Below are 141,051 nucleotides of genomic sequence, written 5' to 3' on the forward strand. Positions count from 1 at the left end.
CTGAGGTTTCATTCTATGCAGAGGAAAGAATATCTGCGAGTTCACACTCCAAAACAGTAGGTGGCGGTAATGCGCTTAAAAGCCGGTGCCAATCGTCGTAAAACATAAAGAAGACCGTGTTCAATTTTCGGGGCAATTAACGACTTTTCCGAAAGATGGAAGTTTATCGCGGCTCAGCCAGGAGTTTTGCCCCGGACCGCATCAAAAACCCCAAAAGTCGGCTTGTTGGAAAGCTTGGAAGCACATGACGTCCAACCAGGCCGACCCTTCAGCTGAGTGGCCGTTTAAGGCGCCTTCTTTTCGGGTAGGCGGCCTAGGTGGTACCGGCACGTGGACTTCGGGGTAAGTCAAATGAACCCTTACCAATTTCAATTGAACATATATGTATGTTGGTGGCTGGTGAAAGAAAATAGACAGACATGACAGGACACATGCTGCCCTCTAGTGGAAGTATGCAGTACAGCATTAGCTCCGATACAATGCTCAGGTATTGTTTTCACGTAGAAGTGTGGATAACGTATTCATTTTTTTTTTTTATCAAATGACGTCACAGATAGGGTGCGGATGATGCTTGCGTTGCCATGGGGAGTATGATGTTTTGGTTTTCATAGGGATGCATTTTGGAAGGATGCTCTGATTGTCGTTGCACTTTGGTTGCTATGGAGACACAAAGGCAGATGATGCTTGGTTGCCAGAACAATAGAAAAATTGGTTGCTCTCGTGATATAGGTGAGTATGCTGTTGTGGTTGCCGTAGTGATGCAGGTCCACAGGATGCTTCTGTTTTGGGGTTATTTCAGTAACCATGGTAACAGCAGAGACACAATAGTTGTTTGCGGCTGACTATAAAATGTGACAGCTGAAGCTGACTCAATGAAAGTCACCACTGAAATTTGACACCAACTACAGCATATTTTGAGAAACAAATATGGACGCACTGACTGCTGGAGCAAAAAGTCATCGACCGCACACAGACGGCGGACAATCCGAGTGTCACACCGTGAGCCAATCTATGTGCTCACTTTCTATTTTCAACATACAAGTCGGGTCTCTATGAAGTTTCACAGATGCTGGCAGCTTCCAAAAGGTTCACCGCGGCCAGGAATAGCATTGGATAGTGTGTCTGCACATGTGTGTGCCTGTGCCATACACGGGTGGATGTCAGCTAACTGGCGCTAAATCGCTGTATACGATTATTAGCTGCTGTGTGGGGCGTCGACGTGGAAACAAATTTAGAGGCACTTAGGGCTGCCATGATACTCATGCTAAGAAGATACATTGGACTCCCTTGTAGTCATGGTTTGTGAAATAAACTCCGATATCAGATTTAAAGATATCATCTTGAATGTTTGCTAGCATAACGCTAACACGTAATGGGAAACGCCATAGACGGGCTAACGAAGCATTTCCATGTGGGTTGTTATACTGCTTTAAGTCATGCAAATACAAAAGGTGCAGCAACACATGGTGATAGGCAAAAAAAATAGATATAGTACCATTTTTGTGTACCATTTACTGTACCTAGCGTGCTGCTTTTTTCTGGTGCATCATCCCCAAGTGTTTTCAGGTTTTTATTCCCGTTTCAGTGGTGCAAGCTGGGCTTTTTATCTTTTAAATAACCTACACGACACCACATAAATACACGGTCTTCTTGGATACGCTATGTTCTGAGCCTAGGAACACATCTACGGTAATTGAGATTCCAGGAATCCCATATGGTCTAGCGGTTAGGATTTATGGTTTTCACCCAAGTGGGGAGGACATGCGTTTCAAATGTTATGTAATCAAACTGCAAGGAGGGAATGCACGTTTAACTGTAAAGTATGTGTGCACCGCCTTGATAAGGAACAGTAAGACAATGTGTGTTTTTATCTGTCAACGTACACAACTGAACGTTGGTGAAAGTATTTGGCCAGAGAATTAGTGATTCCTAAATGTTTCATTTTTTTGTCTAGATCATCATAATTGTTGCTGGCTTGATGTTCCAATACTTTTGTCTAATAGTATTGTGTGTAAAAAAGCAACAACTGGGAGTCCACCGTTCAACCCGAAAGTAAGACCTTGACCTGTGTGTGTGTCTTAAAACAATTAAATGTCAATCTAACCTGAACAAAGTTTGCAACCATAAACTTATTAGTTTCATTATAAGTGTGCCTGCATGCACCATTTGGACAGTTTATTAGGAACACTTGCAAGCTCTAAAATCAGTAGTGGAGAAAACTATTGTACTCCTGACATCCGTTTGAGTTTTAGTCAAATGTTGCTGAAGTAAAAAAAAAAAAAAAAAGGTTGCAACTGTACAGACTGTCTTTGATAAAGCTAAAAATAGAAAATATTGCAAGATCATATATAACATTATATAATGTGAATATTATGAGTTGCGGCCCATATCATTGGCTCAGTGGGTTCACGAGGTGAAAACACAAGTCGACGTCTCACTCTGCCTCCAAAAACGAAGCCAGTCAGCACTTCCTCACACACATATACACACACACACACACACACACACACACGTGGTGTAAAGGAACATTATATAATTTGGTGTTTTGCGAGTGCTGTGTGTACACTTAGTTATTTGAGGATGTGTGCGTGGGGGTCACGGAGGCCTCCTCACTACTCCTCCAACAGATAAATCAATGAAACTCCGAACGTCTCGCAAAAGACATGTTGTGGTCTCACTCCTTTGCATTACGCAACACGCTTGGCCGTTGCATCATGTGGAACTCCTCCTCGTGAAGACGCAAGCACGTGTTCGAAAAGGTAAACAATGTTTTGACAGGCAGTGTGAAAGTACTTGTCGGGTTTTTTTCCCCCATGGAGTACTTAAGTAATAATTTAACTATAGCTTGACTTATTTTATTCATGTATTTGACGAATAGCGCCCTCTAGCAGGTGTAATGGTCACAACAGGAACAAGAAAGGGTCAATAAATATTTGTATCATATAAAGTGAACCCATCAAAGAAGGATTATATAATGTGAAATGCTTAGACAAAACTCCCGAGTGAGTGACTTTATCGCTGGGTGTACTTTTTCGAGTCCCACGTGGGTGATTAACGGGTGGCAGCCATTTTGTCGGCAGATTAAAAACAATCAGTGTTCGTGAGATTTCGGTGGAGGTGTAGACCGAGTCAAAACGTTCTTTCAGACAGCATGTACGATACAGTAGAAAATATTTTTTAGACTGCAGTATGTGTAATTAATGCACTAGCATACATTGTAGATGTAGCATTTAGCTTAGCTGTGCTTGTGTGTTGCGTGGCCTGCACGAGGGTTTAATGCCATCATTTCACAAACTCTTTTGTGTAGGCTGTATTAGTATATTTATTTTTTTCTTCAACTTCTATAATAAATACGCCGCTATTAGCCGGAGATCACGTTCCTGAATGTGTTTACAAATGTGCAACACATAAATCCTTTCATAGTACTGGCAGCCATGTGCCTCGCATTCCTTAGCATAGGGAGTATAAAAATGGCCCGTCTCTCTCTCTCGCTTGCTCTTTGAATGGAGGAAACAAACTCTGTGAACTTGAACGCCTGGACACACGCCAACTGCTATCAAAGTTGATCCTCTTGTTTTCTTTTGCAGGAGGAAAAGGCAAATGTTTGGCAACATCGACAAGGAGCGCTTTGGAATTGTTGGGAGAATCTCAAACGTTGAAATATTTAACTTTGGTTGGGGGGGAAAAAAAGGAATGTTTGTGTTACTCTCTAAACAGTCGGCAAACATTTGGGCTGATTTTTTTTAAAGGGGCACAAGACCCAGGTCATTTGTAGTTGAGATAAAATAAAATAAAATAAATACTCCAAATGTATAGAGTATATGCCTAAATATGCAGTTGATTGTAAACCATACAATATTTACTCACTCATTTTAAACTTCTTATAATTTGGGATACTTATTTATTTAATCATTTTTGGCAATAATAGGTCATATTTCTTTCTACATTTAATTTGATAACTCCATTTTGCCAGTTGTTGTCAAGGGCTCAGGTAACAACCAATCATAGGTCAGCTAGCCAGTGTCACATGACCAAAGCCAGGCAACAGGTGAGTGCTTAGTGTGATACGGGAAGCTTTTGCAGCCCTTGTATACAACCCACAATGTCATTGATGAAATCTCGACAAGGTCATCAACATGTTTTTGAGTGTCTCCATTTGCACCCCCCCCCCCAGATTCTAAATACTGCCAGCAGGGGGCTCGCATTGACGCAGCCTCCAGTAGTATTTTAACGCTGCCCACGTATAAATAAATAAGAGCCAGTTTGAGCAGTTGCAACCTTGTCTTTGCGTCCCGTTTTAACTTCCATGGCCTCCCACAATCCAGCACGCACGCATGCACGCTCATATATATTAATATTTGTATTTGTCTTATCTGTTTATGACCGTCTTATCTGCTTATACGACCAGGCGGATGTTGACATGATTTTTTTCGTGATGAACTTTATGACTTTATAAGGCGGCTTGAATCATTTTTTTTCACAACGCTAACAAAGCGGACGATTGTTAATAAACAATCTCCTTCTATGTTTCGGAGAGAACGAGGAAGCACATGCATTCCTCCCTAAAGGCTTTACTTCCTCTTTTAAAGAGAACGTTGGACAGATGACTCATGTCTTTTTTCGTAACGAGGGGGAAGGTGTGATGACAACAATTTGGCTTTTCTTCCCCGTTTCCGCTCCATTCTTCCGCTCGTAGTGCACGTCTCGTAATCCCCCTCGTTGATGTGGCCGGCGCTCATTTTCTCACACATCCTCTCCTATTGTTCTATCGGCATGAAAGCAAAGAAAAAAACATTACCGAGTATGCGCCAATAAAGCAGCAGCTAAAGTTGTTTCTTTCAACGAACTTTGTGACCCGCCATTGAGCAAGCGAAGATTGTTTTTTGCAGTTTCGGACACACCTCAAGTCTCAACTAGTTTTTCAGTCTATTGCCACACACTTGCGAGATGAGTTGCAACATCATTTATTAGACATCTGCCTCTATAAATGAACACAAGCGTGAACACATGGCGGACGAGAAGGGTCCCGGCTATGTTCGGGGTGTAATCCCGCTAACAGATGGACAGCAACACAGCGGAACAAGCAAAAACAAAAACATGCTCAATTATGGGATTTAGTTGAACCTTTTAATCTCCCTTTTGAATGTTTTGATGTTGTTGTCAAGTCCCCTCCGGGTGATAATTTTCTCCTTGTTTTGAGGTTTCACATCAAATGTTTTTACAAAGTCTTTGCGCTAGCTAAAAATGACTCGCCTCATGACACATTTAGGACAGAAAGTCCCGAGGTTGTTGTTATTGTGACGTTCTCACATACCGTAGAATTTTGAATAAGCGCCAAATAGTTGCCGGGCGTGGCATCCGTTTAAAACCAAAGGTAGTTGACTTTACTTTTAATAAACAGACCTTGACAACGTACGAAACGACCCCTTCACTTGACCTATTGCGGTTTATTATTCCCAAATCCTTTTGGACAAATATCCTCCACCCTCGGCATCAACGTACGACCCATTTTCAGCTGAGCAATTGAGTTACGTGACAACTACCCACATTAAAGTTGAACTTTGAGAGCAGTCATCAAATGTTTACTTTAGTTTTCAAAACATTTCAGGTCAAGGAAAGCAACTTTTGGTCGTCCGTTGAAAACTTTTCTTCAGCAAGCGCTTCCAGTGAAAGTCAAAAAGTACATTTGGAGTTCATTTCCTCATTTGTGTGGAAGTCGACTTGTGGTTAAGTGTTTACCAACATTCGATCGGGCCTCTTCCAGTATGATGTTTGGCTTCATGCCATTGTTGGCTCTGACTTTGGTTTATAACATTTTTTGGTACCACTCCCAACTGCGCCTCCCACTCCCTGACCCCCGCCATGTCTTACTTGCCACACAGGAAGTCTGAGTTGAGGCTCCTCCGATTGGCTCTCCACGCCACGTGTTGGCAACCATCGTAGCTCCTTATATGGTGACGAGGGCTCTCATTGACTGGAGCATCAGGTTTAGCCGTGGTGTTTCTCAGAAAGCACAACTGAACACTGTGTACTCCCCTCAGCAACACACACACACACACGCGCATTAAAACACACTCCTATTGTCAGCATACACATGCTGGCTGCCACGCTGTCAACGCATTGCAACCATGCACACACAAATACGGGTTAGGGAGATGATTCTTAAAATGAAAAAAGATGCATTCAAAGAATGGTTGAGTAGGCCCACAGGTCCTACAATTTAATTGTTTACTGACCAATTGATTAGTTTTGGTTTAAAGGAGGACGCTGTTCCAAAATGTAACAGGCTACCTATTGCTAGTGTTACAAATGACAACAAAGAATGCAAAACTGTTGGAAAACTGCAGTTGTTTGTTTACATTTCAACTTCACCTTGCAGCCAGCTCATTGCGATGGTCACTCTCATTTTCGAATACATTCACACAACATCCTGACTATGCTGTAAGAATAATAAAACTCTTGATTAGTCTGGAAGCTAAATGCTAATGTTATTTCTTGTGAATCAGTCAGCATTTATTAGTTATTTAACGCCCGATATGGCACGCCTTTTTACAACCAAAAGGTCAAATACTATCAAAACGACACCGTTTTAGTGACTACTTGGTTTGTTTATTTGGGGACACGAGCGTGTTATTATGGAAAACAGCACGGTGGTTTAATATGATCTTGTGATACAAAAACATAATGCTAACGATTTGCTTTTCTTCCTCGTTCGACCAAAAACGTGCTTTGTTTGTTTTCCCCTGACAAGCAGTTACGAGTTATGTAACGTCCATTTGTTTGGAAGAGTCCAAACCAGGAGAGCAGTTAGGGGGGGTGGCAAACTATCGGTATGTTGGGGAATCATCGGGGAGATACGGATACAAGTATTGCATTTGTTTGAAAAAGATTATTATTGTTTATGAATGTTTATATAAAATGTCTCGCTTATTTCTCAATAGGAGTCTGGGATTTTTGTTTCGAAACAACCCCAGTTAACCCCTTGGCGGAACACTTGGTACGTTCCTCTCTAGACGTCATCCATTGTTTACAAATCAACGGTGCTTGTTGGAGGTTGGCGGCGTGGCGAGAGCGAGGACCGGTGCCACTCTCATTCATCCTCAACCACAACAACAACAACACTCACCGGCGCTCACCATGCCTTGTCGAAAGGAAAACTACATCTTCCTGGAGCAGTCCGTCACCGTCGACTCCAAAGAGGTGGACGCGTTGGTGACGAGAATCGGCGAGGCACTGCAGCTCCACAACAATAGCGGCAACCATGCGAAGAAGGCTGCCTGCTTGCACGGACTCACCACCGGCGTGGGGAGTGTGGTCAACCCGGCGGGGGTTGGCGGCGGTGGAGTAGGAGGCACCATCGCCACGGGCGCGCCGGTTCCGAAACGGCAAGGCTGCTGCATCCGTCTGAGAAACCGCGGCAGCAGCCGGGCGAGCCCTTACCACATCCCCGGCTCGAGCGACCAGGAGTGGGACCAAATTAAACCGTGGAACAAAAAAAGGCTGCACGCCGACGAGGACGACCCGCATCGTCTCCTCCAGGAGCTCATCCTGTCCGGCAATCTGATCAAAGAGGCCGTAAAGCGGCTGCAGTTCTCCGCGGCGGACTGTGGCGATTTCCCCAAGGCAGCGGACAACGTGCCGTGCTGACGAGACTCCAAGCACGGCTCTTCCCACCCTCTCCGTGACTCTCTCTCCCTTTGACTTCCAAGTTCAAGTCGACGAAACTGCTAGCTGAATTTTCACCTCCTATTTCCATCCATGTCCCCCATTTTTTAATTGACCTGGAACATTGGCTCCGTTGCGTCAACGGCAGGCGGTTAGCTTGCCAGTTAGCCGCCCGGCTAATCAGCCGTGTTGTTTATGTTTGAAAAGTGCAGCGGTGGGTGAGGGAGGGGGTCGAAGGGGCTACGAACAATCGGAAATTTGCTCTTTTTTCGTCGACATCACCCTTTTCTTCTCAGATGAATGAAATTTCACGTGGGGGCTTTTTTGTGTGTCATTTTAAGAGTAAGATGGACGCCATTTTCAAGACGGCTCATAAAGCCCCCCCCCCCCCCCCCCCCCCCTCCCATCACACACACATACATAAACACGTTGTTTTGTTTTCTCCCACCTTCTGTTGTCGTCTGTGTGTCTGGGATACAAACTACTAGCTCCGTTCACTCCCCACGTTCATGAACTCTATCGTGGAGGAGAGTTAAGATCCTTCAGTTGTTTGCGTGTGGCCATTTTGTTTACACCCGGAGACAGGAAGCAAACGTGTACCTTTTTGATTACTTTTTTCAGTTGGACTTCCCTCTCGGAGCAGCTACTCTCACCACCAAAAACCTCATCCAAGACAACATCTGTGTTCTTTTTCTAAAGAACAACACGGTCGATTTGTGGTTAGCGCCACTGCCTTGCAGTTTTGCGGTACAGGGGTTCAAATCCCGGCTTCCGGTTTCCTCCCACATTCCAAGTGACTTGTTCAAATCATTGAAGAGTCTTACAATTGTCTGAGACTGGTAACCAGTCCGGGTTGTTTCCCAGGGATCGGCTCCAGCTCACCCTTGGTCCTTATGAGGAGTATCGGAAGTTTTTTTTCTTTTCGTTTCTATACCAAGCAATGTGACAACAAAAAGTCTCTTGTGGTTGGAAGCTTCTAGGTGTCCTCTGAAAGGGGATCCTGGTGGGCAAATATGCAAGATAGTGGGGGTGCAGGGAGGCATGTGAAAGCAAGGCCATTTCCCACAGGGCTTACTATTACATGGGTCTGTTTGTTTGCTTGTAAAAGGGGGAAGTGTGTGGTCGACGGTCACATGACAACACTTTTGTGGTGCTCTTCACCTTTTGGGAATTCCAATGAGGAGTTCTATTGTTGGTGTTTTTTTTTTTTGTATTTGTGCTCCGCGTCAAGAAAAATGCACAACCGCTTCGTAACGAAGTATCTTGATAATGTTCCTGAGTATTCAGGACTTTTTTTTTTTCGGGTTGTCTTAATAAACACACTTTTGTTTTTCCAAACTTGTTGTCGTCTTGACTTCCGGGAACGCCTTGTGACTCAAAGCTCCGTTAGTTGGAGATGTTCTCCGCATGTGCGAGCGTGGACAGCGTGGCGTTGGAGGACACATGTTCATTATGGGCCTATAAATACCCCCCCCCCCCTCTCTCTCTCCTCTCTATGTGGAGCAGCACAGTAGGGTGCGAAAAGCGAGGGGGAGAAAAACATGTTTTGCAGTGCCCTCCATGTTGTTTACGGCAGCTCCCTCTGCCGCTCCTGCTCAGTCACTGTTTCATCATCTAGAGAAAGAAGCTCCAATGGCCCTGGGGAGCTCATAAACACCACAAACAGGCACTGGATGAGCTTTATGTACTCCCAATTTAGAAATTAAAGTTCAAAGGACAGACAAAAAGCATTTAACCAGATTATTCTGATGTCATTACTGCTGCCATGGACAAACAAGTATTGTGAAAGCTTTTTTATAACAGGAAACATTTCAGACCTGCTCACAAAAGGTTAAAATTGGCCACTTATGAATGGCGTCCAAAAGGTTTCCGGTCTCACACAGTCTCGCAACACCACTACTATTTTTATACAACAGAAAGATCATCATGGTAATTATAAAAAAAAAAATCAAACCGCAGCTACTTATCATGCATGGAGCAGCAACACATACAAATAGAGCAAGTACACCAAGCACCAAGTATTTTGCCAAGCCATCTAATGATGTCTAACTTTTCAATACTCGATGATTTAACTCCTTCAAAATTATTTTGTAACCTAACCGCCCCCCGGGTGATATCTTTGAACAATGAATTCTTTCTGTTTCTGTGGAAGCTCTCAGCATGTGGGCTGAACATCTGAACTTTATTTGGGGTGAATAAGAGGCGCAATGGTTGTTGCACTTTTGTATTTTCTACAGAAGTATCTGTAAATATACAATTGTGTATGTATTTTATATATAAATATTTTTTTAACCATTCAAATTGTTGTTAATGACACTCCTTTTTAATCATGTGTTACACAATTGGTTTCACTTTACAGGGACTTTTATTTGTTGGTAGTGACGAGCGACACACAAATGCAGTTTATTTAAATTTTCAATAAAACTACAGGAGAGGAAAGTACCCACGTATCGAGCTCAATACATTGATATCGACCAAACGCAATATCAATATCGATTTCACGATATCGACGTTTGGATCGATCCAGACGCCACTGTAGTAAGTGAAAGCGTCTGCACAACCGGAGCTCATGAGTAGGCACGCACCGCCGCTCTGTGGCCGCTCAGCTCTCGTTCACCTCCGGCTTCCTCTACCGCTTGCTTCCCCATCCTCCCGCGGCTCTCTATGGCGGCCAAAAACCGAAAGCAGACCGGGAAAAGCGAAAAGAGTCCACCTGTCGTTTCTACCGGTGGCAAAAGCGGCGCCAAGCGAGCCGCCGCCGCTGCTGGCGGCAGGGATGCCAAAGCCGCGAATGGGCTATCGGGCATTCGGAACAAGCTGGGGCTAAGTCACACCTCGGCGGCCGGGCTGGGATTCACGCTTCTGCTCGGTAAGATGCGAGGCGCGCCGAGACGCTGAAAAGTGGGATAAATGTGCGGCTAACAAAGTTATCGCCACCGTATATCAACATCCGGGCTAGCGTTAGCTCACCTGTCTGTTAGCTCTGGACCGTTAGCCACCACTCATTGCTAATTCATTTGCAATTAGAATGTGTGTTTTTTTTCTATTTTTTTTCCTAAATTGTATTTCTGTCTGCCCCCAGCTGCTTTGAGCGGATATCTCCACTGGTGAGTTGTTATTAATTTAAATGCTTTTATAAGTTTTTCATTTATTATTATTATGCTTCACTTGCAGGTATCATCTCACACAACTATTTGAGAATGACAGACACTTCTCACACTTATCCACCTTAGAGAAGGAAATGGCTTTCCGGACCGAGATGGTGATCATTTCCTGATTTATTACGGTGTTTGCGCAATTCATCATACTGAAAGCTTTTTTGGACAGTGTGTGGGGGGAAAAAAAACCCCATTCATTTTCTTTCTTCGATGGAGTGACATTTCACTCAAATCCTTGCTTGAAAGTGGCTCTGAATCCTCCCCAGGCGGGTTTGCCTTTTAATCAATACATGGTTTTGTTTGTGGATTGCAGGGCTTGTATTATTCGTACTACAAGACCATCATCGACGCGCCGTCCTTCCTGCAGGGCCTGCACATGATCATGAACGACCGGCTGACCGAATACCCGCTCGTCATAAACACCCTCAAGAGGTTTAATCTTTACCCAGAGGTATTTTTTTTGGCAAGACTGTTATTTCGCAACTGTTATATAAAATCTGCATCAGCAGAAAAAATAATCCATACTGATCGGGCCGACTGATTGTGTGTGTGTGCGCGCTGCAGGTGGTTCTAGCCAGCTGGTACCGGGTGTACACGTCCGTCATGGGCTACTTTGGTGTTCCCACCAAGATGTGCTGGTCCATCAACAGAGGAGAAGGCCTCACGCCAGTGGACAGTTGCGAAGGTACTTGCAGTTGCCGTGGAGATCCTGTGCCCTCTGCAAATATCTTCTAACACACACACACACACAACCTACTGAAAGGAAGCAAAGTTCTGACTGAAGTCCTTCAAAACTAAAAGGGCAAACAAACATTTGTTTTAGAAAAGGCCCGCTTATCGATTAGTCAACGTTTACAGAAAGGTGATGCAACAAAGAGTTGATTTGCGGGTGGAGGAAAACAGGTCGCTTCTTGTTTTAAAAAATCTCGTAAATAAGATCAAGTTAATGATTTGTATGAACTGTGATGAAATTCTGGGAACTGTTTTGAAATTCAAAATATGATCCAGGGTGTTCCAAATATATTTTCAGGGCTGGGCGACCCGGCCTACTTCTACGTGACATGCGTGTTCTTGCTCAACGGGCTGATGATGAGCATGTTTTTCTTGTACGGCGCTTACCTCAGGTAATTATCCTCGTTTGGCCGGTCGGTTAAAAAAAAAAAAGAAACGATTAGAATGAGGGTTAATAAAGGTTCCTTTCCAGCGGAAGCCGACTGGGCGGCATTGTGACCACCGTGTGTTTCTTCTTCAATCACGGCGAGGTGAGTGTGAGGTGACTGAAATGTGACTGAATAAAAATGAGCTCATGTTTTTTTTGCGTCAGAGCACACGTGTGATGTGGACTCCTCCTCTCAGGGAAAGTTTTGCTTACCCCTTCCTGGTCCTGCAGATGATGCTACTCACATTCATCTTGAGGTACAAAGGTTTTCTGGCATGTCACCGACAGCTGATAAAATTCTGGTCTATGTCTTGAAGTCGGAATGCATCTTGTAATGCTCGTTAGTGCCACCCACAGGATCGGAGGGGAACAAACGTAGCTCTTATGGCACCCGTACGGTATGTCCAGTGGGTGTGTGTTTTAATTTTTTCCTCGCCGTTTTTATCAACCCCCCACCACCAGAACCCGGAACCCGAGCAGGATGGCCCTGGCCGCTTTGGGAATCTCCACAGTGTGCTTCATGCTGCCATGGCAGTTTGCCCAGTTTGTGCTGCTCACTCAGGTCAGGAGCAAAACAGAGAGAAAATTCAAAGGAATTTCTACACGTGTTTTTAATAGAACTGAATAGATTAAATAAATACTAATGTTTTTTTTTGTATTCTTCTTTCTCAGATAGCTTCCCTGTTTGCGTCCTACATCCTGGGTTACCTCAGCGCGGCTAAGATGCAGTCGTTGTTGGTCACTCACATGGTATGCAAATGTATTGAAAAGGTGTGGAAGGATTGTGCTCACTGGCGCCCCCTATCTTTTGTTTACTCAAACTGCAGGTCGCACTGGCCGCCTGCTTTGTGTTGATGTTTGGCAACGCCATGCTGCTCACCTCCTTTTACGCCTCCTCGCTGGTCTCAATCTGGGTGAGTCGAGTCACGAGGATTATTTCTAAACTGATGTTCTTAAATAAATAATTATTTTCTTTCTCAGGCTGTCATTGCGCTGAGGGATCGCTTGACTCGGATCTTCAGAACTGGCTTGGTCTTCTGGGTAGGAAGGATTTATTTTTTCTTATGATAGTAGACTCGTATTCTGGATGTAAGAAAAATCTTTTGTTTGAACTTCTGTCCACAGGTCATGCAGGCTTTATTTTGGGTGGGCTCCACCGTTCTGCTGAAATTCCTGCTGTCCACCATCCTCGGCGCTTCCGATGATGTGAGTTACGGCTCGCTCACTTTCCCAAAAGTTACTGTGACCTACCTAGCCGAAATTCTCAATTATTTCTTGTGCCTTGACCCACTTTCTGCTCCCCAGGCTCACATCAGTGGCCTGATCAAGTCGAAATTCACCAGCTACAAGGATTTCCACACGCTCATGTACACATGCGCTGCAGAGTTTGACTTCATGGAGTGGGAGGTGAGATCACCGCGCGCGTTGTGCGCAAGTAACTTTTGTAACACCTCTTTGTATTCCCCGCCAGACTCCCACCCGCTACCTGACAACGTTGCTGCTGCCCATCAACTTGTTACTGGTGGCTTTGATTGCCAAGACGGTAGATTGCTTATGATGTGCTAAAAGATCACCAGTGCAAACGTAAAATGCACAAACTTTTTTTTCCTTTTTCAGATTATGCAAGATGTCATCCGCTACCTGAAGGATGGAGGAAAAGCAAATGTTGGTCATAAGGATGACACAGTTGTGAGGTCAGATGATGTCACAGTGCACTTAGGAAATTTCGAATCGTGACGTTATGCGACAAAACTCAATAACGCAAAATTACACATATTTCAGCTTCTTTTTTTCTGTTATAGGTGTGACGTTGTCACTAAAGGAGAGGTGAGGACTGTTCCTCCATATTCCCCTTACATATCCTGCACAAATTTAAAGACTTATTTTCAGAATCTAACCAAATCTGACAAAAGTCCGCTAGCTGAATGCTAACACATAATACAAAACACCTTAGACTGGCTAACAAAACTAGCATGGGTATTGTGGTTACCATGAAGCTTTTACAGAACTGATCTTTGAAAATAAGCACCATTTAACAATAAAATAAAAAAAGAAAAAGACTGAAGGTTGGTTGTGACGGTCTCCTGCAGATGGCGTACCACAGTCTGCAGCTTCTGGCCTTCAGCGTGCTGGCCGTCCTCATCATGCGCCTGAAGCTCTTCCTCACGCCGCACATGTGCATCGTGGCATCGCTGATCTGCTCCCGGCAGGTTGTAATGGCAACGACGTCGCCGCTCCGGTTGCCTTCTAACCTCGCTCATCCTCTTTTCCGTCTTCTCCTCAGTTACTGGGCTGGATGGCGGACAGGAGCAAACAACAGGTCGCCGTGTTTGTCATGCTGGCCCTCATGTCGGTGAAGGGGGTGGCCAACCTGCAGGCCCAGTGGGGCATCATCGGGGAGTTCAGCAACATGCCTCAGGAGGAGCTGCTGGACTGGATACGGGACAACACCTTCCCTGGTGAGGGATAAATTCGAACCCTTCTTGGTTCCGTCTCACAGTCTTGTCGTGTGATGCAGATGCTGTGTTTGCGGGTGCGATGCCCACAATGGCCAGCGTGAAACTGTCCACGGGTCGGCCCATCGTGAACCACCCCCACTACGAAGACGCCGGTTTGAGGTCAGCGCGAGTCACATGACCGCCGTGATCGGACTGTGATGATAACAGCTGTACGTCGTGTTCCTCAGGGAAAGAACCAAGCTGGTGTACTCCATGTATAGCCGCATGTCCGCAGAGACTGTCAAGAGCAACTTGGACAAGCTGGGAGTCGACTTTTTTGTTCTGGAAGATTCTTGGTGCACCAGGAGAACCAGGTAGGATACGTCATTGCAATGTTAGGACATATTGCGCGTTTGAATAAATGGAGTAGAATAAAATGTTATTTTTTGCCATCCCCCAAGGCCCGGCTGCAGCATGCCGGAGATCTGGGATGTGGAAGACCCGGAGAACGTGGGTAAAATTCCTCTGTGCACTCACATGTCCAGGAACTCACGGCCACACTTCACCACGGTCTTTGCCAATCATATCTACAAAGTTCTCAAAGTGGCCAAAGATGCCAGATAACAGCACTCGGTCATCTGCTTTTGGACTTTACTCAGAATCCTCAAATCTCAAGTTGTTTTCGGTGCAGCGGTGGAAGCAATATATGTTATAGGACTTCAATCGGATAACTTGAGAAGTATTTTTTCAGCCCGTCGCACTGCCAAACTACCCGTAGCGGTTTATCACGCCCTAACAGTAGCAGTGTGTAGAAATAAGGTTGCAAAAAGCAGAAGTTAAAGCATTGGAATAACAATTAGGAAGCCTTTATGTGCCAAAGGGAGCCATTGCGTGAACAAAAAATATGTACAGAGCTTTTTTTCTAGGAATGTTTTTAAATCGTTTCTCATGTGTTCTGGTTCCTCTCTCTATGCGTGTTGCACATGTTTTATAGTTGTTTTGTATTAAAATAAACTGTACAATTGATGTCTTTTTTCCTCCCCTTGATTGTATTCATAATTTTACACTCTTGCCGTAGATTGTAAGTTGTCACACGTTCCAGGCGACTTGAGTGGACCTCAAGTTTCCGTGTTTTTTCCACCAGAAACGGAAAAGTAAGTATCCAACATGTTTGTATGATCTCGCCGTTTAATTCTTTTAATCATAATACCAGAGTCCATAGTTAAGCACTTTTATTTTGTTGGTGATGCAAAGCTTTTTTGTGACAGGCACTTATACATTGAACCAAAAAGTATTAGTATCACATGAGAGAACTCAATATGTCCTATCAAGAGGATGAGAGCAGATATACGCTCTATTCTCCAAAACATCCTTGGCGATCTTCTTCAAGTTGGCGTCATTGTTCTCGGGAGAGTTCTTTTGCAATTGGGTCATCAAATAATTATTCTTGAAGTAAGCCTCAGCGCAGAAGGTGTTTGTAAGCAACACCTCGTGATCATGATTCCGAAGACCCTGGCTGATGGAACGGCTACTTCTGGACAGGACGGCTGTCATGGCGTAGAGATGAATAAGCACATCTGCTACTTTCTTCAAAATGAGCTGCTCATCCACGATTGTCTTTCCGTATCTGTACAACAGGCTCTCCACAGTTGATCCAAAATGATAAACATTTTCTTCAAACTTTTGCGCACTTTCAGCTAAGCTGGGATGAATCACTCCGTTCTTCCCCGCGAGCACCCCTGCTGGTACGCTCCCATACGAGCTCCTCAATTTTTTCCCAATCATCCCCAAAGCGAGACCGATATTTCCTTTCTTCATCTCCTTTATCTTCCCCGTGAGGATTTTACCGGCATATTGCATACCGGTGAGAGCGATGTACATTCTCAGAATTTCATTGGTACCTTCAAAAATGGGAAGGATACGACAGTCCCTGAGGTAACGCTCGTACGGGTAGTTTTTTGTGTATCCTAGACCTCCGAGAACCTGAAGAGCTTCGCTGACGCAAATCCAACCTCCCTCTGAGCTGAACACCTTCACCACAGCAGCTTCCAAAGAACAATCAGGTAGACCTGGTCTGTCCATCATTCCTGCTGTCAGGTATGCCATGCTCTCCATCACAAAAACATTTAGGGCCATGATTGCAAATTTCTCTTGGATCATACCAAATTCACTCAAGCGTTTGTTAAACTGCTTTCGTGTCGCCGCATACTCCGAGGTCAATTCAATCATTTTTTTAATCATTCCAGCTGAAGAACTTCCCATGCTGAATCTTCCAGAGTTGAGTATGTTCATGGCGATCTTGAATCCGTCCCCTAATTCTCCAATAACATTTTCCAGCGGTACTGGAACATTGTCAAATGAAACTTCACAAGTATTGGAGCCCCTGATACCAAGTTTGTCTTCAGGTTTTCCGCTCGTAATGCCTCCAAAAGCTCTCTCGACAATAAATGCAGAAATTTTGTCTTTCTTAGCCCCATCTAGAACCACCTCAGTCCGTGCAAACACGGTCATGACGTCAGCCATTCCGCCGTTTGAAATCCAAATCTTGGATCCATTGAGAAGGTAATGTTTGCCGTCGTCCGACAATGTTGCCCGTGTCTGAATGGAAGCTGCGTCGCTTCCACTTCCAGGCTCAGTCAAACAAAAAGCTGCAATGTGTTCCCCTGAGGCTAATTTAGGCAGATATTTCTTCTTCTGTGAATCATTCCCCGCAATTAGTATACCCTTCAATCCAATTGCTTGATGGGCAGCGAGTGTGACTGCAATAGAGGCATCCAATGATGTAATCTCTGCAAGTCGTGCATACATAGTATTGGACAATCCAAGACCTCCATATTGCTCAGGAATCTGGAGTCCAAACAGTCCAAGCTCTTTCAAGCCATTCAACGTTTCCGGGGGGATTCTGGCTTCTCGGTCAATCTGTGCAGAATCAACTTCCTCATTGAAGAATTTTTCTACAGGAGCCACAAGCTGGTTAATCTCCTCCAATTCTTCTATTCCAATTTCTGGAAAGGGAAATACTTCCGCCTCATTGACTTGACCGAGGAACAAGTCTTTGGCATATGCGAGGTTTCTTGAATAAGTTTTGATTGACCTTTGCGGTGGGAAAGAGCAGACGTATTTCGGCCTTATACTGCGCAGCAGCTGCTTTCGGATGTGAAGACAGTTGGAGAGGACGAGCATTCTACTGATGGACATCATTTTGGGGAGCGGACAGAAGCGCTGAAAACTGCTAATGGCGATGGCTGTAAAAACAAGGTCAGTGGATAGCGCATACGTTTGTGGTCCCGTCTCATTTCTTTCAACGCTTTGTATGCGTACTTCTCCTAGTCTGTTAGCACTTCCTATCAGAAACGTAAGGGCACGTTCGGAAATGTTCTTCACGCACTTCGGCAGTGCACAAAACGGCGTGTCGGGCCGTTCGCCGTGACGTGTACACCTAGTAGGACGCACGCAGTGTATAAGATAACAGGGTGCAAGTGTGCATCCAATGCAAAACTGGGACAGGGCTCATACGTCATCGACTTGCGCCACGGTGTTGGACGCGTCATCAAACATGGCGGCACCGGTTGTTGATTTGGCCGTTTCCTGCCTAAAATAATATTGAAATTTAAATAAAATAGTAAAGTAAAAACTCGGCCTTGCCGTTCGATGGTAGCAATGACTCCCGATTTACACTTTTTGCGGCTACTGCACGGTGTGTAGCGCATGCGCAGAGTATGACAACCATTAAACGGGTCGTGCAACTTATTGGACAGGACGCTAAAGTCCATAACGCAGACTTTCATTTTGTCGGGAAGGAAACGTTGAATTGTGTTTTCTACAAGGGATATGTCGAATAACTTTTTTGTTTTTAATTCCTTGTTCTCATAGTCAACAGTGACTGTAAATGAAGCCTGAGCACCAGAACACGGTTCTGCAGGCATGCGGCGCTGCCTCGCTGCGTGTCGGCGCCAAGATCCAGACGCTGTGGAGCGGCTACGGCGAGATCGTCCGCTTGCATCTGGAGGCCTGCGAGCGGCCATCAGTGGTCGTTAAGCACGTTAAGTTCCCTCCCAACGGGGGCGAACAAGCCACCGCCGCCCATCGCTCCCATATGAGGAAGGTGAGGTCTTACGAGGTGGAGACCCACTGGTACCAGAACTACGCCACCAATTCCAAGTGTCGGATACCCGCCTGTTTCACCGTTAGTTCCCATGAAGATGAGATTCTCATTGTACTGGAAGACCTGGATGTGGCTGGTTATGATCAAAGAAGGTAGAAGTTTAATCACTTGTATTTCCCTCCCACAAGTATTTTGCTGCAAAAAAAACCCAACACCTTTTGTTGTCCTCACAGAACCAACGTAAACGATCATGAGATGAGGGCATGTCTCAGCTGGTTAGCCCACTTCCACGCTCACTTCCTGGGCGTAGCTCCGCAGGGCCTGTGGCCAGTGGGCACCTACTGGCACCTGGAGACACGCCCGGATGAGCTTGAGGCCATGGATGATGCCAGGCTGAAGGCGGCGGCTGGTGCGGTGGATGAGGCGCTTAACAGCTGCCGCTTCCTTACCATCGTGCATGGCGATGCCAAGCTGGCCAACTTCTGCTTCTCCTCCGACGGACGGGATGTGGCGGCCGTGGACTTCCAGTATGTGGGCGGCGGCTGTGGGATGAAAGATGTGGCTTACTTCCTGGGCAGCTGTATCAAAGAAAGGGAGTGTGAGAAGAAGGCGCCGGGCCTCCTGGATCATTACTTTTCTGAGTTAAAGTGCGCGTTGAGCAGCACCCAGCTGGACTTTGTGGCATTGGAGAAAGAGTGGCGGGAGATGTTTGCCTTCGCGTGGACCGATTTCCAACGCTTCTTGCTGGGGTGGATGCCGGGACATTGGAAGATCGACCGCCACAACAAGAAGCTGACCGAAGAGGTCCTGAGCAAGCTCAAGCTTTGAATACAACAAAGCTTCGGCTTTGGTCTTTTTTTTTTATTGATACATGTCGCACGAAAAGATTATACAAAATAAGAATGTCAGTGCATGGCTGCAATGTCGTATTAAAAAAAGGCTGATCCAGTTTGCAGGCAACATTCTCGAACATTTTCTCAAATAAATAAGGCTTTAAATTTCTTTATATCCATTTTTTAGAGGTAAAAAAATTGACAATTGTCAAACAATTCTAATAGTAAATGGCACATAACTAGTATTCTTTCAATTGATTCCAGATATGTTCACCAAATGTTGCTCTTTCGTAAAAAAAAAGGGAATATTAAACAAATCCAATTTTAATGTACAAATGTCGCGCAGTTGTGACGTCACCAGGACGCAGATTTGTGACGGCATACCAACTTCCGCAATGGCGTCATCGACAACAAGCACTGAGTAAACAACATAGAAGACGGTGGCACTTCTCAATAGAAGCATTTAAACAGGTAAATAAGGAGGTCCTGTACCATGTAAAGTTTCCTTTTTTATTTAAATTGCGCTGTCAAAGCCCCGTTTCCCTCCGTAAGAAAGCGGGGGCCGAGCTATTTTGCTAGCCAACGAGCTAAAGACAGCTAGCTGTGATGAGCTAATTATTTCTGAACGATATGGAAGTCAACATTTGTCCGTCAAGTTATCGCCACCCAGTTACACACGTACGACACTTAAAATAGTAAAAAAAAAAAAAACTTCGTGACGCCATAAAGTCAGCGCAGCGTTTACTAAAAGTATAGCAACGATATATGGAGAATATCTAGAACATCTATTTAATAATAGGCGGCGTCAATATTTGTCTCCACATCAATATGTTTGGTCAGGAAATTAATCAAACTCTTTTCATTGTACCCCTAAATTCAATTCCTTAAAGTGTCCAGTGAGTGCATATGAATGGTTTCAAAGTCTACTTCTCACTTGATATCTCAAAAGGCAGAATAAAGCAGCACCACCAACAAATCATGCAGAAGGGCAAGCATCTCCCAGTGAGGTGTTAAAGGAAGCTTCCTCCTCAGGTGGTCGTCGAATCCCTCCTCCACCCCTCCTCTGACCTTTGTTGGCTCTACGATAATGAGTCATGGATCTCCGGCGTCGAGGTGACACCGTCAGTTCGAACCCTGAGAACCTGGCTGGCGTCTCCCCATCGTAAGAGACTCCATATTTTATTCTTCACAAGCGTGCTTCTTTTTTTCTGATGGTAATCATTAGCAGGTCTCATGGAGGAGCTCGATTGCCTTCGCAAGGTGGCCAGATGTTGGCGCCCATGCAGATGCTGTGGTGGCAGCAGATGTACGCGCGGCATTACTACATGCAGTAGTGAGTATCAAACGTCTCACTCTGAGATGTTCCATGTGTGTGACCACCAATCTTAAAACAGCCGTCTTTCTCTTTGCAGTCAGGCAGCGGTGGCGGCATCTCAGCAGCCTCCCAGCTTCGCCACTGCACAGCCTCCTCAGCCCAACGAAGCCGCGCTGGCGCCCGTCCCGGCCGCTGACCCCCTGCCGGAGAACCTGCCGCTGCCTCCCGCGGCCGATGCTAACATCCAGATGAACGTACAAGGCGCGGGCGGCGGCGGGGGCATGCTAAACGAGGACCAGCTCAACGGGGACTGGCTCGACTGGCCTTTCGCGCTCTTCCGTGTCTGCATCCTGCTCAGCTTCGTCTACTTCAACTGCTCCTTCGGTCGCTTCATGGTGGTGGTGGGAGCGATGATGCTCGTCTACCTGTGAGTCACTGGGAGGGGTTAAGGAATGATGTCAATTAGTTTATTGTGCTATATTGGGAAATGGATACTTTTAGAAAGATGTGACAGTCACTCCAGATGCACGACACAAGTTAGATGTTCCTTTTTGCTTTTAGGCACCAGGTGGGCTGGTTTCCCTTCAGGACGGTGGAGCAGCAGCAGCAGCAACAGCAAGAGCAGCAGCAAGACCCACCAAACCTTCAGGATCCCGACCAAGCCCAAGCTTGGGGGGAAGCTGAGATGCAACAAGGCCTGCACGAATTGGTATGTTTTGACTTCCCATATGGACAGAAACAAGCATTGAATCGATTTTCTAATACGTTTTAATTCAATTGTAAATTTCTGTAGCTTTCTAGTTTAGTTAGAGAAGCCAAAACTCTTGAGAATTACAAACTGGCCACAAAAGCGGAAACGCGACCTGAGGGTTAAACAGGGTGTGTGTGCGTCTTCAGGAGCGGGTGATGGACGACGGCACGGAGGAAACCCAGCAAGAGGAGCCCGACTTGCTCACCGTGGCGTGGTCCTTTGTCAGAATCTTCTTCACCTCACTTATTCCCGAGGGGTGGCCCCAAAGACCACCTGCCTTACTCCATCCTCGTTAGTCCTTAACTGACCTCAACTAGCCTGTAAACTCGTTCAACATTTCATAAGGCCTTAAGCACTATTTGAAAATGTATCACTCAAGCTGTGAATGGATTCCCTAAACCCATCTGTTTTATTTTATTTTATTGTAAGTCATGGCTTTTTGAGGAATAAAAAGCTGTGTATAGATGATTTTTCTTCTTCTTGTAAGTCCTTTGCTGTCCTGCAGGTGGCAGCATTTGCAAATGTTAAAGGCAGAGAGCACAGGAAGGACCGCAGCGCATCAACCGTCACAGAAGAGCAAATCAGAGATTTTCCAGTGAGTATTGATATTTGTATTTCAGTCATAGTAATAGCAAAACAATTGATGCAAACTTTGTATTATTGTGAACGCATCTTAATTAGAAAACGTGTCTCATTCTAAAGTGCGGTAAAGTTAACAGGCTGTGTCCATGCTTTATTAGAAAATCAAAAATGTCTTCACCTAACAGCAACCAATGGTCAAATATTCCACAGCAAGGCGACGTGGCTCGGTGCTCATCGTTCGATCCCAAAAAAGAATTCAGTATAAAGCACTTATGAGGGCCTTAACAGGTGGAAAAGCATTTACAATGCAATGAGGCTCCAGTCCACCAGGTGGCAGTAACGCACATTACAAAACGTGCCATCTACCTTTACCTTAAAAACCCAAATAGTCAACATTTAAGCGTTTATATATGACAGCAAGAAAATCACAACTATCCAAGAATAAATACATCCTCAATGTATATACATAAATATGCAAGTGAGCATTAAATGTGTAATTGGACATGTTTCAATAAATAGTCTATAAATATAAAAAAGCAGCAAGAATAGGCAGCGGCATTAAACGACATGACGCGATGCACTTCGGACGGGTCCTCTGAAAGGTCCTAATGCAATCAGCATAGATTTTCGTGTAGCGGGCTCAATTAATTATGCATGACATGGGCTTGACGGATGTTTGATTGGGTTACGTCCCGTCCCCGCCGCGGGCCGTCGATCCAATCGGGTTAGGATCGTAAGCACCCCTCCCGTGCCCTCTGCCTCCCGTCGCTCCTTATCTGAGTCGAGCTTTCTTTTAAGAGTGTTTGGACGCTTGTAGGACGTTTCATCATCCTAATAACTTGTTGTTATGCAGCCTGTTTCCCTCCTATCAAATCTTGTCTTTAGAGGACATACTCACTTCATTACACTAGTTGTGTGTTTGTGTGTGTGTGGCAGTTTGCAGAGTTTGTACGAGGCATACACACGCAAATAGGAGCTAGCGAAAGGTGGCTAATTGCTCCAACAGACTTACTGAACACTAGATTAAATAATCTTTTCAAGAAATTGGTAATATTGATCATCTTATATATATATATTTTATTTTTTTGTATTGTTGTGTTTGCACTTTGCAATGTACATGACTAGTATAGCAAATCAATTCATAAATTCCGACTCAGAGCAAATTAAATGCGAAACCGGCGTGCATGTTTGGGAAAATCAGTTTATAAATGGAAATATTGCAAAGCTTTTTACGCTAAATGTGTTACGCTGACGTTCAGTTTAAATTCCGCGTCCACTTCCTGTCTAGTTGACGTTTCATCACAAAAACGTCACTCGTCCTTGAAGCACTTTGGTGGCGTCTCGGCTTTCCAAAGCACTTTGCCGCTAAATGCCCGCAGACACGCCATCCATCACCCGGCCTGCTCTTAACCTATTAGCATATTGTTAGCAAGATGGCCGCCGCATGCCTGTGCTCCAGGGCTGACCTGTTAGCTCGTCACGCAGCGTCCGCTAAAAGCCAGAGTAGAGGAAAATGAGCCAAAATGCTAAATTGATGGCAAAAGTGCAGATCATTTTCTGTTCCTAAAATAAAAAATCTGAAATGTCTTTCAGTACAAAGTTAAAAAAGTACAAACTGAAAAGTTTAAAAAAAACTATTTGTCTTAGTCAGCATATTTTTTTAACTATAATTTGCACTTTATAGTTTGGCTGGTTTGCTTAATGTGTTTTTTTTTTATGTACCTCTATTGGCTTCTAATTTCATATTGCTATTTCTATTTTCCTGTGCAGATTAGATTTTTCCCTTTCCCCACTTTAATTATTTTAATATAATTTATTTTCCCCGTGTAGCTGCACTAAACGACCTTTTTTTTTTTTAATGCGTATGCATTCATTATACCAATCCGCCACCAGAGTGCGCTGTCGGAATAAATCTCATCCTACGATTGCAATGGTTCATAATATAGAACCGTTATAATCCTATAAGATTAATAATGACATTTTATACATTTATTGGGTTTATTTCATGCGTTGTTTAAATGTAAAGAAAAAAAAAGAGTCAGCATTTGGGTGGTGATATATATTTCTCAAGTTTGACAAAACTTTTTTTCAAGGTGATACATTAGACATTTTCAGACAACCAAATAAATATATTGCACTTAAAAAAAACAGTCAACAAAACGCAAGATTGTTTGGTGCTCAGATGACAACAAAGAAACAAATGTGTCATTTGTACATTTTACATTCATGGAAACCAAATAAATATGCAGTTTTTTTTTTTTTTTAAATGTACACATTCAACCTCGGCATTACCGCGTGTTTAAGATATAAGGAAAAAATGTGAATTGAAGGAAGACGTCCTTAAAACCGGAGTTCGAAAAAATAATTTAATAAATTTGGAGTTTTAAAAAACTGTTACTAAAGTTTTTTAGCATAATTGAATATTTGGATCCCACAATTTGCAGTGAATTGTAAAAATGTGCACAAGCCAGCTCAAATACCTCATTTTTGTTTTAAAAAAAAAAAAAAAAAAAAACATCACAAAATCAGCCATTTGAATTGGAGTGTGTTGACTTTTTCTATCCACTCTTCTCTAAATCAAATAATAATAATGACATGAGAAGCATTGAGGACAATTTCCAGGAAGACTGAAACATTTCTTTGTATCCCTTTCAACCCAAAAACAAATAACGGCCAGTCAGCTTACGCTAACAGTCAGGTAGTTTACTTTTGCTGTTTTAAACGTTGAACTCAACATCCCAAAGTGAATCAATGATTTTTTTTCTTTTTCTTACAATATTTGAATCCAGCATGCGTGCTAGCGTTTATTTAAATTTCGCTCTCTAGTGAGCCAGTGTAGCGCTTCCGCCCAGTCCTAATTTCTTAACCTACAGGTTGACTTTTGACTGTACACGTGTTTGGAATCACATCTGGTTCCCATCAAATGTCGCTGGTAGCCTCTCTCGTCGTCTCAACGAGGAAGCCAACCAATCAGGTCGCTTTTGACAACATGGCTGACTCCATGTTCTGGTCCTTATGCGCCAAGATGTCCCTTTCGTTTACTTTCTTCCTGCTTCGTCGTCCTTTCGTTACAGTGAGCTATTTACACAAGTGAGGCGGTCCGAGGTTTGGGGAGGGGGGGCGGAGTCATACGAAGGGCGTCATGACAGCGGAAGAGTGGCGCAGGCCCTGAATGGCGGCGTAGGGCCCCTGCTGGAAGTAGTGGTGATAGCGCGGCATGTGAAAAGTTGGGAAGGACGGTCCGCCGGCCTGCAAGGCGCCCGGTGTCAGGGGCATGCCGAGACGCCCGTAGGGGGGCAGCGAGCCTTGCATGGGGTGCGGCAGGGAGGTGGCTCCGCCCGTCCCCATGGCTGACAGTGACGGAGGGGGCTGGAAGCCCGAGAAGGCCGCCGACGTGCCGCTGCTCACCCAGGAGCTCAGCGACAGGTTGTCCGAGGCGGTGAACGCCGAGCCTGTTCAGAAATGATGTTCACGTTGCTACTTTTGGCAAAATTCATATTTTCGTGGTGACAACATTTTTTATGTTATAACGGTAATAATGTTCCGTCACCTCTGGCGTGTGGCGGGTGTCCGTCGTCAGGCAAATGGTCGTCGTCGCCGGCGTACGTTCTGATGGGCGAGCGGGCGTACGAATGCTTGTGGATCAGATTCTCCACACTTTCCCTGCAGCAGAAGTCCAAGAGCAATAGCCCAAAATAAATCTCCTTGTTTTACAACTCGGATCACCATGTACGTCATTTTACACACAGACAGTATTCAAACATACTTCACAATGATTACGCAACCATTTCTTTTAATATATATCGAAAAAATTCATTTTGATTGACTTCCTTGTTGTGACATCATCCATACCATAATCAAATCTAACATTGTTTACAATCGTTTTTCGTCATGTACGTGTGTGTGTGTGTCCCCACTACACTCCCCAAGTGCATTAGCTCATTTGAGTCTTGTCAAGCTGCACTTGTCAAGCTCAGTGACACAAATTGTTAGTGTGCGTGTGTTCAGCGTATGTGCTGGTCGGCATGATGCCATCCATGTGTCCACATTAGCCCCGCCCCTCTTTCCCTCCAATCAGGTTAGTAAAGTGCAATATGTGTCAGCAGACCAGTACAAATGTGTGTGTTTTTGTCGGGTTGACCCGATGGCAAAATCCCACAATGCTTTATGGGACGAGGGGAGGGGGGTAAGGTGGGCGGGACCTGCTGGCTTCAATCACTCAAAGTCGTCCAATTGGATTAAAGTGCGTTTGAGTGCAGCCGCATGGCGACTGTTGGCTAATCGCATTTTCCCTCTGCAGCGCCCCCAAAGATCAATTGATCAGCTCCAATTCGCAGCCCCTCAAATACACTCTGACACCACCTCCGAGTGTGTGTGTGTGTGTGTGTGTGTGTGTGTGTGCAAATAATAGTGCATATAAAAAGTCTACACACCCCTGTTGTACAACACATCAAAATTTGGTTGTGTTTCTTAATGAATCCATTTCATTCAAACTTGTGTTGAATGGGAGTTAGGAGTGCTGACTCGGCAAAATTAAAGTGCCTCTAATTGAGCGATAAAATCCTTTTGACGCTGCGTTAGCTCTCTACTAAATTTCCAGCAAAGTATACGACCACACAAAATGACTTTCCCGGAAATCCCTGTACCTCTCCATGTCGGTTAGCCGCGACGAATCCCGAAATCCTTTGGCGAAGGGGTTGCTGTCAATCTTCAGCTTGGTGATCTGACAAACACACACGTGCACACACGTTTGTATATAATACAGAGCTAGTTAAAGCTAACAGACTCAACCAAGACTTTGTTTTACTCTGCAAAATAACATAAGCTGCACGGTTGGTTGCTTTTACCAGCTGGTTCTGGTACGCGGTGACTGCGGTGAAGACGGTTTCCACAAAGACGAACGTGCGGAACTCCTCCGACTTGAAGTTGAGCAACGAGGCCGTGTGCTCCTTCTTCTTGATGATGTGAACCCGAGGTTGGTACTTGTGCATGGAGTTTAGGATGATCTGCAAGAACAGACGCGTGAATAACGACAGTGAGCATTTTGGTCATTTTTTAAGTGTGGAAAATAATAAGAGAAAAAAATCAAATTGTGTTTCTAAATCAAGATGTAGTTCCAATTTTTGTCAGAGAATTTTCAAAAATGTAGTGTACTATATTATTTGGAATCAATATTTAATTAATCTATGACTGAACCCTGTTTATGTTTCGTTTAATATTGGATCATAATTGCATGTTGTATGACATCTAACAGTATAGTGCCACTGCGTCATAAATATCAAAGTTCACAGTTTGAATGAATAATTATAAAAATATTGAAACCAAAATACAAACTGACGTGTCCGTGCTGGTCGAGCTCGTTGTTGGTGAGTTTGACTTTCTCAAAAGAAACCATTTGCTTCATCAGCTGCTCGCCGCTGAACGGAGAATCGGGATGTACGTACAACCTATGAACGCAACACCACAACACAGGCGTCACATGCTCGCCGCTGATTGACCGAGAGCGAGCAAACCGAGGCGGAAAGCAGCCAATCAGCGCTCGGGTATGACAAGAAATTATTGTTGGGTTTTTGGACTTTTTTTTTTTTTTTAAGATCAAAAGGAAATAAAATAAAAATTTAAACTTGTTTTAATCCTCTTAAAAATACCTCGAATTACCGCAATGCAAAATAGATGCAACAACAATTATGATTTGGGTGCGTAATGATTTATGCTACTCCGCCAGTACAAATAGTTCCGCATAACCGTTAGCGCGTCAATAGTTCAACCAAAAGAATGAATGAAAAAGATAAAAATTGTTTCATTTGCACGGAGCGCTCAGGAAGATTGGACTACTTCATTATATGTCGCGCTATCACGTCATTTGGTGAGTAATCCACGATGATGAAAAATAAAAGTAGTCCAGAAATATTAATTGAAGCCAACTGACGCCATGACTGGTCAGTGGCTAGCCCTATTAGCATATTGGGCGAACTAGTGTTTTGCTTGTTTACACACTTTTTGTCTCATTAACCTCATTTGACGACCACTGGTGCTTTAAATGACATTTTATTCCAAGTATAATATGCAAGTAACGCTAACTATAAACTGTTGATGTCTGCTAAATGGCAGCTAGTCCCGTGCACCTGTCGTCCAATCAAATGGCTTGATTGGAAAAAAAGTTTTGCACAATGCTATTAAGGGCATTTAATTTGCAGAAAAGGAAAACACACACAAAAAGTCGAGGGTTATACATCATATGTATTTTTCATATATATTTAGGGTTCTGTTACCTGGCAGGAAGAGGAGGATCCGCCTTGCCGGCCACCAACCACGAGGATCTGTGGTAAGCGTATCTGTAGCGCTTGTTGTCCACCGGGACGATGTCCATCAACACGATGTACTTGCACTCTTGCTCCACACCCGAAAAAGACACACGGATGGTCGGGAACATCCGCCTAGAACACACACACACAACGACACATTAGATGGGGACATGGATCAAATGAAGAGTCAAATCATCAGAAAAGTCCACCATCTGTATTTTGCAAATAACAGTCTAGTCCAAACGAAAATGGTTTTCTAAATGATGTAATGTTATATTTAATCATTTATTATTGAAATGTCTATCATGTTGCTGTTTTTTAAATTGTAAATCATAAACTATAACCAAAATGACACTTTTAATGCACAGCAACGTTTTAAAATACCAACTCTTAAAAAAAAAAGTCTACTGGCTTTCACATAAAATTGTTCGTTAGCAATGAAATTGACTCTAAAAAATGTTTTAACTGGAAAAATACTGACTTAAGCCATTCAAACCTGTTAAACATTTTATGATTGTAAAACACGTTTTGATGCTTGTTACTATTATCATTATGATTATTAATAATAGTTAAAATAATACAATAATAATTATTTGGAAAATGTATTTCAAATGAACGAAATACGTATTACACCTATAGCAAGAAAGGAGCCAAGCAAATTTAAATATTCTCCCATTTACAATATTTGGCAGGGGGAAAAAAAAACAAGCAAAACAAAATATGTGTTCACCTTCCCGACTTGGTGATGATCATCTCAGTGCCGAGCTCGTGGAACTTGTCCCAGAGTTCTTTGGTCTCGAGGCTGCATGAGATGTTGGCCATCTCCTCGCTGCACGGGAGCGGCGGGCTGGTAGGGATGAGGGGCTCCGTGCACGCCCCCACGCCTGACAGCGGCGCGCTCCCGACCAGCTCTCCCGCCAGCGGTTGCAGGATGTCCAGTGAGGACGAAGAGGAAGATGAAGATGAAGAGGAGCGCTCCGAGAGGGGCGTCTGACTGCACGATGACTTCTCCACGAACTGCTCTGCGAAGGCAAGCGTGCAATTTGAATGAATTAATAATCGTTTGGTAAAGACAAATTCACGATATATCAGCGAGATTTATGTTTTTCCCTCTGGTGACGAAATTATAATAGTAAATATAAGGAAAAATAATTAGATTTTTTTTTTAGTTTTTTTTTTTTTCAAATTAAATGTATTGCGTCACAATTTTTTTCAATTGTATCTTCATCTTATGAAGGGAATATGAGCAAAACTAATATCTATTTATTGGATTCTTTTTTGATTTTATTACATTTTTTAAGTGCAATTTTTAAATTAAAAAACGTGTTGAATAATATATTTTTAAATCTGAAAATGATTAGATATACAGAAAAAATCAGTCACATTAATATATGATTACAATATAGACAACATTAGCACATAGCACATTCCTATAAGCAATTCAATAGAACGAAATATATGAACTCGTATGTGCATGAATGCAAGTTATCATTAAAATGTACATTTTCTAACTCAATACAAAGTTAAATAAATACACCCAAACAGTGACATATACACTGTTGTAATTCAGAATAGGCTTATTAACTCAATATAAAACCTAAAATGAAAATTACAAAGACACAAAATCAGTGAATAAGTTTTTCTTATCGAATATAGCAGAAACAAGGAGTCATTAAATGCATTCTTATTTACTAACTCTCTACAATACCAAAAACAAAACACACTAGCAAAATGTAGATATAGATGTCAATAAATATTATATTTTAAAACGCACAACTACATTTTTATTTTTTATATAAACTACTCGCAACTTATCTGATATTACACATGTTGTCAATGGGTGGCTTTATAAACAAAATCTAAATAAAATACACAAATGAGCCCCAAAACTCACGTATTTATTCACGCAATAGAAAACCTTTTGAATTATTTTTTTAAAATCATATATGCGTCATGAAAGTATTTAATATGAATATTTATCATTATTAAAGCTTTCGGAAATATCAAATTAACAAAAGCGCACTGTATAAATGTCACTATTTTTCCCCCCTCATACTTTTGTTTTCTTCCACTCTGATTCATGCAAACTTTAAAAAAGTTAATACAAAATCAAAATTGTTTTATCACTTTTGGCTGCACGGTGCACGTACCGAGCGGCTTGATGGTGCTCTCCCCGCCGTCCTTGTCCTTGCTCGGCTTGCCGCTGGACATGAGCGCGGCGATGGAGAAGGCGTTGGCCCGGGAGGACAGCTGCGGCTTCGGGGAGCTGCTGTACTCCATGTCGCTCCGCCAAAGAAAGAAAAGGAAAAACTCCGCACAAACTCGATAATGAGACAGTAATAAATCCCTTTGCTTGATGTCTTTTATAAAGGCCAATGTGATCGCATGATGGAGGAGAAAAAGAAGAAGACGAAGGAGGAGGAGCAGGAGCAGGACATCCAGAACTCTCAGGTGACTTCCAGACCGGTCCGAAGGTGCTTTACAGATTTTTGTGGAAAGCTCAGAGCCAACTTCAGCCTTTTTTTCCGTCCGTCACTCCAATCATTTTGCAGAGGCTCATACGTCACGCTGTCCCGCCTCGGTGGCCAATCAGTGGAGATACTGTGGGCGGGGCCTAGGAAGACGTCATGGTCAACAGGAGCTGCAAGAGGAAGTCATCTGCTACCTTCTACTTCTTCTTAGGTATCAAAACACATTAGTTTGTTGTTGGAATCACTAAAGCTTCCTGGCTTTGGAGGGGGGGAAATGTTTAAAAAAAAAAAAAAAAAAAAGAACCCCCTCCTTCCAATCAAAACAGACAAAATGGTATTCCTTGAAATACCCCAAAGCAAAAGAAATAATTACCTGTTATTGAAAAGCAACAAGCATAAAAGCAGCAAAGAAGATCAATAAAAACACAAACTAGTAGGACTTAATTCTAAACAAAACCAGAGAAAATATCCGGGTATCTAAAACAAAAAAAACAAACATAAAAAAAAGTTTGATTTCTTAAAGGGGGAAGTCAAGTCAAAATTCTTCTTTGGAATTAAATGTAGCCAGGCTAGAACTCCTAAAAGTGATAGCGCCACCTTAGTGGAAGCTAGTTGTACTACGCTTTCATGCCTTGTAGTATTTTATTGTTTTTTCTATATAGTACACTTGCAACAAAATGGCCTCCGCACATCTTCCTTTGTCAACCTGTCTCTTTTCCATATCGCACAAATTTGCAATTTGTTTCGCTCCTCCTTTGCTTTGAACTCCATTGAGATGGCGAGTTCCGCTGTAGACATCAGCGCCTTCGTGGAGACGCCATGTTGTTGTTGCCTGCTGGATAGTGAGACAGATAAGAAAAAGCAGCAGTAGAATATCGACATGTCATTTCATATCTTGAAGCTAGAGATGCCACCTTTTCCTGTACAAGGCATACTTTTCATTTGTTATGCCAAAATGATGAGCAAGTATGTTATTTATAGCGTTTCTCGCAAGTGCCGCGTCCTCTAAAGTGAGGCGCCTGCGTCCTCCATGTGACTCTGTGTTGCTTTGAGAAGCATGTGCGAAGGTCTTAAAGCCTTTAGCAGACTCCAGAATGCAAATGCGCCTGTGCAGATATTTAATAAGAGACCCGCGCTGACAAAGTGGATTAGCGTGCGTTGGCGTCTGCAGTGGATAATGTGCTAAAAGCTTTCCCTTGCGCTGCTCGCTGGATATTATTCACACTTTGAGGGGCCGGCGGGGCCTTGAAGGGGCAACGCGGCTCCAAGCCAAACAGTCGAGTCACTCACGCAAACCGTAAGACTCTCAAAATGACACTTTTCAAATCATATTTAATGATGCGTACATTGCAAACTGAAGTTGTACAATTTAAGAAAAATCCATCTTTATGTTACAGGATTAACTCTAAACATTACCGTAATTTTCGGACTATAAATTGCGGGTTTTTTCATAGTTTGGGTGGGGGGGGGGGCGACTTATACTCAGGAGCGACTTATATATATATATATATGTTTTTTTTCACTTTTTTGGGCATTTTATGGCTGGTGCGATTTATACTCCGGTGCGACTTATAGTCCGAAAATTACGGTAGTATTTTAGCACTTGTAGTTAAGTTTGGAAGATTTCAAGCATTACTTGTGAAGCTAGCAACAAATAGAAAACGTCAGCATTTAGTAATGTTTCAATGTTTGTTCGTTTATGCTAATCGCATTATGGCTTTGCCACTTAAATTTCCTTTTTGTAAATAGCAAAAATTTGATTATATTCAATATATTTATAGCAAGATTGTGACTTTTTGTATAAAAAAGGCAATCAAAAATATAATTAGCTTTTTTTAATATTTCAATAGGAGTTCTGATTTTATCCTTCCACCCAAACTAGGACTAGCCTCGTTTTTAGCACTTGCTGCATTAATCTATTCATTTAACATTTTAGCCTTTTAGCTACACCGACTGTAAACAGAGTTGGCGTGCCGTGCAAAGCCTTGAGCGTGGCCCGCTCCGGTATACGGGTGACAGCCTTTGAGTTATAAACAGAATGTTGTGTGCGGTAATGGGGATTTACATTGACAAAACAGGGGCATGAACATACATTACACGTCTTCCTGTAGGCAAATAGTCGGCGTAATCTGCTGAAAAAGTGGCCATGCGGGGCCAAAAAGGTCAACTCGCGACAACAGCCATTTCATTATGGGCCGGGCTCAAACGTCCCGCTGGGCAATTCAATCACGGGGCGATTATTTTTCCACCAAATTCCACTCTGAGGGGAATTGGCCGTCGCGGGCGGCCGACCTAGCGGCACGGAGGCCATTTATCCGGCGGGATAATGGCGGGGATGCTTTCATTGTCATATCCCTGAGTGCAACGCAGATCTTGTTATGTGCCACTCACCCATCACACGCTTTTCATTCTTCAGCCTTTCTAAAGGATTTATGGCTAAAGTAGAAAAGACTACATTAAAAATACTGTCACCTGGTCAATTGTTACTTTGTTTTCGGATGTGACACTTAAGCCGAACGTGAAACAAAAAAATGATTTCTTTCGAGTCTATCCTGAGTCAAAACGTTCGACATTCTGTCGTTGACTAAACCGCATACTGCTAGCTTAATGCTAACACATAAACAAAACGCCGGGCAGACAAAACACATCCATTTTGCGGTGATAAAAACTTTTAAGCAACGTATATATTTCAACACAATGTGAAAGTACTCATCTATTCTTTATCCTCTTGCTAAAATGCTAACATATCATTGCCGCTTTGCGGCTTCGAAACGAATGGATTATTTTCATTTCCTTTCATTCCAGTGAAAATAAATTCCAATTAGATGACTGAGCAAGACATTTGTCTTCCCAGTCCATTCTCATCCACCCGCTGTGAAAGCGCACACATACACACACTGTCTGGTTCATATGACTAATTAGCGCAGCGTCACACTGCGCTGCTGCTTTTGCTGCTTTTGATGTTAATTGCTGCGTCAGTCAGTCGGGTTAAGTTCAAATGCAGGACCAACCCCCTCTCCCTTCTTAGCCCCCCCCCAATTGTAACCTCCACCATAATCCACTTGTGCACCCAAACACGACACTTTAGTTCACTTCAGTTCAACTGTGAACGTTATTTTTGGTAACAAGCGGCAGTCGGCGCAGGATCCCAAACTTGTAAAGTCTTCCATTCTCTTCAATTGGATTGACTTTGAATTTAAAAAAAAAAAATTGTCATGCAATCTAATGACTACCGTAATTTTCGGACTATAAGACGCGTTTTTTTTCCATAGTTTGGGTGGGGGGGCGACTTATACTCAGGAGCGACTTATGTACATATATATATATTTTTTCCCTTTTTTGGGCATTTTATGGCTGGTGCGACTTATACTCCGGTGCGACTTATAGTCCGAAAATTACGGTAATTGTTTTATTTTTTCATTTTTGTTGTGCTAAATTTTCTTCAAAATAAAAATTGCGCAAGATTCATTTTTTTTTTAAAACAAATCTGAGGTGTTCCTGTAGGGGGCGTCGTAACCGAGATCCTAAAACAAGTGTCGTCCGTTAAAAAGAAATGTCCGACTCTTGTGAATAATGGAGGACACATGGTCTTCTTCTCTTGAGAGTATTTGAGTGCGACAGACACCAGAAGCTAATAACAAGCTGACAGCCTTTTTGCAGCATAGCGATGACATTTTAGCGACAGCAGCCTGGTGCTAAAAGCTAAGCGGCCTCCTCCTGGGCTACATGTCTTCAACAAGCGACTGTAATTGTGTAGTGATTCCACCCCGCTGAGCAGACACCACGCTAAATATGTCCACGCTCACCACAGTGTTACACCATCCACTTTGCCCGCTCATACCTGACCCGCAAAAGAAAACAAATGTTTTTTAACTATATGTCCAACAAGTTGATTTGGTAAAGTAGCTAATGCTATAATTTGTCGGTCTCGCGTCTTCCGTTTGTCTTGGCTGTAGCCGACTCTCCAAATTGAGGGATTAGCACGACGGCTAAACTAACAGCGAGCTAACTGGAGCAGGGCCAAGCGGCCCCGAGGTAAAAAAAAAAAAAAAAACTCCATTGTTGGAAGTGTTGTTATTGCTCTTAATAATCTGCACTTAGCGCTTAGCGTCCGTCTGAGGTGAAAAGTGGAAGGAGAGGATTACGACCTTTGGAATAGAGCGTGTCTCAACCCTCGTAGTGAGAAACGGTCGAAACGAAAGTATGTATTCAAACTTGACTCGGAAATTTTTCAGATTCATCTGTATTCAGAAGACAGTTTATAAATTCACTTTATTTTTAATCTTTGCAAAAACGACAGGAAGCAAACTGTAGCGCGCGTTAGCTTTGAGGCTACTTGTCAGTGGTGTTGCTAGCCTGATGTCAAGTGAAAGTGCTGAGGGGGGAAGTTAGGGCTTAAGGAGGGTCCGAGGGGGCCTCTTCCTCGTGCCTCCAGTCGAGCGGAAAATCTCAGCAAATTAGTTACCGCGACGACGGCTGGTCGGGGAGCTTTCATCCAGCGCAGCGGCACAAGTGCCCCCCTTCACCCCCCTAACCCCGCTAACAACATCTTCACCCCCCTTTGACTCTCCCCGGGCCGCCATCCGAGCGTCCATGACCCTAGCGTTAAACGCCTATCCAGCATTAGCACCCTGAAGAGGTGTCACATAAACACCCGGCACCTGCTAAGAACTTTTTTACGCCCCCCCCCTTCCCAGCCTCTCCCATGCCAATTTTTTCAGGCACATCTGGGTAAAACCTGACCCACCCTAAAATCATATTTACAGAATCGATAGATTCTAGATACAGCTAGCATATATAAACAAAAGCTCCCGTCACCCGAGTCAGTTGACCCGAGTCTATGTGCAATGACGAGGGAATGTCAACTTTGTGCTATGTTGTCATGCTAATTAGTAGCTTAGACGCTAAGATGCTATTTCACAGTTGCAGGATCGATAGTGCATTTTTTAATCTGCATCATTGACGAATGGAGGGACAAAATGGACACCATTTTTATTTGTGTCGGGAGTTGGGATGTGTGACATTGTGGATGTGTTATATCACAACGTGTGTAAGTGTGACAAGTCCATTCAGAGGTGCGAGCGTGGATGTTCCATATCTTTGGATTTTAGCAGTAGTTCTTCGCAGCTCACTCGTTTCCCTTGAGATTCGCACACAAACTGTGCGTGTACAATACATTTACTGTATCTTCTCTCGACGGACCCAAAGGAGGTTTTCATCTTTTAGCTCTGTCAGAAGTTTTCTTACTTTACACGCATCATATGATCCTAAGTTACAATGTAAGGATGAATCCTCTCACAATTGTTACATAACAATCTCGAAAATCCAAACTGTGTTTTTGATGTAAATAGTAGGAATTATTATACAACATCATGTAGCATTAAATAGTTTTTGCTAGATGCTAGCTGGAGAATCTTTATCGTCGCGCAATGCTAAACGCTTAACAGGCAAACACAAACGGGAAGAAGAAACTAAATTAGAGCAAACAACAGATTGTTTTACAGAATCTCAGTCTTCCACTAGGTATTATTAACTTTTGTGAGAAGCTAGCGTGGAACTGTTGTCGGAGTCAAGCGCACGACGCCATTGAGCTTATTTTAGCGTCGTCAGTCAACAAGATGTCTCGAAAGCTCCACAGCTCCTTCTGATAAAAGAGCAGACACTTGTTGTGGTGTGTGGCTAATTTGAGACGCTGACTAATTGCAGCTCAGTAATGGGCCGCGCAGACACCGTTAGCGTCTGGGAGATAAGTCTATCTAGGAACTGATGCTAAGCACACATAAACACACATTTACGACACACGGAAAGCTAATCCATTGTATATGAAGATTAGTGAGGGTAAATAAAGACAGATTGACTGTATATAAAGACAGGGAGAATGTATATAAAGATGGACAGCTCAAAATAGAATCATTTATAAAAAGATGGCTAGAGCATATACATGCTAAGATTAGATGCCGAGCTACATTAGCATCTTTTGCTAGCCTCTATTTTTTTGTTTACAACTTTGAGGAATTTTTTGTGTACAAAATAGTTTGTTTTTCTTTTTTTTTTTTTAATGTACGTGATGTATTTAAGTCTCTTGACCATTTGTCAAGAAATTCACTCCTATGTTAGCGTCTTATGCTAGCCGCCAATAATCCAAAGATAGCATTGTGTTTTGTGACGACATTCCTATTCGGGAAAAACACATTTGAACAATCTGTCTTGAGAACTTCCCCATGGTGGCTAACCCAGTTGCGATCCGATTATGGCTCTGCTTGTCTTATCAGGTGCCGTGAGTGGCACGTAACGCTAACAGCGACGGCCTGCTGTTCCCAGGGAGGCGGGGATGTGTGTGTTGTGTGTTGTCTGGGATGGTATCAAGGCTGTTCCATATTTGTTCATATTTAGTGTCTCAAGATGACGCCAAGGAGATGTGATGACGACAGTGTAGACATTTTTGAAAGGCTTTCAGTGTCTACGTAATCGACTGGCCAATGTTTGCCACCGATTTTGTAACACATTGCAAAACATAGGTAGACGAAAGCCTTATTTTTGATGTATTACAGTTTCCTTATCAAAATGAAGGAAAGCCACACTTGAGTCCACTCAGGTTTCTATAATAAGACCTAAAATAAGAGCATGTTCAAGAGGCTAGAAAAGGGTCATAAATATTTGGATGAATGCAAACAGAAGCAGACAGGGACGGTTAAAACAACCAGGAAATGCGGCAAGTGATCGTAAATGGTGGACATGGCGTGTTGTTAACGTATTTACCCATCAGGCTCTGCTTCCTGCTGCTTTAACTTCTTTATGTATTTTTTTTTTCCGCGTTTAAAAGCTTTTCTGTGCGATAAGAGCTCCTGCCTGTGGGATAGATGCGTTGTCACGGCAACCAGGAGCTCAAAACGCACACAGGCGCACAAAAACACGCAAGAAGTTTTCTAGAAGTATTCTTTTTAAACTAGTCGACAATTTATTTTACTCAAAAATCTTTTTTAATCAAATACATTTTTGTATCTCAATTATTTATTATGAGTTGGTGTTCGAAATAAGCCTTTGTGATTGATTATTTGTAATTTTAAAAGGTGAATAATATAATAATAATAATAATAATAATAATAATAATAATAATAATAATAATAATAATAATAATAATAATAATAATAATAATAATAATAATAATAATAATAATAAGCCTATATTAATTCAAACTTCTTGCATTTTGCTTATGGGCATTAATTAAATACAATGATCATTTTTCTGTTTAAGATTAGCTAATGACATTTCCTATTTAATCAACTCAGCCATTGAGTTAACCTTACTGTGATTGGCTGCAGGACAGGAAGTGAGGGAAGGTGAAAACAGGCTTACGATTTCTCCCACATGTCAGAGGATGTCTTTCCTCCTTCTTTTTCCTCCTTCTCCTCGTCCCGGTGCTCAGGAGGAGCCAGCCAATAAAGATAAGCTTGACAGAGGAGACATCCAATAAATGATAAGCGTCCGAGTGGGCCGGCCAATAACAGATAAGATGTGGGTAGGTGGTTCGGGGCGTGCGTTTGTCTGTGACTTCCTGGCTGGCCTCGGTCCGTCGGTCGGGCTGATAGGCAACACGCTGCCGATACGCTCGGCGTCTTGCGGGCATCCGCAGGGACGACTAACATTCTCACCGGTTCCTTTAGTTATATCTAATATTATATTGGTGCTCCCTGCAGAATTTTCATTCATTGGCCACAAACACAATTCCTTTAAAAAAGCCACTGTCATCATCTTGCAGAATTGACAAAATGAATTTTGCACAAAATTCTTTTGTGTATTGCTTACGCCATGCTAGCCCGCGGCGTCTTTCCACTACTTGTAGTGTTGAGGCCTGCTGTAAAGCCAACAGAGAGCAGGCAATGAGCTAGGTGACGCCTCGTGCACACACACATTCACACACACGCGCACACAAGAGCTGGAGGCAAAAAGCACACAACAAAGCCACGGCGGCTCCGACCAATCAGCACTCAGCCGCCAGTCGACAGGCCGCTCTTTTGTCCATCATTCAAGCGCAGACGAGAGCACAAACAAACGAGTGTGTGTGTCTGTGTGTGTGTGTTGTGAGCGGGGCGAGATAAAAGCCCTCCCTCTTGCCCGCTGTAATCCAATTAGAGGCCTGCAAATTTGATTGGCGCCCCGAGAGTGTGCCTTCAGCTGTCCATCATTAGCGACTGCAGTGTGGCTTTTGGGAGTGTGCGTGTGTGTGTGTGCGTGCGTGTCCGTGTGACAAGGAGCAGGACTCTTTCTTTATCTCGGCCGCCTCAAAGACGACAACTCCGTCTTCATGTGTCTGACGTGTATGTCTGTATGTGGGCTTGCGTGTGTCAGAGTGGGAGTGTTAGTTTGTGATGTGTGCGTGTGTGTAAGTAGGTGTGTGTCGGTCTGCTTGTGCATTTGAGAGAGACAGAGTGTGTGTTGCTGTTTTCACCTTTATGTGTGTTTTTATTTTTACGTTCATGTTGTTATTTGTATTTCCATATGTTGGTTTTGTTTGCACGTTCAGGTGTTGTGTTGATGTTATCCTTCTCTGTGTGTGTGTTTTTGTCAGTATTTTAATGTTTTAATTTTATTTGGGTGTGTGTTTTTTTTCTTTTTTTTTAATAGTTTTCTATCTATTGACGTGTGTGTGATGGTTTCATTCATGTCATTGCATCCATGTTGATTTTATTTAGATGTGTGTGAAATTAATTGTTAATTATTGTGAATTTGTTTTTGTAATGATACTGTATGTTGACGTGTGTTTTTTTTTCTAAACTGTTTGTGTTGATCTTTCAAGTGTGCGTTGCGCCAGCGTAGACGCGGCGTCTGGTCTCCGCTGACACGTTCCAGATGTTGGCGAGCTAAGAGCGCCTCGCTTAGCCTCGCCGCCACTGAAACAAAACTCGGGACAAGTTAATCCGGCAGAGCTCGCCTTTATCAGCGTAAACTCAGCCAGCATCCTTCTCTTTCTACACCCCTCCCCTCTTCACCACCCATGACTCATATATACTCCCCCCCCCCCCCCAAAAAAAATCTCCAAGCCCCTCCATCCTGTGATGGATGGCCTACTTTGCGAGCACTTGTTGTTTCGGAGCGGATTCTAAACGTCTCCATTGCTCAAAGTGTCCTCGTGCACTTGTTGCAGGCCTTTCACTCACTTTGTCACACGGCAGCCTTTTTACTTTCCAATTTTGCGGGCAGCCCGAGAAACAGAAGCGGAACATCGCTGAAGCCGATTAAGACAACAATGCCAAAAGCAACAATATCCAATATTGCCATGTTAGTTTTCTGAACAAAAAAATCAATCGTTAAAAATGCTTTGTAGTATATACAGTGGATATAAAAAGTCTACACAACCTTGACCAAATCCCAGATCAGCTGTCAGGGAAAACACATCAATTTTTCCAAAATTCCTCCATGCTCCTTTTATTACGTCCGCTAGCTTAATGCTAACGTTTAATGTGAAACACCATAGACAGGCTATTGTAAATTAGCGTGATCATTGTAAAAACTGCGGAGCAGGGCTTCATTCCCGGTTTTGCTTGTTTTCAGGTTGTCATGAGTGATTTAAGACTTTTATCGAGCCCGAGTTGAAATGAGGATTTAGAAGCCGTCGTGCTCGTCGGCCATCTTGGCTTTCATCTGACACCTTTGAGCTTCCCGGATGCGGAAAAACGCGGCGTTAACAGACGAGCCGCTTTTGTGGAGAACTTCAAAGTGGTTCTTGTGTGTGTTTTGCTAATTGTCCCACCACCGAGGTGGCGTGTTGGCGAGGCCTCCGGGCATCCCGTGGATCACAAGAGGAGCTAAGAGAGGGGGAGCTTTGGGAGGATTTCAGGAGAATGGCGAGCCACTTTGCCTCTCCAGCGTCTCGCCTGAGGCCAATAATAAAGTTTGTAATTTAGCCCAAAAAAAAAAAAAGCACGGTCCTTCATTCACATTGTTGTGAAAGAAGCTTTCATTTTTACTACGAGAATCCCGAGAAATATTGCGCCACACGCTGGTACTGTTTACACGCACTTAAGCCCGGCTGTATTTATGACTCCACGCACACACCTACTTATCGACATTTTCACACACTATTTCTCCACACCAGTGCTTAGCGCACCGGAGAAACGAAACAGATGCGATTGTCAGCACGCTCTTTAATCCTCAGGCATGCCAGCACGACTGGAACGGCGAGGGGGCGAGGCCTCGTGACGCCATTACCTCACAGTTACCTAATCTTGCTATTCTCCTTTCATATTCCGTGACAAGTCAAAATAACCTGAGGGTTAAGAATTACACTCTAATTTTTCTGGAACTTTGCATTAATTAATTAAACTAGAAGAGCAGCTTCTATTGGCTTTGTTCACACCCACAACGGCGCAAACCACCGCTTTCTAAGTGCACATCTGCCAAAAGAGAGAAATGACCACAGATTGGAAAATTAACTAAAATGACATTAAGGTTTGGAATTGAACCCCAAAAAATTGGAAAATACCACAAAAATTTTAAAATGTCAGAGTATCTCCCAAAAGCTCAGTTCTTCTTATATCACAGATTCAAAAACCAGCTCAAGTTCAGTCGAAGGTCCGAGCGCCGGGTGGTCTCAGGAAGCCGGCGCCCCTCTGGTTGTCTCGTAAAAGGCGACACGGGCAAACAAGGGCCCGTGACAAATGGCGTGCCACTTCCCAATGCGTGAATGAGTGAAAGTGTCCAAGAGCGAAAGGAGGAAGCAGTGAACAGCGGCAGGACATTTTGAATGGCCAGCTTTTTCAGACAGGAAGTCCAAGTTGTGGCCAAAATGGCCGTTCATGATGGAGGGGCTTTTGTCCTCCGCAAAGCCTGCTTGCATCCATCTTGGATCCATTATTATTATTGTCAAAAACGGCACAGTTTGAAACGTTTACCATAACATTGGAAAGTGTTGCGCAGCGATTCCTGACACTAAACAGCGAGTCGGCCATTTTGTTCAAGCTTCTATTTTCAATCCTGAATTTTGCTTCAAGTGAGTTTCCTTTAAAGGTCCACCGAGTCTGACTTGAATATCTCCAGGTTCCTAAACTTGTGTGTGTCAACAGGATATGCAGAAACGCCAGGAATGCTAACAGACGGGCGGCCTGCGTTGTGCCGGCTCCGACTCTTATCAGGTAGGCCCCTAGTCGCAATCAACTAACCAACCCACCGCAGGCCTTCCTATGCAGAGACAATAATAATAACCTCCTCTTCTAAGAATGTATGATTAAAAAAAACAAACGACACAAAACGCATGCCTCACATAGCTGCGGCTCAAACACGACGGCCGGGTGCCTTTTGATGACATCATCAGGCCATCGGCACGACGCATCCCCCCCCGAGTTTGTGTTTATGGAGCCGAGTTGGAGATTAGAAGCGACTGGAGCGTTTCCATTGCTCACTGTAAGCAGACACACACACACACACACTTCATTTTTTTCAAGGGGGTCCCCCCCCTTATCGAAGGCTGGAGACTGAGCCACTGACGCTATCTCCACACACTGCGTGTGTGTGTGTGTGTGTCGACTTGAAACGGGTCAAAAGCGTCAGATACGTCTGTCGCCACGGCGTCATCATGCTATATATAAATATAAATAAATATAAATAAAGATATAAATATATATATGTACTTTCTACTCATACACAAGTAACAGTACTTCTCACCCGAATATTTGTCTTTCTACTTAATTACTGATGTGAGTTTGTTGGACAGTGTCTACACACACACACGCGCACACACAGACACACATATACAGAAATGCGACACATTGACACAGAACACACCCTCATTAAAAAGATGTGGACAGCGTGGGAATAAGTGCGGCATTGTTGAGTGGAAGATCAACATGGCGCCGTCACACTTCTCCTTATCACACACACGCACCCATGCGCACACACACACACGCTCACAATCTCTGTGCTATAAAAATTCTTTGTTTTATGTTTACTGAAGACACACAAAAAAAATCGAATATTGTGAAAATCTATAAATCGGGTTATCGCTATGTTTGCGAAGATCCCAAAATGCTTTATGCAGTGCGACAAAAAGCGAAAGAAAAAGCAAACGGAGTGTTGTTTGTGTGCAAAATGTTTTCTATTTTGTCGTCAGAGAGGAGCATTGTGATACTATTGTTAATGAAATCAAATCTATGCGTGCTATTGGATTATATAGGACGGTGTGTGTGTGTGTGTGAGGACATTGTGCTGAGCTCGGGTCTTCAGCAGCCTCTTTCTCCATTAATGCTCCATTAGCCAAATTAGAGGCCTAATTGGGAAGGCGAGGAGATCGCTAATGTGTGTGTGTTTGTTTGTGCGCGCGTGTGTGTGTGAGCGAGATAGAATAAGACGTCCAAAAGGACGTCCGAGAGGACAGCGGAGCAAAGGTGCAATTGGACGCTGATGACAGACGCGGCCTTCTTCCCGCCTTAGAGGGCCGGCGGCGGTCGCCCGGCTGCTGCTGACGCCATTAGCGGCTCGTTAGCTGATTAGCTTGCCTGGTAGTGGATGAGCCCCAGGCTAGGTGTGTGTCTGTGTGTGAGTGTGTGTGCCAGGTAGAGCTAATTGTGTTCACGGTCACATTGCCTCTCCTTTTGATGACATCAAACATTCTGCTCACTTTATTAGGTACAACTGATAATGGGAAAATTCGGCGTTGTGTTAGGGTGGCCTTCTTGAGACGGTCAAAATATTAGGAATGAAAATTCTGTGCTCCCCCCCCCCCCATGATTGACAGCCTTGTTTAGCCAAAAAACATTGCAGCATCCACGTATTGTGTCACCACGTCCGGCCCAAAGGATGATTGGCGGCTGGATATTTGTTTGCGTGTGTGTGTGTGTGTGGTCCAACATTCTGGTGAGTTAAGCCACAACATGCTAAATGGAGCTAAAGAGGACGTAAACGCTTCTGTAACCTTCAGGTGATAATGCCTTCACCTTTGACTCAATCGATCAATAATTGTAATATCGGTTAATAATCTTTGCCTACTCGAGTTTCTCCTGGGAGAAGAAGCAATCGATTAGACAAATGATATTTTACTTTTTAGTCACCTCCGAATTATTGCAGTTTATTGGTTAAATGATGAGCAAAAGTATTGGGACGCACAAAAATGTTAGCTTCATTTTTTTGTATTTACTAGCCGCTATCTTGATTGATAGTGACTTCCCTGTCCATTTTTCTCTCTCCTGATGAAGTCTTCCCGATTGGTCCGACCTAAACACGGCCCATCTGCACTTTCGCTCGGGCAACATTTCTCTGCGGGGGGGCTTGTAATCGAATGAGAGCCCCCCCCCCCCCCTCCTCGCCCTTGTGAAACCAATTGTAGCGCTATTATCTTCTTAGGGCCCCATTTGTGTGTTGGGAGGGGCACTTAGAGTGAGATAGTCACCGAGGGCTAATCTCATATTTGGATTTCTTAGTCATCAGATTGGCCAATGTCAAAGCTCCTGTGGGTCGTGGAGACCTCCTGACCGACGGCTGTTTGTGCGTTTTAGCATCGAGAGGTCGCCGGCGTGGGCGTTTAGCGCATTGGCGGCCCGGGGAGGGGGGGGGGGAGACCGGGAGTGAATATAGGTGATTGATGGACTGCTGGCTGATCAATGTCAAGCGGCTAATCTGCCTGTGTGACGCCATGATGTAAACACAACATGATGATTCAGCGTGTTGACAAATCCATATTTCATGAATTGACTAATATTTTTTTTTTCCTTATAGTGCTTTAATGGTGTAGCAGTATATTGATTTTCCTAGCATGTACAAAAATATTAGATTGCACGTTGAGAAAAAATAATTGAAACGATTCCACTTCTAAACGAGTCTCGATTTGGATTCTTCCGTATTTTCCGTCACTTCTGGTGTGATGTCGCTGCCAGACGGCAAGATGGGCAGCACTTATTACCTCACCACCTCCATCAGCACACACACACACGCAATATTCCGATAGTGGCGGGACGGGAAAAGCCGGGTTTCAGCCGCTATTGATCGGGTAACATCGGATTATACAGTCTGGCTCTATAGGCTGAGCGGCCTTTCATTCCCGCGCTGAATAGATAGACTGACTGCGAGCGCTCTTTAGTATGGGGATCGATACAAATCGGCTTCCCGCCCCGCCGCTCAATCGTAACTCAATTCCGTTTGCCATAAGTAAAACTTTTCCGTCCTGATGTGATTACACAGGGGAGCTCCTCAGTTGCTCGTTCAAGAAACCGGCCTGCACTCGTATCATCGTTTTTATTATTTAGTGTTTTATTGGTTTGCATTTTATCATTTTGTACGATATGGTGTCAATTCTTACCGTAATTTTTATTTTATTTTTTTACTTATTTAACGGGTTTCTGTTTTTCTATGCAAAAGCATTATTAAAAAGATCCCAGTTGGAGCAGACAATCAGAAGACAAGTGATTGGTTGAGTGCATTGTGGCTAGAAAGCACGCACAAATGAGTCCCGACTTTGTCGTCCCGACTGCAAAATTCAATCTTGCGACTCGTCACAAAGCTCGCAGCTGGAGCCGCAAACAAAGGCGCGGCTAATATTAGCACAAGAGGCCGCCGCCGCCGCCGCTAACTTGATTTGCGTCGTTTTTACTGTAATGCGTTGGAGGATTGCAGCTGGTTGGTTCTTTGTCGCTAGCCTAGAGGTCAAGCCCTGTCAATCAAATGCTGATTCGATATGTCAGCTGAATTCTGTGTGGCCGTCGCCTAAACCCGAAGCCCAAAACTGTTTTTCCATCAACAGCATGATAAGATTGCTGTGATTTGTCAGGTTCAATCAACAAATAACTTGGATATTTCACATATTTTCTTTCTTGTAATTGGACTTCTTGTCACGGTATAGTCATCGACGGAGCCTTCCCAGAATGCTTTGCTGCGTCTGACGATGCTTTGTCGTGGCGGTGGTGAAAAGCTCTTCCAAGAAGCTGCTGACAGGCCGCTGAATCACGACAGAAGCAAAGAAAAACGTCGCAGATGGATCTAAGCATGCCCGCCGTCATTAGCCTCAACGTAATCACATCATTTTAGTCATTGGGAAGTTGTCGGAGGGGGGGAGGATCGGGTGAGGAGGAGGGGGGGAAGTGCCGGGAAGTCTTCGTGGCTGCTACTTATGATACTGATGTTAAAACTGAGGATGCCAAAATCACTTAGCGGCTTTTAATTCTTCCTAAAAGGCGGGGAAAAAAAGGTTGCTGAAAAAAGTCTTTGACTGTGAACGTAAAACAGAAATTATTCGATTTTTCTTCAAAGAACCAGGCGATATTTTATGCTGGCTTACAGGAAATCGCAGTATATTATTGTTCTATTTATACGCCGATGCTATTCGTTAGCACGTCGATGGTCTTCTGCATTGTTTGTTAGCATGAAGCTAATTGATAAAACTTTGTTTTGAATACACAACATGTAATGGCCTTGACCGCTGCTACTGACACACACACACACACACACACCCAGAGTGTATTTGCATTGCGTGTTTTCTCAGGCCAGACTGTTCACTGACAGATTGAAACGGTTAGCGTCTTCATTCTTCAACGCCGGCGGCCACCCGCTGCACATGTGTGCGTGCGCGTGTGCATGCGTGCGTGGGAGAGTTTATTGTCTCACAGCAACGGGCCCGTCGCGTTGTCAACACATTTCGTGTGCCGACGACCACAATTTGAACGCAAGAGTGAAATTCGTTCCATGTTTAGAAAGTGCACATGTTGCTTTAGGGTGCAAGGTCATGGCAAGGTTCAGCGGCGGACAAGGGAAATGTTGAGCAAAAGATTCTTCAACCTTTTCATCACCAGTCAGCTCAGTAAACACTCACTGGTTTGTCGCAATGTTTTTTTGCAACTTCTTTTTTTCTTATTTCTTATAAGTTTGTCAAGCCTTTGTGCGCAATACTATTTTGTTAAATACGTAACAAATTATTACCTGGAAAAAAATGACAAATATATACAAAGTAAAAAAGGGAACAGACATATCTTGCATTCTATTGCATGTATCTAAAAAATATCTAATGTTTTTATAATATATAATAATTTATATAATTATATATTTTTTATATAATTTTTTAAATATTATTTAAAGTTAATTTGCCACTTTAAAACACAGTCCTGATCCAACTCAAAAGTTTTTAAAATGGGAAATTGTCATTTGCATTTGAATGAATTACACAATATATAATATAATATAATATATTTTGATCAATTTTTAAATATAAAAAATATTTTTTGTCTACACAAGTTACTTTCATACAATCAATAACATGTCAATTATTTCTGTCACGTGACATTTTAATGCCATTTCATCATCACTCCAGTTTTCCCGACATCCTCACATATTTCTATATTTCTCCAAGATGACGTCCATTCCAGGAAGCGTTGGCGGCCCGGCCGTCCTCGAATCCGCCTCCCCCTCCCGGTCAGACCTGGGGTCCGAGAGTGGATCAAGTCGTCCAGTGACAGGTTCGTGAAGACCCCGCTGAGTTCACCTTGATGGATGCCCCTCCCAGGTGTTTCCAATGGGGCACAATAAGCGCGGCCCCTCTAATGCATTATTGGGCCATTAGGACCCGGCCCGCGGAGACCACTTACGCGCCGGCCTATCAATAACGCGCCGCGTTCGGGGGAGCCCGGGGAATTAGTCATACTGATGTTCTATTTAATCAGAATCTCATTAGATTTTAACAGGGTTACAGTAACCCTGCTTTCATTTCCATAAGAGCAGACATAGCTCACCGATGTCACGCACGCAACCAACACGGGAAATGGAATACTAACTATATCTGTGTGTGTGTGCATACGTCCGTCACTCATCGTGATACACGCACATTTTAAAAGGAGACTATAACAATGTATTTTCTATACACACACACAGGCCACACAGAAGCGAACTGTCCGGTGGTCTTGCTGATCTTGCTGATCTTTCATCGTCTTTGGCCGCCTCCCTGCTCGCGGCACTTTTTCAATTAGCACTTTATTATTGCAGGCCCCCCCCCCCCTCGGTCGAGGACCCCCGGGTGCTGAGAGCCGCAGAAGAAGGTGCTAGTGTCCGAGTGCAGACACCTTTCAGCGGCGTATTTATCAACACGTACATCCATCTCAATTTAGCTAGCGTTTTTTTTTTTTTTTTAGGCCCTAAACTTTTCAAGGTAGGGTTCAAAATGAGTGTGTCAAGTCTGGATTGTTGAGTCCACCTCCTCTCTCCTTATAAGGGCCTCGGTTTGACCCCCTCCCTTGGTTTGAACCGAGGACCCCCTCCAGAAGCAGCCCCTTATGCGGTGTGCGGGAAGCCAAGCGCAACGCAAGGCATAATCTTTTAATACGTGCGCAGGCGTGACAGATTAAAGCGTCAGGGTGTTGACAAGCGACACAGGAGCCGTACTTCGTACTCCCTCACCCCCTTGGACCCCACCTTATTCCTAACTAGAAATCCTAAACTGGATTTGAAACCCTAATGGGGAACGGTAACCTTGTTTTCCTTATTTGCAATCCTAATTTTCGAGTTTGAAACCCAACATTGGATCTAAACCCATTTCCCGCCTTACCCTTCCCTTCAAGATGCGAGTCTCGTGTCTCATTATGTCTTCATGAGTCCATTAGCTACAAAGTCCCAGCTGGGTTCCTCCCTGGGGAAGGTCCATGTTGGGCGACACATCAGTGCCCGCCTTCCCGGTCCGCATTGTGTGGTCTGGAAGAACCGACGCTAATTTGATTCTAAAGACATTTGTCAGTTTTAATATAAAGAGTCCACAACAGCCTTGGCAACTTCTGACCATAAGTGCAAAATGGGCTTCAAACCCTAATTTGAAATCTTAGCCTGTGTCTAAATCCAGATTTCAAACCCACCATGTACTTCTAATTGATTCTGAAAATATTTGAGTTTTAAAATGAAGCGAATGAGTTCATTGACAGGCAAACATCTCCCATCTTCCGTTTAGCAAGCCGACTGCGACCAATCGTCCGTGCCGTTAATCCGCCCCCCCCCCGGAGCGTCGTTTGAGCATGACTGCCCGCTGAGTTTATCGGGCCTGATCATCCCAAATCATAACCCGGCTTTGAAACTCCAATTTGAAACATACCTTATTTTTCTTAATACCGGATTTATTTGAAGGTATCGGTACTCGCGGAGGCTGCCGATACACGCCACCGATACTTCACGTATCCAAACCCAGGTTTGAATCCTACATTTAAAATCTGAACCTTGTCTTCAAACCCTCATTTACTGCTCTCCGAACAGCTCCATTGAGAAACCGTTTTAGTGTAATGAAACCGGTCACCGATAGCGATCAGACGCTCTGTTCTTTAATCGGAATTGATCGTTTATCTGCCCATCGGTGACAGGTGAGGCCGGCGGAGGCTTTTGTCTATGGGGAGAGCAGAGATTCAAAAAAGCCGGAGGTCAAGGCGCACCGGTAATCCGGGCAGCTGCGTTTGCGGGATTAGTTTGGCCGTTCGAGCCCGACTAAAACAAACGTTTCCATGGCGATGACACTGTGCATAAAATCGGCTACACCACTGGATTTAAAAAAGGGGAGGGGTGGAGAGCGCTAATTGAATTGCCGTGCAGGGAATAGTGGGGGGGCCTTAATGTTGAGATAAGGAGACCTAAAGGAGGACTGATCATTGACAGCGTGCGTTGTTGCTCGCTAATAAACATGTCAGTGTCTCGCACGCGCACACAGCGGCCTTAAACGACACACTTGTGTGCTTTACAATGTTTGCTTTCAAAACAATCTTCCGCTGCTGAGAACTTTTCAATAGCTTGTCAATCATCACCATCATCATTTCTTGTTGTTGTAGAGGTCAAGCTGAGAGTAGCAAGGGTGGATAAACATCATTTGGTTTGGGGGAGGGCTCTTGGCCTGCAAAGATGCGGTGTCAGCACTTTTGACAAATGATGGCGCTGGACGGATTTGAAATTCTAAAATTCGTTTCCAAACTAGTTTTGTTATCAGATGTCAGAAAGATGGAAAGCTTCTATTTTGCTTTCTTTCCTCAGATGTCTACTGCTGATGTCCGTCGCCAGACTCCAAACTACATCATCCACCCTCATCTATTTACTTGTGCCATCTCTGGAAACATAATCACCAACACTATCAATAAATTCAAATAAAATGTAAAATTGACCCGTATCACATGTAATGGTTGAAACTCACCATTTAAACTAAGTTAATACAACTACAAATATAATCCGCACCAGCGGAAAAGCACATAAATTTAATGAGCAAGTGAGTAAATCTTTGTCTTTTACTGACATCTGCCGGTACTCGGCGGTACTGCGTGTCGAAGCCACGGCTGGTCATTGCTCGTTGCTGATTGGCTATCCTGAGAAATGAGGAAGAAAACAAGTATTTTCAGAATTTTGTTACATTTTAATTTGAAACAATTTGTTCATTTAAGCAATATTTTATTTTAATATCTTGCAATTCTAAAATAAAAATCGTATAATATGTCCTGAATTGATCAATACACTTTCTGTCTAAATGTAAAAAAATGACTCCTATAGTTTCATTTTGTATATGTCCTATGCATATATACAGTATTTACGGAGCAGTTAGTGTTAGGTTGCCTGTTGGAGCAATATTTGTTTGAATACAACTTTTCTCGGAACAATTTCTTTTAAAGGACCAATTGTGCCACCTACTGGCCAATTTGTGTGCAAGCCAGCACGCTGTGTGCGCGCATTCTCGTGAACGAGCTGTTAATTAGAACCGGTCCGCAGGTAAGGAAGTTTGATGGACGGCGACTGCAGGCTATTGTTTTTTTTTTTTTTTACGACAGTTTAAACATTATTTGATATTTAGAAATTACAAACTTGTGGCCGGACGCATGAAACCCCTAAAGGCAGCAAATGGACCTTAAGAAAACGGAACGAAGCCTCAAGTCATCTAAAAGTAAGTTAAAGAAATCTTTTATGCCTTCCCGCCATTTTGTTGCTGGCCTGAACTCAAGGCTGCTGTACGTGTTGAGTTTTAAGGCTATGTTTTGTTTTTGGACTTGCTCACTTGCCTCTGGTTCAGATAAATGTCTTTTCCTTGATTGTTGATCTGTAGTTTTGTTTACAAGTATGCATTTTATGACTGTTAATGTTTGCTCACTCTTGGTCTGTAAGTGGTTTGTTTTACGACGGTCTGCGAACGCAACACTAATGGAGCAACATTATATTTGCTTTAGAGTAGTTTGTACCCTTTTTCTTTCGCATCTGTATCATTTGAAGACTCCTCGCAGTCCTTGAAACCAAATTCCTTTAAGCAAAGACGTTAATTTGAAGTTAAGTTTGTCCAAAATTTAAATTGTGAGATGTCATACCTGGACTGCCACCGGGAATTTATCAGTCTGCGTAGACACCGTCAGGGCAGTCAACAGATCTGAAAGTAAAAAAAAATATATATATGTCATAAACTTTTGGTATAGAGTATTTAATACACTAGAATACCGTGCCCTTCTCCAATCGGGGTTGGCTTTGGTTGCCTCGCTCGGTTTGGAGCTTCTGCTGGACCAGGCTCCTCTTATTTTTAGGAAGGTCTATACCCAAAGGAGGAAAAAGACTTGTTGACATTGCTAAGGAATGAAAGATAATTTTATAAATCAAATAAAAAAAGCTCACGTTTTGATCGTAGACACCGTCACGTCTTATCTTTGTGTTTTTGGGTGTTGTCATTGCCCGCACTGTTGTAAAGAAGGCGCTGCTAATCATTTTGAGGAGAGAAAAGAAAAAGTGCCGGCTATGACGTCACCGTCTAACCTACCCACTGCGCTCGGTCATTTCGGAGGATGGCTGAATTTGGTTGTTCCATTCTCCGGTGTTCGCTGCCTTCAATTTCCTCGCAGATTGATTTCTCCTTCTCCTGGCCGAGTAAGTGTTCCGTGTCCTTTTGCGCTTTGGAATTTCTTGGAGACGTCAGGAGAGGCAAGATGCTGTTACACACTGATTACGCAATTCGCCAATATTGCGCGGAGTGACTTACTACGTTTCGCCAGGGCGCCTCTAGATGTAGTTTTTCTGCAAAAGTATAATAGTGGATAATATGTAGATATTTTATTATTTTTTATTTATATTTTTATTTAGACATTAAAAAAAAAAAAAAACTGTCAGTCTCAAATACTTACACATTGGGCTCTGCTGGTTTAGCCGTAGACTCATTACTACTTTCCGTTGTCGGGGGTTCTTTGGGATTCATTTTTCTCTTCTTTGTTATTGGCGACTCCCTGAGCACCAATGGCAACATATTGTAAGCAATGTATCAGTATAAAAAAAAAAAGCGTGACGTCACACTGACCTTGTTCTTCTGCTCGGTGTGGGTCTCCTTCTTTTCAATTTTCCTTTTCCTATGACAACACAAACACACTCAAAAAAAGTGTTTTTATTGTCGTTATTCTTACAGTAGTTTACTTACCTTGTGTTGTGCGGACGGCGCCAGGATTGGTTTTCCATTTCCTCCTCTCGGCGCTCGACCAGTAAAAACACCAAAGATGAATGACGCGCAAACATGTTAAAAATAATTTTGAACAAACTTACTTGACGCTCCTTGCCGTCGTGGCCATTCCGATAGTCGCAGGGTCAGTAAAGCCGTTGGGGATTTCTGGGGGGAAAAAAGGGACGACGTGTTGTTCAAGAACCAAAACAGTCCAAATCTGTTCAGAAAATGCAGGCACTTGTAAACTTCAGACCTGTTCAAAAAAATCTAGACCCCCCCCCCCCCCAAAAAAAAGTCCAGAACTGACTGATTCCTCTTTTGTGACCCTGTCAGAAGGTCACAAGTGATGTCATCGTAGCTTCGTTCCAACAGCGAGCTCAAACGTACCTCGTTGCTCCTGATCCTCCTTCTGTTGTGGTTCTCTGAAAAATTTGACCGATTAATCGGTAGTTTTTATTAAGCCAGCGGTTTCGGCTAACTAGCTTACCCTGCCATGTGCCACCTGTTTTCCTGGGGCGGCGACTTGTGGAGGCAAACCGAATGGAGCTGATGCGCGAGGCTCAATTGTGGATCCGAGTTGAGCATGTCCAGATTGAGGCCCCTCGTGATGTGTGACGAGATGCCCACGATGTCGGGATGTTCCCGGTGGATATGCCAAGTGGGACGAGCGCTCGCGGTCTCGTCGCGTGAAGCCCGAGTTCCCGAGCTTGGATTCTGACAGGCCTGCATCATTTCGCAGCTCAGTTTCAAGCTTGAACAGAAGAAACGAGGCGTTTAATCTACTCAAGCGGCTTCTACAGTACCTCGCCGTGAACCTACTAGAAGGTGTCGGCGTGGTTGAGCGCAAGGTCATCCATAGTGACGAAGGCGTGCTGGAGAATCCGATTGGGGGTCGGTCGCTGGCCGGCGTCGGGTCTGAGCAGCTGCTTCAGCAAATCCACAAAGATCTCTTGGTCTTGGATTTCTGCTGTGGTGTCCTCATTTGACAGGTGGACCACTTGTCTGACCTGGACCGGAACACACTGCAGGTTTTAATACCACGACCTTTTTGTAAGGTCACAGATTGTGAATTTCCCGGTAGTTCCAATTTTTTTATTCTGTTTGGCATTTTCCCCTTGGCAGCAGCAGTCACAAAAATGGCATTTCTCATTCTTTGTACGATGAACAACAAAGCTTGATACCTTACAAAGGTCATCCAGAGAGTTGAGGAAATTGTTGGTGCAAGCCACGTAGCCATATTCTTTGGTCGTCTAGGGTGAGGTGATACAAAACTGTCAGAATCAAAGTGATGCTAAATTTCGCTAAAAATCCGAGGTTGTTGCTAGCTAGTAGCTAATCGGAAGTTTACAAATGCACCCGATTTGCTTTGCACCTTCAGTCTCCACTGAAATGACTGAAATCTCCGCTCCCTCTTGTAAAAATACGTCGTGTTGACTCCAATGTTCAGTAGTCTTTGTGGAAAGTGACCCAGGATATGCTCGACCTTCCTCAACTGTGGGGAGGAAAAAATGTTTGAGATTGAAGTGACCTTATGTCGGCCCACTTAGGATTGAGAAAGGTTTTTAGGAGTGGCGGGTGCTTTCTTGCCATGTCGTATTCACAGGTGCTGTAGAAAAGTGGAGAGCCTAGAAACAACTCGGCGATAATACAACCAAGAGACCACACGTCGACGGCCCCCGCGTAGGGAAAACCGAGAATGATCTCCGGCGCCCTGAAAACAAGAAAAATCGATTCGTACTGCAAATAGTTATCGAGTATCTCAACACAATTAGGAGGGAAAAACGAATACCTGTAGCGGCGGTTCTGAAAGTGTTGACCCTGGATGATCTCCGAGACGTGCTGGGCCAAGCCAAAGTCGATGATTTTAATTTTGTACGGCCGGCTGATGTGCTCCACCAACATGATGTTGTTGGGCTTCAGGTCTGCGTGGATAAGTCCAATACTGTTCAGAAAATGCAGGCCCACGGCCAGCTGAAGACACGAGTACATGGTATTCAATTATGATAGCGTCATCCGCCTGGCTTGCTAGCTTTTGAAGACGTAGCAGGCCGGCCCTGCCGATGTATGCTAGCGCTAAGCATCGACGGAAACACCTAACCAACACTGTGCGTTTTAAAAATGTTTTTACGTAACAAATACAGAAAAGCTGCCCCTCTCTAAAATCACTTGTTAAAATGTTTAATAGATTAGCATCCCTTGTTAGCTAACCCCTCTCTAAAATCACTTGTTGAAATGTAAAATAGATTAGCATCCCTTGTTAGCTTATAAAATATAGTGTTAGCATCTTGCTACAAAAAGAAACAACCCTGTTAAATGGATTAACATCCCTTGCTAGCTCATGCACAGTTTTAGCATCATGCTACAAAAAGAAACAACCCTGTCACAGCTTGATTATCATATTAAAATTCTCGTTCTGTCGCAAAATCACTCGCAAATGTTTGCTTTGATTTTTGTTTGGGAATTAAGAACTCCTCTTTACCTTTGTTAGCCGTTGGAGAATGCAAACTATAAACATTTTGTATTTGACCACTTTAGACGAAGGTAAACGTACCTGATGCAGAATGGGTCGGATCTCCTTGACCAGAAGGCACTTGGTGGGTCTGCTGTTCATGAAGTCCAACAAGTTGATGTCCAACATCTCAAACTCGAGACACATGTAGACTCTGTCCACAAAGATGCTCTTGCACTGGATCAGGTTGACTTTGTCCGTGTCGAAATCCATTAAGGTTTTCAACACCCGGGCCTGAAAAAGATATTTCAATCGGATCAAATCATCAAAGTAGCCGACGGGGCCTCGTGTCAGGCACCTCTTTCTTAAACAAGTCCCGAGCGACCATTTGCTTGAAGATCTTGACAGCCACTTCCTCCCGAGTGGCCGTCTTCAAGCATTTGACCACGTCGCCGAAGGTGCCTTCCCCCAGGAACTCCATGATGTGGTAGTCGGAGGCGGGCGAGTGGAGGACCCTCAGGTGTTTGTCGGCGTCGTACAGCGAGGAGAGCACGGCGACGGCCTCCTCCTCTGACGACGTGATGACTTTGGCCTGCACCCTGTAAGGGGGGTTCTGACAGTCGCCATTAGCAAAAGTTCATTTGTGGTGCGTTTCTAAACAAGTTAGGGTCTTCATTGCTTACTAACCTGCTCTGCAGCCATTTTCCTTTCATGGCAGACACAAATGAATAGAACAAATCCACCTTGGGCAGCACTTAAAAAAAAAAAATAAAGCGTGGCAGGGGATTAACTTTTTATTTTATTTTAACATAAAATGATTTTTTTTTTTTCATGGACTTGTCCCTGCCAGCAGCTCCTGTAAAGTGAGTGATGATGTCACATAGCTCTGTGTCATGTCTCTAATGTTCCTCTTCTCATAGTGACATCACATTTCCATATCATCACCATGTGACCTCATGACGCTACATCAAGCCTACCGGTGAATATATTCAAAGTTGAGCAGAGAGCGTGCAGAAGTGACTTCCTGACAGTGGTGCAGGTACTTTGACATTTTATTAATATAATGTATGCATTTTAAGGGTCTCAAACACCACGCCCAACTCACGAGTCCACGCTGAAAAGCTAAAAATAATCTTATATTGAAGGATCTTTATTTTTTTTTTGTATACAATTTCTTTCCCCCCCTCTTTTAAAGGCATTCTTTCCATTCAAATTAAAGCCAAAATCCTAAATTCTAGCAGTGTAATTATTTTGATGTTGTATCACTGCCCTCCACTAGAGGGCAGTGTGGCATTGAGGAAGACTGAGAACCACAACCAGTGAGACATACGCTGTCTAATTTAAACACTTTATTAAGGAGCAGCAAATTGCCCACTTTTAGTGTTTTTATTCCTCAGTGTCAATTATCCTCCTTCGATTAGACACGAAAAGCCTTTTTGAAAAAAACAACAACAAAAGAAAACATTTGTGCAAAATATTCAGCCGAGTTCTGTAGCTCATCCATAATAGACATGCAAACCTTTGATGATGTCTCCGTGTGTGTGATGGACTCATCAATGTCTTCAATTAGCAATCAATCAATGCAGACAGGAGAGTGCTTTGGTGTTTGGGCTTTGCTCTTAATGATCTTTTAGTCTTAGGCAGTATGGATTGAGTTGGCCTTGTGGACCCTTCATAACGCCGAGCCGTGTTATTATCTGGGTTGAAATATTGACCTGCGAGGGCCGAGCTGGGGCCTTGTGGCATTATTAGGAATTCCACGTCCATACAGAAGCAAAAGCTTCTCATGTTTCCCTCGCTTTCATTTATCCTTCTCGCTGCACTTTTACAAGCCGCATTTGTGTGTTTATACACACGCGTGTGTGTGCGTGTGTTTGTGTAATGTGGCCCTTGGGTGCCGTGTTGCAGCGCAACAGCGGCGCAAATATCCCATCAGTGTTGGATGCAAACTTTCGACCTTTTACCACGGTGAGCCAAATCGTAGCCCAAATGCACATTTAATGATGTCATCAGCAAAACATGGCTTGGAGTGCTAATGCGATCATTTCGTTAAGACATGAGTAGGGAATGTGATAAGCATCAGTAGGTATTTTATTGTGTTATCTGTTTGAAAAAACATTTTTAGGATTTTTTTTTTATAATTTATAAAAAACAAAATTTTTGCTGACAATGGAATTGTTTAAGAACCCAGTAAAGAAGTACACATGTGGACATTAAATATAAATAGTTTTATAATGTACAAATTGTACAGATGCAGTAGCGGCGGCTAACAATAACAACGTCGATGGACGGGACAGCACACAGATAAAGAATACTTTGACACCATCACTGGCATTGTTTTTACACACAAAAACAGGCAGCTGGAATGTTGAAAATTTTAAATGTCTCTTTCCTGACCAAACAAATAAAACACAACTACCCACAAAATGTTCGTCAAGGTACGACCGTCGATGCCTGTCCGAATGGAATGTTAAGACAAACAAAGTGCTATCATGTGACCTTGATGATGTCACTGAGGGGACGGCAGGTCAAGGGTGTTGCTGATTGCCATGTTTAAAATAGCCAGGAAAAAGCAAACCGGTGAATCTAAATTCCTTCTAACGATGAAAATAAACTCCTCAAGGCAGAATTGACAACTTTTGATACGACGTGATAAAACGTCGATACCACCAAGGACCGAATCGTTATCAGCCACGATCGGGTGCCGATTCACCAGCATGACGTACGGATTGTTGACCGTAATGAAAAAAAAACATGGTGTCCGGTTTGTAACATCCGCTGTCACATGTTAGCATGTTAGCACTCGTGTATTTTTATGGTCAATGGGCAACGTATAATATCGTCACAATACAGTATCGCAAAACCTTGATATCGTCACTGTCAGATTTTTTTTTGTTCCCAACCATATGTAAACCAAGTAACACCTGTATAAAAAAAAAAAAAAAAAAAACTACATGAGCTCTGTGGCGCCCAAGCGCCATGCCATTTGCATAAATCATTGTAAAGCACGAAATAAAACATTCAATGAAAGCCCAGGAGCAGCCAAAAGCCAGTGAGAGAATGTTCCTCACATCTTGGAACACAATTAAGAGTGCTTCTATCCTCTGGAAAAATCAATCCGGCGGCCAAATGTGACCCTTGAACCTGGGCTGCCATTAAGTATGACCTCACATTTTGCCATCGGGAAGGGCGTAGACATCAAGCTGAAAACCAAGAAACCCTCGGGAGGTAGCTTGAAGCCTCAGTAGGATAGGCAGGCGCCTCACTAGCAAAATATTTTTGTGCATGGGAAAGTCGTTAAAAAGGCAGCTTTAAAAAAAAAAAAAAAAAAATTATTGAGAATTTGTCTAATTAAGGCTAAGCTGGTCTCGTGTGTTTTCCGCTCTACACAAAACAGCACCAGACAACACATGGACAGCACAAAACACGGCGTCTCGTTGGGTGTAATTGTAACATTTAAACAGCAAAACAATCAAACCAGAAAAAATCATTCCGTTCACGTCAAAGTGTGAATTGCGTGAAATCTCAAAGCTATTTGCTAAGTTACCCGGGCTCGACATTATTGTCGATACCGCCGTGGCTAAATCAATCCCTCGGTCTCCTTTTGTAAGAAATGCACAATTCCTGACAGATGCCCTACTGACAAAAACCATTAGCGAGCTAACGGGCGATTCGTGTAGCGGATGCGGTCGCCGCTCACCTTAGCGACCCACCCGCCGTCCGGCCTTTAGGCAATCAACGCCATCTCACGACTCGCTCACTGTTCTAAACAACACCCGCTGAGGAGCGCTTTAATAGCCGCAGGTAAGAGCCATGCTAACCGCTATTACTTTAAAACGAGTCAGTTCATTTCGTTTTACGCGCCGCAGGCACCATTTTCTCAATTCATTCCCTGGCATGAATGGACATTTCAGAAAAGTGCTTTTTTTTTTATCAAAGGCTGCTGTCAAGTGAAATTTAATGGAATATATTCGTCAAATCCTCAGTATGGCAAGAGACACGGCTACAGAAGTCGAGTTTCATAGCATACGTTGTTTACGATACGATAGATAAAAGCTACATTATAGTCCCGTGAATATCACATCCGCTTGTTCGGAACATTCTGTATGCGAGGTGAGCGTAGCCGTCAACATTGTGTCGCTAACTTTGGATTGCCTGTCGCAAAGGAATCCCACTCCCAGCACTTCAGATCCCGTAGAGTTGAATGAATCAAGTCTTTTCTGTCCTTAGGCAGTCAGCAGTATGACGGAGGTTGGCCAGTGGTCTTTAGACTTTAAGTTTGTCACCTAGATCAACAAGAGTCCAAAAATAACTTTTCCCGCAGATATCAGTCTGGCCATTAAAAGGCGACGGCCAGCTAATAGACTCGATCCAAGTCTAGTCCGAGCATCTTCATTTGCTTCCTTCAGGATACGTGGTACATTCACAAGGTGTGGTTATACAGCAGTCGGTAGATGAAAGATGGCAGATTTCAAAGTCGATGGTGCTCCAAGTCCCAATAATGTTTGGTGTGAACCCTGTCTTGAGGTTTTCGAGGTAGGGCTTTTCAAATTCTCGGCTACTCTTGGAGGATTTCATTTGGGCTCTGTGAATCTGCCACCGTACCCTTGAGGTCCAGGCCAACTGATTCTTCAATCGTGCATTGGTTCTGGTCTGGTTCGTCTTCATTTTTATCTTCGTCCGTTTCTAGGCCATTTTCCACTGAAACTTGAACTTCTCGCTCGTCCACCATCTGGTCGTCTTTTTTGTCAGCCGCAGTTTCTGTGACTTCTTGGACGTCTGTCCTCTCCGGAGACTCTGCCAATCCCTCCTCGTCAAGTTCAAAGGTTTCCTTTTCTATCTCTTCTACGACTTCCGCTTCTTCCTTTGTTTGAACAGTTTCAACCTTGACAGCGTTCTGGTCTTCAATCTTTTCGTCATTTGGTTTCTCGCCATTTTCCTTACGATCGGGAATGCCTTTTTCCGATTTGGGGTTTGTCTTCTTCTCTTTGTTTTTGACGCCATTTTTGTTGGCCTTACCACGAGGTTTGAAGATCAGTTTCTGGAACATGGAAAGTTTTGGATTAGTGTTCATCATATACATCAAATGCAGACATCTGACTGATCTGAGGTCCGTGGCTAAAAGTTGCCGTCAAGTGAAATGTGTTGGACTTGAGCTATCTCCTAAATCTTTGGCCTATGTCATTCCACTCAAAGAGGTTATCACGACTATTCAGAGGTCATCTCCAAAAAAAATGTCCAGTTCGACTTCTGTAAACATTTCGCCCACCATAACGCTCACAGAGAGGCCATTGTGTTTAGCGTAAAAGGGAAAACATCTACGTGGAAGCGGCCATTTGAAAACAATGAAAGCAAAGTGTACCTTGGATTCCTTCTGCTTCCGGCTCAGGACTGGTCGCTGCAGAAACACAATCTGCTTGGTCGCCAGACTGCCATCACTGCAGAGAAAAGGACATGATCTGGATGATGATCTTTCAAAAAATATTTCAGACTCTTGATAAGTTCTTAGTTTCGTAATTTTTCAGCGCCGCACTTTGTGATTTATCTTTGAGCGTCTGTTTTTCCGCACCTAACAAAAGCTTCTATGGCTTTCACAACATAGGCCCGTGTCACGTTTTGGGTCGGCGCCTCTTCATGATCCTTTCATTCTTTCTTCACGCCGCTCTCATTAACGAGACGTCGGCCCCGTTTTTGTTTTTGTATAAATCGTCCGCTTGGGGCTGACAGCTTTCTTGTTTGCGTCTGCCTTTGTGGCTTTCATGTTCCATCCTGCTGTTTTGGGCTAAAAACGAAGCCCGTCCAACGTCGCCCACGAATAAGAGCCTGATGACGGGCTCGGCAACATTAAAAGCCCCCGCTGCAAATCTTCCCTTTTCGCGACATGAAATAGATGCAAGACTTCTTATGTAAACCACCCAAAAAGCCTCACAAAAACCTTTTTTTCCATTAGCGGCCTGCTCGAGACGTCTGCGTGAGCTATTTTCTCGGCTGTCGAACGCCGGATGAGCTTGGTGGGGGGAATCAAAGGCAAAAAAAAAAAAGAACGCTTTCCCAGCAGAAACTTCAGTCCAGCCTGTTGAGGAAATGACAGGCCTTTGTGGCACACACTCGCCGAGCTATTAAGACTTCACGTTTACTCACGACTGAATGGACCTGGAGGCTAAAAAAAAAAAAAACCTGCTAACAAAACTATATAAATAATTTGATGTATCTAAAACCTCGCTGGGTTGAACTGACGTTAGGTCCAATAGTCTACTTGATCTTTCTCGTCGTCATAATGAGCTTTGATTTTCGCATACGCAATCATCAATCGAACAAGACTTTTATGCGTTTTCTTTATCGGCGAACAATGAGAAATGACTTAATGGCTCCAAAATGTAATCACCAGCTACACTAATTGAATGCAGCCAAGGCAAGATGAGCGTCGGGGTTAATGTTGCGCGGAGGCGCCAGCCGAACGTCGGCTAGCATCCATTTCAGACGAGACAAAAACAACCACGCCGGAACCCGTTTGCAGACACGTTGTTTCATCCAGCGGGCGAATAGACGAGCCTAATGAGTATCGGAGTGAAATGTATCATCAAAACTGTTTGCGGGCTGGGTGAGAAATAAGCTGCTTGTTGCGCGCTATCTAGGCCGGCTTGATTAATTAGCGCCGTTGTGTTGCGCCGTGTAAATGGGGGGGGTTCCGTGATATTAGGAGTCGGTTGTGAAAGCTTTTATTTTTTTCTTGGTCATTTCTAGAAATTTGTCATCTAAGACGAGAAGCTTTCCACACGTTGATCTCACCAAGTTCCTCCTTCCTGTCGCCGCCACCGCCAACGTTGTCAGTACGAGCTTAGCCGAGAGAACGTTATGAGATTTTCCTGTGACGGTTGCTCGGCTTTTATTTAAGTTGCGGGGAAGCAGATTCAGGTCAACGTCTTTCGAGCAGGAAGTTTGTTTGAACCGCAAGTCGAGGCGAGGTGTGCGTGCTGGCTGTGTTCCACTTCATACAATCTAGGCCAAGCGATGGTGGAGAGACGTGTTAGCGTAGCCACAAACACGTGTGAAAGGAGATGACTCGCAAAGACTTTCAGGTTTTACTTCGCTTCCATGCGGCACACACGCGGTGACAAAAAGTGCTGCGCCATTATTATTACACGTCCTTCCAGAATACACTTTTGGTAGCAAGGGGACAAACCCTTTTTTGGATTTAAAAACAGCCAAAACAACCCAACAATAGTCACTTCAAAACAAAATGGCCGACTTCCTGTATCTTTCCAAGCACGTCTTGTGCATTTCTAAGTGATGCTAGCTTCGTTTCTGAATTTCTCCCCCAAATGGCGAATGGCTGATTACCTGTTGGTCTTGATGACGGGCGTCGGCAGCACACAGGTGAGTCTCCAGCCGTACATCGCCAAGGACTGCAGCAGGGGGACATAGTCAGCCTTCACCTGTAAACCCTATGGAGAAAAAAAACACACACACACACAGCACTTAGTAGAATCATTTGGTTGATTATGCGTATCACCGCTTCTATTGGAGGCTTTTGTGTCGTGTTGGAGTTTGCTCCAAAGGTTGGAAAAATAAGTCGAGCACGGTAGAAAATCCGCGGCTGCTATGAGTCAACATAGCAACACGCTGAGCTGATGACAAGAGTTTGTCAGCAACACTAAGACCTTGAACAAACAGGCTGCTCAGTGAAATTGCTCATTTTGTGTGTCTATCAGGTAGGCAATAACCACATATTTATTTTAATTGTAGTTAAAAAAGATGTGTTGCAAGTGGATTTTAAAGTGAGAGCAAAAGACTTGAGATTTGGGGTGATCTCGTGAGATTTGGCTGAAATCTCGTGAGATTTGGCTGAAATCTCGTGAGATTTGGCTGAAATCTCGTGAGATTCGGCTGAAGTCTCGTGAGATTCGGCTGAAATCTTGTGGGATTTAGCTGAAGTCTCGTGAGATGTAGCTGAAGTCTCATGGGATTTTGCAGGTCTTGTGAGATTTAGCGGAAGTCTCGTGAAATCATAGAAATCTCGTGGGATTTAGAAATATCGTGGGATTTAGTCTCGCGTGATTTAGCTGTAATCTCGTGAGATTTAGCCTGTCTCATGGGATTTAGGGCAGGTCCTGTGGGATTTTAGAGTTTCTTACAAGATTTGACAAGTTCTCAGTGGGCAAGAGTGAATGAAGTAGAATAAAAATAAAAAATATATTTTGTATGCCATCTGATATGTGCCGGGTGGAATTATTTAATGCACGTTTTGAGTGAGCAAAAGTGTGTCCAATTAAACCAAATGCAGACATTTTTCATATTAAGTGCCCACACGCTTAAATCCCGCTGATGTTGAAATGCACGTACCGAAACCTAATAAAAGCAGCGAGTAAGCCTCGACAGGAAATGAAATGTGAATTAATGCACTTTGATAAGACCAATAAATGGAAAAAGCTAACGAGGCCTGCAAACAGACACAAATAATAAATGTCAAACATCACAAACATTTAAATACAATTTAAACTCATTCGGTGACGCACGAGGCAAAAGCAGCCTGGAGGCAGAGCGCAAAAATAAACAAAAAAATGTCAGGCAAGAGAAATAAGTGATAAGCAGCAAACGTGTTCAGCAAGTCAACAACTGTACGCATTCAAATGTCACAAACCAAAGTTTGGCTTGATTTCTTTTTTTTTTTTGCGAGTTCACTCGCTGTGCGCGCCTTCATTTTTATTCATGGAAAGAGTTTTGAGTTTTATTGGGTTTTGTTTAAAGATGACGCATCTGCTCTGATTTTGTTTCTTCTGTTGTCAAACCCGAAATCTTTAATTCTTAGTTTAGACTTAACCGCGATCTATCTGTCAGCAGCTTGCAATCTCTTGCTTGCAGTACGTGTGATGTCTCTGTTCTCCCTGGCGGAGGTGAGACAAGAGCCGCGACCCAGATAGCGCTAGGGCTAATTTGCACCAGCGCCCGGCAGGAGAGGTGTCGCTCGGCCTGTCAGATTCTGCCGCTTCGATAAGAACCAAGGAACAATGCTCACTAGCAACCGTCGGGAGTTTTTCTCTTTTTTTTTTTTTTTTTAAAAAAGGACATTCCGCTTGATTTAAATAAATGAAGTAAAGCCTCAGTTGTGGTTTGAAATCTTTGAGCCAAATTCGGGGAACTGAGAAGCATTGAAAGTAAACAGCATGATGAAGATGAAGCGCAATGCAAATGGCTCAATTAAGATTGCTTCCATCTCTTGTTTTTTCGACGCTAAAGTGAAATTTATCTCCCGTGGCTTCAACTAAATAACACAAAAGTACCTTGAATGTTGTGTGAGCTCTGCTGTCAAACAGAATTTGGAGTTTTAAAGTTTAGAAGTACCGTAAGGTCGATGCTAGTTTTGCGTTAGCCAGTCAATGCCTTTTCACATGGGATAGTAGCATTAAGCTAATATACTTTCATTAGCTATTTAAATTTTGCGTGCGTTTTAAGTACCTTGAATGTTGTGCGAGTTCTTAATTTATAAAGTTGCTCAACTTTTACTACACTTTGTCAAACAGAATGTTTAGAAGCATCGTAACGTCTATGCTAGTTTGCGTTAGCCAGTCAGTGTCTTTTCAAATGACATAGTAGCATTAAGCTAATAGGCTTTCATTGGCTATTTAAGTTTTACATTAAACGGGGGTGATGCGAGAAGATCTCGGAACCAATGAAGCTTCATGTTCACCGCTCTTACAATTGACCGCCCACTTAGCTCGTTAAGACCGTCAAGAGCGAATTGGTGGGACAAGAAAACGTCCTTTCACACTGAGAAAAGTCAAAATTCCATTAGCGAGATAGCATCCGTATACACACATACAGTATATAACACACACACTTTTTAAACACACTGGACAGAAATCCATTTTAACACCAAACCTTTGCTGACGGAAGATCTAATCAGGAGAAGATAAGCGCTTGTTTACCGCGACTGACACACACGGGCCCGCACACGGACGCTCAATATGTCAATAAGATGTACTGCATGTTTCAACGTTTCATTCCACAAACAAGCAGAAAAGCAATAAAAAGGAGAGAAATTGTACAAATCTACACAGAAAGGGTCAAATTGTTGCATGAAAGAACCAAAGCTTGTTTTGATTCGGCTTCTTCCGAACAACCCCCAAATCTTGTTTTGGACATCAGATATGATTTGAAATCAAATACTTCATATATACTCTGACAACCTACGTCAATGACGGTCCACTGCTCCACCACGATGGCGTCGTAGGTAGTATTGGCCTCGCCTTGGCTGGCTTCCTGGAACACAAAGACGCTCTCCACCGACTTGGGAAGCAAATCTGCAATGAAAAAAAGAAATAAATCATTTTTAGTATTAATAAATTTGTCTTTGACAGCCAGAGCAAAAACGGGTCACATGATCTCAAACATGCTCCAACGCTGCTGATACGTTCCCTTTGCATCTCATCCCAGACAGACTGGCCTTCATGACCCACCCGAACCCTCCCCGCCGCATTTCTTGTTATTCCTTTTCAACACGCACACGCACACACGTGTGTTGGGCAATTGGCGCACGGTCATCCAGGCTGGCCCTGAGTGCTTTCTCATTACTGGCCTGCCATTTCCACGCTAATACAGTTTGCCCGAGCCCAGACGCAACACAAGACACTCCACATTTCATTACGAGACCCCAATAATAGTGTTGGTGGGGAGGGGCGGGGCCTATGGCTAGAGCGACAGGAAAGACAGACAGCGAGGAGGAGGGGGGGGGATGCCTCCCCAAAACCTAATTAGGGGCTGGTGCACTCTCAATTGAAGACGCTTCAGACATCTGCTGGCTCCCTCAAATGCAGACATTGTTCACTCCAGACCCCCCGCCCCCCCATCAAAGCATCCAGACTTATTTTTTTTCCTCTACCCATTCTGGAGTGACCATTCTCTGTCAACCAATCAAATCGCCGCATTCTCGAAATGTGTAGAGTTCACGTTTTGCACGACATTTTCCGGGTGAGTAAAGTGTGACGGAGCTTCTGGATTTTGCCGTTTGACACATTTACAGGGGAAAGCCGCACCGCCGGGCAAACTCCGACGTTTCATGTCGGAGCGATGCATTCTGGGTGGTTAATCAATAAATGATTGTGTGAAATGAAATGCACATCATTTTGTGCTCATTAGTGCGTGCGCATTAAGGCTCGGAGAAAGCCGTGTGACCAGGTCATGTCTGCCCGTTTCAAAATGGAGGCCGGGAGCGGCGCTGACAGCTCATTTATATTTCACACAGTGGACGGGACGGGGTCTGGTGAACCTGTGTGTGTGTTTGTGTGCGTGTAGCTGGTACGCGGGCTGCTAATCTCTGTTGCTAGGCAGAATTTACATGGCAGTAAAAGACAATTGAGTGATGTGCTGCGAATAGCAAACATCTGTGAGCAATTGAGTCCCTACTGCAAAAAAAGCTGTCGTTGTCTATCGATACCAAAGCACTAGTTTTGTCTAAATGAAGCTCCTCCTTGCTTTATGACTTGTAAATATAACCGACCCACATAGATGCTTGAGTGTAATTCTTTTGACCGTCTCAAATAGTTAAAGGAAGGCAAAGATTGAAATAATCATTCAAGTCATGATTATTTCCTGCTCTAGATGATAATACGGGAGTAGCAACAGTAATGTTTGTGGATGCTGACTAATCCTTTAGCTAGTCCAACACAGCTTGCGATGTGTAACAAAGGGATTAGCCCGGTGCTGCTTTCCTTGTCGTCAATGGCGATTTATTTATTTATTAGGTGTTTGTTATGCACCTGCATCTTTCTGGATTCCGGCATTAGACGCATCGTATTTTGGAGCTATGCAGCTAAGAGGGGCAACATGCACTTGAAGAACATGAATTGTTACTTTAATGTGTTAATTCAATTTAAAAACATTTATTTTTAATACATTACCGTGTGATTTTTTACATGTTAACTTAATACATCGGTTTAAATTTTAATGAAAGCAAGTTTTAATTATAATGTATTCAAATGATTCGAATGTAAAATTAATTCGATTTTCATTTTAGAAACATTTATTTAATTTCAATGCATTCATTTAATCTTAATTTAATATATTTATTGAATTAACTCATTTAATTTTAACACATCATTTTTATTTGATACATTCATTTCATTTGAATGTATAATATGTTAATTAATTTTTCTAATATATAGGTCGGACGATATCAGTGGACATTCCTGCGTTTTGTTTAAGCAATTGAACGCCCCACAAGTCCAACAACACGAACTAACAGCAACACTTTGCTCAACCTTTTTCATGACATACAAAAAATGTGCACGTGGGCTGATTTGAGTGGCAGCGTGTTTGTCGTCCTTGCTCAAATTTAGAACGCGCGGCGAGCCGAGTGTGGCGCATGTTGAATAGCGGCTCAGGCGTTTGTGTGACAAGGGGAAAAAAAAGAAACGGAAAAGACTAAATCCTCACAACACAGAGCGAGCGAGCGAGATTAAGCCATTCGGGTAACAAAAGACACACAGTCCTGTTTTGCACTTCTGCACGTCTTGCTCAGGAAACTCCACTCTGGTGACGACGTGTGTGTGTGTGTGTGTGTGTGTGTGTGTGTGTGCACGCTCGTATGTCAACGTTTAATGCATTTGGGTCAATTTAATACATTTGTATTACCTGCGGCCACAGCCAAACACACACAGACGAAAATATGACCTAATCTAACACACGCACTGCGCACGACATGCGTATGCAAACGACGACAGCAGGCCGGCCGCGATGTCACCATGACAACACTCGTGTACAAAGAGCACTCGCGGCGATCTCTAGAACAAAGCGGATCAGATGGAAGATGGGAAGGTGCTGGAACATCTGCTGGAAAAAGGTCACAGCGCGGGAACATGACACTGATGTTTGTTTACTAAACGGAGGCTAGCTCGCATCATTTTGCGGCCGAGCTTCTTCCGAACTATGCCGTAGTTTACACACGGCTGAGAGTTAATTCGCATCTTGGCCCATTTGGATTCTGTTGCTAACCAAAACAGCAGCACCCGAGTATGGCAGCTTTTATTCTTCTTCTACACAACACAAAGCTGGGCAGGAGGCTTTCATGCGTAAAATCCATTTCCAGATGTTCACGTTGCCAGATGAACGACTTGCAGCTTGTTGACACTCATTGCCATGCCCCACCAAAGAACCCAAACAGGAAATAGTTTGAATGCCGGCAAGGAAAGCCAGACGGCCGCCCGTTATTTACCGTCAACGTCTCCGAGGTAGAAGTGTCCGTCGACCAGCGAGGCTCCGTTGTTAAAGTGCTGCGTCATGTGATCCAGCCAGTTCGCTTCCACCTCTCGGACGTCGCCGCCGCCGCCGCCGTTGATGCCGGCGTGCACTCGCAGCGGCACCTTGACCGTGTAGTACTTCACCGTGCCACCCTCACGCACCGCCGGGTGGTTGAACAAAGCCAGAAGTTCAGCCCCTGTGGAGAGAAAAGACAAATATGAGCTAGCTTGTAGCAGCTTGCTAGCATCCTTGCGCACACCAGTGCTAAGTGCGGTGTGTAAAGTTATTTCTCGTGTGTTTTTGTTCCCAGACTGTATCGACTCGCGGCCTTGAACTCAAAGTCTACGCTCGATCGTGATTTGCAGCATCCTGTGAGACTACCAAGTCACTCAGGTCATTAAAACAAAGTCAGAACTTTCGGTGACTCTTTGCTCCGTCTGTTCTGTATGATTAGCATACACTCGGCCGGCGCGATATGTGCTGACGTGCAAAAAAATCCGATCCCCCTTTTGTCGCGTCTCTTCGCTCCGACCCGAGCGTGCGGCGAATTAATAGCAGCTCGCAATTTTCCCGCGATTGTTTTTTTTTTTTTTCCAGGAACGCAGCGAGTTAAGAGGGAGCGTTTACACTGCGAGTTAATTTGCGGCTAGACTGAGTGAATAATGCATTAAAGGCTCTGCCGCCGGCTGGCTGTTTACATCAAGAGGAAGCGTATACATAATGCAGACGGCTTAGGGGGAGAGAAGAGAAAAGAGCGCACGTGTTCCTGTATCAAAGACAGGCCAGGTGGGAGTGTTTTTTTTTTTTCTTCTTCCTTTGGTGGAAATAGTTTTGCTCTGCTTGCAGTCACCGAGGAGGAAAAAAAGACAAAAGCCGAGTGCCGAGCAGATGAAGGAGGCGGTTAGTGAGTGCACCTGAACCACAGTCGAGCAGATGGAAAGCAGAATTAGACACGACCCAAGATTGGCACAAACGCACAGGAAATGTAAAAAAAAAAAAAAAAAAAGTAGAATACATAAAACAACAAACACAAGAAAACAAACAACTCGCACATAAACAGATCCCGAAGTGGGTTTCAGAGCTCGGTCCCGGTGTCAGCGCGTGGGCAAAGATGAATCATTCATAAGCGCTTCCCGTCAAGCTGGTGTGACGGACGAGGCGGCCGGACGCCAAAGTCTCCCCGCCAAATGTTGACATTTCGGCCAGTCGCTGCGGAATTCTAACGAAGCCACCAGCGCGCAACTCTGACTTAAATTCTGCTAGCTTAATGCTAACGCAGACTAACTACTAACATAATTAGCATGTCCAATATTTGAACACGAGCTCGAGAAATATGTAGACGGCGATTGCAATATTCACACGCATGCGTTCTTTATCCTCCGCCATGAATAAATTATATTATACTGCCCCCAGTTGGTCACGGCACACTTAGCAAGTGAATGATTTCATAGAGATGAACAAAACTAGAAACATTGTCTTCAAAGCCGAAAAAAAAAAAGAAATTGTCCACCGGCGACTACGACTAAAGAATATACCGTCGCAGGAGACACAAAATAAAGCTGATCGATTGTGAACTTTAGCTTCGGTGTGTGGACGATACTGAAAACGAGGCCCGATTTTGAAACGGCGATGCGACATAATAAAGATATCAGATGACGCCCAACCTCCGAGAGTACAAAATTTCAGATGAGCAGATACGTTTACGTTTCTTTATCTCCAACGGCCTCAGCAGCAAATAACATCAATCATTTAGCAGAGGCCTTGCGCTTCACAGATAATACGTAAAGACAAAATAAGTTGTCTTGGTTGAGCTCGTGTGACCTTCCTCTGCTGACTCGGCGCGTTTTGCTGGAGATGTCGGAGCGGTGTTTGTGCTCTGGAGCAAAGCACTAAAATGGTCATTATGGTCCGTTATGCATCATCGAATTTCCATTTCCGTCACTTGCTGTCGACTTATTTGAAGTTTTGACTCATTCTTTGCTTTAACTTGAAAATGGCCAACAACAGCAATAAAAATATTTTTTTAAATTTTAAATTTTACGCACATGAAATACACGTGTTTTTAAAAAAATATATATAAAATTAATACTAAAAATAATAAAAACTAAAATAAAAAAGACCAACTAAAACTAATGCAAACAATTAAACCTGCTAATGAAAACAAACTAAATGAAAAAATAAAAAAATCCACTCAATGGACTAAGAATGAACCAAAATGAAAAATCCTCAAAATAATATAACCTCGCTTGGCACACCCCAATAAAAACACAAGAACTAATGCACAGCCAGATAGTCGACGGCACGCACGGATGGCCACGAGGCAAAGCACCGAGTGATTCAACCTATTAATGTTACATTTGTCTAATCGGAGCGAGAAAGCTCCTGTGGGACAGATCAATCAAAGCCTGCCAAGCTTTTCCGGTCACGTCTCGCTTCCTCTCTCTTGGTGTGCCAACGCTGGCCGCGACGCTCGGGGATCAAGCCGGCCCAAGCTCGAGGCGTTGGAGCGAAGAAACCAAGCGACATGGGAGCTTGGCACGGGGCCTCCACTTCTCGCAGCGTCTGGGCTCAACCGAGAAAGATGGACGCCCAGATGGAGACGTGTCATGCCGTGTTTCATACGAGTCACACATACATTTCGTGTTTTTTTTTTTTTTTTCCTCCCATGGCACAGCATACATGATCTGCTCTCTCTCGGGGGTGAAGTGGGCGTCGCCATCTGTTCAAGTTGTGCATAGACCGTCGTGGACGGGTGGGCGCTATTCACGTGAGGCCTGCGAGGAACCCGACGAAACAGTTGCGGATTATTTCGCAGACGTGCTAATTGGGCTTTCTCTTCAAGATATTCTTTAAGCGGAATGATTGTTTTTTTTTTGGAGGATTACGGCCCGAGGCGGAGTGCTATGGCGTAATGTTGAGGCAATAGCGGGAAAGCGTGTGGCTGCGCTCGTGCTACTTCAAAAGACAAAGGTGTTCAAACTGCGGCCCCGGGGACATTTGCGGCCCGTCATCCACGATTAATATGACCGCTCCAATTGGTTTATTCATGACCATTAGAAATAAACAGAGCCACTGAAATGACTCGCAGTCAAATGAGTCAAGCAATTGTGTCCTTTTCCCCCCCGATTAGACATTTTGACCTTTTGCTATCTTAATTACTAGGGGTGTAACGATACATCGATACACATCGATTAATCGATATAATGCTCTACGATTTATTGGCATCGATGCTAAAGGTAAACATCGATTTATATCGCCGTGTTTGACCTCGGACATTAGACGCGACTTTATTTTGAAATCCAGTTCATTGTTGCTCGCTTCCTCTTTCCGGGAGCAGGGAGCAGTGCGCGGCGTTGTTGTGTTGTGAGCAGAGCAGGCACGTGAAAGGGGGGGGGGGGGGGGGAGTCAACAACTAGTACGCGGCTCCTGGGCTGGTGCTATGGCTAGTGTCCAAAAAGACGAGGAAATTTGCTCCCCTTTAGGCTTCAAGTCATTCGTTTGGAAGCACTTTGGATTCCAAAGAAAAGATGGCTCAACGGACAAGACACGTGCAGTTTGTAAATCCTGCCATGCGGGGATCAAATATTCAGGGAGCACAAATCTCGCCGCACATTTAAAGAAAAAACACGACATCAAAGTTCAGTGTTAAAGTAAGCAATTTGTATACTACAATACTCTTGTAATTTCCCAAATAAAGAGTTTGCAGTACCTTGTTGATTTTGCGTATGAATTGTTATAAATCAGGATATTGTTCTATATTTTTTATTAAAAAAAAAAAAAAAAATCGATCGTAGAGCACTATATCGCGATATATCGTGAATGAATCGCAGCAGGCTTTAAGATATCGGCAAATATCGTATCGCAGTTCTTTATATCGATATTATATCGTATCGTGACAAAACCCGCGATTTACACCCCTATTAATTACAGCTCGTTAGCGCTTTGTGTGTTACATCCTTATCGCGATTGTTTGGATTTGTCGGGCAGGATAAAAATGTCCGCCGTGTCTTTGTGGCTCCACAAGCTGCGCGCAGACGGGAATGATGACCTTTGCCGACCCTCCACGGACCAATTAGTGTAGTTGGAGGGGAGGGGAGGGATGGAGGGGGTTTACTCGCACAAAATAACACAAACGCTTGTTGGCTTCCTGCGACCGGGTTGAGGAGATGAATACTTTTCTTTTCTAGTTGATGATGACATCTAATTATCTGATGGTGGAAGGCCTCAGCAATGTTCTTCTTTGCAAGAAAGGCACACGCTGAGAAATTCTGGTTCTACCATTTTGCAGAAACTGTGTGAAGGCAGATTGAAGTTATTGATTGGAAAAAAATAATAATACATGGATATTGTTTTTTGAAATTGAAAGATGGTAACCATGGTTACCACTCACCACAGGTTCTCTGCTGGTATCTGCTCCGCTGCTTTGTCTCTGGTGCGCTGTTGTTCTGGCACAGCGACTCCGCCTCCTCCGTCAACTCCTCAGATATCGGTGACGAAGCCACGGAGAGTCCCCCCGAGTGATTCCCCGAGTTCTCGCACGCGTTTGTCTCCTTTTCTGGATGTCCGTGGCGGGTGGGACTGGAGGGGTCGGAGGGGCTGCAGCTCCCCAGGGAGCCCAGCACAGAGCTGGGGCTGGAGTGCAGGGAAAGCGAGGGGGTGTCTGGTTCTCGGATCATGGTGCAGGGTGCCCCGTAGGGTTCTTGCACGAAGCCCACAAATGTGACACCCTGCTCAGCCGCGTCCTGGATCTGCTGTTGGGGAGAAAGACAGTCAGACACGTTAGCAGCCATTTGAAAACCCAGGCTAGTTTCACGAAATTAGGCCTCATTTTAGTTTGAAACACACATTTTATAATCATTTCCGACAACATTTGGGAAGGCAACTGGAAGATTTTCAAAAGTCAGCACCCCCCCCTCAGATTGCCTTCCCGTCGACTGGCATTTTATGTTGCAATTGTTCCAGAGAGAAAGATCGAGCCGTTTGCCGCGGAAGAACGTTAATGGCCGCCATTCTCGGCATCCAAACACGCCTTCCCTCGAAAAAAATGATGGCAGCCTTCCACCGCCATCTCCGTGATGGAAGAGAATAAAAATCAAATTGCAGGTTATTCACTATGAAATTAAATTGGAAAACAGTCAAATGGCTTCCCAGTCTCATTGCTTGATGCGAGGCGACGGCTGCCACGCCACGCTGCTTCTTGCCATGCGCCCAAATGGAATCACACAGATAAAAGCTTGTTTTTTCATTTAAGGATAATACACGGGGCGGCGGAGGGGGGCGATGAACGGAGAGCACCGGCGCATTTGAATGAATTCATTTTCAATAACGCTATCGTCATTAACATCATTTTGTTAAAGGCCTTGCTTGACCAAGTAGAACACACACATTAATTCCAATAACGCCATCCAAAGCACACCCGCGGTATTAGCTTGGCAATCTAATGAGATCTGCTATCAAAACATCTGCCTGTAGAAAAAAAATAATGACACTGTGGAAATATGTTCATTAGCTCCTTTTAGTCATTATTTTATAGCCCATAATGTTATTGTATGAATGTAAATGTTCAAATATTCAGTTTGGAGCCCATTGTGCTCATTTATTTTGCTAACATTCAATTAAATTGAGCTGTAACTTTTTTTTTTTTTTGGGTTGCTCCTGAAATTTCACACCGCTAACTTCGGTGTCTGATGTGCGCCTCGCGATGCGAGGAGTCGTGCCGATGAAGCGCAGACCTCCTGGGATCAGGAATGATTGCTGCGGGTGTCACCGTGATATATTCATGACACAGTTGAGATATTTCCGTCTGGATCAGCCGCCGACAGATGCACCCGTCAAACGTGACCTCGGGCCCGACCGTTTCCCGCGGCGTCAACACCGAGAAGGTGAGCCAGACGCCTTTTAGGTCAAAGCACTATGCGCCGCTTGCTTTCCCCTTCGTTAGCCAAGATGATTGCCAAGCGCAAACTCCGCAGAACAATATTCCGGAATCATCCCGCCGGCGGGGTAACAACAAGTTGGAATTTTTCCCCATTTCCTCCCGCCGCCGATATTACGGAGAAGGCATGTGAAGGTCATGACGCAGGCCGGCGGATAATGACAGAGATTGAGAGAAAGCTAAAATAATGATAGAGAAGGGAAAAGTCATCCCTGTAAGTCTCAGTTGGAATAGAATTCCAGCTTTCCCGCTCAGCTCAGCAGATGAAAACGATAAGCAGCGGTAATGAGGTCCAACAGGATGGCGGAGGCATGACTAATGGAAGGGCAAAGAGGGTTTGAGGGGGGGAAACTTCCAGGGGCGGGGTGTTGGGGTGCCAACATCCCGGCGGTGTTTGCAAACAGGTTAGATGTTGGAGAAGATGAAGAACTCAAATTAAGATGATCGCATTGAGTTCAAATTAGGGGGAAATAAATCAATGTTTCGTGATTGGAGTAAATCGTAATGTTACTGAGTGAACCGTTTCAGCTAATTGGGAGGATTCGTATCACGTGACTGAATCGCGGTTGGAGTCAGTCAATTGAGTGAATCCTCCACTAAATGCGGAGTGATTGAAATCGTATCAAAACTGGAGTGACTCGTATTGCACGGAATCTGGAGCGAATCATAAATGTAATGAATCCCAACCGGAGTGACTCATCGCATCGTGATTGGTGTGAATCAAATCATCAAAGTGAATCTTTTCCACCATATCTGGAATTGATTGTACCATCGTATGAAAACTGGAGTGACTCTTATTGCACGCAATCTGGAGTGAATCATAAATGTAATGAATCCCAACTGGAGTGAATCATATCACATCGAGATTGGTGTGAATCAAATCATCAAAGTTTTCCACAATCGTGCAATCGATTGAATAAATTTGAATCGTACTATATTTGAGGTGACTGTTCATGGCTTATATGCTGTTTGAGTTGTTACCTTTTTGACGTAGCCCTGGATGAGCTCCGGGGTTGGCACCTGCTCTGCGGGCACACACTGCTCCAACTGCAGCCTGCACGGCGGGCACACCGCCTGCCTCCTGTCCACCCTGCGGGGAGAACACTTCGACTTTCAGGAGAAGTTCAAATAGAGATTTAAAAAAAAAAAACGTGTTCTCTGTGGCCGTGTAAACGCAGGCAGCGTGTAAACATTTGCTGCTGGGATTGTTGGCCTGCGGGAGGCGACAATGACAATGTAACCAACTTAAAGAGTCTCGCAGATGAAAGGCAAGACGCGTGAAGGCAGGAAATTCCATGCAAATTTCCTCACGCACACACTCAAGCATCTTCAAGCAGGCTGCTTTCTATTTATAAGACGACGTTTCCCCTCCGATCTTCTCCCACATCGGCCCCCAGGAGGAGAACGTTGCTGTTTCCATCTCCCTGCTGCTCATCCTGTTGACAAGAAGCCCCGAACGGCCTTTTCCTCACCGCGTGCGTGTTTGTGTGTGTGCGCGTGACAAGAGTGAAGTCGCCCGATATACAGCAGGGTGCATTAGAGCTTCTGGTGTTCGTTCTCGCGTGCAGAGAAGTTGACACTTGCTGACTTTTGACGCACCGGATGCCAATCTGTGCAGTTACTTTCATCGCCATAGAAACCTTTTAGAAAGTGGAATTGAGTAGACATTAAATAGAATTGTATAGTAATTAGTGAATCAAACAGTAACTGGAGTCCATTGTATTGCATTGTGGTAATGGAAAAGAATCGTATTTAGATCCAGAATGAATTGAATCCGTATCGGATTATTTATTTATCTATTTATTTATCTATTTATTTATCTATTTATTTATCTATTTATTTATCTATTTATTTATGTATTTATTTATCTATTTATCTATTTATTTATCTATTTATTTATCTATCATAGTTGATGTGAAATATATTGTAAATGGCCTAAACCATCAATTTTATTAGATCGTTGGAGTGACTCATATAATTGGAGTGAATCACATTGGAATTGGACTGAATCATATTCGAATATGAATTAATCGTATCACGTTGTGATGAGTGAATCGTATCATAATTGCAGTGAATCGTATTGAAACCAGAGTGAATCATAATGGGAGTGAAGGTATCGTGAATGGATCGAATCGTTTTGCAGGATCGCATCACAATTGGAGTGAATTGCATCATAATCGACGTGCATTATATTGTAAATGTCAATTGTAAGCGTCTTTATGGATGATAAGTGGGCTGTAATTCTTCATTCTTTGAGTGTTTGAATGCCGGGCGGCTTTTTATGAAGACACCTGGGTAGTTATGAATTCTGAAACGAAAATTGCATAATAGGAACAAAAACCTTGGTGGGTCTGGAAGGGGGAAAGCATTGTGGTCGTCATGGTGACAGTTTTAACAGCAAGAGCAAATCAATGTCACTAGAATTCCATTTGCTGTGTAAAAGATTAGTTGTTATTTTTTTTTGCACATAGTTATGATCCAAAATGTAAAACAGAGAAAATGAAATGTGAGATTTTTTTTATCCCGCCTAGATACTGCCATATAATGTAGAAAAAAGAAATCTTTTTTTTTCGGCGTCGATGACATCAAAGGCTAATACAAACATGAGGTTATGAATCATACATTGCATTGAATCTATTTTTACACCCTTGTGCTCCGTTTGCGATCGTCCAGGGAGCTGGTTTTATACGCGTACTTTTTAAAATCTCTTCTCGAGTTACTGCGTCAAGAAGAAGATGAAATGAAAAGCTTTTAGCATGAACACGCCACCGGATAGCGAGGGGAGAAAAAAAAAGTCAATTTTGTCATTTGTGCGCCGAGAGTCGTGACAATGGCTCCTCGGACAATCCAGCCATCGAGAGCTCTAATGCGCCGTAATTTGATTTGGACGGGAAAAGGTTCAGAACGCATCCGGCGTGGAGGACACGACGACATTCTTCTTCGGGTGTTTTGCCACCGGGGGCAGCATACACAAATCAACCAATCACGGCATACGTGTTTTTTTAGTTTGGTCATGTGACCTTTCCAAGCTGAGCCCTTCGGCACTGTAAGGTTATTTTCCAGTCAACGGCAAGGGACAAAATGGCCGCCCCTTGAGATAGATGTTGCCGCTTAAAACATATTCCACAAACGGAATATAAAAGTAAATAAAATTGCTGCTGTCTGGGGTTCATGGATGACTTGTTTGTGCCCGCTGTGACCAAGCAGGAAGGCAAGAAGCCCGTCGGCTGTGTTCACCCCCTCAACGGCGCAAACGTCCCTTTTTTTGCCCTAGACTTGCGCTGGCTATGAAAATGGAGACCTGTCAAATTCAGAACCCGAGCTCAAATCGAGATGAGGTTCAGGGTGAAAAAAATGAAACGCTGAAGCAAGAAGAGACTTTCAAAATGTCATTTTTAAACGCCACGCTGCAGCTTTTCACGCACCCCTTTACTTTGTGACATCACTTCCTGTCAGATAAGTGGACATTTATGAGGTGCACTCAGCGCTGCAACATAAAAGTCTTTCTCTCGTGCAACAGGCGACAAGGCTATAAAAAGACTCCCGGCGGAGAAGTCGACTCCCTCCGGTGCCTTTCTTCTTCTTTTTTTCCCCTCTGCTCTAGCACTCCCCCTTTCCTTCCTTCTTTCCTTCCAGCCATCCATGCATGGCCTCCATCCATTGCTGTGACAATACAGCGTGCCACAGAACATTTCTTCACCTGTTTGTGAGTCATTTCATGCCGGCCGCTCACCTCTACTGCTCTTTAGTAGGGACCTCATTATCACCCCCCCCCCTCACTCGCTTCGTCGTCCGCTTCTCCCTACAATCAGCCAGTAATGATGAATACTTCCCATCAGCCATTGCCTGTTCAAGTGTAACTTGGTCACATCGCTGCCTAATGGAACATTGGGGGATTTGACAGTTGACATTTTCTATTTTTTCTGAGGCGAGGTGGGGACTCCGCGGGGAGGGGGGCAAATTACCCCTCGCGTCAGTCAAGTGAGAGGTACTACTGCGCTGTCTTGTTTTCGAGCTGCATTAGTGCTCACGATGCATGTTGGCGCTGTTTATATCTGACAGATATGCAAAAATAAAGCATTTTAGGTTACTTTTTTCAGTCATGTGAATGCGGAAACTTATTGACTGATTATTTCGTTCAATTATTTTCAATGCAATCTTGATAAAACCGCAAAATAGCTTAAAATGAACTTGTCAAGTGGCCGATCTCACAAGACACTCCATTTTGGAATAATAAATATTTCATTCAAGCCCTGCTGAATCTTTAAAATGTTCTCTCCATCAACTACCCCATGAGAATCAAAGTTTGTTATTCGTTCTATCCTGGTGAAAATATTATATCTTAGGGTACCGAACAAACTACCCAATTCTTACTCACTAGCGCCCCCTAGAATATTTGAAAGCATCAACGAGACTGAGACCAGCTAAACAGATTGAGTGGGTCAATTTTAACAGGGCGCATGGGAAAAAAAAAAAAAACCTCAAGCGGCAATGTCCGAAATTGGACAGGAAGTCTGCCATTTTGTTTTAAAGCGGCCATTTTGTAAGAATCGAAGCGTACATACAATTTGCATTTCTTGAAAAGAAACATCAATATAATACTTGGCCAAGAAATGAGTGTGCTCTGACGTACCCATCGTTGATCTGAACCAAGATGGCTCGGTAGAGTTGGTGTTGCGGGCTGTTGGATTCCGGGCCGCAGGGGTGGATGAACGGGTGGATGGCGGCCAGGAGGAAGCCTTGCTGGTAAAGCTCCTGCAACTGTTCCGGCAGCTCTCGCACCGACGACAGACGCAACGTGGACGTCCCGCCTGAGACACAAACAGGGAGACTGTCATGATCGCTTTGCCCTTTTAACATTGTCTGCGGCTAGCAACTTTAATAAGTGGCCTCCTTTTTGTTCATTGATATGCATGGCATAGAAAAATAACTCATCATTACTGAAGAAGAACTGATGAAACACACAAACGTCAACGGTTGACATTTTTGAGCGTGCAGCTGCAGCAGTCGTTAACTATAATTAAAACTGTCTTACAAAAAAAAAAAAAAGAAAGATAAATAAAAGATCTGAGACAATTTGCAATTCAAATAGTCAAGTGATTAAGAATTCACTTCAGGTCGGGTTTGCTAAATTAGACTGGGTGCTCCAGACCTAATCGGAGGAGATCAAAATCCAATCAGCGCTGATTGCTGACGCCGCACGTGCTCGTCGGCTCGCTGGTCCGAGAGCCGCGGCGTTAGCGGTGGCTAACGAGCTGCAATCGCCAGGCGTTGTTAAATAAAAAGGCATTAGCTGCTCAGCCTTGGAGGTCAGCTAACGCTAAATCGCTAACATCTCGCAAGGGCGAGTTCTCGTCTCAAGTCAAAGTAAAGTCGGGAGACCTTGGCTAATGTCTTCATAAAGAACTTGCCAATCGTGGGTAACGTTTCGAGCAGTCATCCCCAACCATCCCGCCACGAGAGATTATCAGATGTGTAAATGAACCAATTTCCCTTAATTGAGATGAAATTTATTTTATTTATTTATTCATCATTTATTCAAATTTTTATTTATATTTAGTTTTTTGTTTTTACGTATCGTAAAAGGCAGAACCGGAATATTTTTAATTATTTTAGGTATTTATTATTTAATTTTTCTCTATTTAATTATTTATTCTACATATCGTGAAAGGCAGAACCAGAATATTACAATGCATATTCCATTTTTTTTTCTTTTATAAATTCAAATTTTGATGATAAATTACCCAACCGGGACACTATATAGTAACTCCTTCTCTTCTGGACCTTTACATCCATTTATTGACATTATTAACCCAAATCAATGAAGCCCCTTGATTGAAAACTGCGTCTGCTAGCGACGCGACAATAGTGCGAATCTGACATCCCAGCATGTCCTCCCAAGTGTTACGGAAGTGCTGACAGAGAAGCAAAAGAAACAGAATGATGTCCTCAGGGGGTGTAAGTGAGCGCTCGTCTAAAAATAATTCTCAATTTCTCAATCATAGTGTCCTACTGCACCACAATGCCGCCGCTTTGAAAACTAACAGGCGTGAAGGAATTAACAGGAAGAAATAGGCCGCCATGGAAAATGACTGAAGCCTCTCACCCCCCACCCCCCCTTCCTCCATTTCCATCTTCCTGCACCACTGGCGCATTAATCCTTCTGTGATTCCTAATTTGGTTCTCTTGCCTTTGGTGCGAGAAGAACTCCTGGTGGAAAGAAGCTATCACGGCACGCGCCACGAGGATCAGAGCAGGAAGCGAAAAGCAGAGAAGAGTAAATAAGGAGCGCTTTCAATTAGCTGTGGAAACACAGCCGCGGGCCTCTTCTTCCCCGAGTGGGCGCTAATCACTCTGGGAGTCGCTGTTAATCTCGTCTTTTAAAAACACACACGTGCGATTTTTTTCCTCTTCGGAGATCACAGCGGTTCGTTCGCGCAATGACTTGAAGTTGAAAGTCTATCGTTACTGCAAATCAACTTCCTGTCCTAATTGCCTGAGGCTTTTTCCAGCGTGGTGTTATGATTGACATGTCCGCCCAATTCCACGTCAATCTGCGCAACTGGTGTCGGGGACTCCAAACTTTTGATACTTGGAAACTTTTGTAACGTGAAAAAGTGCTTGCGTATTTTTGCGTGTGTAGCGTACAAGAAAAACGAATGGCCGTTATGACAAATCACGGCGAAAAAAATAGACGCTTTTCCGTCTGACAGGCAACAAATTGGTTTTCCGTGGAAATTGTGTTAGCGAAGAGTCAGACAGGAGCATTAAACACACAGAGGCTTGGGGGGGTTGTTTATATGGATGCATCATGAGGACGGCGGCGGCGGCGGCGGCGGCGGCGCTAGCCTCGGGGGTTGGAATCCGAATAGCTGATGGAGTGAGAGCTCCTAATCAAAGATGGCAGCAAACAATCTAAGAAGGAAATTGGAGCTGGAGGTGGCGTGACGCCACCCGTCGTGTTTGTCTGCACTGATATTACGCACTGTGACCTTGTTATTTATGTTGACATTCATTTCAGTTTTTGTGTCAGGCTGGGTTTTATTTTTTCACCATAACTGGAACATTCCTGAATTATGGTGGAAAACTTACAGTAAGTGCCATAACCAAAAGGGTAATAAAATTCCCTGTAAAATCTCAACACAATTTCTGTTGTTGTTTTTGCGTTAGCTAGCAAACAAAAAACGATTAGAAACAATAACTCTTGCCGTTTCTATTTCAGTTAACTACTAAATTGCGTCACAAATGTTATTGCATTTAAGATTTCTTTTCAACTATAAACTCTGAAGTTTCCTGGAAGGTGATTGTGCGGTTTTCACGTAACGCCGCTAGCAAAGCGCAGAAGTCGCTACTACATCTTTTGTGATGCGAGCAATATCTCTGACCTTTACGCTTTGATTGTAATTATTAAAACTGGCATTTGGAATCCTAAATTAAAACTTCAAACAAGTCTTGAAACCCAAACATTTATTTCCAATTCCAAACGGCAATTTGAAACCCTCACGAAGCATGTTAATCATGTCACACAGAACGGATTAAAAAAAAAAATAGAACCTTCTTCTTTCTTCTTTTCTGGTCCCTGAGGGTAAATACCACTTAATCAAGAGTGTCAGCGTTGGGTTTTAATGAACTCTCGCTGATTGTTGTCTCGTGTCAGAGCAAGAATCGCATCGATTTTGTCATTCTTGTTCCGAGGTGGACATTTATTGATCAGGGACGTTATTGGGCGGCTTCAAACATCATCTTTGATGCCACCACAAGAAGACTACAGTTATTATAGTAAAAAAAAAAAAAATCAATGAAATAAATCGACACAAAAATCCAAAACAAATTAAAAACTGAATTTAGTAAACAAAAGACAAAATGAAATAGATACCAACTATGATACAAACTCCAAAACTATTATAACCTCGCTCGACCTCGGGATTTTTATATGTCGGAGAAAAAACCCTATTGTATAAATCAAACAATAACACTCGATAAAGAAATGAATCCGTTCAAAGCGGAGGTGGCAGAAGCAATGAAACAATAAGCAGCACATTTCCTCCTCAAAAGTGAGAAAGTCACACAAACGGCGTTAGATCAAATCGACTTTGACGCCTCGCTGGTGTCAGGCCGTCATCACTCAGCAGGTTTAAAAATAGATGAGTAAATATGAAATTAATATGCGCATGCACAACGCCTCCGGGAGAGAGACACACATTTGCATGCAAGTAGGCTGGCATCCAAGAAGGGAGACGGTCTGCAGGTCTGACATGAGACACCTGGGACAAACGTTTGGGGTTCAAAGTCCGGTTTGTGTTTCAAATTGGGCTGTGGTCAAACACGTTATGAACCAAACTGTACCGTAATCCATCCTGTATGTAAGCACATGAATAATAAATGGCTGAAGTCGTGGCTGTAATTGGCCTCTCACACTCGACTTTTCCCCCCCCCCGTGAAGTCTCCGTCTTGTTTTCCTACGACCAATTAAAAAGAGGCCTCGACCTGCGGGCACCCCCGCGGGTGGTTCCCTCTTTCCTGTCATTAGCCTCCCGAAAGGTGGGCGGCGTCCGTCGTCGCCCTCACCTCCCCTTGGATTGCTTTACATTCTCCTCCTGCTTTACTTCTCCTTGAAAGCCCCCCCGGGGGTCCCCCCCCCCCCCTCTTTCACTGCACCGCTGCTGCTTTTCAAATAACAGAGTTTTGAAGCTAGTGGCAAGGTTTCAAAGTAAGCTTTAAATTTGGAAGTCAAGGTTAGAGTTTGAAAGTGTTTTCAACCAGGGTTTCTTCTTTTTTGAACGGAATACCAAACTGCACATTGTAATATCTCGGCGCTTCCTACATGGCGACGCAAATCCTGACATTAATCTCCACAATACGCCTAACATGGCGGCTCTCCCAATCTTTCTATCTTTGTGTCTCTCAGACCCTCTGTGAGGGTTTCCTGGGTGACATGTCGCATTTGTCTTCCTTCGCTTAGGAAGCCACCAAGCAGGCAGGCGGGCGACCCAGTCGCGACTGCACCGACATTTCAAACCTCCGCACTAGAGGAATGTCAAGTGAAAGTCGAAACACTTCCTCAGACGCTTTGTCACATGAAAGACTATCTGCCAAGTCTTCAACATCCTCTAAGCCCGGCGGCGTTTCCCAACCTTTATTCACATATTTTTAATTACGATACAAAACATGAGACGAAAGCTAATACTGATTGGTTAGCATCAACTAGCATGCTACTTCTGTTTTTTGACCTTTGGCAGGTTGTAGGAAGACCCCACCAAAGAAAAACATAGAACCCATAAAATGTCCAAAGCTTGTTCATGAGGCGATAGCGTTAGCATAAACTAGCATGCTACTTCTGATGTCGACATTTGGTAGGTTGTAGGAAGACCCCACAAAAACAACAACAGAATCTCATTGTCTAAAATCGCAATTTTGATCAGAAAACGATGAATCATTCAACCCGAGTATATCGTAATTTGTTTGCGTCAGTCGCTGTCTTTTAGGATGACAAGGTAATTACCCACCAATTCAGTGCACCTAATGGACGACCCGCGGCGTCGCCTCAACACCCCGAGAGTGTAATTGTCGCGTTTCCACATCCAAATTATGCAAATGGAAACCAAGGCTCTGCCTTTTAAGACGAACATGTGATATTTGATTACCAGGAAGTTGTGTGCGTCTGCCTGCGCGGTGCAGATCTGAACAAAAAAAAAAGACGTGCCGTGTCTAAACCCCTCGCTCATCTCCCGCCGTCTCTTGGCAACTGTCAGCGGCGGAAAAGACGGACAAAATGCACCGGCTTCCTGTGATGGAGGTCCACTTTAATCCCTGAACATGCTTCTCTTTAAAAAGCTTTTTGTTGAACAAATTATAGGTAGTTTCACCCCGCCTTGCCACTTAGGTACCTTCAAAACATGACGTTTGGGGTCTTGAGCAAAGAGGGAATTGGCTGGTGGACGTCTCCACGGTTTCCCGGCTGGCTTTAGTTGTCTTAAATGATGCCCGCACGTAAGAGAAGACAGCCTTATTAGCATTTAGATACCTTGTTTACCCTGAGAACCTCTGTTCTTATTTAGCATCACGTGCCCGGCCAGGATGTGGCTAAGCTAAGTATCTCAAGGACGCGCAAATTGTTGACCGTGCGAAAAATCTGCCTCTTGTGCAAACTTCATTTACTATCTCTCCTGTTTGCGTTTGGAATTTTAAGCATTTGCTATTTTCTTTTTGTACTATGAATTCATGAAACTTTGTTGCCGGTTTCTTCATCATGACTAGCTTAGCGTTTCATGGAATATCGGCTAGCGATTACCAAAATTTCAATTCCTCACAAATTTGCATACCCTAGGGAGGAAATGTTCATTTTTGATGGACTAGTGAAAATGACCCTCAAATGACCTAAAACCAAAATGGCCGACTTTGTGTCTTTCTTCTGACATGGCTTCATGAAAGTTTATGGCGCCTTCTAATTTGGAGCTTATTAAACTGGAAATAAAGTAAAAAGTCTTAAGATGGTATTCTGATTACTATAGCACTTGCGGAATATAGATTAAACGTAGAAATCTACCCTCATCTATTTTAGGGGCGGCCATTTTGTTTTGTCTTGTGTTAAGGCTACAAGTCAAAGCTCCCTAGTGACAAAACACTGCACCCCAAAAACTAGCATTATTTCAGTTTTCCCAAAAAGTGAGCTTATCAATAATTCCAGAAGTGTTTGTGTCTCCTTGAACAAGCCCGAAGCCTGGACGAAATGTTTCTCGAGCAAGCGCATACACCTCACTGGAGCGTCTAAAAATAGCGTGCGTGCGAAAACGGTTTCAAGCTTGCAAATTGCTCCCGACTGCGGAAGCGAGCCGGGCCTCCAGTGAGCCGTTTGCTGCGGTTTGAAGTCAGCATCTTGAATCTCAACCGTATTACTGCCTCGGGTCTGTAGTCAACCCTCACTGTTATCTATCTACCGAGCCATTAAACACTGACAGTCCAATTGTCTTTGGGTGGCCTCACTCTCGGAAAAACAAAGTGCATAATTGTCGTTTTTGGAAGACGACACTTTGTCACCGGTGTTGAACGCTCAAAGGTTCGATTTTTTTTCTCTTGACATTCGAGTTCTAGAAATTGGAAAACTACTTGTTGCCTGAAATGTACAAACCAAGAAACCCTCAAAATGATCAAACTCCGACAGCATGCTCTGCCCACAGACTCCGAGGTGCAAAAAAGATTTGGCAATTTATCATCCGCAGCTGCCAGCATCCAATTGGGGCTTGTTTGGGCGAATCCCCTACGAGAGACATGTCAAAGTACAAGACCTGGAATTCACCCAAAATTGCTACTTTCAACTAAATTGACTTCCCCGTTCAATTTTGGGGCACTTGTCCTTGAGACTTTTTTGTTCGTCCTTTACCGTTAAACAAGTCTACCCAATTTTTTTTTTACTTGATTTATGTGATATGGCAAATGAAAGAATATTTGGCAGGCGTTTACATTTGCGACTGTATTTAACGAGGGCCGTCTCGGATAACCAAAGCCGAGCGTATGCTAATAGGTAAACGTGGCTAATCCATCACCCTGCGTCACGAGAAGTAATTAAGTCTAATTACAGATGGGCGCAAAACCTCCCCGTTGAGCGACAGGTGGTCTCTCCCGGTAAAAACCTGACACCCATTTTTGTGCCGTCAATGCAAACAAAGGCGACTCAAAGGAGTGACATTTAAGAGGCTCGTGTTCATATGATGGATTGCCTCATTGTCACGCCGCATGCAGATTTGACTCCTGATTTATTATGTTTAATTGTTTAGTTTAGTTTTTTTTCACCCCTTCGCGAATTTAATTTGATGTTTAATTGGTGTTCCGAGCATGATTTAGGCCTTTGGAAACTTTGAACGGCAATTTCTAGTTTGGGTTTCGATGATAAAAGCGAACATGATGTATAGGAGACGTCGGACACGTCATGCAGGCGAGCGCAACCGAGCTCGGCACGTCGGAACATTCCGGCTTCAAACTGAGAAAATCTATCCACACGGCAGCCGCTGCAAGGTGAATTCTGATTGCTTTTCCCTCTTCGTCTCTCTTGCACGTCGGCAAATTCGTCACGCCGACAAATGGCTGCAATCAAAGAGCAGCGTGCATGCAAAAAGCACCTCAATCAACCGACCCTTCACCAGCAGCGGCGGGGGAAAAAAATAAAGAACGGCAGGTAAATACTCGCCTCCAGTACGTTGCAGTCATACTAAATTCGGCTTGCGTGTCCGTCATGACAGGACGATGAAAAACAAAGATCCTATGTGTTTGAGTGCAAAGAAAGTCAGCAATGTTGGTAGCAATATTTAATATTGTATTACATAAAAAAAAGTTAAAACATGATTAAATAGAATATAAAGAATGAACACAATGATTTCAGAGAAAAATTAATATTAAAAATTGTCAGTAACAGTGGCAACGTAAGATGGCTGCCGTCAGGCTTTAGCCGCAAGGAGCTAATTATTAGAGCATTTTATATATAAATTAACTGCCATAATATTTATTTAATTTACAGTACATTTCAACTGGGAGTAGAAGAAATCAAAAAGCCTAAAAAAAAATGACATGTTGGAAAAATCATCAATCAACCGCAACTTATTTGTTTATACAAAACAAAACAATACAACGCAGTATAAAAACTGCAATATACCTCGGAGAAACATTACGAGTTGGAATGCGGAGGAAATCCTGTGCGAGCTGCAGTTTACATCAGCAAGTTGTGAATTAGCAAACGCTGGCCATATGCTAGCATCTGTTCAGTGACATCCGTCTTACTTTCAAGTCGCCTTAATGATATGCAACTTTCATCAATTATGTACCAGCAATGCACTGACAATGGCAACCTGCCGGGTGGGAAAAAAAAAAGTTCTTCTGCAGCTTTTCAAGGTCATGCCTGCTGATCCTGCTGAGGATCTGTGCTTGATTAGTCAGGCCTGATTGCCCATTATTGAGGCAATTAGCGCTCGAGTTTATAGCACGGACGTGTTCGCAATACAGCCAATGCTGATACGCTCGCAATACGTACGATTCTCTCCAATACGATACAACTAACTCCAAGTTTGGTTCCCTTTAATACATTTCCGATTCCAATACGATTGTGTCCAATAATGATCCAATTAGCCTCGATTATGCTATGTTTGCTTCAATTACCGCTAAGTACAATTCACCGCAGTTACAATGTCATAAGGTTCACTCCAATTACAGTATGATTCGGCGCAATTACGATTAACCCCAATTTACAATGTGACGAATTCACCTTAGTTATGATGCGATCAAATTTGCTCCAATTACAATACGTTTTACTCCGATTACAAATACGATCCTTTCCAATTACAATTTTATTGCAATACGATGCAATTGCGATACGATTCATTACAACTACAATACGATACAGTTGACTATGATATGGGCAGGTGCACCAAATGAAGTGGTCAGTACGTGTCTGTGGACTTATTTCCGCCCATCAATCACATTAAACATAACGTGGTGGGCGGGGAGCGAGGTGAGCCGGAAAGTCTGGAGACGAAGCGCCCGTTGTGCTCCTTCCGACACTTGATTAGTCTCCATTAGCGTGTCAGGATGACAGGATGGGACAGTATGGATGGATGAAGAGGATGGAAGGTCTGCGTGTGTGTGTTTGTGTAGGTTATTGTGTGTGTTAGTGCATGCGTGAGCTGTTTGCTTCTTAACACAATCACTCGACCTTTGCGCTGTCTATCACTGTCGGTGTGTGCGTGTTGTGTGTGTTGTCTTCCTCGAGGGAGTGCATGTCTGCCGCCAGATCTGAAAGCCTGCCAACCGGCGCCGCCCCGGTGGCTGAATAAGTTCACTGCATCAGCACATTTGGATTCCCACGTGCATCCAGAATGACCTTGTTACATTTATACTCGTTTTTTCTTTTCTTCATGTTTCATTAAAGACTTGAATATTCTCTGGTAGTCGGGTGAGGTGCTCAGACAAAAACACTCAGGATCATGAAATAATTAAAGATACTTTCCTAGATATAGTAAGTGTGAAATGTGGTACTCCTTTCTGGCCCAGTCAGCGATTTTGCTTTCTGTTTGATTGACAGCTGCAGACAGAAGGTTTACTTTACAAGCCATGTTAAGATTGGGTTGTTTTTATGATTTTGTTTTTCAGAATTGTGTGGAATTTATATGTTCATATCCATCCAAACTCTGTTTGTGAGTTTTATCCGTAAAAAAATCACTATTTATTTATTTATTTATTTATTTATTGATTGATTTTTGGCGCATTTTTCCCACATTATTATTATTATGATTTTTATTATTTATTTTAGGCTGAGAGCGAAGTTTGCAATCACTTGTTACCTCAGTGTGACATCACGAGCGAGAGAGAGAGGCTCTAAACGGCGTCAAAATGTAGCAAAATAAGCTTGGGGCTGATGAAAGGCAGCGTAAATTGGAGGAGAGCTGTAAGTAATAAAGCTTGTCATCTGCTTTTATTTCACCGCCGCCACGCACGCAAAAACCAAAGCGTCTGATATTGGGATTGCGACGCCGCAGGGAATGAGCCAGTGCTTCCATGTTGTTGTTGACGTTGTGACCGCCGCTGCCTCTCCAAAGCACACAAATCTGGTTTACGCTAAATGCAATTGTTGAAAATATGAGCCGGCTGTGTGTGAGTTCTCCTGAATCCCCTTCCCCCCTTTAACCGACATGAGCGGTCGTCACGGCGTCAGGTGAGGGACGCATAAAAAATAATTTGTCCCCCCCCTTCCGTGACTTCCTGCTCCCGCCTCGTCTTTGCATCAGCGGCTCTCAGATGCAACTCGTCGCTGCGGGAGAGGTCAGCGGGAAAGCGTCGCGCCAGAGTGTCTTTCCGGTGGGAGATTAGCGGCGGGACGGCGGGGGGGCTACGATTTATCCCCGCGGCTCAGCGGCTGGAGAGCTGCAATTGAATCCCCTTCTCACAGAAGGCCGGCGTGACATTGAGTCGGGAATTCTCTTCTCGTCCCCCTTTCTAGTCTTGCATCACGCTCGCACTCCAAATGCTGCCAAAGTTATTTATCGGAAGCGATAAGGTGCGTTGCGCTCGGCCGCTTCTTTTCAGCCGCCATCAAAGGAACGCTTCATTGGCTGCGATTGGACCGCGGCTCGGATCAATATGTGTCTATCGACTGTGGTGAAATGCAATCAGTCCGGACGAGCAGCAGAGGAGCAACGTGTCTAAATTTAACACACATAAAAAAAAAAAAGCCTCCACCCAGAGGAACAAACAAGGAAGTGAACTCGGCCTTCACCTCACTTCCCGCCAAGTAGGCGGTGCCATTTTGTTTGAGTGTTTTTCTCCCCCCCCCCCACCCACTCAGTCAGCAGATACAAAAGTTTTTACAGTGGAAACAATATGGTGAGTTGTCTTCAGTCGACAGGAAAATACTCACTCAGCATTTCCGCCTTTCCCCCTGCATTCCATTATCCCACCCACGCACAAAAGTGAAAACAAAGCCTGTTTATCGCCGATAAATGCAAATATTTTACTGCAGCGCTTGCAAATGTCCATATTTTTATGATTCTAATAAAAGACAGACTATTTATATGCTCATAATTGCATGTTTTAAAACATCAATTCCTAAAAACTAAATAAGTCAAAGCCGCAAGCAGCTATTAAACACGCTTTTGGGCTCATTTTTTAATGGCGGAGCCTCAGGATGATTAAGCCCCGCCCCAAACCAAAATGGCCGCCGCCCTGTTCAATTTAAGCAGTGATTTAGAGATTTTTTCTTCGAGAGAGAATCCTTTTATGATTAATTGTTAAATTATTTCAAACCGGTGTCTCCACCCCAGACAGAAAAAAACACCACAACCGTGTCAGTAATTAGGTTACAGCCATAATACAGTATTAGCAATTAGCTCAAACTAGCATACACAAATCAATTCATACATTGGTTACCTCAATAACCAAGGTTGTATGCCAATATTTTCACAAACCTCAAGAGATTCTGTAATTACCAACAATGTTTTGCTGCTAATATAATCAATTCATCAATCAGTTATCTTGAAAAAAAAAATCCCTTCCCCGACAAAGGATGAATAACAGTAGCTCGGATGTGTTGGGAGAAGAAAGTGCTTAGAGAGCAGCGGCGTAAAACTAATTAAAAGACATCAAGTCTAATTTGTTTTATCGCCCAAAAAGCCACAAGTAGATGAATTCAAACGCTAAATGCTTGTGACATTGACGGCGGCCTCGGCTAAGTAGACTTCAAATGGCAATCGAAAAAATAAAACAATTACCGTAATTTGCGGAGTATAAGTCGCACCAGCCATAAAATGCCCAAAAAATTGAAAAAAAACCATATGTATATAAGTCGCTCCTGAGTATAGGTCGCCCCTCCACCCAAACTATGAAAAAAACCCGCGACTTATAGTCCGAAAATTACGGTACCCGGTTTGTTGGTTTAAAACTAAAAATTGCCTTTAATGATATTTAAATTTATATCAAATTGACGAAAGTATTAAAAGTGACAAAAACTTTCATTTGCTTACCGTCCTTGCCGATGAGGAAATCCAGGTAGCGGTAGGTGTAGGCCACGCCCACTTTGGTCTCCACCTGAGGTCTTTTGAGCGTGGAGTAAATCTTGCCCGGTGACTTCTCGGCCGACGTAGGCTTCATCTTACGCAGTCCGCAGCCCATGACGCCACTCGGTGTACCGCCGACACTGAAAACACATTTGAGTTTCACCACTTCGGTTCTTTCAAGTTTCGATTTTCCAAACCGTTGAGGTTATGTCCAAAATAATCACATTTTGACAAACCGCATCGAATCACAAGTCGTTTTTTTTTTTAGTTGTCGGGTCGTCTATTCGTTTGGGCTTCATAGCTTTATCCTTAGGTTATCTCCCAAAGCCTCTTCACAGACTAAATGTTTTTTTTTTTTGCGAAGGTGGAGGAGGAAAAAAACAACAGAAGCTTCCAAATGACGAGCTGGCAGATTAGCCAGCTTTCCTGTAACAACAACAACCCGCATTCTTTCAATTTTCCACCGCGCAGCCTTACAAATCTTTTAGTTGAACTCGTTAATAACTAAAACCTACATTGGACATTTTAATAATAGAACAATGCAGCCGCTTTGTAATACTTTTTTCCTTTAACAATGTAAATATTGTTCTTTTGAAGCGAGCGAGCTCATTAATTTTAATTTATGTCGGGTTCAAAGACAATCTATGAATAGAGAATGCACATTAAAACAACATTAACACAACGCACCCAAATCAGTTATCAAATTCTGCAACATAATCAGTGTGACTACAGCGGAAAGCTAGGCTAGCATAGAGCATTCCAAAAACGTGTAACATTCACGCACGAGTTTGAAAGGCAGAAGAAATGACAAAAGTGAGGATAAGCCTTTTCAAATAAAAAAAAAAAATAAACACGACTGATTTTTCACGGCTTTGCGCTTCACATCAGAGTGCAAATGAAATGCAAACTAGCATGAAGGAGAAGGACGGAAAGTCGTAGCGTATCCCCAAAACACCAAATTGATTCTTTGTGGAAGGAATCGATGGATGGACGTAGGCTAAGGGGAAATGATGGATAGAAGAACCGACCAATGGACACACGGCGGCTTTTTGCTTTTGAATCGAATGTGGGGCTATTTAGGCCCGGTCACATGATCTTGCCCGGACACGATGAAACGACAGCACAGGACGTGAACCCCCCCTTGGGGGATTTGTGGGCTCGGGTGTTTGCATGCACTGAGGAAGTGTGCACAGTTGGCGGGTGGTAGCGGGACAAAAAGAGGAAATGAGCAAACGGCGGCTTGGGCTAATGAGGTTAGCGGCAAGAATGGGGGAAAGGTGAAACTCAATCGAGGTAGGAGAACGGGCCAGGCGGGACCGACGAGCGTGAAATGAAGATGCGGCGGAACGGCAAACAAAAGGAGCCCAGGGAGAAGATGCTGGAAATGAATTTGGGAACGCATCAGTCGGCGGGGTAAACAGGAAGTGGCGTGGCTAACCAAACGACGTCGACTGCACATCTCACAACAACCCCATTTTGGTGCCGAGTGCTTTTTCCCGGTCCGATCGAAGTGGCTTCCCTTTAAAATACGCACAATGCTTGACATCGCCGAACGACGATGTCATCGGCCGTGCGTGCGATGCGACCAATCGGAGAGGGCCTCTCACGTGCACCAATTTCAGGACGCGAGCGAGCGGCACAATGCCGACCCCAGCCAAAACCCGCCACCGCCTCCATGCCATCTCAAGGCCCAGACACACACACACACACATGAAGGCTGCTATCGCCATGGGAACGAGCCCCTCGTCGACTGTCGGCTTCTCAGAAGAATAATAGGCAGCAATCTCTCTCAGCCGCTCTCTCTCTTCTTTCATTGTCACTTTCTCTCTTCAGGACCACCACCACCATCGCCGCCGCTGCCTCCTCTTCTCTTCCCGGTTCCTCTCGCATGCCTTAGGCGCTCGTGAGTTTGATTCTCACCGCATAATCCGTCTGCACCCGGATTTAGGTTAAAAAAAAAGCGTTTCCGTCATATGTTTGTAAACAGCCTGGAGGTAGTGGACCGTCTGAACGCTCGCAAACACGATTGGATTCAAAGTTGGTTTTGGAGAGGAAGTTGTAGGAAAATTCGAGACACTCTCTGTATTTGTGACAATTGTTGACAGATTGAGCGGAGGTCGCAAGTGTGCACGATTGTAATTTATTGAATCGAATCAAAGTGGCACCTTGAGATACAAATTTAACTCCAAAACTATGCTCGTAACTAAAATCGCTCCAATTCCTCCATTAATCGATCGCTTAACTATCAGAATATTAAAACCCCGAAACATAGCTGCAGCCCTAAATTTGAGCGAATCATATCAATGAATCATTTTGAATCTTTTTTCTGAACACTACTAGCAATGAGCCAATCACATCGATTTGAGTGAACCACCTCATATGTAGGCGAGCTTTTTCCATATATGATATCGCATTATCGACATTGGTATCTTATCGCTACTGTCGACTCAAAGTTTCACGTAAAGTTGCTCCACCAAGGCTCATTAATTCATAAAATAATAATAATAAACGAGCCTGAAGCGGAAGTGGTTAGGCCCTTAGGCGTTTATCGACAGGTGCGCATTACACAATCAATAAGCGCAGCAATTTTCCGACACAATCGTTACAAGACAAGTCAGTGATCCTTGCATGACTAGAACAACTACGCCGTGTAGGTACACGTTTGTCATGGGAGGAAATGAGAAAAAAAAAGAAAAGCGAGGTCTCGCAGAAGAGCTTTTTGCAGCAGGAGCAAAAAGGAATGGCAACGGAGGTGACACTGCTCCAGATGAAAACGGCAGGGCTCATCGAAAGACAGATCGCTCAGCGTGTTGTCGGACCGCTTACGCGGTCCAAAACAAAACGGACAATGGAACGGAGGAGACGTGCGGTTTGAATCCACAGAGAGGCGGAAATAAAGGCTATGCTAACTGACACCTGTGTCATCAATAAACATGCGGGGTTTCATTTATTTAGTCAACCGTTCACTGCCATTGACGGATATAGACGTCAAATATGCATTTGAATTAATCTGCCGGTGAACGAATTTGAAATAAAGGTTAGGGTTCTGAATTAGGGTTTGAAGTCAAGCTTTTTTTGGGGGCCACATTAAATTAGCTAAAGCCGAAGCTAGGCTATATTTAAAAAAATAGCTCCAGCTGTAAGATGTTCCTCCGAAAGTTGCTAGTTTTGCGTTCACGTGGGTGCCCTTTGAAAGCTCCCCGACTCCTCCTCATTTGTCTTTTAGTGAGGAGAAACCATTTGAGTCAGCAGTCAATTTACCTGAATGACATTAAACAACCCACACGGGACCGCCAAAGGCGCAAACATCAAGTCGTTAAAAGCAGACAATGACACACGGCGGTCCCCTCGTACCCGCGTCACCGTCCGTGTTAATGATGTTTACAAAACGAGAGGCGTAAGTCCCTAGGGGGGGCGCTACAGAGTCGTGAGTGTAAACATGTGCTTAGCTAGCAACTTGGCATGTGTTGGATGGCTCCATGGCGCGATCTTCTATGATCTTAAAAGGCCCTGGTGAAAGTTCTCAAGGATTAAGTTCCACCATCGAAAATCCAAAGAAGAAACTCACTTGCAGACTTAACGCGGAGTAAACCGAGGTTTCACGCCATGTCACGCCTGACCGGCGACACAAACATCTGGAGCACAGAGCGTGGTCGAAGGAAAGGAAGGAAAACGAAACTTTTCGTCAGCGTTCATCTGGCCATTAGTTCAACTTTGACCTCTTTCGTGAGGCTTGGTGGCATGACTGCAGTGTGACGCAACGCCAATCACTTCCACATTTACAATTGTGTGCGTCTGTGATTGTGTGTGTACACGCTTACGGTGTGTGTGTGTGTACCAACAGCGTAAAGTTAACTCCACAGGCCACCAGCTGGAACTAATTATCTGCACTCTCACTCTCGCACAAGCACGCCGAGAGACACACACACACACACACACATACACACACACACGCCTTTTCCTCTCTCATGCCCCCATACTTCCTCCTCACTGACATCCCTCAGCTTGTTTTTCCTATTTAACCTGCCATCACTTACCGAAACTCGCATTGCGATATTATGGCCATATATGGAGTATGTCTGGACAATACAATGATTGCGCAATACCGGGAAGCACCACCTATTTCCCAGTTGCAATTTCGACTAATTTTTGTTTTGTCTGTATTAATGAGTCAGGAGCATATGAAGAAGACTAACAACTGTAACTCTGCAGAAATAAGAGTTGTTGACTATTAAGTTTACAAATGCATATAGAACTAGAATGGAACATGATTTAATATAATCATGAGTTGTTGTTTTGTTCTTCTTTTACTCTTCACATGCAGAGGACAGCCAGCAGGGGGGCGGCACTGCCTCATTTGCCTACCCTGACCACAAGTCCCTGCTGTCACTGTCAGTGACAGATAGGAAAGTAGTAATTAGCGTCACTCACTCCAGCTCCTTCACACCTTGAGCCCATTTAATAGGAAGCCGTTTATCTTTAAGAGTCATACATGTTTAAGATATTCATTTAATATATATAATATCGCCCGTTTTTGGCCGATCCAGGTCATATAATGTATATAATATTTGTTTTGGCCGATCCAGGTGGAACCGACACGCGCTGGCAGCAAAACTCACGTGACGTCAGCGCAGGCACGCGTGCACCAAACTTGTACGCACCGGTGACGGCCGACAAACTGTCAACTTTGCAATCTGCGCGTTAAACGCATTCACAATTGCGTTCATCATTAAACAAACAAATGGGGTGGAAATGAGCGCATGAGCGAACTTACCTCTCGCTGTGGATTAAAGTAGAGTCAGCGTCACGCGGAGCGAAGCATCCCACGCGTGGACGAAGGTTAAGGCGGTTTTGGTTCCGAGCTCTCCTATGTGGCTGAACGCAGTACTCCAGAAGCGGCCGTCAAGACTCTTCAAGTCCCCGCTTGATGCGTGCGGATGTTCTGCCAGCTCAGGGAAACCACATCCTGTCACATTATTCACCACCTCCTCCTCCTTCTGTTCTTCTTCTTGCCCCCCCCCTTTTCTGTGCTCGTGCGCGCGACCCTGTGTGTCCGCGCGTTCACGTGATCGTCTGGATGCGAGTGTTGTGACCCGGCAGCTTCGAGTCGACGTCTGGCGTGCAGCTTCCACTCGACTGGCTGAAGAATCCATCTGAGGAGACGCGAGGGGAGGGGATGGAATTGGGGGGTTCACTGGGAAATACCAGAAGGAGGACAGGGGGCTGGATGTTTTTAGGGGGGATAGACTCAAGACAGACCTGTGATGGGACTTTACTTGCAACAGTATTTAGGGCCAAAACATTTATTTTATTACGGTCACACTTATTCCAATTTGACCCATTACCCTTCCCTCCCTTCCTTCCATCCTTAAATGAGATCATTTGAATCGAAGCATGCGTCAACATTCTATGTCAGTTGTCTTCTGTCTTAGATGTGGACTCGCCTCCCTCGAATACAGAGTAGGACGACTTTTTCAAATGTTTAACAACGCACTAATTAACTTTGTACATTTATGGGACTGTAAATCTTCAAACGCACTATCCAAAGGGAAATAGTCTTTCTTTATTGCTATTTTTTTTTATTTATTTTTGACAGATATCTACAAAAGATCAAATGTTAGCTAGCTATATAGATATAATAGCCGCAATAAGGATAAATAACCATTTTATATAGTTAAACGGTGGTTTCCACGGCAACTTCATTAGGGACACATTTGAATGCCATCCAGTACCAAAGCTGTAGCATAGATCATTCTTTTACATCTAGGTAATTGTCACATTGTGGTGATTTACTTAAAGTGGAGGTAAGTCGTTTTAGATTCTAGGTTGGTTTAAAGCGCGTCCTCAATTCCTTGCCGTGAACAGGAGTCAGAAGCGTCGCTGTGTTTTATAGTGAGGTAGCAGCACCCTCTAGTGGCCAATGTGAGAAATTGAGCCTCATGGAAACCTGCCGTTTTTTTTACCCCGAAGTAAATGCAAAAATTGGCTTTAGTCATATTTCCTCATCACCTGGTTTTAGTTTATCCACTAAAACATATATACGCGCTAATATTATTTTTATTTACATAAGTGAATCTGTATTGTACCAGGTGCTCATGGTGAAATATGCAAAGTCTGGTTTCCTAACTTGTCAACTTTGTCGAGGCCTTTCTTTGGTCCTTAAATTCCTAATAGATGGATTTCCAACAAGTACATTAAGGTACTTAAAAATAAAATTTGAATAGTTGCCTTCCTAAGATGCTATAAAGGACACTTTGTATGAATACATACTAAAGCTAGAATAGAACATGTCAGGCATCACATTGCAATTTTCTCCCCCACCTTGCATACAAAAGAAAAGTGGTATCTCCCTTTTTTCCCACCATCACCCACACATTATTTTCACCTTCCTCGGGCTGTAGGGTTTCCACGCGACAGTTGATGATTACTTGAAAGCTGCTATTACTTCAAATATCTCAATCTTCTTTTCTCTCATGAAAAGCAACTCTGGAAGGGGTTTGAATCACACCATGCTAACCTCGTATTGTCTTCTAGTGGTGTGCCATACTGCAAGATTAGTTATTGATCTGATTGTGATTACACTGTGCCGCAGAGTTCAACATGCCGGGCAGCGCTGGGGTCTACTGTAGACGGTACACTGTCATTAGGAGCAAGAAGAAGAGGCAAAGATGGAATATGAAGCTCCTCTTACAAAGGTTTATAATCGCCCATAGATGTAACTAGGTGATGGAAAAGCACATTTGAACACGCACCGAGCGAGGAAACAGTCAAGACGCTTATTGTGTCTCAAGGGATTAAAAAACTGCTCTTGCACAAAGCCTCTTTTTCAGCTTGTTAAAATGAAAATGTGAAAAAAAAAACATGTCAATAGATGAGAGTTATGGATTATTCCCGCAGATTACTCCTACCTGGTCTTGTTTGTTTACTTTTGAATGGAGATGGATGCAAGGCGGATACGTTTAAAATGATGACTTAGTGTTAGGTACATCTGCAACCACTTTATCATCATCATCATCACAATGGAACATCCAAATGGAGCACTTCAAAAAGTGGTACAATTTGGTGGTCATCCAATACAGAAAAAAAAATCAAACTATCATACTTTGTGATGTCAGTAAATTGATAGTCCAGTGATGGCAGTATTTCTCAATTTTTTTATTTAATCCAAGAAAGTTTTCCATTTTCTAATTCATGAATTCAGTGAATAATCACCGTAATTAATTTAAAAAAAAAAATCAAAATGTGCGATAAACATCCTAAGGAGAAATTATTTTTCTCGTAAAGCGTTGCCCTTTACATATTTCAACAAATGTAATCAAATGTATGTACAGGGACGTCGCTAATCCTTGTTGACCGGCAGATGGCACTGTTGTCTAACCCCTCAATTGTGTCCCCCCTCACGCTACTTCTGCATGTCAAGATTCCATACAGTCCAGTATTTATTTTGCTGGATGTGAACCAGGCCGGCCTATGCATAAATGTATGAAGTCATGCAGACTAACATCATATCGTCTGATTGGATGCTTTATGTGCTCTGTTCTTCATTGTGTTCATCATTGCGTTGTGATGAGACGAGAAAGTTCTTTGCTAGCTGTCATGCAAGATCATCGCTGATTATGCATTTCGTGTGTTGATGCTCGATGCTGATGTTATTTTGTCCCACTCTCTTTTCTCCATCAGAAAACGACAACATTAATTTGTTAACTGATGCAAGTGTTTTTATTTATTTATTTTTTATTAGCAACAACATCAACGTGAGGCTGCTGCCACGATGTCAGAGAAGTAATTAAGTTTTTATTTTATAGTTGTAGCGAAGTGTGTCATGCATTGAATGACAAACTCATTACAGTCAAATAGGTCTGATCTTATTTGCTGCACTTTAAAAAAAAAAACACAATAACAATGAGTTTTGATTGACAGCACATTCTAGTGTTGCCGACCGGCGCGCGTTCACGAGACGACACAAGTTTCTGGCGCGTGGACGAATAAATTGTGGTAGTTGCGGTCCAAACGTACAACGGCTGCTTGCACATTTCCCGGATACCGAGTCCAGGGAAGCCCCCCGCCCCCCCTCCGAGCTGGTAGTGGTCTCCCTTGTTTTTGGAAGGAGATTTTTTTCAAACACCCAGAAGTTGTCAAGTTGGCTAACTCTCTTAGCTGACTGGCTAGGTAGCTGGCTAGGTAGCTAAGCGGCACTCAGTAGCCGGAGCAGCTGTTAACGCACCGCCGCCGCCGCCTCCCCCCTCAAATGGAGAACTACCCCGCCACCGATGAACTGGAGATCCCCCGGTCAGTCGAACGGCGGCGGTTTTGCCATTGAAAGACAACCGTGTGCCTTGCAATTGGTCTAAACCGCCCGCTACCATTGCGATCCAATGTCACGGTGTCGTGTACCGACACCACCAGTGGTTCCGCCGCCGTCTTCCCGCGCGCACGCCTTCCCACCGAGCACCCGGCTGCAGAAGACCGAGAAGCAGCGGCAGCAGAAACACCTCGCGCGGATGTTCCTAACCAGGAAATCGGATTAAATCCAAACCAGGAGGTTGTTTTTTTTCGGAACTGAGTGAGTGTGTGCGCGTCCATGGCGGAGTTCGAGGAGGACGGCGTCAGCCTCTTGGATCACGCGGGGGCTGAGGTGGGCGTTTGTGTGAAGATGCCCGGCGAGGGCTCGGTGTCGAACGGCGACTGTGGCATGTGTGAAGACAACATGGTCGACCAAGGTAGTGAAGGCGTGGAAGCCTCCGTCGAGCCCGACAACAAGGCAGACATGCCCCGTAGGAGCAGTATCATCAAGGTGAGTGGTAATATGGAAGCTCATTAAAACATATTTGAATTATTGAATTATTACACACCCCACCAAATAGGCTATTTACAGTAGTACATTGTGTACTTTGATTATTTTGCAAACATCAGTCATTTCAGATTGCCAAACAGGGAGCAAAGATGATGACAGCATGAAGGAGTGGAGCCTTCCGCGTGTCGTAACCCCATGCAGATGTTATCATCAGCTAATGCTAAGTTTGATACCGCAAGACTCAACATTAAATGTTTACAAATGACTTTTTAGCACTATTGGACCATGCATTTATCCCTCCAGTGGGAACCCAACTATCAATTTCCTAGTGTAACCACAATATGGTTGCTAATCGATATTACACGCAACAGTATTAACATCAGTATTTATCAAATGACATCTTGAAAACCAGAATATACATCAGAATCTTTTCTGCAGATTCCTCCAGGCATGATTGGTGTTGCCTTTTTTCAGAAGATAAAAAAAAAAAGGGCGAGAATAGGATTGGTTCAAGAAACACTCACAGTTGACGTTACATGGATCAGCACTACTTTATGGAAGACAAAGGAGTGGTAGTTAAAAAAATAACATGATGACTTCTCTCGTTCCGGTCCAGTAGTTCCCACGTGTGGCATTGTCGCCGCCATGCTTCGAAACACTGTTTTTCTATTTTTTTTCTTACCCGGCATATTCACAATGCTCAGTGGCCTGAAAAGCAAAACAAAACAAGAGTCCCATAATCACACGACACCATCGGGCACCCCTGTGAATCAGCGCGGAAGATAATTGATATGCACTGTGAAACATTTTTCAAATCCGAGCGTGCTTTTGCGGCCCTTGGCTTTTCCAACGCCGACGGAGAAACATCACGAGTTATTTATTGTCCATTATTTCCCTGGTGTTTAAGTTTTGTTTTGATTAATTTGTGGATTTCGTTTTGGATACACAGCGTTTACTTTTTGTCTTTTCTGGAAGGGACCAGCGTCCCAATATTTACCGTGATAATTACGATGGTCCAAACCAAACACCGCGGGACATATCGCTTGTTTTCCTTTAAACTGCAGCAAACCAGTCAGTCTTGAATCGGAAGCTGCCAAGTCACTTTAGCCTTCGGCTATTTAAAATAAACATCTTCCCATTGATCCCAGCGTTAAAGGAACAAATGGACGCATTGGCTTTTTTTTCTGCTCTCCATGGTGGCCTTTTGTTTCCACGTTTCTTTCTTTTTAACCATTTTAGACATGTCAGTGAAACAGGATTTTTTTGGGGGGTCTGTTTTCAAGACTGTTTGCCAAACCAGCGTTAAATGTTTACCGGCCCCGTGGCGTATTTACACTTTGCGATGGAAACACAGAACTGGTCCATCTGGCTGGCGGCGTTAAGCGGTTGCAAATTAGCAGGTGTCTTGTGATAGTGATGATAGGCTCCTTTGCATTTCAGCTCACGCCAGTTGAAATGTACCGTAATTTTCGGACTATAAGTCGCAGCGGAGTATAAGTCGCACCAGCCATAAAATGCCCCAAAAAGTGAAAAAAAAACATATATATGTATATAAGTCGTTCCTGAGTATGAGTCGACCGCAACTTATAGTCCGAAAATTACGATATTTACCCTTTTCACTAAAACTAAAAGGCACCCTATATAGTGTGGCATTAATTGCAGAAAGAGTAGGTTTGTTAGCATCAGCGGCTAGCCTGTGCATTTTTGGCGCGCGGTTAGCTTACTAGCTAACTGTCTAAAGCCCTCAAAACGAAATAATAACGCTTTAAAGTGTTACGGTGAGAATGTTTTCATTTTTTATTTTATTTTTTTAAACTTTTTGACAGCCAGCGTGTGTCAGCGTTGTTACTAACGCTTCTATGTAAATGTAACGTGTAATGTAACACCTTTTTCTTGAGAAGAATTTTAACACCGTTATTTATTTGGGAAATATAGCATCGCCGCTCGCTCCCATCTGATCGGGTAGTGCCCCCCTCTTGTCCATTCATGCCGACCCTGTGGAAAGACATCCACATTGAGCATTCATAAGCCAGTCACACAACCGACTCTTGTCTCATCTCATGTGACAGTCACGTCCGGGCGCCGAGAAGACACAGGTGTTTTGTTTACCCCGCACAAGACGCCGTGTGTTTTTTCAATTGATTTCGAGAAAGCCTCTCGGCCGACCGACCGACCCCAGGTGGCCGGCACGTCGGAGAAATTCTTCCAGCCGTTGCAGATGTGTGCACATTGCTCATTCTTGCGTCAGATGAAGTGTAACCGAGTTACACAAGTGTCGCTCGCCTCACCCTTCCATTTCCTGGATTGCTCAAATGGCCCCCGGCCTTTAAAATGAAATAAAGAAAAAAATGCTCTAGAAATTAAAGGGAAAGGATTCCTTGGATCGAGCAAATGGGTGAGACGGGAGAGAGAAAATACTTGTGACCTAAGGAAGCGGAGGTTAATCTACAGGAAGTAGACGCGAGTCATTAGCACGCCGCTGCTTTGACTCGTGAGGATTATGTCTGCTCATGCGTTCATACACATTTGCCAGTTTGTGTTAAGTTTTTGTGACTTCAAACGCACAAATGGAAATGAGCTGCAGCATAATGAAGTTTTAACACAGGAACATTTCAGTCACGATGTCACTCGAGTTTTTACGGGCGCCATTATTTCCTCACATGACGTACAAGTCCGACTTTCTGAACTCCATAAAAGTTTGCCCTCATGTTGAACTTGCTGCAGGTAGGGAAATAATAAATCAAAAAAAGAGGGGAGAGAAAAAAAAATGAGTTCACTGAAAATGTCAAGGCTGCCTGGAGAGTTTGAGTCGATTCGTGTGGGCAACTTTTTCTCTCCGGAAGGGAACGTCCCGGTAATGCACATTGACAGGTACTTGTGGTCCACGGCTGAAGTCGGAAGCACAAAATATGTTCACAGTTCAGGAGGCGACACGGCTGTCGGCGCTTTTGGATGTGATTTCATGCCTTAAAGAAGACGTGTCATGCTTTTTTTTTTTTCCTCAATTTTGAAAAATTCCTAGGTGACCTAATATAAAGTGGAAGGTGTGATTTATTTATTTTATTTATTTTATTTATTTTATTTATTTTATTTATTTTATTTATTTTATTTATTTTATTTATTTATTTTTTCTTTAACCCTATTTTACATCTTGCTGAAATCGGCCATTTTTCTGCGGCGCCGATCCGGTCTGACGCCAGGCAGCTCATTCTTTTTCTGAACTTCCCAGGATTCGTCGAGACAGCGTAAGGAGAGGAAGAAGACGGTGTCGTTCAGCAGCATGCCCACCGAGAAGAAGATGAGCAGCGCCAGCGACTGCATCACCGCCATGGTGGACGGCTCGGAGCTGAAGAAGGTGCGCTCCAACTCGCGCGTCTACCACCGCTACTTCCTGCTGGACGCCGACATGCAGTCCCTACGTTGGGAGCCTTCCAAGAAGGAGTCGGACAAGGCCAAAATCGACGTCAAGTCCATCAAGGAGGTTCGCACGGGGAAGAACACGGAGACTTTTCGAACCAACGGGACTTACGACCAGATCTCGGAGGACTGCGCCTTCTCGGTTATCTTCGGCGAGAACTACGAGTCGCTGGACTTGGTGGCCAATACCGCCGACGTAGCCAACACCTGGATTACCGGCTTGAGGTACCTGATCTCCTACGGGAAGCATACCCTGAACATGATCGAGAGCACTCAGAATAACATGCGTTCGTCGTGGCTGGGCGAACTTTTCAGCGAAGCGCTCGGCGACAACAGTCAACAGATCAGCATTTGCGCTGCCGTGCAGCTGGTCAAAAAGTTGAACCCGGGACTTAAAAATGTGAAAATCGAGCTCAAGTTCAAAGAGCTCCACAAAGTCAAGGACAAGGCGGGCTCTCAGGTGACGAGAGACGAGTTCATCGAGGTCTTCCACGACCTCTGCACCAGGCCGGAAATCTATTTCCTCTTTGTCCAGTTCTCCAGCAACAAGGAGTTTTTGGACACCAAGGATTTGATGATTTTCCTGGAGGCGGAGCAAGGCACGGCGCAGGTCAGCGAGGACACCAGCGCCGAGGTCATCCAGAAGTACGAGCCATCCAAAGAGGGTCGGCTCAGAGGCTGGCTCTCTCTGGACGGCTTCACTAACTACCTTCTGTCGCCCGAGTGCCACATCTTCGACCCGGAGCACAAGACGGTGTGCCAAGACATGAAGCAGCCCTTGTCCCACTACTACATCAACGCATCTCACAACACGTACCTGATAGAAGATCAGTTCAGGGGTCCTTCAGACGTGACGGGTTACATCCGAGCCTTGAAAATGGGGTGTCGCAGCGTGGAGCTGGACGTCTGGGACGGACCCGAGAACGAGCCGGTCATATACACGGGTCACACCATGACCTCGCAGATTGTGTTCCGCAGCGTCATCGACGCGGTCAACAAGTACGCCTTTGTGGCGTCGGAGTTCCCGCTGATCCTGTGTTTGGAGAACCACTGCTCTTTGATGCAGCAGAAGGTCATGTTTCAGCACCTGAAGAAGATCCTGGGGGATAAGCTCAGCCTGGATCCCCCCAAAGCCGACGACTGCTACCTCCCGTCCCCCGCCGATCTGAAGGGGAAGATCTTGCTGAAGGGCAAGAAACTCGGAACCAACTGCACCGCCACCGAAGGCGAGGTGACGGACGAGGACGAGGGCGCCGAGATGTCGCAGAGAATGAGCATCGACTCGCCGGAACAACAGACGGTCGCGCCTAAGAAGTTCCAGCTCTCCAAGGACCTTTCCGACCTGGTCACCTTGTGCAAGTCGGTGGAGTTCAAGGACTTCCCGACGTCCTTCCAAGGCCAGAAGCATTGGGAGCTCTGCTCCTTCAACGAGGTCTTCGCCGGCCGCTGCGCCAGCGACTTTCCCGGGGACTTTGTCAACTACAACAAGAAGTTCCTGGCCCGGGTTTACCCGAGTCCCATGCGGATCGACTCCAGCAACATGAACCCGCAGGACTTCTGGAAGTGCGGTTGCCAGATCGTGGCAATGAACTACCAGACTCCGGGTCTGATGATGGACCTGAACATCGGCTGGTTCCGCCAGAACGGGAACTGCGGCTACGTCCTGCGGCCGTCCATCATGCGCGAGCAGGTGTCCTATTTCAGTGCCAACACAAAAGATTCCGTGCCTGGCGTATCGCCGCAACTCTTGCACATTAAGATCATCAGCGGGCAGAACTTTCCCAAACCCAAAGGCTCGGGCGCCAAAGGGGACGTGGTGGACCCGTACGTCTACGTGGAGATCCACGGCATCCCCGCCGACTGCGCCGAGCAAAGGACTAAGACGGTCAACCAGAACGGGGACAACCCGCTCTTCGACGAGAGCTTCGAGTTTCAAATCAACCTGCCCGAACTGGCCATGGTTCGCTTGGTGGTGCTGGACGACGACTACATCGGCGACGAGTTCATCGGCCAGTACACCATCCCGTTCGAGTGCCTGCAAGCGGGTTTCCGCCACATCCCGCTGCAGTCGCTGACGGGCGAGGTCTTGCCGCACACCTTGCTCTTCGTCCACGTGGCCATCACCAACCGGAGGGGAGGCGGCAAGCCCCACAAGAGAGGCCTGTCGGTGCGCAAGGCCAAGAAGAACCGGGAGTACGCCAGCATGAGGGTGCTGCTCGTCAAGGCGCTGGACGACGTCTTCAAGACGGCCACTCCGCCGCTGAGGGAGGCCACGGACCTGCGGGAAAACATGCAGGTCAGATTTGGTTGAGTCCACGCCTCAAGGTGACACCAAAGTGATGGTTTCTGAAATTCTCTCCGCAGAACGCCGTGGTGTCCTTTAAAGAACTGTGCGGCCTTTCGGCGGTGGCTAACCTCAAGCAGTGCATCCTGGCGCTGTCCCCTCGACTTAGCGCGCAGGACAGCGGACCCCTTCTGCTCTTCAACCTGGCCGACCACTATCCAGTCATGGAGCCTCAAGGTCTACTGCCAGAGGTCCTCAAAAAGGTGGTCACCACTTATGACCTGGTGAGTCCAGTTTTAAAAGAATGACTTTTTATTCTCTAGCAAAGAGCATTGTAAGAAATGGACGGACACGAACGCATTCGTGTTTTGATTTTCTTTTCGTCTCCTCACCACCAGCATGGAAAAATAATCCGCGTCAGCAGCGTTCACATCAATAGCTTGATTTTTGCGGGGACACGCGGCCTTGGCGAGTTAATAGCGCAGCCGCTGCTGTTAAGTAATAAAATCAATACCCGCCCGTTACGCAACACACTCGGCTTCCCCCGTCTCCCTTTTTTTTTTTTTATCTATTTTTTTTTTTAATTTTGTTACGCACTGCTGAATTCCTTCCAGAGCCTCTTGGCATATTAGACGAGCGGATGTTGTTGTCAGTCGTCGCCGCTGAATAATTTAGCAGCTAATCAAATGCGCAGCACGGGCCTGTTTAGCTTTTTTATTTGTTATTACGTAACGCGCGCTTGTTAAGGTGACCCTCGCCGAGGTAATTGCTTGTGACGGAAAGAGGACAATTGAGTTCAGGGGGAAGAGTGTGTGTGTGTGTGTCAGGTATTTGCCCAGCACAACCACCAACCTCATGAAAACTAAGAGCGCTGTAAATAATGTGGGGGATCATTAGGACACACTGGGCTGTGTGTGACGGGACCACCGTGGGGACGGAGTGTTCTGCTTCCTAATTGGCGGGAAGAGAATCTGGGTCTGACCCCAGAGTTCTCTATAAAAAGAAGTCTTTTATGGGGAATAAAAGCTGCTAAGGGGAATGCAAATGTGTTTGCCACTCGGTTGTGCGGATATATGCTGCGTGTGCACCTCGAAAGTAAAATACTAAATACATTTATTATTTTTAATTCATTAATAATTGATTTTAATTAATTAAAATAGAATTTAATTTAATTTGAGCAAAATTTCTTCACACTTTGTAAAAGTAAAAAAAAAAAAAAAAAAGCACCTGCAGGATTGGCTGTGTCAAGATAAGCAGACACTTCCCAAACCACTTGGAGCAAAAAAAAAAAAAAAGGGGCCCTGTATTTTGTCTGGGTGGAAGATGGAAGCAGCATCTTAAAATAAATCACATGGCCATTTGATTCCACCCTGGGGGAGGTAATGACAGCGTGCGGCGCCGCAGCAATGAGCAGGTTTTTACTGCAGCTGCGGCGTCGCCACGATTGCACCGGCGGGGCTTTGCCGTGCTGCGACAAAATGATCCTCGTCATTAAAAAAAAAAAAAAAAAAAATCAAAACACTATACTGTGTGCTTTAAGGAAAGTCACAAACTTTGCTCATAAACCCATTGCACACACGTTTAGGAAATGACACATTTATTTTCACCCCGAAATCGAACGCCGGGATTGCAATCAGACCCGTGTTACGTTGCGTTTTGTCGTTTGTCGAAGAATCCACGCGTCTGCCTGCGGCGTCACAGCTAAACTTAGCATCCCGCCATGACTCACCCTGCCTGCCGTTTGACTTGCTGAAATTACCCCAAGAGCCACATTTTGTCTGTTCAAAGCCAGTCGCGTCTGCATTTCAGCCCTCCAGACGCGAGCGAGGCTTTTAATAGAAAAGTCCCTCCTGTCTGCTTTCCCTTTAATTCCAGGCTTTTGCGACCTCGCCCACGCGGGCCTTCCTGTAATAGTGGCCGCTGTCTTTTTCGGAGAGACCTCCCATGCGCAAAAGCTTCCTGAAAACCACAGCGTGACCATGTGGCTAATGTGAATGCTCTGTGTGTGTGTGTCTTGGTGCCAGGTGATCCAGACCAGCAAGACTCTTCTGGAGAACTCTGACGGGGTCTACGAACGGATCCTCCAAACCCAAAAAGCCGGTAAGGATTAAGCTACATTTGGTTTATTTTAGGGACGGGCCAGTACCCATAGCAGGTTTTAGTATCGGTACCAAATTTCACGGTAGTATGGTAACTAGAAATTAGAAGAATATAAAATTAACATTTATTTCAAGCGATTGAGGAAATTTGATATTAGTGTATATGTATGTATATATATATATATATATATATATATATATATATATATATATAGGTCAAGTTTAAAACCAAAAAAATCTTATGTACCAAAAATACAAGTGGTATCGGTACTTAGAATTGGTATCGGCGTCTACTTGATTGAGTACTCGGTCTGTAAAAAAAGAGTGGATATCGAACATCCCGAGTTTATTTCCGCAAAGTAACAACAGTCAGCGATATTTCGGCCCGGCCTCGTCTTTTTCGAGGCCGAGCAATATCCTCGAAATGATTGCGGATATCTCAAGCTAAACAAGCTGTTATTTGGAGCTCCTCTTCCGCTGCTGCTTAACATCTTGCGGAGCACTCCAGGATGTGATGTAACTGTTATTGTAACACGCACGCACACAAAATGTGCGAACTCCTGTTGACAAAGTGCCGCTTTGGCGGTCACGGCGTTTATGAGCAAGCACTAATCCTTGCCGAAGTGTGAATACAAACATACGCATTGGGGAAAAAAAATATATTTATCTTCATAAAGTCAAATGAGATTAGAACAGATAGTGAAGGTTGCAACCACATCTACTCGCTTTGGGAGCGTGTGTGTGTGTGTATGAATTGTGTTGTGTAGGAAGTGGGTGGCCGCGACCAGACCGGGCCCTGTTGGTAAATCAAAAGACAAACACAGCTAAATCCCCCGAATCACTCGCTTGTAATCATTCATTCATATTCTGCCTGCAAAAACCAAACACAACCGGTTGTCCTTCTCTTTTACCGTGAGCCAAAATACCCAAACAAAAGCTTGCTCGTCTCTGAGCAATTTGAGCGCGCGTGTCGTCCGTCTCATCACGGGGGAACTCGTCTACCTGCGGCGCTCGCTCACAAACGTCCCATTTTCCACAGTCAAATAAAATTCAGGGTAGATTAATTAAGTTAATCTAATATTCACATAGCACAAAATGGTTTCTCGCTTCCAGGCACTGCTTTTTAAAATAAATGGATAGACACAGAATAGATAGAAATCCAGAGTGTTTGAAGGGTGAGAGTTGTCTTGAACTAGTGCAGACTTCCTGACTCTTTGCAGGCGTTGCTTTTTGAAAATGCTTTTGTGGCTCTGCTAAGTTTAGAAAATGCCTACCAGTACCAACTCTCATGCTGCTCACTGGAAGTGGTTTTGGGGGCTGACTGGAGAAGAGAACTAGGCTTCTGCATAGTTGGTCTTTGAAGCATGACTGGAAAGGTCTCTCTTTTTTTTTTTTTTAAATAAAACAATTATGAAAAGGACACATGACTAAAATAGACCACAGATGAAAACAGAGACACACAGGCGGATTCCCACTTTGGACTTGGAGTGGCATTGTTCATTGTTGAGTTTGAAAATGACCCTAAAATGGCTGCTTCCAACCAAAATTTCGGACCCTTCATTTTCCAGATGGTCTAATTGGAATTCCCGAGTTTGCGTTCAACTGTCCGTCTGCTGTCCTTGCACAGTCCCCCTTCAGGAAAAGAAGGATCTTCCCTCCTCCCGCTGCGCTCCTGCCAGATTCCGTCCAGTGTTGCTAGGCAACACCCCCCCCCCCCCCTACATTAACGTGTGCGTCTTGTCGTCATAACGTGCAGACGGCCGGAATTGGAAATGCGCGGTAAAGAGGCGCTGGCGTGATGTCATTCAGCGTTTCAAGTCAGTCGGGGGGAACGCCCCACCGATTATCCCCCTCCCCTCTGTCTTCTCGTGTTTCCATGGCAACGGCACCAACAGGACCCACGAGGAGCCTCGATTCCAGCTGAGGGCGGAAGCCGGCGATAATATGTAGGCTGCGTGGCCGCCCGCCCGCCAGAACCTCGTAAGCTAGCAAACGTAGCTTCATCCCTCCTCATCCAACGTCATCACCTTGCCCGACTGTGTACATTAACGTTACGTTTGTTCCTTTGACTTTAGTGCCTCTTAAGACCCCGCCCCACTTGGGTTCCAACTGGAGGTTGTAAAAAAAAAAAAAAAGCAATAACAGTCTGGGCCATTAAAAAACACACACACACAGAGCAGAAGGACGTCTCCCTTCCAATGTTCATTCGCTCCGAGTGCAGTTGAGCTCTCGGTTACACACTCAAAGGTTCCCGCGGGGGCTGGCAGTACTTTGAAAAACAATCGCTTGAAGTATTGCCTTTTCAATGAAGGCATTTCAAATCACATTTCATAACCCAAAGCCTCGGCTCAGCAGGTGCAGCCAGTTCTGGATGAGGGAATAAAAAAAAAAAAAGGTTAATAAAAAAAAAAAAAAAAAAATTCTCATGTTGATTGGTGTCTCAGCTATGCAGTTCCACCAGAACCTCCACGACTTGGCGGTGAAGGAAGGTTTGAAGGGTCGCAAGCTTCATAAGGCCGTGGAGAGCTTCACGTGGAACATTACCATCCTCAAGGTGACTCCTTCATTCACAATTGTCTTTTTATTTTTTTTTATTTTTTTTATTAAAGCAACGTCATGATGTACTGACAGGTCAGTTTGGCCACCAAAAACATTTCTATTGTTCTCTCCCTTCAGGGCCAGGCGGACCTCCTAAAACACGCCCGCGGCGAAGTGCAGGAGAACCTGAAGCAGATTCATTACGCCGCACTGACGTGCGACCTTGGCAAAGGACGACCGGCGAGCAGCCCGTCCGACTCCAAAAGTAGCCGGCGCAACATGGAGGCCATTCCCGAGAAGGCCACGGCCGAGGCGGAGCTCACAGACGACGACCAAGACGACATTTGACGTCCATCTCGCATTCCACCAAAGATTTTCACCTACCAGACGTAGCCGCTGAATAATCTTCAGGTATTTGTCCTGAGGAAAGCGACACTTAAATTCCATAAGAGAACCGCTCGGCCTTGTTCCGCGTTAACGACGTCATCGGGCCTGTACGGTAGTATCTTGAAGTTCGACCACCAACCTCAGGAAAGACGAACACGCGGCTAGCCAGTTTGCGGCTAGCTTAAGAAGCTAACACAGCAGTTGCTGGGCGGAGTGGGCGGGGATAAGACCGATGAAGTCTTGCGGCATTTTCCTCACTGGATTTTAGCATTTCGAATTCTGCAGAGATTTTAGCAGAAGACTTGTGGGATTTTAGCTTCACGTCATTTAGTGGGAGTCTCGTGTGATTTGCCACATGGTACTTTGGCAAAAATCTCTCAAGGTTTTTGTAAAAGTCTCACGTGGTTTTGCGGAAATCCCATCAGATTTTTACGTTTTATGAGTTTTACGAGATTTTCTGAAAGGTGTAATGTCTATTCCAATTTTTGATCACGGGCCAAAAAAAAAATGACCTGAAATGTCTGAAAAATGTTAGGACTTTTCAGGTCGATGGACCATCAAGGCGACGCCGTACACGATGATCGTAAAAACATTCTACTTGCCTAAACTCCCCCGTTTCTCCCGCACAAGATTCGCAAAGTTTTATTGCATTGGTGCCTGGTGAAGTTCTTTGCGTTCTGGACACACACACACGCACACACACGTATTCCGAGATATTCCTTAAAGCACAATAGTGAATGTGATGGGAAGAAATGTTTACATTCCTGAACTTGTTGCGTGCCAAGCAGACCTGATGTGTATATATGGAGGTACCTGTTACTCCCCCCCCCCCCTTTTACTACTACCTGGGTTTGAAAAAGAAAAAAAAAAAAGGATTTATTTTATAAAAAAATATATATATATGTGAACAAGTGTGACGGGAAAGCAACCAGCAAGTGCATGAGCAGAACCACCAGTGGACATTCTGCATTAGGTTAATACGTATGTGGACCCTTTTTACTTTAGTAGTGCCCAGTACTGTTCTTGGATCGCTTTGCCAAGTTCATAAACACAATGTACGACTTATTCAGTGTGGACCAAGATGATAATTCCCTCTCGTTTAGCTTCTCGAAGTTGGAAGATGTTTCCACCGCTGAGATCAAACTGCCTAATTACACAATGGTGGTCAGTTGAAGGGTGCAGCTGGCTGCCGGCGACATATTTTGAGTTTATAAATGTTCACTTGTGCAGATCTAATAACAACAATGCCACAAACAAGGCTGTCTTTCAGTGCCGTGGTGCGTTTCTGATTGCAGAATGGAGGGAAATAATTCGCATTTGAACTGATTAGCAATCAGTTGGTAAAAAAATAAAAGCATTGTTAAAAACACATGATCTACTGTGTGGTGTCTAGAAGCATACAAATGCGGATTAGCTTAAGGCTAACTACTGATACAAAACACCATAGAGACGCTAAGAAATAGCATTGGTGAGATGATACTTTAAAATCAGTCAAGCGAGAGCTGCAGCATCGGTGCCTTTTCTTTGGGAAGCATTCATGCTCAACTCATCCCTAAACGTGTTGGGAGTGAGTACAAGCGAGCCCTCTTGTGCAGCACTTAAGGGGCCTGGCAGCAGCCGGCGCGCTGTCATAATCCCAAGGAAGACGCTCGCAGACAGGAAAAAACAACTGCCTTTGTCCTTGAAATGTTAGACCAATAGCAATCACTCCTTGTTAATGGAAGATAGTATAATAAAAAAATAGTACCTCGAAAGTCAGACCACAAAAGTCAAACGCCTCAAATATCAAATGCCTTAAAAAAAAAAAAAAATCAGACTTACATTTAATGACCTCAAAAGTCATACACCTTAAAAGTCAAATACTACAAATAGCAAATTCCATCCATTTAAAAGCGAAACAGTCCAAAAGCCAGACAAGCGTCTCAAAAGATAGCCTGTAATGTTCCATTTGGAAGCGAGCCAAACAAACATAAAACAAGCAGCAGTGCATGTTTTCTGTCTAGCATTTTTAGAGTACTCTCAATATCTTAAAAGCACATCTTGCAATCATTAAAGGACAAAAACGTGTCTGGACCAGGGTGAACGAGCTATTAATTTTCATAGGCCAAACACGTTTCAATTATGAAATTTGAGCAAAGTTGAGACCATAGACAAGAAAAGCAATGACGTCACGGGCTTGCTATGTTAGTATTAAGTTAGTGGATTTTAGTTGGACAAAATTCTATGATTTGTTTGAACAATGAAGTGTATGAAATATTGAGAGGGGGCACAATTATATTTTTTAATTGAAATCGTTATCACAAAATTTCTTGACTTGAAATATATCGATCAAAAATTATTTATTAAGCAATTACAACTACTTAATTTACAATATTTGGTCTAGTATTGTTTTTCAGAGTTGTAAATGCTAAAATATAGATAGAAATAGAAAAATACAATTACAAAAATAAGTTTATAATTTAGTGAAATAGTATAGATATAGATATATCTTGCACGTAAAATGTGAATAAAATGTTACATGGTACAAACGTTTTCCCAGCCCAGGCTTGGCCACAAGCAAGTCAACTATTAAGTGGTGCACTGCTGACATCTAGTGGCCATGACCGGCCAATGCAACTACACTAATTGTTACGTGGGCGGTAGTTTGAGTAGACCTAAGGATATAATTAACATTTAAATACGTACGTAATTTCAGTGTATTTTTTGCTAAGCTAAATAACCAATATATGTGATTTTGTACCCAATGAATGGAATGAATTAACCTAATAAAGCGTGCAGTCATATTATTTGTGTGGTAAAACTAAATAAATATAAACTAAAGACGATTAAAATTTGAAAGACTAAATTAAAATGTTAAAACACTTTTTGTATAAATATTAATTGTGTCACTATCTTGTGTACCTAAAGAATGGACTGAATTTAGCAATGCATAATTATAATTACATTTTGAGTTCTCTGTGGCAAAATGTTAAAAAGTTAAGAGACATGTCTCTTGGATATTTTAATTTTTGACCCATTTGTTATATCGTATTGAATTAACTGCATTTGTCAGTCTGTCATGCAATTCCATATCCGGACCACTAGATGGCAGCTTGTACCTATGGAATTTTTAACTGTATGCCCCCCCACCCTCCGTGTAGCAGCACCCCACTTCCCCCTACCTCCCTCCCTCCCTCCCTCCCTCCCTCCCTAAGGCGGCTCATAAGTTTTCAATCTAATCATATTTCTTTCTATTCAGCCGGGAGCTGATAGCACCTGCCGTTTTCCCACAATTCACTGCAGCAGCTTCCCATCGCAGTGTCATGATGAACATATGGCACTTTATTCAAATAAAAAGCAAACAAAAGATTATATGACAAAAACAAATAAAAGTGATGATGTGACGATGAGCTAAAAAGTTGGATCTTTTACTGCATCTTACCGAGGAAATGAATGATCGCATTTAGGGCTCCATCCATCAAAACTTTTATCGATTATCCCACCGATTAATCAAGCAAGAGGAAAAGTCTAAATTAGCAATAGCAACACAAAACAATATCAAAGTTTGGATAACTCATACTCGTGTTACACATTGTAGTACCTGTGACTGTGGATTTAGAAGGCGGAGCCTAGTCCGGTGAGTGACGTGTGCGCCAATGAATAAAATTATAATTAGCTGTTTGCTCAGTTAAGCTGCTAGCTGTTAACTGACTATTAGCTTGTCTGCATCAGTTGTGGGCCATAGAAGCTCACATGTGAACGAATGAGTTGGGGCACTTCACCTCCTGCCCCTCCCTGCTGCTGAGTCAGCACTTTTCCAAATGAAGAAAACGCGAGAGCCATTGCTGCCCGTCAAGGCGACTGACTTTCAAGTAGTGACCAGCCCGTCATTCGATAGCTCACTAAACCTCGAGATGATCGAGCCAACAAGCCGCTAAACACGTCTGTCTTCATTCATTAGCTGCCTCTCATCATCATCAGACCTCCTGTTTTAATGAGGCACGCACACATACGCTATTAAGACTATTAAACGGACACATCTGTTTTTCATTAGCAGCTAAAGTCACCTCGACGCTGCCGTGTTAATGGAGCGAACCGAGCCCGATGAGCAATGCGCTAAACAACGCGTTGAGGGAGGAAGTATGAAAGTCATACCTACGTTCACCTCAAACTACTCCAGTCCAAAATGTACTTGGGCCCACTTGACAAGTCCTGTACGTTCCGATAATGTAGATAATCGAATGTATGGAGGGGATATACTGTGATTAATGCGATGACTCCAGTGGATGATAAAAACCGCCATCTTTCACGATAGAAATGAACACAACAACTCGAAATAATCCACAGAGTCCAATAAAAAGTCAAATTCATTTTGCTTGCTCAGCCCTAAAAAAACACATCGCTTGCATTTGTGTGCGCAAACAAGCATCGGGTATGCATCTCTCTCACTGGGCCCTTCTGCTGTGTGAGCTGGAAAATTGGGAATTCCCACGATGCCTGAACTCACCACTGTTGGGACCATGTCAGGTGAGTTTGTCTGTGTGCAAATAAGATGAAATATTTTCTCGCGTTATCCCTACGTCAAAATAATGAGGCTCACCGTGACGCTAAGCTAACGAGAACTATCTATTATCTTATGTCACAATCATTTCCATGGTTTAATCCAGTAAGGCAGCTTTGAACAGTTTCTTACAATGCAGACCAGGAAGCCATTTTGAGTTCAGTCCGAGGCCCAACCAACTGAACTACCGACTACTTAACTCTACCCACCAAGCTACGATCTGGGAGACTTACACTTGCCCGACAATACCTGCCTACTGACCGGCCGACCTGTCTACCCACTTTGTGCTTACCTAGCTACCTACCAGCTACGAGTTCGTAACTATTGACCGACCTTATTTACTGATAATAGCCTATCTTCCCTTACATTAGCTTTATACGATTACACAGATATTAATTTTCACAACGTGACTTGGACTCAATATAAATTAGCAGGTTCAGCGTAGCACCCGAAGGCCTTGTCGTAATTATTATTATTAGCGCTTCCAAATCTCAAATGAGCAGTCATCCAGGTAATGCTGAGTTTGTGCAATGCTAATACCCAGGCTAATAGTGGCTGGCAAGTGGAGCTAACGCCAAGCTAATAGTGGCGGTGAGGGACAATGCTGGCGCCACCGCAGGGACATGCCCGGCATCTTTGTTGGCCTTGGAGGAGCTCCCTCGCTTCCCAGCTTGTAATTAGTAGCCAGTGACAACAACGATGCTAATAATGAACCAAAGCAAACAATTCCCTTTGCGCTATGTTCTATCAATGTTTTTTTCTTTGAGTTGTCATCGCAAATCAGGGCCATGCGCTTCTTTGAGCGTGAAATGATGACTGAGGCAAGATGGTAGCTGGAGGATTTTCAAACGGTAAAAGCTAATGCGTGTAAAAGCAAATGTTGCATTTAATTTAGCTTATATTGCCTTGTTAGTGGGCACAGGTAGAAAACACTGCAGTTGGGTTGGGATAACATTCTCGAAACTACATCATGCATGTTTGCACTAAGATGTTGCCTGTCATATAAATGATCCTATTTATATCTGTATTTTGCAGCAAACTGATGAATGTTGGCAATGTAGCATTTTGTTTTAAGTTAGCCAATGCATGACCCTTAGTTTACTGTATTCATACACTGTGCATGAACAGTTGTTGATATTTCCCCCACGCCATCATGTATAAATTGAATGACAAGCAATTGGGGACTATTTTTAGGAAATAAAATGAAGACTCCTGCTTGCATAGTTGTCTAAATAATGTTTGCTTCTGGTTATTTATTGGGTCAGCCCCAATTGAATTTGACTGTAAAACACAAAAGAGAATAACATGTTGATTAATCGAATACCTAAAATATTCAACCAAACAATATAAACTAATCAGCTCGTTTAATGTGAATCTACAGTAGTATCATGACGTTTGATTTAATTTTTTAATTTTTTTGCGTGCGTCCGGTTTCGCAGAGGCCGCCTGGCGAAAGTGCGGCTGTGTGTGCGCCAGGTAGGTATTAGCGCTGACAGAACGACGCGTTGCTAATTGCTAATTGTGTGTCTCATTAGTGTTTGGGGTGACAGGTGTTGCGAGCGTGTCCGTCCCTCCGTTGGGCCGCTTCTCCCGTGAGTTTCCCCCCCGTTCCCTCAGCGGCTGATGCTACCGAAGCTCCAGCTTAATGGCTCTCCCGGGAGTGTCCCCCCTCGGCGGGGGAGTCGGCCGGGGGCCTCCTCGCCTTTTTGGTTACTGTTTTACAGCAACAGGCACGGGATAAATCCCCTGACTCGACGTACTGGTAAGATGGCTTTGTTTGTTGTTTGTCGGCCATTGTTGGGTGTGTTGACAAAAATACTGTAGCTGGAACATTTGTCTATATACATTTTTATATATAGTTTACTACCTACTAACCGTACTTGCCCTTACTACCTATTGGATACTTGTCGCTTAACCTTTTGAGCTAGCTACCAATGGCGTACGCGGCTAACTAGCAGCTAGCCAGTTGCATGTCAATCAAACTGACAACAATGGCCAAACTGACTGACTTAATACACATTTTGAAAACGGAATTGTATTTTGCCATCAACAAAGCAATGATAATTTAGTATGTGACTATATTTTCCCATGTTTTTTTTAAGCATTGAATTCATTGGTGTTACATTAAGCACCATATTTACTAGACGAATGTTTACGTTTGATAGGTTAGGTTTACTTTAAAATAAATGTAAATAACTTGCCAATTATGAAAGCCAGTTTACTTAAATTCAGAGTCTCAATTTATGAAATACTTTTTATATCTGTCATTGAAGCTAGGAAAGGCGAGTTAACAGATTATCGGTCTTTAAGGTTTTGGTACTTGTGGAGGCTACCAATACCAGCTACTGATACTTAATGCATATAAAACCTAATATGGAGCTACCCAACCGCCTAACTACCCTAACAGAAAAAAAAATTCCATACCTGCTTGAAAAATATGCATTTGTGTGGATCTATTTGCCTACCTACAATAGATTTAGCATTTAATCATCTTTGTAAAAATATAGATTTCAAGTCAGCTCTTTTTCTTACACACACAAACCCACAATCATCATCTTCATTGTGGTCTAATTGGATTACACTAGCGAGTGTGTGTTCCGAGTGTGTGTGTGTTCCGGTAATTGAGTCGGCCTTGTTGGTCAGTGGGGAATTGAAGTGTTAAATCCAATTCCGGATTGGTAGCTCTCGTTTAGAGTGTGCGTAGCGTGAGTAGCGACCATATGTCACTTGTTCCGCCGTCGTGAATAGGAATGAAACACCCCGAGTGGAGGTAGCGCGGCTATCACTTGACGCTCATTTGTCTGCATTGAGCGAGCGAGGTGGCCAACACCAAGTGAGAGTCGAGTCCTAATGAAGATGAAAGTGACTCCGGAGGGGTTACCGCTCTGTATTTATTTTTTTTTTAAACCCAGCTTGCACCATATGTCCTCATGCTAAATGCCACGACAGTCTTTGGCTAGTTAGCAGGCGAGTGCAGGCCTGAATGGTCTTCACAGGTCCCACAAAGATCCTTTGATAACCAACATGGCAAACTTTGTCGTCAATATCTTGACTTCAAGACACAGACAAATCTCAGCGCGTCGCTAATGAAGTGCGCTTAACATTAAAACATGCGATGGGTGACAAGTCGCTGACAAACACCACCGAGAAAGAGTTCCGCAGGCCGTCCAATCAATCAACGCACGCAGATCAATCAAAGCGTGAAGAAGGAGGAAGAGGAAGCGTCGATTGTCAGTTTTATTGAAAAATCACTCGTCTTCTTCCTCCGCCACCGCCAGCACTTGAGGGTGTTTGAGGAGGGAGGCGGAGGAAGAGTGATCACCACCGAGGGAGTGCGGGGTCCCGCTTTCCCATCCGGATCAATGATGCACCCCCCCCCACACAATTCCAAACTCACCAAAATGTTAAACAAAATAAGCCGTCTGGAAGATGAATGAATGAAAAAAAAATTGACTAATTTTATTTAAATATTGAAAAACTGAATTTAATAACATACTGGGCATGTATATTACCATGATATACTATTAAATAGAATTTAATGTAATAAAAAAAACAATGCTGTTATTGTTCATAGCTTTAAACTTATTAAAGATGAATTTATTTGTATTTGAAAGGAAAACAATACTGCCCATATTTTGCTTGGAGTTTAGTAAATTAAAAAAAAAAAGTACATTTCTAACTTTTTTTTTTTTGGGTAGAAAATGTACATATAGACTTTTTCATTGTGGATGCGAGTGGGGCGTTTTAGTTTGCATTCTCCCCCAAACACATCAAAACCACTGACTCATGCAGCCGTTAGGTGGCGCACTTCTCTCACCGTATGGCCATGCGACCTCAAGGAGGCGTGAGAAGACAAACTTGGCCTTAATGAAGTGAAAAAAAAAAGCAAAAATGTTTTCTAAGCTTCTTTTTTTTGTTTTCGTTATCGTGAAAAATAAAATGCAACATCTGTTGTAAATACATTTGGAAACATTAGTGTGTCCTCTGAGGGCTGCGCGCAAATCACAGGCATGGTGTGAACTCATCCCTATTTATGTGTGTGTGTGTGTTTTGTGTGTGTGTGTGCGTGTGCTTGCATAACAGTTTGAAGACCAATAAAAGTGACGACTTCTTCAAAGGACACGTCGTTGTCAATATCAACCAAAGCGCAAAATATCTGCAAATGCATCTTGTAGTACTTAATACAGGATGCAAGTCGGTTCCTCAAGTGGTCGAGAGCTTCGAGCAAGTTAGTCACGTTAATTTGGTCAGTGAACTAAACCGTCAGTGAATATCAAAAGTCTGCACACCCTGATATTAAAATAATGAGACCAAGATGAATAATTAAAAAACCAAAATGCGATTTATAACCTGTACAAGACATTTTTTCGTGAGTGGAAGTGAAAATAATTCAAATAATCAGGTTGCGCAAGTGTGCACACCCCATTGCTTATACCTGGATTCAAATATGCATGTAAGGACATTCCTCATGCTTTCTGTTTTCAGTCGTGACCTGTTTTTCCGATCATTTCCTCCTCCTCCACCGCAGCCTGGCCCGGGTGGGGGCGCTCACAATTAAGGGCCACGCTCAGGGAGGGCTTGACAGTCACAGGAGCAGATGTTTTTTGTCGTTTTTACCTTCGTAAACTGTGCGAAATGACAGCGCCGACCCCCCTTCACATCACAAACACGTGTTTGTGTGACTCCTTTGTGATGTAGCTCCAAATTAATAGCAAAATGGAAAATAAGAATACCATCTTTTGGCTTGCTTCCAAATTTATGGATCAGTGTGATCGAGGAAAACCTTTATTCTACTTTGGAGACATTTCCGGAACAAATGTCTCATATGTCCACGGGTGCCTCTGACTTTATTTTGAAAGGTGATTAGGGTCTACAAAATAAGAGGCAAACCAGGAGGACCACACTTGCTTTGTCCCCCTCCCAGACATCAAAAGATGGATTTTTTTTCCCCCCATGGCGTCCCTATGCCTGCTCCTCTCCTAATTATTCCAATTATCACGGCGCAAAAAAAAAGGAAAAATCCTGATTAATAACCGGCAGGATATTGTTGTGGCAATTTGCCATATGGCGCCGGGACTTGCACGCCGTCACCATGCCGTCATTAGCGGCGACTAATGTTTGTCGCAGGCGTGCAGCCGTGACGAGCGCGGCTCCCGCTCACCTTGCAATCCCCCCGATGGGAGGCAAGGGGGGGGGGCTGGACGGGATGCTTCGCATCCTCACGGCTTACCGCCTCAGTGAACAAATGGTTCAGCCCAAGCGGGAAGAAAGTAGCACCTGACCAGTGCGTTGTCAATGTCCTTAGGAAATGTGACTTGAGAAGATCTTGGCAATATGGTTACTTTGTTTTGAGAAGAAATTGGAAAAAGTTGAGGCAAGGTCCCACTGTATTTGCTCCGATATCGTTCTAGTCCGGTATCGCAAGTTAGCTTCATGATTGCCACCGCTAATGTACACACACACGCACGTTTGCGCACACACGCTCACACTTGGGAGCAGGCAGTCAAAGGCGTCGACTGCGAGTCAAGCGTTTCCCCGGCGAGAGCTCTCTTGTTAAGACCTGTTGGTATTCTCCAGATGGCAATAAAAATGCATGAGCTTCCAGAGCTCATCCACCAGAGAGAAAGACAACAACAAAAACCTCTGAGAGCGAGCGCGAGAGGGAAAAAAAAAAAAGAGCTAGAGAGTCGCCAAGTCCGTCCTCGGAGGAGCTTCAGATGAGTGCGGATGCGCATCTTGTTATCGCTGGCCGTCGACTCAGCGCTTCTTCTCCTCCTCGTCCTTCTTGTTGAGAGTAATACTCGAGATGAAATGCAGGACGAATGCCGGAGAGAAAAGTTTGGCGAGAAACTTGCCGGAAAGTGAGGCGCGCCCTTGAGTCGGAACGCAATGAGACGTCTCATGTTTGATTGACACAGAGGTAGCAATTAAGCAATGTGGTGATTGGGAGGCGACACAGTGGACAAGTGGCTCGACTCACAGGTTCGAATCCCAGCTCCATTTTCCACCGAGTATGCCAGCCTCCTCTTTTATTCCACAAATATCCATTTTAGGTTGACTCTGAACGAGGAACGGGCGAGATTTAGTCGTGGGCCGATTGGGGTGCGCAGGTGAATGCCTGTCTAGAATTGTTAGGATTCACAAGTTAATTCTTATTTTATTGTATAACTGTTCTAGGCCTTGGTCTTTTACGGTTAAAAAAATAAATAAATGTATTAATATAGCCTACAGTGAAATAACACCCACTCCCAGGCATGTAATATGAGCTGATATTTCAAAAGCAGAGTTCAGGCAGCCTCATAGATTGCCCGTGTGTGATGTGATGTCAAGAAGGCGTTGATCCGGGCAGAGGCGCCGACGAGGAGGATATGGGGCTTTTCATAGCCGTAATTAAAACAGCCAGATAGATTCGGTAATTGAATAAAAAATAAATAAAATAAAAAATCCGGGATGTAAGCAACATCTGCGCCAGGCGCATAAATCAGCCCAACGAGAGGCTGCAGACGCCGTAAAAAGCAGCGTGACGGCGACGAGCTGACGGATGACATTCGCCGACGGATAACGCTTGACGTGAATGTGAAACACGCAACACGCTAACGGAATACTGACACGCGACGGTCGAAAATATGAATGCCACGCTAATCCGACAGGTGGAGCTCTAACCCGTCGGACTCCACGACAATTTTAGCCAATCGGAAAACCAAATAGGGTCTCTAGGTTGTGTGGAGAGTTTGTGAAATACAGTACTTGTACACCTCAATCCCCCCCCATCTGCTTCCGAGAGCATGTCGCCGCTCACCGTGACCAATGGTGTCATTAGTCGATCGGATATTTAGAGCGTGCGAGCACGTCGGGCCTCTTCACCGCGGCGCCGCACCAGCGACACCGGGTCATGTGACATTGATGCGCTTAAAGACTTGAGTGGGTGTGTTTTTATTACTTCCAAGCAGCAGTGGAGGACTTGAAGTGAGTGAAGTTGTTGCTCCTGGGCAAAACATGCTTGTTTTATTAATGAGCTTAAAATAGAAAAAAAGAAGTTTGAAGTTAGTGGAATTGGCCAACCTAACATTTTTATTGAAATTTTGGATTCACCCAATTTTTTCCTTTTTTTCTTTTAACAAGGTCATCCAAGATAACTTTGAGAGGTTGGTTTTTGGACACGTTTATACAAAAAAACACTCCCACTTGATCCTCACAAAACAAACAATGCTGAAAGCAAATTTAAAAGTATAAATGCACAACAACCCCCGCGCCCCTTTTTTTATTTCTACAGTCACAGCAAAGGGCGTTTAAAAAAACAGGCGTGGTGATGCACCGGATCATCAGCATTAATTGGATAGCGAGGGAGGACCGTTAGGCAGCCTCCATGGCCGTAAAAAGCCCCAAAATAAATAGTGGCGAGGTGAAACTCGGGGAGGAGACGCCGGCTCGTAAATCGCGGCGTAATGACACGCTTAGCCATAAATGCCTAAACAAGGGCCCATTAAGGCACGCGTGACTTCTTCCTGATGTCTGTGCGGCAGATGTTAATAATTTCCACACAAACACACCAACGCTCAGTCAAATGTCAAAAAAGGGTCAGCCGTAGCATTGAGTCCATATCCGTCTTAAGGTCCATCTTCTTTCTCACTAGTAAGACAAAAGACAAAGTGTGTGCGAGATCTTAAGGTTCTTACAACAGAGGGGGGGGGGAAAAAAACATTTTTGTATCCTCTCAACGAGAGATAGCATCAAGTTATCGATATGTTCCGGTTCTGGCGTGATATTATAATCCGTGACACGATGCCATCAACTTTGATCTTCAAGGCAACAACGGGGAGATTTTATCAGCCGGTTTGTTCGCTTCCGATATGCTAAAATTCCGTTTTGTCGTCTTCGTCATTTGGTTGTTGTTTGTGTTATCGTGAGATGATCTGCTGCCACGTTTTACCTGCTTGTTATGTTGTGATAATCCAAATGTTAATCATGGCATGAATTAAAAAAAAAAAAAAAAAAATCCTACTTTTAGTCGTTAGCATCGTAAATCCAATTTTCATGCATTCAGGTGTTAAACACCTTTTCACCGTTTTGAATTAAAATCAGGCCAATTTGAACATTGTCATTTATATACCTTTTTGAATTTGCCCTTGCACATATTTTTCCTGTCCACTGGAAATTTGGAAGTAGTAAAACACTTTTAGAAAGCTATCAATAGCATTCAAATTGCCAATAACATTTTTTTTTTCTCTCCCTTTAGCCAGAAATGTTTTCTCTTCAAAATGTTTCCGGACTGGCCTTAAAAAAAACAAAACAAGATTTTATATGGAACCAGCTCATTGAAGAAAAAATTGCTCAGAGGTCGCAAACTACATTCCTTGAAACGGTAAGTTATACGTTTTTATTTAAATCTATACCAGTTGGTAAATATGTCTTTACATGAAATCTGTCAGTGGTGTAAAAAAGTTTGTTGAATGTTGATCTAGCTTGAGCATGTTTTTTAAAAAAAACAATAATAATATTGAATTACTTTTATTGGCTTTATTTCATTAATTAAAATAAAACTGATAATAATGAAGTTATGGATTTGTTGTCACCGCTGACTCACAAAAGTTAAAGTTAAAGTTGAGTTGGTACTGACATGAATCAGTGCCATACATTACGGCTCGACTCCGACACTTTATGATAGTAATTAGAGCAGGTGGATTATTGGAGCATGTTATGAGACGCGCTACTTTATCGCCCGGTGTAAATCCACAATAGTTGTTGTTGTCAAAGAAAATAAAAATGTGGAATTAAAAAGCAAAAAAGAAAAATAACCGCTTTTTCGTCTGAATAGTGAAGGTCATTTAACAGTAAAATAAAAGCCTCATTACGAGTTGAAAAGTGACACTTTTCTTTGTTGTCTGGACACAAAAAGTGAATGCGAGCAGACCTTGAGATGTTTAATTGTGTTCTTGTGACGAGCCACGCCGTTTGGGATTGATTTATTTTTGACGTCTTTTGTTTTTGCCCTCAAAAAACATCTGTCAGGAAATTAGGAAGTATTAAAAGTATTTTTCCTTCTATGACGGCAATACAAACAAATGCAGCAGGTGTCACCTAAGAAAACAAAATAAAACCAAAACATTTCTTGAAACAAGTTATTGTATAGTCTCAAAGGAAATTCCGTCTATTTGTCCATTTTAAGAAGTGCTTAATTTTCCTTTGGCTTGTGTTCTTTGCCGTTGTGCAGTACAAGTTGAATTGGGCCCGCTTCTAAGCCCCTTACACTTTAGCCCGGTAAACAACACAAGAAGGTAAAAATAACCGGCGACGAGCCACAATAGTTTACGAAAGGCGCGACAACAGACGGAGACTGGATTTGGAAGCGGCGAGGCTTTCTAAATCCGTCGCTCGCGTTCGCCCGTGATGGACTTGGCGTGAAGCGGTGACTCCGTCTTGGACGTCGAAGAGACAGTTGCGGAAAGCTTCTGCCAGTCACGCACACACATGTTCACACGGCGCCGGTACCTTCCAACCTGCCGCGCCACACTGGCCCGCGAATCCCGGCACGTCGGATCCCCGCCAGGTAATTACCGGTTAAAAATATTTCATCCCATTGTGTGCAAACAAAGGCGGCGGCGCGGTGAACAGCGACAAAGAGCTGCTTTACACGCGTTTTTTTGCTTTTTCTTCGCCTCCAAACGTCGCCTTTGTTTGCCGCCGCGATGCTGTCGCCGCAGCAGATTTGCAGCTATTTCATATTTAAATGCAGCTGTCCGGCAAAAGAGAGAAAAGCAAAATGGAGTTTGTGTCGATTCCCCTCGTGGCTAACTTTCACTCAAGGGTAGTTTGCTACTACAACCCACCAGTACGTCGGGGAAAACCTCGGAAAAGTCTCAAATGTATTTCGGATATTCTGTACGACACTTTCAGCTCAGATCAAAAAACAGTGACTTCTATCTTTAAAAGATAGCGGCCCTATCGCTAAGCTAGTTATGCTAGCAGTTTTTTTATACGCGTGGCTAAGTACGCTTATAGGACTTCTGGAAATAAGTGTTGAAGTTTGTTTTGTAAAAGTTTGCCCTTGTGACGGCGACTTGACGAGTCGCCGCCAGTTGTGCCGTTGATTTCCATACGTCTCCGGTTAGATGATTGACAAGCGCCTCCTTTGCCACGCGACCTCGCCATATGCTGCTAGACGCAGCCTCGGGTAATTATTTCCAGACGCGGTGGTTTTTCTTCTCTTTACGCACGTTTACTAGGAAAAAAAAAAAAAAGACCAAAATACTGTTTAAAAAAATACATTCACAGTGTAGGTTATCATGTCACATCTGTTTGTTTGGAAAGCAAATGAGAAGGGGACAAATGGACATAAAAGCGTCTGGATGATGAAATAGGGTTTAATTTAACGTTGTTGTTTTTTTCAAAAGTGTATTATAATAAAGGCCATGGATTATTTCTATTTTTGTTCTTTTATATTATTTCTTGAATAATTGTAACATCTGCACGATTGCACTTCAACACTTAAGTCATGAAGATATAACGTAATGCATTGACTCAGTATTGTTAGAAAAATAACTTTTATTTAACCGACCCACATAATGTTGCGTTACAAGAATCCGTTAGCTTCATGATAACGCGTAATGCAAAACACCATCGGCAGGGCAATGAAACTAGCCTCAGTGACTTGTAAACCTTTTGAACACACATGGTGGCCGAATAAAGAAACAAAGCGAGCAACAACAGTGTCATATAATCTTTATCCTTTGTGGAAAAACAACACAAGCCAATAGTGAGCGATAGCAAGTCGTAACAAGTCTAAACATTGATACCAATGCCTAGCTTGTGATATCAACAAGACGAGTGAAGAGCGATAGTCATAGAACGATACAAGCTAATCAATACCAGCAGCCATCGCATGATATCAGAGCAACACAGGCTCTGTGAGTGATCCGTGCGGCGAGCAAACCTCAGTATAACCGAGCAGTGCGAGCCCACAGTAAGCAATACGGACGGTCACGGAAGAATATCCTAAGCCGTACTGGCCAAAGCGAGCGATATCCACGTGCGTTTGAATCCCACTAATTGCCTGGCCACTACGCCGGCAGCAGAACACAGGCGCTGGCTGCCGGTGTGGGTTTCTACAAAGACGAGGGATCAACTTCACAACAGAAGAATGCGGACATTAGGAATTATCAGGAGAAAACAGGAGGGCGGGGAGACAAAGACCAGATCAGTGTGTGCGCGTGCGCGTGTTTAATGCTGTAAAAAGTGCCTGGACAAAATTTACTTCAAAGCATTTAAGGCCGCCTACTGAGGATTTAAAATGATCATTTTGTGTATAAGATGACAAGAAGAAAGGGTTGTAGTTGCAAAACTGCTCTCTACTATTATTAATATAATTATAATTTGTTGCGAAATTAATTTCAAGAAAGACAAAGAAAAGTGTAAAATATTTTATACAGATTTTTTAACGTAATTGAAGGCACTATATTAATTATTTTTCATTATTTTATTCTATTGCAAGTCCAGTGTGACTATCAAATGAGTGTCAAATAAATTGAGGCAGATAAAGCGATGGCAGTGTCTAAATGAAAAGAATCCCCCCTGGGAGTTACGCACACACACGCGCTCACACGCACACTCCCAAGCATGCACGCACACGCTCTGATTTTTTATTTGGTGTTTAATATGGTCGCCCCCTCATTGTGCAGTGAGACCCGCGGGAGAATGCAGCACTGAGGATGCCATCCCCCTAGAACACGGCAACAACACAACACTTTTATTGGCAGTGCAGTGGAGAGGTTTGATTTTTTTTTTCTTCCCCCCACCTTGACGTTAGGTGGCGCTGCAAGTCTTCCCAGTGAGGCTGCCTGCCTTCAACATGTCACATGGCAGTAGGGAGAAATTTAAAATAACTCAACTATACGGAGAGAAGGGGAGGGGGTGATGCATACATTCGTAAAAGTATCTTAAAAATGAATAGAGTTAAAAATGAGGGAAAAAAATGCTCTTAAAATCGAATTAAAATTAACTGTCTGTACGGAAAGTGTCAAAACAAAAATCTTAAAACTGTGTGGCAACTGTGCTAACCCCTAGCCTTACCGCGCAGGCCAAAAAGTGACCATACTAGTTTCTGAAAGTAAAACATGTGAAGTTTGGATTCAAACCCAGAACCTCAAGGCAACGAACCCCAAACAACCGTTATATCAACTACAAACTCCAGAATTCCACATTTATTTTAAAGACTTATAACACAATCATTTATTCAGCTAGCAACGTAAATCAGGGAGCGATCGGATAAGACGCCGCGGCGTTAGCTTGGCTCGGCGGCCAGCTGCCGGTAATAATTTAATGACGTTTCACAGGCGGCGAGCAGATGTGGCGTGAGGGATTATAAAGTTGCTCCAACTTTTAACAAGTGCTGCCAGCCAGCTAGCTAGCGCATTTACACATCCTTCAATTGCGCAGCTATCAATCAAAGATGTTCCTCCCCCCCCCCGGGGGAGCGTCTTTACATGCATATTTATCATCACCGCATGCTAATTCCAGCGTCGGCTTCACGCTTGCTAATTGTTGACGTCCCTCCCCGCGTGCGTCCTCGCCACTCCTTGTTTCTATTTGCGGGACGTACTCAAAGCGCTTCACCCCTGATTCGTCTTTCACCGACCGATGACATCAACTGGAGATTGAGCCGCTAACTTCTGTATTTGACCTTCCCCAAATATGATCAATTGAATACTTCAAATCACAATTGCTCAATTTACTGTTAGTATTTGCTTTGTTTGATTCACCCTTAAAAAGTAGAGGTAGTTTATTCAAAGCTTTTGAGGGCACCCCCTTAGGGATGAGACATTATAAACCTATAAAAGTACAGTTTTTTTGGGGGGAGGTACCTGACGGGGAGGCGGATTGTTTGAAGCCGCAAACCTGGCCAGCGCTCACAGCACTACCACTTTTTTTTTTTATCATCATTTGCCAAACAATTAACTGCGGAAAAAGTTAACGCGCCATATTGTCATCGGCATGCATTTACATCGCAAAGAAGCTAAGTCACACGCCGGCATAAATTCTCCTGGATGAGTGGGAGATCGTGCTCCGTTTTGCTTTCTTTGCCTTCTTTTTTTTTTTAATCTTATCTTTTCCGCACCTGCCGCCAAGCGTGCACCTCCGGGGAGGTGGCGCGTTAAAAAAAACAAAAAAATACAATTTGCGATTTTGCTGCAAAATGGAGGACAAACAATGTTAGAAGAAAAAGAGGAGGAGGATGGACAAACAACATGCCTCCAGCCGGCGCAGGTGTGAAATTTCAAGGACAAACTTTTGTTCTTTGCGCTTGTTTGACAGCCAGATATGCCGCAGGGGGCGACATTGTCAAAAGAACCCATTCCAAAGAGTCGCACGAGTGAAGCTAATCAGTACCGTCAGGTTTGATAAAAGTTTTTAGTTTACATCAACAGTTTGGAGAAAAAGTTGAGCGCTCGGGTTAGGGTTGTACTCCAAGTAAGTGTTATGTGAAACGTAAATCAACGGTTGTCAGTCCACGCAAGCGAGCGCGGCGACACCGCGGCAGCACAGGTGCGTAAAAAATGCCAAAATGAATCATTAATGACACCGAGCAGCATTATAAGAGGAAATCAACGGGCGTACCTGCTCATTAACATGCGCGGCGTAATGCGCGGCTGTGTAATTAGCCACCGCTACGCCGCCGCACGTTAGCCTTAGCTAGCTCACGCACGCAACACCTGTTTTGCTTCTTTCACCGCGTTATTTTCTACTTTTAGAGACGTAAGATGCTTTCTTTTGTTTCACATTTGACGACGGACGCGCACTTTGTGGAAACTTCATAAACGTAACGGTTAAAATTCATTCCTGAAAAAACTTACTTGAAGTTTAAGAAACAAAAGCCAGGGGTTAGGCCTAACAAAAAGCGAGTCAGAGAAAATGGTCAGAACATTTAATCAAAAAGAAGCATCCAGTCGATTAATGCGAGTTTACTCGCAAACAAAATTATAAAAAAAAAATACAAATAACCTTGATAAACTGCTTTCCTCTTAGACCAAGCTTTAGCGCTAGCTTGTCACATCTTACGTTTCAGAAGGAACACAACTCCAAATTGCTGGGATTAGTATTTAGAGGGGGAAAAAAAACGTGAATTGGTTAATATGTGAATAGTGTAGCACAAATACGAGCGGTATTACCGTATTTTATTTGTCGGCCAAAAGTGCAAATGACACGCGTGACACCGTCTCTGGTATCTCGGCCGCCATGTGGCCTGAACCCAGGCCAAATCCTCCGCCGCTAATTTTTACTAATTGCCTGTGCCCGGCCAAGGCGTTTTTAGCGGCGTTGGCGTCACAGGAAGCTAATGAGAGCTAAATAATGTATGTGAAGCACTCTAATTGCTTCATTTCTCATTTTTGCAGCGCGGCGCTCGCACGCCAATCTGCTGGCTGGCTGATGGTTAATACTAATAAGTGCCGCAGTCAGTCAAACGGCCGCAGCATCCTGGCACGCTCGCCGCGCCGCGACGCATTGTGGCCCACAATAGACGGCGGATTCACGCTTTTATTACCCAGCCGCTAATCCTGCGGCTGGGCGGAGCGTTGGGGGATGAATCTGAACTGAGATCAGTCGCCGCGGTTGAGTATGTCGCGTACACAATGTGTGTAATAATTGTCGCCGACTAAAAATGCGAATGATAATCTTCTGTACGTGTTTCTGCTTTTGTTGAATCATTCGGGTTAATAAGTACTCGTGTGTAAATAAAGGGACCTATCTGATGGCGTAAGGATGAGACCCATGTTGAAGGCGCTACCAGAAAATAAAAATGGCAAAAATGGAAGGAGTCATGTCGTTTACGTTTGAATTTTACTTTGAAATATTTAAAATGTTTATTTCTTCAATATTACTTTATAAGTGAATGTGATTTTTATACATAAATAAATCAAAAGGCTGATAAAGTCAAGTCGAATAAATAGGCAGATAAATGAATAAATAAATACAATAAATTAATTAAATATGCTCCTTTTTCATTTATTTCATGTTTCACATTTATTCTTTTTTTTTTTTTGCTTAAATTTGAATATTACGTAGTAAAGCTAAGTAAGCCCTATGTATACCTGAATTAAATTGAATCACTCATCAGACATTTTAATCTAACCCGTCCGAGCTGTTCATTCAAATCAAACATGAACTTTGGCGTGCAAGTTGTTCCACACTTGTGTCAACCGACCCACGTCAGTTCAGACATGAGCAATCGCTCCCGCTTTAAGTTTCAAGCCATTCACTCGCTGCCATTTTTTATTTTTTTTTGCCTGATTGACTTCACAAAAGCGTCTCAACAAAGCTCTAAAAATACATCAACGCTCTTGCCGTGCATTAATGACAGCGCAGCACAGTACAGCGCGCCTTAATAGGATTGCGGCTCTATAGCAATTTGTCAAGGCGCGCATTTTTGGGTAGACAAATATAGTGGCGCAGAATAGTCAACAGGATTAAAGCAAGCGTCACCTAAAGAGGCTCCTCGATGTGTCGTCGATAAAAGGATTTTTCATTATTCGTGCTACCGCTCTTTATCTGCACGTCAATCTTGTTTGTCTATTCCCCCGTCTTGTTATTTTTAATGGATTTAACGCAGCGTCTGCATTTAGATGAGCCGCTCGCTCGCCTCGGGTCCGCGCCGCCTCGCTAATATGTGCTGAACTCCTGTAACGCGCCGTCGTCTTCGATTAATGCGACAGGTTCGCTCCTTTTTGTTTGCAAAAACGACAATGGCGCTCGGTAAACTTTCGCCCGGGTCGTGAAATGACTCAAACGTAAACGTTTATTTAATAGTCCAGTGTGGTGGCACTTGGGCTCCCTCTTGTGGTATGCTAAAGTACGACTCTATTTCTGAAAGATGCAATATGGAGGCTCGATGGTGAGCCATCCCCTCCGCCGAGGCTGCCTTGGGGGAGGTAATGATGCGTGTATTGCGGTGTGCAGTGAAAGCTAAAGCAGGTCAAGTGAACATCACGGCTGTCCTGTGGGATGGGGCGGTGGACTTTATTCATTATATATTCTTCTATAAGTCCCCCGCGTAGCCAGTGGTGGAGGGGGGGTGGGGGGCGGAGTCCTCCCGCCTCCGGCTGCAGGTGGCGTCTGCGTTACAATATTAAAGACTTGGCACATGCCGTCAGTTCCCGTCGGACACCCCGCGTCACCCTCAGTCCAGTGTAAATAACAGGAAGTGGCAATGCATCAATTGTTAAGTGCGCAAAAAAAAAAAAAAATCCATGAAGTCTCCAGTCCCTGCCTGGAGTTGCTTCGAATCATCGCTGGCGTGGTGACGGGTTCATTCGGCGATCAGCAACAGGTGGCCAAACGCCACCGGGGGGCTTGTTTCGAGCACCGACTCGCAAGTGGGCCGACTCAGACGGGGATGGGCAGAGGTGACGTTTTCAATAATGCAAGAAATTCTTCGCTCGTGCGTGAATCGCCATAGCTCAAACTCTTCCCGTCAACTTGCTCCGTATCCAAAAACCACCAAAGTCGAGTGTAGGGAACCTGGCGACGCCACCGGCCCAACCTCTCCCGTAAACATGTCGTTTATTTCCCGAGCCTGTCGGCGCGAGGATGTTAATTTGTCGGCAAGGAGGCTGGAAAACATCTGCGGCGGCCAATAATAACCAGGAAAAAAATGACAAAAACCAGCAGTCAATGGAGGGAATGAGCTTCCCAGAACCCCCCCCCCTGACAAGCAGCTCATTGCTTTTCCCATCATGCATCCGATCGGTCATTGAGAAACACAAATAAGGCAAGTCGACCATCTGCTTGTTAGCGGTAAATATAAGAGTGGCTGTTTGGAAATAAACAATAAAACGAGTGTGACAGGCCGGAGAGCACCTGAACGGAAAATGTAATATTTGATGTCGTTTAAAAGCGGATTTCTGTCAAGTCCCAAACAAAGCTTGTCTTTAATTTATTACCAACGCTCACACACACGCACGAGCACAATACTCGACTTGTCCTCATTTTCTAAATCAATAATCAGCCCAGCATGCTTCATTAGTGGTGACCAATCAGAGGCGTGCTGAGGGAATCTCATCTTACAACAGGAGCCTTCGCGAAGACATAAACCATCTGCTACTTGTACAAAGGAGGGGAAGGGAGGAAAAAAAAAAAATCAAATTAATCCCGTCATATCATGCATTCAGATTTTAACGCAATTAAAGATGTTCTCCTTCCCCTTCTAATCGTCGATACCGCCGCGATGAACTTTGCGAGGCTTGGAAAGTTTACAAGTCTTTGCGCACTCCAGCGAGCCGTTAGCGCGCGCAACGCTGGCAGCCGCCGCGCTAACGCTTATTAAGCGTTCCATCACGGTGCCATTTCCCTCAATAGAGAACTCAAAACTCACAAAAAAAAAAAAAGATTCATTGCCAAATCATTTGCAGCCTAATTTTATCTTTTTTAATATAAGAAATAAACAGCTGCCAAATAAGCGCTTTTAAAAATGAAGGAAGAGGAATAAAATAAACATTTGGAAATCACCTTAATTAAGCTCGGGGACGGCTGACCTCCCTCAATGCTAATTTCGCTTTGAAATGTGTTGTTTTGGGAAAGCCCCGAGGGCGGATATCAACGTATTCGCGACACGGAGCTCCGCTTGGCCTCCTCGTACATATCAAAACAGATTTTATCTTGCACTTGTTAAAAAAAATCAAATAAATCCATTGTTTTCTTGTGTACCTCAAAAGAACAATATACCTTCATGTCTTGCGCTCTTGCACTCCCGTTCGTGTCCCGCGAGGTACAAAAACTTTTTTGTTTGACCATATCTCCAAAAGTGAGATTAAAATTGGCGTCCACAACAATTTGATAGTTGTATCCCTCAAGGTAGGATAACCAACCAAGGCCTTTGGGTGTCCTTTTTTTTGTCAAGACTAACCCTGGAAAAATAAGCTGAAATGCAACTCGATAGTGTATAGTGCAGGCCCCGGGGAAAAAAAAAAAATCTGCCATAGAATCTTCAATCGTAATCAAAAGTTGATCTGCATCTTTGTTGAGCACTCACGTCAAAAAGTTTTCAATTTGCTGTCCTTATTGTAATTATCAGTGTTGTATTAGTAGTTCTGCTCTCCCTCCTCAGCTCAATTTCCATGTGCACTCATTTGTGGTCCCCCGTGAAATTCGCAAGGTACCCCCCCCCCCCTTTTTTTCCCTCCAGTACCGGCGACCCAAGCCAAGAGCGCAATGAGCTCATTGTTACGCTCCGACTGCTGCTCTCCATTTCAGAGCTATCAACAGCTGTCGATCGCCGAGATGTCCTGGACCCTGTCCATCAATCAGGGGTCTCATCATCAATGGGGGGGTATGTAAGTTAGATCCGAAAAGCAGCCACGTGTGAAGTTGATCTAAAGTAGTGGAGAACAAACTGAAATACTGCAAGGTAGAAAAGATCGTGAAGGCTCGTCTTTCGATTAATACGTAATTGTATTTATTTTCATTCGACTTGTTTTCTTGCTGAGCCTGTTCCTGAGTGACCACAACACGATGAAGACACGCACACACGCCCGCAGATGTTTCCCTGAAGGCCCATCGATTCCTGTGTGGCACCATCCCGCCATGAAACTCCAAACAAGGGTAGGGTGGGGACTCTGGGGCGGGACATTAGAAAAACTAGTCGCCAAGCGAACCCCCCCCCCCCCTTCTCAACCACCCACCCGGTGCCGTGGGGTCATCTGTATTCCGCCCGCGGTATGGCAATATTGATATTGGCAGGCAGGCGGCTGATATTGGCTATGTAATGACGCAATTAAAACCGCAGCCATTTTACTATCATTGGCAAGAATGCGCGTTAACCCCCCCCCCCCCCCCCCCCCTCTCACGGCCCACCTCATTCTCCCTCCTCTCCAAATATGATTTGGAAGCGAGAGGCGGGAGTTTTCCGCAGAGAACTCGTAATAACTGGGATTCGTCTTGTCGCATCAGCGTCAGGTTCGCCTGCCAGTACGCTTTATTAGAGGCGAAGCGTGAACTTTCCGCAGAGATATTCGCCCCCGTGATTGGGCTTGCGACAAAAAAGGGAATACAAAGACCATGTTGGACTTTGCTCAAAAAGAAAAGATCAAACTGTACAAAATGATTGAATATATTTTTGTTTTCTGAGCAAAGACCCTTGCGCCGTAATTCACCTTGCAAAAACAAAAAAAAAATAATTTCCCTAACTGCACTCGGGTTGAGAATCAAATCTATAACGAGGCACAAATGTTTTCCTCGCCCATTATTGAAGTGGAGCATGCGAAAGTCACGATGACGGAAAAATGCAAATGAGGGCGAGTAATATGTTTTTTTTAACGCTCAGGTTATATACCTTGCAAATAAAAGCTTTTCTTTTCCCGGCCATATGTTACTTTTTGTGTTGGGCAGGGGAGGGCCGGGGTCGGGGGATGCGACGGCTTTCTTGTCACTTATGTTTCTGATTAGCGGCGTGATTTATGCCAGCATCGCTCAAAATTTGCCACAGCAAACGCGAAAATGAATTGTGACTGGGCCAGATGCGAGCAATAAAAGCAGATTCCCGTCGTAATCTGGGGTACTTATCTTATAGGGAGCTAATATAACGCACCCTCCGATGTGGCAAAGTCGCGGCTTTTTTTATGTCAAAAATACTCCACCGTAAACGATGGGGAATAAATTGTGTGTTTTACGCGGGGGCGGGTGCGAGAGAAGTCGCTTGATGAATTTGGAACCATTTGGGAAGACAATTTATCAACAGGACAAACTTGAAGATCATGCGGATTAGTAATTACGTCACAGGTGATTTTATCCTCCGGCAATTCACCTTGCAACCCAAAAAATAATATATATTCACCTTGCAACCCCCAACACCCAAAAAAAAATCTCCTTGCAACCCCCACCACCCCAAAAAAAAATTCTCCTTGAAACCCCCGCCAACAAAAAAAAAAAATCATGTTTTCATGACCGCTATTAGGCAACTTTGAGAAAACAAGCTCCTACGGTTGGAATGTCATAAATGAAAATATTACAAATAAATTATTGGTCTCGATAAAATGGGTAAACAGATTCCAAATGTTATTATGGGTCGTTTTCTAGGTCAACAAAATGTATTCGCGGGCGAAGCAAGCCAAGTTTTAAAATACGACAAATGATTGTTTCACATCAAGCTGTTAAAGATGATTAAATATTGAGTTACATCATCTATGAGTTCCCTCCTCAATTCATGCAGTTTGGTAGTAGAGGCGTGTCAACGAAAAAGTAGATTTCCCTTTTAATCTGATGTCTATATTTTCGACCAAAGTTGGTGCTTTTTTTAGTTGAAAAAAACAACCGGGAATAAATGTAGTCCTTTTCGAGCGCGCTTGATGAATTGGGAACAATTTGGTAGGCCGACTTATCTACAAGACAAACCTGGTGGAGATCACGGGGATTAATTGCTTCAGAGGTGCGCGACACAGTCTCCCCTCCCGTCGCCCCGTCCCGCCGCCTAAACAATGATTAATCACCCTTTAAGCATCCTCGCGAGGCTGCGGGCCCCGACGCTTGCCAAACCCGGGCCGAGGCCTTATCCGCACCGATCTGATGGCGCCGGTCGGGCAGGTGGGCTGCCAGGTAGCAAATGGAGCAACCTGTCCTCGTCGGTTATCAGATTAGGGGAAAGTGTCAGGGAGCAGACGCACAGGAGCTGCGCTGTTGTTTCTCGCTGATCCCCGACCGCCCCCCGACAACATTCGTCCCTCGCCGGGCCACCCCTCCCCCTCTCCCCCACCCGGCTCAGCTGCCGCTTACCGCAAACCCATCATCCCTTTCCAGCCACATGGTCGCCTGCCAGCGTCGGACCGGATCACACGATACCAATTTGCGTGCGCCCAACTTTTTACTCCAAAATAGACCATCAGATATGCTAAATCATTTATGTGACTTCAAAACACGCAATCAGCCCCACCATTAGTTTTAGAAAGTTACATAAGGGCGCGAAATGAAATAGTATCTCTTTTTAAAGTCACTAACAGATTGAACATCAACACTCTGCTTAAATATTGGAAAATAAAAATTGTGTTGAGCTTGTGAATCGCTTTCTGCACGTAAAATAAATATTGCTCCTTAATGAATAATCAATTAACGTGCAGCGTTAAAAAAAAAAGGTTTACGGCAACAATAGCGTATGTACAGTTTCAACATTATTTTTTTTCATACCACTAGAGGGAGCACACATACCAGAGAAATAAAGCAATCTCTTATTTCTCGTAGTACAGTAATTGTCAGGAAAGGGGTTAGGTGTCGCAACACCCCTCCATGTTTTTTTTTTTTTCCTTTCCCAACACCAACACTCTAAAGATGCTTTTTTCCGGCCGTGTCAAATGCACAGCGGCCGCAAATGGCACGCGGGCCGTACTTTGGACACCATTATGTTAGACGTGTGACGGTTAAATGAACAATTGGATAGAATGGTGTTTAAGAAGGTGAAAAGATTTTTCCCGACTGCATTTTTTTAATTTTTTTTATTTGATCTGTGATGGACGATGGAATGGTGAACTCAAGGTCCGCATAGCTTTCACAGCCATTTCACACGTGTGCTTCATTTACTTTGCACGTATTAAAACATAAAAAAAAAAAAAAACAGCAACCGACAAACACGTTTCTCCCTTCAAACCTGCGACGGCGCGGCCCATAAAAGAAGTAAATGAAGGCGTAAATCACGCGGCGTATAGTAAAATGTACTGGTGTCTTCCCGCGAGCCGTAATGAAGCAGTCATTATGATTATTTTATAGGACGCAAGTTTTTAAAAAACTACAAGAATGCATTACTCTGCATAATGAACAGATGTTGCGGGCAACAAGCACATACATTATGCATAAAAAATGATTTCAATTTTGATTGTAGATGCTGATTTATTGAGACAAGTCTTGCTTACCAGCGTAATGGATTTAGGATGTGCTTTTGTTGTGTTATTTCCATAATTAATAACAGGCGGGCGGCGCATTATATATGCTTTGTATTCATAAAGATGAGAGGGTTGGAATTATGGCAGATAAAATGCAACTTTCCAAAACACAACCAAATTAATTATACATAAAACTTGAAGCCTTTCCCAGGCAAAGCAAGAAGAATGAGTCGGCTACGCGGCGCCGCCTTTCATGTCGTCAATCTCACTCATCGCCGATTGTCAATGGGCTGTTCCTAATATTGCGACAGGCCTAATTGCTAACAAATGGCGAAAGTGCTCGCGGTGAAACGCGGGCTGCTCCAGGTGCACCATTAACATTGTGGCGTAGAGTAACATTGACGTTTTCATGACATCGTAGTGTGTGATGTCACGGCTCAAAACGTTTGCGGAAAAGTCGGGCCTTGGCCTCTTGTGAGATCTCGGTTCTGACGAGAAGCGCTATTTGAGCTTCAAACTCCCCGGTGTCCCGCAAAGCTGTTGTTGCTCCTAATGTTTTGACAAGTATTATTGTTATAAATGGCCTACAAAAAAACATAGACAACGCGACCCGGCGTCGCAGGACTCGCCCTGTAAACCTCGTCCAAGGGCTCGCTTGACTCTTCTTCCGCTGGCAGAATTAACGATTCGAAGACACGTCGTCGGTGAATAATTGATTCCCGCCCCGAGGATGGTTAGAAGCCGAGTAAAAAGACTAATAAATCATTTGTGCCGCTGCCAGTTGTCACTTTGGATTATTTCTGGCGTTGTGATAAACCGCCGCACCTGCCAAGCTGCCGCCGTCGTTGTTCTTTCTCCTCAAAGTGACAACCGAAGCCAAAGTTCAACTTGCTGGACTTCAGCCGTGGTCAGCGCTCGTACATTTGAACGCCACTTCCATCTTGGAAATGTGATGAATATCGAGGTAGACCAGGAGTCGCAAACCATACGTTGAAATGTCAATGAGATATCAAGAAGATCGAAATTCCACGCAGCGTACTCAATAACAAGCTATTCAACTTGCAATCAATTACGTTGACATCATTTAGTGCCGTTTTCGGAAATAGGTCGATCAAATCTTCCAGCGGTTTTCCGGCATTTCCCAAACTCTTTTAGTAGGCTTGTTTTTGTTTTTTAATGACTTTCAACGACAGTCCTAATGTCTTCTTAATGCCGTCAGCGTGTGCTCATTTAAGCACATTGCTGTCATGTTTTGGTGGTGTAACCATGCCAATACATAATATTCAAATATTTTTTCAAAAGGCAAGTTTGATATGCAACAGCAGGATCATTTCTCAAAATATTTTGTTTCTCTGTTATGTTTTCACGAATGTCTGCATCCAACAACCCTGCAGCTCTTCCTGGCCTTTGATTTTGACAAATGGTTAAAACGGAATGTTGAAAGGTTAAGAAAATTTAGAAAACATTTTTTTACAAATCTGGATAGACGTTGGGGAATTTTAGAAACTATCCAGGGGGGTGCTATTGAGTCAATTATTTGGCCCCAAAATAACCCCAAAGCCTTAAATATAAATATACAGGCATAAATACTTGACAAAATTTGGTTTCAGGTCTTGTGGACAAAGAAATGCATAAGTAAATGGCGTCCCATAAAGTCAGGTTGTGGACATAAATGAAAAACACATTGTGCATGAGTCATTAATTCATTATTCATGAACGTTGATCAAATATTTAAAAACAGCCCCAAGTGGACACATAAAGTATTTTTAAGCCATTTAAAATGAAGAAGTCGTCTGTGAGAGGTGACTAAATATTTAGACTGATAGCTACTGCGCATCAATTAATGATGCTTCATTTTTTTTTTTTTTTGTGTGTGTCTCCACGGAAACCAGCCGCTGATGTTTTTGACAGCCCGACAAAAAGACCACGTCGTCTCTGTCAATGCGTGTGACACTTATAAGAGGAAGAAAATGACATTGACAGCATTCCTCCAGTCCTAGTCCTAAACTTAAAATCTTATTCCCTGACTAATTGTTTTGTCTATTGCTTCAAGCAACAATTAATCGATTTCACAAGATTGCTCAATTCTTATCGATCGATTATATCCACCTTGATTAAACAGAAATCAGCTTAGTGACTTCTTATTTGATTTTTTTTCCCCTCACTGCCGTTTTCTTCAGCTGCTTTTTATTTCCGACGTGCGGTGACACCAATTTGACGTTTTTGCAGTCTCGAGAGTCTCTTTGCGGCGTGAACAATGTGCACTTGGAAGAAAGTGCCTTTAAAATTTAAATAACAGCCGGGTGTGCCGCTCGGGCAAGAAATCAATTTGCCTGCCGCTATACCCGCTATATTGCGCTGCGTCGTTCACGCCCCCACAATTTTTTTTTTTTTAAACATAATACAAGCAAACTGAAATGTAGCCATTTCTTGACAGCATGAGCTCGAGAGGAATGCTTTACAAAAGTATGTTTTCATATTTAACTCAGTCACTGTCACCCAGGACAAAGTTTGACGTCTATACTCGTCAATAGTTTTCCTATGGTCTCTTATATGAGCGATTTTCACTTATAGCGAGCTTGTCGCGGCAAACGGCGAACATAATCTCTGCATCAAAGAAGGCCGCATGGCGTTTTGAAATGACACTTGAATTCATATCGCCCGACATCTCCTAAGCGTTTCAGGACGTCCAAACTGCGAGTAGGTGGGGAACCAAAAGGGAGCTGTCATATCGCATTGAGAGCGAAGAGGTGTGTGGACATAGATAACACTCCCAAGGTGGCTGTGACACAGATAATTGCCTTTTAGAGTCCCTGGGACGCCATTCATGCTCCCGGGACGAGCGTTAAGGTGTCGCATTCCGGATGTTTCCTCCTTATCGGTTCCTATCACAAGGACTGGACAACACTGCGTTTTGTTCATCACGCTTGACAAACGGAGGACTCAATGCGAGTAGACTGAGATTAAAGGAAGTAAAGATGATGCCCGGCACACCCGTCAATTCGGTGAGGAACAAGTGGGCTACATTTTAGACTCCCTAAAAGCAGGACTAAACGACGGCGCAATTTGGTCGACAGATTTGGCACTCTGCGGAATTCTCTGGTGTATTTATTTCCTACATAAATACACGTTTGACAATCCCTCTGGATTATTGTAAAAAAAAAAAAAGCATTTTCATCTTTCAAATGTTTTAATAGCAACCATGCGGCACAACGATAGGGGGTGTCGCGCACTAACGGTGTCCAATTGCCCATGTCACACGAGTGTGTATATCAAAAAATAAACAATTCCTAATACGTGCACCGTGTTGTAATGTCATTATTCCGCGCATGCTTCTAATGAAGCGGCGGCGTACAGCATGACGACGTCGACATGATCTATGGAATAGATGTAATCCTAAATGAGCCATTTCATAGCTGCATAACGTGTCACATGACAATATGTGGAAATGATTTGGAATGGACGTGTGCGCGCGCATGCAGTGATCCATCCAACCTTAATTTCCACTTGTCAAATAACATGTACGACTTCAGCGCAAAGCTATTTCTCACTCAATACATGCATATATATATATATATATAGTAGAAATACAGTAATTTGTTTTGGGGTTTTTTTGCTTTCATGCACCAAGCTGCCTGCCAGGAAAGACATAATCGGATTCTTTATTTATGGCGGCCGTCATTATTTATGTATTTGATTATTTTGTAAATTATTTATCTATTGAATTATTAATTCCTCTTCATGACTTTCCTCCTTCCATTATTCATGATTTAATTTGAGATTATTGCATCAAGAACGCTGCCTTGTTGCAGACGAGGATATTAAATCTATGTCTCGGGCACGTCTTTTTTTTTTTTTTTTTTCGTCTTTGTGTTGTGGAAACTAAAGAAGCAGAAAAATAAGACCTGATGCTGGAATGCCAATACACACAGAATTACTGTTTAGGACAAAGAGTGAAGGGCCGCTCATAAAAGGACCTTATGATGGATCCACTATTTCGACTCTGACTTCATCAAGACTTGAGAGAAGCCTTCCACTTCCACCCCTTTTTTTTTTTTTTTTGCCATCTGCCTATCAGTGACGTCCTATCAAGAAACAATCAACAGGACCATCTGCGGTCTGCTCTCCATTTCCCGTCGTCCCTCCAAAGCAAATAATGACAAACGGGAAAAGGCAGGGTGACTAAGTCAGCCGTCCAACTGCAGAGCTCCGTCAAACACAGACACAGTGGCAGGGAAGGGAGAGGGGAAAAAAAGACTATTTGACTGTCATAACGGCATCTTTAATCTGGATTTACACGGATTAAGTCAAGTGAGTGGATCAGGACGCCTGCTGATTAGCGTCAGAATTTAACTCAGTGATCAAGAGGCTTGTCCAAGTTCAAAACTTTGTGTTTGGTGCATGCGAGCCAACAGGGACGCAAAGATGACTGCAAATGAAACATGCGAGTACACTCGTGCCGCTTAACGTTGCGTAAAATTTCTCATGGTAATTTCATTTTGTTAGAATTCATTTCAAAGGGCCAACTTGACCTTTTTTCAAATGCTAATCGCTAAATGCTAAAGCTAGGGTTTCAAAAAGGGGATAGTTAGGGTTTCAATCCTGGGGTAAGGTTTTGAATTCAGGTCAGGGTCTCAAACAGATTTTAGGGTTTCCTTTGACTCCTGAGACAGTCTTAAGAAACCGGACGATACTTGAGCCTTTTTCAAAATGGCCGCCCCTGAGATTGATTTAAAACACTGCTTAATTCATACTCCGCAATACTAATCGGAAAAGCACGTTTCGATGAGCTGGGCCGCATATATCTTATTGGAAA

The 141,051-nt window shown here is 43.8% G+C and overlaps 9 protein-coding genes and 3 long non-coding RNA genes across 16 annotated transcripts; 5 read left to right on the forward strand and 7 right to left on the reverse strand.

The window, feature by feature from the left end:
* Positions 1 to 7,024: 7,024 nt before the first annotated feature.
* Positions 7,025 to 9,003, forward strand: gbp (glycogen synthase kinase binding protein). Its single transcript, XM_061288366.1, has one exon. The coding sequence runs from the start codon at positions 7,138 to 7,140 to the stop codon at positions 7,645 to 7,647; it is 510 nt and encodes a 169-aa protein (XP_061144350.1). The 5' UTR covers positions 7,025 to 7,137; the 3' UTR covers positions 7,648 to 9,003.
* A 1,096-nt stretch (positions 9,004 to 10,099) lies between these two features.
* dpy19l1l (dpy-19-like 1, like (H. sapiens)) lies at positions 10,100 to 17,658 on the forward strand. Of its 2 annotated transcripts, XM_061288347.1 has the most exons (24): positions 10,100 to 10,534; positions 10,748 to 10,772; positions 10,840 to 10,927; positions 11,137 to 11,274; positions 11,388 to 11,508; positions 11,854 to 11,947; positions 12,028 to 12,085; positions 12,148 to 12,239; positions 12,445 to 12,544; positions 12,655 to 12,732; positions 12,810 to 12,896; positions 12,964 to 13,023; positions 13,108 to 13,188; positions 13,288 to 13,389; positions 13,454 to 13,525; positions 13,600 to 13,676; positions 13,785 to 13,809; positions 14,073 to 14,192; positions 14,267 to 14,441; positions 14,501 to 14,600; positions 14,669 to 14,794; positions 14,882 to 14,930; positions 15,499 to 15,574; positions 16,118 to 17,658. In XM_061288347.1, the coding sequence occupies exons 1-23, from the start codon at positions 10,330 to 10,332 to the stop codon at positions 15,529 to 15,531; spliced, it is 2,106 nt and encodes a 701-aa protein (XP_061144331.1). In that variant the 5' UTR covers positions 10,100 to 10,329; the 3' UTR covers positions 15,532 to 15,574; positions 16,118 to 17,658. The 2 variants fall into 2 exon arrangements, with proteins under 2 accessions (XP_061144331.1, XP_061144330.1); XM_061288346.1 differs by lacking the exons at positions 15,499 to 15,574; positions 16,118 to 17,658 and having other exon boundaries at positions 10,142 to 10,534; positions 14,882 to 15,446.
* LOC133160585 (uncharacterized) lies at positions 11,296 to 12,429 on the reverse strand. The gene is made up of 2 exons (XR_009715928.1): positions 11,943 to 12,429; positions 11,296 to 11,554 (listed from the first exon to the last, which is right to left on the reverse strand). It is a non-coding gene; the product is annotated as an uncharacterized LOC133160585 (long non-coding RNA).
* On the reverse strand, positions 15,638 to 17,621 carry acad9 (acyl-CoA dehydrogenase family, member 9). The gene has a single exon (XM_061288348.1). The coding sequence runs from the start codon at positions 17,619 to 17,621 to the stop codon at positions 15,735 to 15,737; it is 1,887 nt and encodes a 628-aa protein (XP_061144332.1). The 3' UTR covers positions 15,638 to 15,734.
* pkdc (protein kinase-like domain containing) lies at positions 17,537 to 19,527 on the forward strand. 2 transcript variants are annotated; one of them, XM_061288361.1, is made up of 3 exons: positions 17,537 to 17,678; positions 18,294 to 18,677; positions 18,759 to 19,527. In XM_061288361.1, exons 2-3 carry the CDS (start codon positions 18,310 to 18,312, stop codon positions 19,351 to 19,353), a joined length of 963 nt encoding a protein of 320 aa, XP_061144345.1. In that variant the 5' UTR covers positions 17,537 to 17,678; positions 18,294 to 18,309; the 3' UTR covers positions 19,354 to 19,527. The 2 variants fall into 2 exon arrangements, with proteins under 2 accessions (XP_061144345.1, XP_061144346.1); XM_061288362.1 differs by lacking the exon at positions 17,537 to 17,678 and adding an exon at positions 17,783 to 18,117.
* A 149-nt stretch (positions 19,528 to 19,676) lies between these two features.
* herpud2 (HERPUD family member 2) lies at positions 19,677 to 21,892 on the forward strand. Of its 2 annotated transcripts, none has more exons than XM_061288364.1 (6): positions 19,677 to 19,829; positions 20,308 to 20,520; positions 20,584 to 20,691; positions 20,771 to 21,100; positions 21,235 to 21,382; positions 21,571 to 21,892. In XM_061288364.1, exons 2-6 carry the CDS (start codon positions 20,453 to 20,455, stop codon positions 21,718 to 21,720), a joined length of 804 nt encoding a protein of 267 aa, XP_061144348.1. In that variant the 5' UTR covers positions 19,677 to 19,829; positions 20,308 to 20,452; the 3' UTR covers positions 21,721 to 21,892. The 2 variants fall into 2 exon arrangements, with proteins under 2 accessions (XP_061144348.1, XP_061144349.1); XM_061288365.1 differs by having other exon boundaries at positions 20,587 to 20,691.
* Positions 21,893 to 24,052: 2,160 nt separating this feature from the next.
* On the reverse strand, positions 24,053 to 30,598 carry tbx20 (T-box transcription factor 20). The gene is made up of 8 exons (XM_061288352.1): positions 30,462 to 30,598; positions 29,042 to 29,333; positions 28,279 to 28,443; positions 27,345 to 27,453; positions 26,854 to 27,012; positions 26,653 to 26,729; positions 25,557 to 25,669; positions 24,053 to 25,458 (listed from the first exon to the last, which is right to left on the reverse strand). The coding sequence occupies exons 1-8, from the start codon at positions 30,589 to 30,591 to the stop codon at positions 25,133 to 25,135; spliced, it is 1,371 nt and encodes a 456-aa protein (XP_061144336.1). The 5' UTR covers positions 30,592 to 30,598; the 3' UTR covers positions 24,053 to 25,132.
* Positions 30,599 to 49,939: 19,341 nt separating this feature from the next.
* Positions 49,940 to 52,840, reverse strand: LOC133160584 (uncharacterized). The gene is made up of 12 exons (XR_009715927.1): positions 52,658 to 52,840; positions 52,558 to 52,592; positions 52,150 to 52,335; positions 52,033 to 52,081; positions 51,863 to 51,961; positions 51,721 to 51,755; positions 51,502 to 51,643; positions 51,360 to 51,421; positions 51,189 to 51,277; positions 51,062 to 51,120; positions 50,939 to 50,997; positions 49,940 to 50,077 (listed from the first exon to the last, which is right to left on the reverse strand). It is a non-coding gene; the product is annotated as an uncharacterized LOC133160584 (long non-coding RNA).
* A 170-nt stretch (positions 52,841 to 53,010) lies between these two features.
* Positions 53,011 to 53,867, reverse strand: LOC133160586 (uncharacterized). The gene is made up of 3 exons (XR_009715929.1): positions 53,543 to 53,867; positions 53,352 to 53,420; positions 53,011 to 53,177 (listed from the first exon to the last, which is right to left on the reverse strand). It is a non-coding gene; the product is annotated as an uncharacterized LOC133160586 (long non-coding RNA).
* A 50-nt stretch (positions 53,868 to 53,917) lies between these two features.
* Positions 53,918 to 55,321, reverse strand: LOC133160923 (homeodomain-interacting protein kinase 1-like). The gene is made up of 5 exons (XM_061289040.1): positions 55,307 to 55,321; positions 54,978 to 55,232; positions 54,722 to 54,913; positions 53,988 to 54,141; positions 53,918 to 53,928 (listed from the first exon to the last, which is right to left on the reverse strand). The coding sequence occupies exons 1-5, from the start codon at positions 55,319 to 55,321 to the stop codon at positions 53,918 to 53,920; spliced, it is 627 nt and encodes a 208-aa protein (XP_061145024.1).
* Positions 55,322 to 56,828: 1,507 nt separating this feature from the next.
* Positions 56,829 to 95,450, reverse strand: LOC133160574 (raftlin-like). Its single transcript, XM_061288349.1, has 10 exons — positions 95,100 to 95,450; positions 90,293 to 90,465; positions 78,424 to 78,601; positions 74,772 to 74,880; positions 72,246 to 72,606; positions 67,830 to 68,051; positions 64,811 to 64,920; positions 61,961 to 62,064; positions 59,982 to 60,057; positions 56,829 to 59,660 (listed from the first exon to the last, which is right to left on the reverse strand). Exons 2-10 carry the CDS (start codon positions 90,438 to 90,440, stop codon positions 59,178 to 59,180), a joined length of 1,791 nt encoding a protein of 596 aa, XP_061144333.1. The 5' UTR covers positions 90,441 to 90,465; positions 95,100 to 95,450; the 3' UTR covers positions 56,829 to 59,177.
* Positions 95,451 to 98,265: 2,815 nt separating this feature from the next.
* Positions 98,266 to 111,213, forward strand: LOC133160888 (inactive phospholipase C-like protein 2). 2 transcript variants are annotated; one of them, XR_009715965.1, is made up of 7 exons: positions 98,266 to 99,119; positions 102,349 to 104,832; positions 104,901 to 105,104; positions 106,845 to 106,920; positions 109,364 to 109,473; positions 109,596 to 109,868; positions 110,390 to 111,213. XR_009715965.1 is itself a non-coding variant. In XM_061288974.1 (6 exons), the coding sequence occupies exons 1-6, from the start codon at positions 98,907 to 98,909 to the stop codon at positions 109,803 to 109,805; spliced, it is 3,297 nt and encodes a 1,098-aa protein (XP_061144958.1). In that variant the 5' UTR covers positions 98,266 to 98,906; the 3' UTR covers positions 109,806 to 111,213. The 2 variants fall into 2 exon arrangements, 1 of the variants encoding a protein (XP_061144958.1); XM_061288974.1 differs by having other exon boundaries at positions 109,596 to 111,213.
* Positions 111,214 to 141,051: the final 29,838 nt, after the last annotated feature.

The sequence above is a fragment of the Syngnathus typhle genome, linkage group LG10 (assembly GCF_033458585.1).
Source record: "Syngnathus typhle isolate RoL2023-S1 ecotype Sweden linkage group LG10, RoL_Styp_1.0, whole genome shotgun sequence".
Lineage (NCBI taxonomy): Eukaryota > Metazoa > Chordata > Actinopteri > Syngnathiformes > Syngnathidae > Syngnathus > Syngnathus typhle.

Bases quoted from the DNA above. Each gene is read 5' to 3' on its own strand.
- LOC133160923 (XM_061289040.1), bottom strand. The intron at 54,914-54,977 runs GTGCCTGACACG...TATCTTTTTCAG, and splicing joins GGGACTTGTTTAAGAAAGAG to GCCCGGGTGTTGAAAACCTT. The intron at 54,142-54,721 runs GTACGTTTACCT...TCGTGTCTTCAG, and splicing joins TCCGACCCATTCTGCATCAG to CTGGCCGTGGGCCTGCATTT.
- dpy19l1l (XM_061288346.1), top strand. From the start codon at position 10,330: ATGGCGGCCAAAAACCGAAAGCAGACCGGGAAAAGCGAAAAGAGTCCA. The intron at 12,545-12,654 runs GTCAGGAGCAAA...CTTCTTTCTCAG, and splicing joins AGTTTGTGCTGCTCACTCAG to ATAGCTTCCCTGTTTGCGTC. The intron at 14,795-14,881 runs GTAGGATACGTC...CCATCCCCCAAG, and splicing joins TGGTGCACCAGGAGAACCAG to GCCCGGCTGCAGCATGCCGG.
- herpud2 (XM_061288364.1), top strand. From the start codon at position 20,453: ATGGATCTCCGGCGTCGAGGTGACACCGTCAGTTCGAACCCTGAGAAC. The intron at 21,101-21,234 runs GTGAGTCACTGG...TTTTGCTTTTAG, and splicing joins GCGATGATGCTCGTCTACCT to GCACCAGGTGGGCTGGTTTC. The intron at 21,383-21,570 runs GTATGTTTTGAC...GTGCGTCTTCAG, and splicing joins AACAAGGCCTGCACGAATTG to GAGCGGGTGATGGACGACGG.
- gbp (XM_061288366.1), top strand. From the start codon at position 7,138: ATGCCTTGTCGAAAGGAAAACTACATCTTCCTGGAGCAGTCCGTCACC.
- LOC133160574 (XM_061288349.1), bottom strand. From the start codon at position 90,440: ATGGGCTGCGGACTGCGTAAGATGAAGCCTACGTCGGCCGAGAAGTCA. The intron at 78,602-90,292 runs GTAAGCAAATGA...TTTGTGTCTCAG, and splicing joins TTTCCTCATCGGCAAGGACG to GCGGGACGTCCACGTTGCGT. The intron at 74,881-78,423 runs GTACGTCAGAGC...TTCTCCCCGCAG, and splicing joins TTGGTTCAGATCAACGATGG to GGTGGACAGGAGGCAGGCGG.
- tbx20 (XM_061288352.1), bottom strand. From the start codon at position 30,591: ATGGAGTACAGCAGCTCCCCGAAGCCGCAGCTGTCCTCCCGGGCCAAC. The intron at 27,013-27,344 runs GTCAGTTTGTAT...CTGTTCTTGCAG, and splicing joins AGCTCGACCAGCACGGACAC to ATCATCCTAAACTCCATGCA. The intron at 26,730-26,853 runs GTAAAAGCAACC...TGTGTTTGTCAG, and splicing joins CCGCGTACCAGAACCAGCTG to ATCACCAAGCTGAAGATTGA.
- LOC133160888 (XM_061288974.1), top strand. From the start codon at position 98,907: ATGGCGGAGTTCGAGGAGGACGGCGTCAGCCTCTTGGATCACGCGGGG. The intron at 99,120-102,348 runs GTGAGTGGTAAT...TGAACTTCCCAG, and splicing joins GTAGGAGCAGTATCATCAAG to GATTCGTCGAGACAGCGTAA. The intron at 106,921-109,363 runs GTAAGGATTAAG...TTGGTGTCTCAG, and splicing joins CCTCCAAACCCAAAAAGCCG to CTATGCAGTTCCACCAGAAC.
- acad9 (XM_061288348.1), bottom strand. From the start codon at position 17,621: ATGATGTCCATCAGTAGAATGCTCGTCCTCTCCAACTGTCTTCACATC.
- pkdc (XM_061288361.1), top strand. From the start codon at position 18,310: ATGAAGCCTGAGCACCAGAACACGGTTCTGCAGGCATGCGGCGCTGCC. The intron at 18,678-18,758 runs GTAGAAGTTTAA...TTGTCCTCACAG, and splicing joins GCTGGTTATGATCAAAGAAG to AACCAACGTAAACGATCATG.